Genomic DNA, 120,000 nt, shown 5'->3' with positions numbered 1-120,000 from the left:
ACAGTATACAACATATTTCGTAGAAATTCTGTGAATTAAACTGCACAACCCAAAATAAATAATGCTCAACAAAAGGATAAGAGTTGGCTCTTTATAGAACAAAACTGATTGATTTTATTTTATTTTGACATTTTTGCATTTTTGAGGGAAAAGCTTTGTTATGGATGTGACACTTTTTCGTTATGGATGTAACGGATGTGATTTTGCCATTTGTGTGACTTTGGACAATCAAATATAATAGTTTGAAAACATTGACAGAGACATTTTTAAGTATTTTCAAAGTACTGTAAAACACTTGCCTGCGCAAAAAATGTAGAAACGGTTTCGCTATTTTGGTGAAAACATTTTTCTTTTCATGGCAAGGTTGACATTTTCATGGAATTGCTCCTATATTTATGAGGTCCAGGCATTTCCAGGTGCTGATAAACTAGGAGTTTTTTTTATTACTTTTTAGGAACAGTAACTTACCATTTTTAACCTTTAAAAGCACATTTTAATCTAAATGTTCTTAATAATAGGAATTATTATGCCTCGTTTTTTTAACTGTATAGACCTTTAGCTGCCTAATTGACCTAATATACTGTATTCCAATACTGCTCATTATGGTGGTACTTGCAAAGACAACAATTTTCTGAGGTGGTACTTGGAAAAACGTTTGAGAACCACTGCTTTTGTACCGTTTAAATGCGGTCGTGTCAATGGCCCATTTCCTGCTTGTTGTCATACTATTTCATAACTGCAATAAGAGACAATTCAGTCATAACCAAATGTAAACACAGTTGTCTGTTTGTCAATACGTGGATCTTTTTGGATTTCCTTAAGCTAAAGTAAAAATCTAAAACAGGAAACGCCTTAGGACTTGTTATTGTTTACATCCCTGGTCTAAACATGAATGAGCGACGTTACGTTCATTTTTGTGAGCTATTAAAATATTTTAAAATCTTTATTTACCTCGAGACCTGGTGTGTCAGCCTCCTCTTCTTCCCTTTTAGAAACCTCTAAAGGACACAAAAAAGGCTTGTCGAAGTATGTGATGTCTTAATTACATGCATCAATCACTAACAGCAAAAACTTCCGATAAATACTTAACGTTAGCTTTACTTATTTGCTAAAGGCTAACTGAGTCTGAAAACACCCATAACTTATACAGAAAGGCATAACGTTAATCACATTACCTTCAGACATCTACCCTCTTTAAAACTATAAGCCAGCTAAAAATACCAAAAGAAACACTTGAAGTTGAGATGGCACCACTGTTTTATTAAAGGGACGATAGCTCTTGTGAGTCGCTGATATTTCTTTGGGCGGCTCATGCTGATAAGTGGTAAACGACATATATGTGATATTGTTTTATTCCTCGAGGGGGCGCATGGAGGCTCACAAAGCCGACTGCTGTAAATGCTTTTTATAATTTAATTCAATTCATCTTTATTTCTGTATTTGTTTACTATGTAAATTGTGTCAAAACATTAAAGTTATAGTAAACTGAAACTGGGTCAGTCCAGTTTTCAGATTTGAAGTTCAGTTGAGTTCAGTAATTCTGGTTTAATTTTCACTGAAAGTCCAAACACTGAAGAGCAAATCCATCGATGTATCGAACAGAAAAAATATTTAAGTGAAGTTCTACTTATTAAGTGATTATTATACTAAAAACATCAATAAAATAATAATTAAGTAATACTGTTTTTTATAGACACGCATTTACTTTTTTGTGTTTTAACAAGACATAACAATGGATAACATCATGTACAATAATAAACAAGAAAAATCATATATAAATAAATAAAAATAATACTAAAAGATAATAAAAAACAGGAGAGGCTAAAAAAAATTCCTCATAAAATGTAAGTTTTTACACTTTTTTTGCTGAAAACATTTTGTAAAGTACCCAGTAAAATAAATGAATTGCTTATAAATTATGTTATTTGTCATGGGAAAAGTAACAAATTATATTCACACATAAACGCATTTACTTTATTGTTTTTATTTCGTCTTTTGTCCTTAAGACAATAAAAAATGACGTAACGACTTGATTATTTGAAAAGTAAATGCAAAATAGGTTGTAAACTCCTACCTGACCACGAAAAACATCTGAGAAGCCTGTCCCCGCCCAATTTGGATTTTGTGAAGATGCCTCATTTTTAATCCCTGCAATGTTTCTCCGTAATTTGTTGATAATATTCCGGGTGGAAACAGACTTTAATATTCGTTCCAAAATCGCGTCTAGATCGTATAACTTTATCAGAAACCATACATTTTAAGTTTAATTTGACAAGTAAATGAATAAATAAATTACCTTACATTGTACCTTCTCAGATTTCTTGATCCACCTTTCCTGTGCATGTGTCTCACTGTTTCTAACACTTAGACCTAATACTCACACCTCATAAAACGGATTATAGGATTTACTCCACCTAACTAATCTGACTTGACACCTGTTTTATTTTCCTTTTCTTTTTTATGGTACTTATATCATGTGCCGTGTCATTCTTATTCTGTGCCATTCCTAACTGTTCCTTTATCATTTCAGTTATTAAACTATAAAAAAAACTGTATTGGTCCAGCTCAGGATATTACGGTTTAGTATTTTTCTACAGAATTTTTTCACATTTTACACAGGCCAAATGTCCACCCTGTTACTGAACATTCTCGTATCTTTTAAAAGGTGTTTAAAATAAACAGTTACTGTAATTTTAAACATTATAAGAGCTAAAATGTCCATCACTTTACCCTGCAATAGTATTTTTAAAAGGTATTACTAGATTTATCTAAAAAAAAAAAAAAAAAAAGACTTATGGTTAGGGCCAAACAAAATCTGCTGACTTCTCTGCGCAGAATTGTGTAAAAAATCTGTGGATTTATGCGGAATGATTTCGGGAGTATCGTAGCTAAAAACTTGATATGTGAAATAAAAAATAATACCTTTTTAACCTTAATGTTTACAATGCAAATTTATCTAAATCTACTTATTTGGTAAACAAAGCACTATATAATATATCTTATAATGTCTAGACAGAAAATATGACTTTACAAATTGTATAAAAAAATATGAACATTTCCATATTAGTCGATAACATTATTGAAATTAATTTTAAAAATCTGAATATAAATTTACACACATTTACTCAAGTAAAAAATAGACTCAGTGATGAGCTAAAAATCTGCGGAAATCTATTTCAGTTACTATTAAAAGAAACTGCAATGCAATTAAATCCTGTTTTTAAGTGGCTTAATTTTGTTAGTTTAGTTTAGTTTTTTGGATGCAAGTAACCAGAAAAACGTGTAATATATGTTGATTAACAGGGTGGACACAAAGCCCCAGTCCCAATTCTACCCTTACCCCTCATTTTTTTATCACTAAGTTTTTAATTTTAAATAAATTTGCAATAATTTCAAAAACTCTTTTTTTACATTGTCGTTGTGTGTATTGTGTGTAAAATTTTGAGGAAATAAATTGAATCCATTTTGCAATAAGGCTGTAACATAAAAAAATGTGGAAAAAGTGAAGCGCTATGAATACTTACGCACTGTACAGTACATGACCTGGGACATGGCAATTCAGCTGCATGCATTGAAATACAGTACAGTACAATACAATTAACTGAGGAAATATTTTCAACTTAATTTAAGTTTTATCATTTTGTCCTATGGTGGATAAAGATAATCCTTTAAGACATGCTTTAAGAATTTTTTTAAATTGCATTTTTAAATATTCTGCATATAATACCTAGGACACACAAATGGCACTGAATAGTAGGAATGACCCTGCCACCAAAATCTCATAAAAGTAAAACAAATAAAATTTCACATTACAACACAAACTTTTATTGTGTTTGTCTCAAAACATTATATAATCTATATCTACAATAAAATTTGCAACAATCATGCACATAACATTCAGAACAACCCTTTGTTAAAATGGCAGAACAGTTGTTTGATGCTACATAAGCCTCCATTATGAACGTCTCAGCCCACTCTGTGTGGAAGCATCATCAATGTCTGTTGGCTCTTGTCTTTCTGGCTGGATCATGCCCTGCTCACTTTCAACTCCAATGACCTGACAGTGAGGTAGCATTTCCTCCAACAGTATCCGGACCAGACCTGGACACTGAAGTCGAGGAAGTCCAGAAATGTCCAGCCGTTTTAGTTTTCTGGGTGGAAAAGGAATACAATTTGATAGCTCAACAAATCTGCATATTTAAAACATTAAAAAAGTTTGTTGCTTTATGAATTGCATATGTGGGTATTGTGTATTTTTTATGCTTTCTTTATGTTTTTTATTAGTTTATGCTTTGACAGTAAGCTAATAATTGCAAATTTAGGGTAATTAGTTAATGGTATCACCACAAGTGCCTCCATTTAATTTCATAGGGCGTCTTCAGTGTCTAAGACTGAAGATCAACACATTTGAATTCTGATTCTGAAATCCAAAGACACAATGTGATCAGGGGCTGACTGGCCATTTTGCAATTCTGGCAAATGCCAGAAGGGCTGAACAGGGCCAGAGTGGTACTCTTTTTCCGCCCTAGAGTTTCAAGCCTCAGACCGGCCCACCTCAGTTTATGACTGACTATTAAAACAAGGTCATTTCCAATTCAGTTTCTAATTACACTATCACGTCTTTTTTTGAGAAAACAGCTGCTTTAGAACTTTAAATGTTCAACAACCCTAATGCCGAGTTCAGACTGCATGATTTTCAAAGTAATCGTGTCACAGATGTTTTCACACAGCATGACTATCTGGGCTAGGGTTTCGTCGCTGCTTTGTTTACACTGCAAGATTGATCTGTGACAAGGACTTTCACATTGCATGACTTTACTATAGGAAGAATCGCCGACAAGTTAGTCCAAACTACGTCTCACAGCCAAAAACACGTAGTATGTCTTTTGTTATTAACTACATAATGAGAAAGAAGCCTTTAATGGGGTAGAAAATGTCCATATTTGCTCACCTGGGTTTAAAGGGAAATAGCCATTTCTCCTTAACGTTGATAATAAACTAATTTCTTTATGTATAAACGGTCAAACAGAAACGGTTGCTCCTGAGTCCTGTCAAACCTGCACTAGTTTTTCCTCCATTTTGTGGGTCCAAATAAACAGAAAAAGGGCGCTTTTAACTTCTCCCCCAGCCTCCAGCTGGCCTGCAGCAGGTATACACACACACACACAAGTGAAAGCTGCTCTCTCATTGGCTGTAGGCGATCGCCAATGTTATTTTCAGTCAAAACTCAATTCACACGGTATGATTTGAATCGCCGACAGCTCCAGATATTTAGCAAGCCAAATATCTCGCAGGCATCGGCGACTCATCGGCGATTCTCTCAGGTCGCGTCTTTGATAGTTCATACTGTGTGATTGTCACTCACGTGCACGAGCAGCGATTTGCCTGTGATTTCAGGCATTTGTCGGCGATTTCTCAAAACCTGTCGGCGAGCCAAAATCAGGGCTAAAATCACGCAGTCTGAACTAGGCATAACAGTATTATATGTCTTAACAAAATAAAATAATGAAATCAATAAAAATGAAAAAAAAAAATAATAATAATAACATACTCAGACGAGGATCAAACCCAGATCGGCGGCATCGTAATCTAATGTGCTAACCACTGGACCACAACACTTGTAAATTGAGAAATGGCTCATCTGAGTTATATCATCATTAACCTGCAGGCTGGTTATATATACAAAGAGCAGAGCTGCGGTAAAATAATGAATAAGAAGACTGTGGTCAAGTAAATAAATAAATTAATTTAAAAAAGTGTGACTGCTGAGAGCAACAGATTCTGGAGCTAGGGACACCGGCCCTTGCGGCCAAAAAAACAGACCGGCCCACCGAGAATTCTCCCGGTCCTCCCGATTAGCCAATCCGGGCCTGGGGCCGAACCATTTTTTAAATGTGGGCCGGTCAGTTTAAAAATGTATTTTTTTTTTAATGTATTGTTTTTACATGCTGACAGCTTTTATCTCTTGAAAGATGTGAATATTATGATGATGATGATAATAATAGTAATAATAATAAGTTTTAATAATTTGGCCCAATCGGCGACAGCCAGCTGTTTTCGAGATGGGCCGACCCAATCAGAGGTTACGTAAACGTAATCAATATCTGGCAAGAATAAGCTTTTTTTGAGATTCGCCTCGCCTTGACTGCGTTGTAGGTGAGCAGGCGGCTGAAGTAAGAGGAGGGCTCAAAAAATACATCAGAAGTCTATCGGACACTGTCGGCGCCACTGGCCTAGTGGTTAGTGCGTCGACACATAGCACTGAGGTGCTCGCAGCGACCCGAGTTCTATTCCCGTCTCGAGGTCCCTTGCTTATCCTTCCCATCTCTGCACCCCACGCTTTCCTGTCTATATCTCCACTGTCCTATCAATAAAGGTGAAAACCCCTAAAAAATTATTAAAAAAAAAAGAAGTCGGTCAGACACTTCCCAAATTTCGCTGTTTTGCCACCTGGAAACCTCACCAGTAACGGAGATTGTGGTCAGGTTTTTTTCTTTCTTTTTTTTTTTTTAATCACAGGTAAATGACCTCAAGAAAAAATTACTATGGTAATTTATGGTAAATATTATAGTGTTTTTGAACATTTTCTTCAGTATTGGGTTATGTTTATTGTTGTGATACCATAGCAACTATAGAATTTAAATAGCCTATTCACCTTATTCTCAGCTGACGAGCGGGCGCTGCCATTTGAATCTTTTTGTCTCGCGACTTCCGGTCACATTCACTTCCATTCATTTTTTGACGTTAACAACTGTTGGTTACGCTGCTTGATGTTGCAATTTAATATTTTCTTATTATATTATGCTACTTGGTCTGTATAGTCATGCAAACATTTGTTTGTAGAGTAAGTAGTTTGGCCATTTTCTGCCGTTTATTATTCCTAGTCATTTCTCCCATAGGCGACTGAATCTGAAGTTCTAAGACAATCGCGAAAACAGGCGCACTTCCGCATTTTAGAATAAGGTCAATAGAATTTAAAAGGCTGCATTTAAAATGTAGATCTGTATATTCAACAGTGAGCCTAAATGTTAATAAATAAACAGCTTTTACAGCAAGAAAGGCTTCAAGAAATCTCATTTGGCTACATTATAAAGTAAGTAGCTAAACAGGCGGCTGCAGTAAGAGGAGGGCTCAAAAAATACATCAGAAGTCGGTCGGACACTGTCGGCGCCAGTGGCCTAGTGGTTAGTGCGTCGACACATAGCACTGAGGTGCTCGCAGCGACCCGAGTTCTATTCCCGTCTCGAGGTCCTTTGCTGATCCTTCCCATCTCTGCTCCCCACGCTTTCCTGTCTATATCTCCACTGTCCTATCAATAAAGGTGAAAACCCCTAAAAAATTATAAAAAAAAAAAAAAGAAGTCGGTCAGACACTTCCCAAATTTCGCTGTTTTGCCACCTGGAAACCTCACCAGTAACGGAGATTGTGGTCAGGTTTTTTTCTTTCTTTTTTTTTTTTTTAATCACAGGTAAATGACCTCAAGAAAAAATTACTATGGTAATTTATGGTAAATATTATAGTGTTTTTGAACATTTTCTTCAGTATTGGGTTATGTTTATTGTTGTGATACCATAGCAACTATAGAATTTAAATAGCCTATTCACCTTATTCTCAGCTGACGAGCGGGCGCTGCCATTTGAATCTTTTTGTCTCGCGACTTCCGGTCACATTCACTTCCATTCATTTTTTGACGTTAACAACTGCTCGTTACGCTGCTTGATGTTGCAATTTAATATTTTCTTATTATATTATGCTACTTGGTCTGTGTAGTCATGCAAACATTTGTTTGTTGAGCAAGTAGTTTGGCCATTTTCTGCCGTTTATTATTCCTAGTCATTTCTCCCATAGGCGACTGAATCTGAAGTTCTAAGACAATCGCGAAAACAGGCGCACTTCCGCATTTTAGAATAAGGTCAATAGAATTTAAAAGGCTGCATTTAAAATGTAGATCTGTATATTCAACAGTGAGCCTAAATGTTAATAAATAAACAGCTTTTATAGCAAGAAAGGCTTCAAGAAATCTCATTTGGCTACATTATAAAGTAAGTAGCTAAACAGGCGGCTGCAGTAAGAGGAGGGCTCAAAAAATACATCAGAAGTCGGTCGGACACTGTCGGCCCCAGTGGCCTAGTGGTTAGTGCGTCGACACATAGCACTGAGGTGCTCGCAGCGACCCGAGTTCTATTCCCGTCTCGAGGTCCTTTGCTGATCCTTCCCATCTCTGCTCCCCACGCTTTCCTGTCTATATCTCGACTGTCCTATCAAATAAAGGTGAAAACCCCTAAACAATTATTTTAAAAAATAATTAAAATAAACAGAAGTCGGTCGGACACTTCCCAAATTTCGCCGTTTTGCCACCTGGAAACCTCACCAGTGACGGAGATCGTGGTCAGATTTTTTTCTTTCTTTTTTTTTTTTTTTAAATCACAGGTAAATGACCTCAAGAAAAAATTACTATGGTAATTTATGGTAAATATTATAGTGTTTTTGAACATTTTCTTCAGTATTGGGTTATGTTTATTGTTGTGATACCATAGCAACTATAGAATTTAAATAGCCTATAGAATTTAAAAGGCTGCATTTAAAATGTAAATCTGTATAAATCAACAGTGAGCCTAAATGTTAATAAATAAACAGCTTTTACAGCAAGAAAGGCTTCAAGAAATCTCATTTGGCTACATTATAAAGTAAGCAGCTAAATAGCAAGATGCTTTTGAGTGATAGGTCATGTTGTGCTAGTAATGTTCCTAGAATTTGGCATTTTATTGAATAAGTGGTCCGTTTCTATAATAAATGTAGACTTTCTATAGAGTGCATTAGAAGGTATAAAGGGACAGCAAACGGACTCACAGATAGTTTTTTATTATGTATACATTTTGTTATAAATGGGTTGTTTTTGTTCCAGTCACATACATTAAATGTTTAATATGGCACTGCCTATATTATTTCACCATCTGTACACCAATATAAGTAGTGAATGTGCGTGGGTGGGGCTGTGTCGGTGTGGTAATGTGGGCTGGTGTGGCTACAGGCCCAGGGCTTAAATTTTTGAGTCCAGAAATTTTTTCAGTCCACCCCTGACTGTGATGTATGCATGCAAATGGTCAATACACATGTGGTTCACCTGAGGTTCTGTAATGCAGCGAGCCCTCCTACAGTCACATGAGTGCAGTCAGACAGGTCTAATTCCACCAGACTGTCTCTAAAGACGTGAAGACGAGCAAGGAACCAGTCGTCCACTTCCGGACATCCTCGTAAGGAGAGAGTTTTCAGTTTATTCTGGGATACTGAGAAAAGAGAATTTGTTTGTATGAGTGAGGAAATAAATAATAAAGCACAATGATAGTTCATCAGTGGCACCTGTGAGATCCCACCTATTATTTTTGTTTTGAATATAGCTAATATTAGATTTCAGTGGGAACGGATCACAATTCTGAACAGACCCGTATGTGCATGAGAAGCAGAGAAATGGCACATGCAATGTGATTAAACATGATACTTTATGAAAAAAAAGAGTACATTTATACAAAACAAAAGGTGATTACTAAGGTTGCCGAGTCCATTAAGGTTTATTAGGGTGCCACTCAGATCCACTTCTTCAATTTGTCCATGAGGGGACCTCATAAAGCTGAACATTCCTGTTGAGTCTGGACGAAACCATTGAGACTGGCCAGCAAATCTATAGAGACAGAGTTGGGCAATTGAAATATTTTGTGGTCTACTTACACCTTTTAGGAAGACCAGTAGATAGTAAAATGTAGAGGTATTAGTATTTATAATAGTTAGACACTGTAGGACCCTGACTTGTATATTGATTTTGTTAATACAAACATGAATTGAATATATATATGTAGAAACACTTTTTTCAAATGTATAAAGCAATTGTTTATATATATATATATACAGTTAAAGTCAGAATTATTAGCCCCCCTGTTTATTTTTTTCCCCAATATCTGTTTAACTGAGAGAAGTTTTTTTTCAGCACATTTCTAAACATAATAGTTTTAATAACTCATCTCTAATAACTGATTGATTTTATCTTTGCCATGATGACAGTAAATAATATTTTACTGGATATTTTTCGAGACACTTGAAGTTACATTTAAAGGCTTAACTAGGGTAATTAGGTTAACTAGGCAGGTTAGGGTAATTATGCAAGTTATTGTTTAACGATAGTTTGTTCTGTAGACTATCGAAAACAAATTAGCTTAAAGGGGCTAATAATTTTATCCTTAAAATGGCTTTTAAAAATTTTAAAACTGCTTCTGTTCTAGCCGAAATAAAACAAATAAGACTTTCTCCAGAAGAAAAAATATTATCAGGCATACTGTGAAAATTTACTTGCTCTTAAATATCATTTGGGAAATATTAAAATAAGAAAAAAAAAAGGGGGGCTAATAATTTTGACTTTAACTGTGTGTGTGTGTATATATATATATATATATATATATATATATATATATATATATATATATATATATATATATATATATATATATATATATATATACATATATACACACACACACACACACATACATACATACATACATACATATATACATACATTCCGTTTTATTTACTATTTCTACCCCAAATAAATAACGATAAAAGGTTAAGTGAATCTAGTTTTTTTTTAAACTGTTTTCATTATTATGACATCAGGATTAAGTGTATAACTGACATTTAAGGCTATATGTTTTAAATTAACTTAAATTAGCTTAAAAATGTGTATTTAATAAAAGATCACTGTACGTATTCTAAAATAAATGAACAGACACAAGTAAATAAACAGAAGAAATAAATAAAAATAAGAATCACATCATTGAGCCATACCTGAAGCTCCCTTTGATAGCCAGGATGTAATATGCAGCTCCTATTTGAGCACCATACCTCTTTTGCACATAACCAAAATACCTACAAAAAAAAAAGACTTTCAGTCAAAAGTTCAAATAAATAAAAAATAACATAGTTGTTTGTTTTAATAAAGACTAATATATATATATATATATATATATATATATATATATATATATATATATATATATATATATATATATATATATATATACACACATACACATACACACACACACATATATACACATATACATATACATATACACACATATACATATATATATATATATATATATATATATATATATATATATATATATATATATATATATATATATATATATATATATATATATATATATATATATATATATATATATATATATATATATTAAGGTCAATAAGTATTTGATCACCCTGTGATTTTTCTATATCCTCTACTAAGAAATCATGGAAGGGTCTAGAATTTTGGGTCTAGAAGGGTCTAGAATTTTTCCCGAAGGGTCTGGAAAAAGTGCATTTCCACTTTCAGAGACAGAATCTAAAAATAAAAATCCAGAAATCATGTTGGATCATTTTGTAACAACTTATTTGTAAATCACTATGTCAAATAAGTATTTGATCCCTTGCTTTTCAGCCAGATTTCTTACCCTCAAAGACCTGTTATTTTGCTTTTAAATAGTCCAGCTACACTCTGCTCATGACTTTAATTTAGTAGCCCCTGTTTGAGGTCATTAGCTGTCATAAAGACACCTGTACACCCCACAATCAGTCAAATGTCTAAGGAGCAACATGGGCAAAACCAAAGACCTGTATAAAGACACAGGAGCCAAAATTTTAGACCTTCACAAAGCTGGAAAGGGCTACGGGGTAACTGCCAAGCAGCTTGGTGAGAAAAGAACAACTGTCGGGGCAATTGTCAGAAAGTCGCAGATGCTAATGATGACTGTCAATGTTCCTCGGACTGAGGCCCCACGAAAGATCTCTACTCAAGGGGTATCAATAATGCTAAGAATGGTCAAGAATCAGCCCAAAACTACACGGAAGGCGCTGGTCAATGCTGTGTTGAGAGCTGGAACCACCGTTTCTAAGGCAACTATCAGTAATACATTCAGACGTCATGGTTTAAAATCATGCATCGCAAGGAAGGTCCCCCTGCTTAAGTCAACCCATGTCAAGGCCCGTCTGAAGTTGCCAGGGACCATCTGGATAATCCAGAGGAGTCATGGGAGAAAGTCCTGTGGTCAGATGAGACCAGAATAACTTTTTGGTCTTTACTTTATTTGCCATGTTTGGAGGAAGAAGAATTGTGTGTTTCATCCCAATAATATGCTCTGGGGGTGTTTTTCTGCACAGGGGACAAGACGACTGCACTGTATAAAGGAGAAGATGAACAGGACTATGTATTGTGAGATATTGGGCAAAAACTTCTTCCTGAGTCAGAGCATTAAAGAATGGTTGTGGCTGGGTCTTCCAACATGACAATAACCCAAAGCACACAGCCATGAAAACCAAAGAGTGGCTTTGTAAGAAGAATATTAAGGTTCTGTAATGACCTAGCCAGTCTCCAGACCTAAATCCAATAGAAAATCTTTGGAGGGAGCTGAAACTCTGTGTTGCTCAGCAACAGCCCCAAAACCTGACAGATCTAGAGAAGATCTGTATAGAGGAGTGGGCCAAAATCCCTCCTGCAGTGTGTGCAAACCTGGTGAAGAACTACAGGAACCATTTGACCTCTGTAATTGTTGACAAAGGCTTCTGTACCAAATATAAAGCATTTTGACTCAAGTCAAATTTTTATTTTTAGATTCTGTAGATTAAATTCTAGACCCCTCCATGATTTCTAAGTAGGATATATATATATATATATATATATATATATATATATATATATATATATAACATTTATTGCATATAAAACATTTAGCCTGCTGCCAATGGCCTTAATTAATGTATCTGGCAATACACAAAATAAACAAACTTCTCTGATGACAAATACAAATGCACTTACTTATTCTGGAACTTGACCACTTTTGTCTTCCACCACTCTTTCAAATATAAAAAGCTCTCCACATCATAGAAATAGTGATCAAGTTTTAGTAAGAGCCTGGTGAAGACAGATGGTGTTGCACCAGAACGCAAACCCCTCCTTACAGTAACAGCACAGTTGTGTGCTAAACATCTCCTCATGGCATGCCGCTTTTGAAAGAGACAGATTAAAATATATAATTTGTAAAGGATATGGAATACAGAACCTTATTAACCTTTTAAAAAATATAGATTTGCAAGTGAAACCTAGATTATTGAGCAAAGAAATGTAAAACTAATGCAAACCACAAAAAAAAAGAAGAGAAAATTAAGTTTAGATAAAAGAAATTTTTCAAACAAAAATAAAGAACTGCATTTTAAAGAAAAGCTAAACTAAACTATTTGCAATTTCATACATGTACAGTATATATATATATATATATATATATATATATATATATATATATATATATATATATATATATATATATATATATATATATATATATATATATATTTACAGTTGACGAATTATTAGCCCCTCTTTGATTTTTTTTTTTATTCTTTTGAAAATATTTCCCTAATGATGTTTAATAGATTCAGGAAATGTTTACACTACTAATGTCTGATAATGTTTTTTTTTCTTTTGGAGAAAGTCTTATTTGTTTTATTTCAGCTAGAATAAAAGCAGTTTTTAATTTTTTGCCTCTTTAAGCTATATATTTTTTTCCATAATCTACAGAACAAACCATCGTTAAACAATAACTTGCCTAATTCCCCTAACCTAGTTAACCTAATTAACCTAGTTACGCCTTTAAATGTCACTTTAAGCTGTATAGAAGTGTCTTGAAAAATATCTAGTCAAATATTATTTACTGTCATCATAGAAAAGATAAAATAAACTAGTTATTTCATATAACAACAATCCCAGATTAAATTTAGTCTTTCATAGTATATGAAACCGTAGTGCTAATTTCCCAAGACACTACATCTATACCTTAATCATGGCTATATGGTATTATGCAGATCATATCAGATGATAGGGTATAGTCATCTTTACAGTAACTAAATACATGCCGTAGAATTTTTTAACTGCCATATTAATTTTCTATGAAAATTACCAAAGAACACTTAACAATCAGCTTAATTTAATTCGTGACCATTTATCTGAATTTTATTCATTTTCAGCCCAACTAAATTGTCTTAAAAACTCATTTATTTGTTGCATTTGATGATATGTGTACAGGTACACACAATTGAAAAAATCCCAGTAGTTATTTACACTTGGGATTCACTACATTCCAAAAATATATTTTTTAACTGTTATTATAATGACGTAACAAACGCGCATTTCTATCCCGTTAAAGTCAAATTCTGAAATCGAGTATTTCTGTAATAAGACGAACGATTATAAATTATATTTTAGTAGATTATATCAGGAGCGTTGAACTCACCACCAAGGGGGCTGCCATTTTTGTTTTCTATGGCAGCTGCGAAGGTACAAACCAAAGAGCTCGTAAACTCTATGCTCGTAAAGCTATTTTTGCACAACACATGCACATTGTTTTGACCAGCAGATGTCAGCAGATGTCACGTTTGGTGAATCGAATGATTTTTCTGTTTCTCTCGTGACGATGTAGAGAAAACTATCACAGTAGCCTATGTGTGTAAGTATAGTAACAATATTATTAATGTGTAAATGTGTTTACAACCCCCATTTGTAAGATGCGTGAAAAAACACTCTTCTAAATGAGAAAGTTCAATGTAATTTATAGAAAACTATAAATAATGTGTAAACAGGCATTCTGGCATTCATTGATTGTTAGTTTTTAAATAATGTGTAGCTAGTGATATTTTATAGTGCTATGTGAAAAAGGTAACCTACTTTGCCAGCAGTATATTTATGCATAATGAGTTCTGTATTGAATTAACAACTAATGTTTTGGGCTTTAATGAAATCCATGCAGCATTTTTTATAAATTATACATACAATAATTTACAGTCACATTAACGTTAAAAATTTATGCATACAGGAATGATTTTCATATTAAAAGTATTTCACCACAAACTATTTCCTACACATAATTATCCTAAAAAATATGCTAACATGCTGCTTACGCACTGATAAACCATTTATTCACTTCTGACCGGACTGCAGCTCTGCCTCTTCATTTCTTTGGTTCTTGTTACTTGGCTGAGCCATTTATTATTATTTTTTTTTCAAAGTTTACTCTCCATTTTAAGTTTTAATCCATTGGCACTGTCTCGGTTGGTGCACAAGGGTGAATCACATATTTCAACAATGAATTTGTCAAATCAAATCATATTGTAACTCTGTCGGGGGACCCAAAAACATGACAAAGCCAACAATGTTTACGGAGATCTGATTTTTATTTTTATTTTTATAAACTTCAGTTAGTGCAAAATGCAGCTGCCAGAGTTCTTACCAGGTCAAGAAAATATGACCATATCACCACTTATTTATCCTCCTTTCACTCGCTGCCTGTTAAGTTTCGTATTGATTATAAAATACTGCTTCTTACCTTCATTCATTTTCATGTCGGCTTAGTCCCTTTATTATCCTGGGGTCGCCACAGCGGAATGAACCGCCAACTTATCCAGCACGTTTTTACGTAGTGGATGCCATTCCAGCAGCAACCCATCTCTGGGAAACACACACACACACACACACACACATACACTACGGACAATTTAGCCTACCCAATTCACCTGTACCACCTCTTTGGACTGTAGGGGAAACGGGAGCACCCAGAGGAAACGCAGGAAGAACATGCAAACTCCACACAGAAATGCCAACTGAGCCGAATTTAAACCAGCGACCCAGCGACTTACTGCGCCACTCTGTCGCCTGCTTCTTACCTATAAAGCTTAAACAATTCTAGCTCCTGTTTATCTAACCAACCTTCGGTCTCGCTATAATCCAACTTGCGCTTTAAAATATCAAAATCGTCTAGTAGTACCCAATATAGCAAAGTCTACTAAAGGAGGTCAAGCCTTCTCGTATATGGCACCTAAACTCTGGAACAGCCTTCCTAATAATGTCCAAGGCGCAGACAAACACTCTCAGTTTAAAATTAGATCAAAGTCCTATCTCTTAAGTAAAGCATACACACAATGCATCACATAACCATAGGTTACATGAGTGTGCTCCGTACAGGTGAGTGGGCTTGACAAACCACCTGTAGGACACACTCTTACTGTCTCAATACACCAGGCACTTTGTTAGAAATACTTATATGTTTTAGATGGTTCTTGCTATGTTTGTTCATATTTTTTTTAATAGCACTTCATTTTTACATTGTGATTGATATCTCTTGTTTAAATACATAATAAACAGCAGCTACGCTAATATTTTCTGTCCTCTAATTTCAACTCTGGACGCCCATCCTGAGGCCTCTAGAAATTGTGCAGCACCGTTGTTGGGATCCAAGACCTGCAAAGAGATGATGCCAAGCATCAAAGATTTATCAAAGACAACACATACACTGAAAACACAAATACACTTTATTAAACATGCACACATGAACATCACCTACATGCTACAGGTTAACAATGTCTAAATATAATGACTTTAACTGTTAAAAGTTTTTAGTTATAGTTAACTATTAAAGTTATTAGTAACTAATAAAATTATGGTGACTAATTTTTACAAATTGGCAATGCGGTGGTGCACTATGTAGTGCTGCCGCCTCACACCAAGAAGGTCGCTGGTCCGAGCCTTGGCTGGTTCAGTTGGCATTTATTTGTGGAGTTTGCATGTTCGCATGGATTTCCTCCAGGTACTCCGGTTTCCCCCACAAGACCAAAAACATGCAGTACAGGTGAATTGGGTAAAAAAAAAATAATTATCTGTAGTGTATGTGTGTGAATGAGAGTGTATGGGTGATTCCCAGTGATTTCCTAGTTAGAGCCGTAAAAAGAATTAAACCGCTCATCTCTCGAGTGCTCGGGTTTGAGTCATTCTGTCACGTGAACGACTTAAGAACCAGAAGACTTGAAAGGTGAACTAATTATCATGGCTCCTATCAGCTCAGACTGTGCACTTTGGTTGAGATTATATGCGGCTGTCAGTGTAACGTGATTGAACCACTGACATTTGAAGACATGAAGAGGTGAGCTGAGCAAAGAGACAACAATACCCTCATAGACAAAAGAGCAGGTAAACATTGAGTTATTATTTTCCCCTTCTTATAGTATTCTATTTATGACTTATTTGTCGTGTGATCAACCTTTTGGGCTAGTTGTAGATGTGTTTGGAAGCAATTCGTAACATTTTAATGATATTTTTGCAAATTAAACCAAATGACTCGAAAAAAAAGATTTGTTCATCTCGATGAACGAGACTCAAAGATCCGAGTCAATAAAATGATCCGAACTTCCCATCACTATTGAGCGTCTTACATTCAGAGAAATCGTTTATGTTCACACAACATTACACATCAACTAAAGTTTAAAATATGATATTGTAGTTGACCACCGCTTTAAAACAACTGAAATACTGTCACATTAAGATATTGTCACGGTTACAGCAATCTTATCAACCGTTCACAAGGTAAACCTATGAGGGTGAGCGATTTCACACATAATTTGTACTGGGGAACATCAGAAAGTGAGTGATCTTACACACAGTTCATCAGGTTAACAACAGATCTCCAGGTAAACACCAGAATAGCTTAGTCCCTTGCCTTATTCAGTTGTTTATGCATCCAAAGGTGAAATGCAGACATCCATGGAAGAAAAGAAGTTGAAGAAGGAGCGAAGGTGAAGTGAACCATCTGACTTCGATACCGGCCGATGAGTGAGAGGATAAGGTGGGTTCTTATAGTGTACGGTGATTGTGGGTGCAGGTGATTACCATGCTGGTGATTGTTCACGGGATTGGTGAGAGGGGGTTGGTGAGGGAGAGAAGCTGCAGGAACGAGCCGTGGGTATGACAGATATATAATCAATCAGAAAGTTCTTCAGACCAGGGGCCTCATGTATCAACGCTACGTATGCGCAAAAACTTTGCGTACGCCAGGTTTCACACAGAATCGCTCACATTTGGATTTACTAAATGAACGTGGGAATGTGCGCAGCTCCACGCCAGCTTCATGGCACACACATTTTTTGTGCGTGTCTGTTTTATTTCCATTGGCGACTCCTAGAGGCAGTTGTGTTAAATTGCACTCTACAAAGTGTCTTTGAGGCTTGCAATGGCAGCTGTATGAGACAGGTTCATCTAGCAGGTATATAAGGTTTCCATACCATACAGTTGACCAGCCAAACATTAAAGCGCAATTTGCAGCGGTCGCCGTTTTTCCCAATGTAATCTGAGCTATCTACTGCACACACATTGCTATAAAGACACCATCTGTAGATGAATTTGCATGCGTGAATCAGAAACATTTCCATTCAATAAATGTGCAAATAAAATATGATGCACAAACTTATTAATGATTCTTACTTGTCTTTCTCGTGATAAATAGTAGGCAAAATCTGATATGTAGCTGGGAAAAAAAGAAGAATGAGTTCATCAGACGCTGAATTCGAACCGAGTTTATGCTTGAATGTGTCAAAACATGTTGACATGCGTTCTACCAGCTGCACCACTGAGAGTGTTAAGGGTACTACAACATTTTACACATTTACATCGCACAATTTATTTTTTAAATCTACACAGTGCGATGTTCAGACCCAACTGTGTTAACCGCATCAGCTAAACTCTCCCCACTCTATTTTTTTCTTTTGTTGTTAATTCCGGAGGACAAACTTGCAAATGACACCATTTTTCTCTGGTCTTTCTCCGAAAGCAGCACCTCCAAATTACATTCTGTTCAAAGTTTCTCTTTTTGCTTGCTTTTGCCGTTGCTTTTTCGTTTGGTTTTGCCAAAGTAGAGTCATTAGCATATTCATACGGGGGAGGAGGCAGGGAGGGGTTTTGCGCTCATGCATGTTGCGCTCAGTTTCACGTTCATTCGGATGTACAAAGAATATGCGTGTGATTCGGCGAACGCAGTGTTTCATACATCTGAATTTTTTTCTGCGTACGCACATTTACAGCTTTGTGCGTACGCAATGTTTTAGTAAGATTTCCACGCAAGTCTTCGTACATGAGGCCCCTGAAGTTCACAAGTTAAACAGTTCAAGAAAACAGAGTGATTCTTGTTCCGAGTTCAGACTGCATGATTTTCAAAGTAGTCGTGTCACAGATGTTTTCACACTGCCTGACTATCTGGGCTAGGGTTTTGTCGCTGCTTTGTTTACACTGCAAGATGGAACGGCCAAAAACACATAGTATATCTTTTGTTATTAACTACATAACGAGAAAGAAGCCTTTAATGGGGTAGAAAATGTACATATTTGCTCACCTGGGTTTGAAGGGAAATAGCAATTTCTCCTCAACTTTCCTTTTTAACTTTCTGCATGAAACGTCAAACAGACACGGGTGCTCCTGTCAAACCTCCATTCGTTTTTCATCCATTTCTTTGATCCAAATAAACTGAAAATGAGCGCTTTTAACTTCTCCCCCCGCCTCCCGCTGGCCTGCAGGTACACACACACAAGTGAATGCTGCTCTCTCATTGGCTGTAGGCGATCGCCAATGTTATTTTCAGTCAAAACTCATTTCACACGGCATGACTTGAATCGCCGACAGCTCCCAATAGTTAGCAGGCCAAATATCTCACAGGCATCGACGACTCATCTGCGATTCTCTCAGGTCGCATCTTTGATAGTTCACACTGTGCGATTGTCATTCACGTGCACGGGCACCAATTTGCCTGTGATTTCAGGCATTAGTCGACGATTTCTCAAAGCCTGTCGGCGATTAAAAATCGGGGCTAAAATCATGCAGTATGAACTCGGCATTAGAAAGAACCAGAAGGCCAATGTGTTTCTGCTCCTCGGGTTGTGAGGCTATAAATAGCAGATTAAATTGAGAAAACATGAATTGCTGCACTCATTACCTTCCACCTGATCCACATGATGAGTCTACAGTAAACACTGTGAATGAAAAGAAACAGTTCAACTGTACAAACAATGCATTTTTCCCTAGCTTATGAGGGTAGTCAGGATACATTGTTGTAAACTTTGAACGAACAGCAATAAATGTCACGGTCATTGTCTGTCGTCATGGAAAGTTTTCATGCACATTTCCCAAACCACTTGTCACTACATTAGTTCAACAATAAATCTGTACATAGATAACTCTGGAACTTTTTAACAGTGCAGCAAGATGATAATCATAACAAGAGTTGAAGCTGAATCCATCTGTGATTATATGTTTGGCTTTATGGTTGTGCTTGCGTGCTCACAAAAGTCACGTTAATTATTCTTTCTGTCCAATATAGGCAATGTTAAATGATACTGACATCTAAAAAAGGTGGTCTGTGCAGATACTCAGATGTTTTTGTATGGTTTTAAACAAGAAGCTTGGTTAATTGTGCTGAAAAGCAATAGTAAGATACTTGCAGATTATAAAATATTTGTTTAAAAAAGACAGTATAAAGTAAAGATACATTTAAAATACAATCTTTAAATGGACCCAAATGAGTGTCTTTGGCCTCTCTGTACTAAGATATAAAAGTTGTTTTAATTTTGTTGTTTTAATAGTTATTGTTTAGATCATGGCTGCTCAACCCTGTTTCTGGCGATGGACCTTCCGGCAGATTTCAGCTTCAACCCTGATCAAACACAGCTGAACCAATTAATTAGGACTTGAACAGCACTTGATAATTACAGGCAGGTGTGTTTGATTTGGGTTGCAACTGAAATCTGCAAGAAGGTCGATCTCCAGCAACAGGGTTGAGCACCCCTGGTTTAGATACATCGGTAACACTTACAATAACAGTACATGAATAATGATGTGTTAATATGTAAACTAAACATTACTTTATTATGAATTAATGATGTGTTAATGCATGCGCTTATCATGAACTAACTTGAACTCATGTTGTAGTTAATGTGTGAATAACGGCTACCTTAAATACTTGTTAATAGGGTATATGCGATGCATGCTAATAGGACACTTAATTTGCCAGTAACCTGGGTTAAGCGCTTCCGGCGAACTGTATGCCAGTGCAAAAACCGGCACGTTTAAGGTCTGTTTTCTTTAAAAATCAGCGATATCCACTGGCTGAGTGATATCTGATATAAAGTAGGTCTCAGAATGTACAAGAAGCACTGTATTAAATTACATTTCCCCCCGCCATGTCTTTATAATATGAGCATTTATTTTACCCTAGTATATTGAATGGAGCTTCTGCGCTAGCCTGCCAATTCTGAAGGGCGCATGAGAGTAAACGGCTTTTGGTCTCGTTTTACTCTTGAGCAACTAAATGAATGCCAAAGTTTATTTAACTGAATGTATTTTAATGACATTACAACATCAATGCTGTAAAAAATGTATACAATGGAAAAAAGTTCACAAAAACAGGTCACCGGAAGTTTATCTGTATGGGAAAAACTCTAGCTCGGCATATACCCTATACATGACTGTAGAGGTGAAACCTCTGGATTGTTCTGATAGTCCTTGAAACCTGGAGACTCAGGTAAGAGAGTAAAGGGCTCGGAGAGTTTCATCCAAAAATAGCTTTAATGAGTGGGTATATTAGTACAGGTTACCCATTGTTGGTATAGGTACAGAGGGGAGGTGAGTGGGTGTGTGTGTGGTCTGGAACATAAAATAGGGCAAATTAAAAATCATTAAAATATTACAAGTTTACCAGTTAACTAACAACAGTCAAACATATCCATTCAGATTACAACAAAATAACAATCTTCAAATATATGAATACATTCACTGTCAAACTGTTGTTTCTAGAATTGACTCTAAATTGCACCATCAATCAAAATATATACAATAATCCAACAAAGAAACATGATGTAGCATAAATAGTTTGAAGTAGCATATTAGCTTCCCAACACAGATTAACACAGATTAAGTGGATGAATCTGTGTGGATTTTTGTCAATCGATAAAATTGGTTGGGTTTAGGGAAGGAGGAGGATGGGTCAGTCGATTGGTCGGCTGGCCAGTCGGTAATTCAGTCAGTCAGACAGACGGTTGGTCGACAGCAGCCTGTGGTGTGTTTACGTGAGAACAGTGAGCGCGAACAGCACTCGCGAGAAAAATTTGAGATATGGAAAAGCACACATAGCTGTCACGGATGGCAAGGAGGACCCAAATGCAGAATTGACAAGAGAACACAAGGTTTATTTTCAGGAGGTAAACAAGGCTATGCAGGAGGACAGTCAATAAAGCAGGACGATTTCAGGAGAACAGGCTGGTGAGGGGAGAAGACTCAGGACTTCAGGATGATACAGAGGGAAGTGTCTTAAGAGGGTAACACAGGCTGGTCAGGAAAGGGGAATTCCAAATTTCAGGCCAAGCAGTCAAAAGGTAGCTAGCCGAACCTCTGGTTAGGGACAAGGGTGGCAAACAGATCGCTCATCAAGGGAAGGGGATCCACAACCAGCGATGACTCAGGAGGGAAGTGAGACAAGCAACACAACAGGACTAGACGGCTGGGGAAACTAAAAAGAAGAGCAAGCAAAAAACAAACTAGAACTAAGTAAATATGAGAAATAATTAAGAGGGGAAATAAGAGCTCAAAAAACAAAATGAAGCAAATAAGGAACTAAATGAAACTACTGAAACTTAAACAAAAGGCTTAAAGAAATAAGCTATAACTAGAAATAAAACAGAAAGCAAAACACAGAAACAAAACAGGAAAAAAAAATAAAATAAATAAATTAACCAAATCAAAAGGATAAATTAATTCAAGATAAATATCAAAAAGACTTGTACAAGATTAGACAAAGGAAACAAAACTAGACTATATGGAAAAAAACCTCTATCATGCACTAAACAAGATAAGCTAGACAAGCACACGAAAGATAGTATGACGAACCGGCAAAGACAAGTGGAAAATGAACTCAATATAAAGGGAGTAGATAGCACAAGGAACAGGTGAACATAATTAGACAAACAAGGACTAAACAACGGGGCAAGGCATAGGAAAACAAGGAGGCAGGACAAGAGGAGCACATGGCCAACACAACAAAAGAGACAACCATGTGCTAATACACAAAACAAACAAAGAGACATTAAACACAGACAGGAGTGACAGGGCTGTAAGGGCTGGATCCTGACAATAGCGGCCTCTCGTGGATTCCCGAAAACAAAAACTGCAAAAATACGCACCTCCCCGGCCGTATTTGGCTGTCTTTAGAAACATCCGCTGGACTATGTTTTCAGAAAGAGCCTGGGTTGCTTTAGAAACACTGCTCAGTATTATAGAATTCTAAAGAGGAACATACATGCATAGTGCATTATGCGAAAATCAATTGAATGCAGTGATATCTGACAGTTTTATGAGTTAGTAAATTCCAAAGTAATCCCGGGATATTCCAAGACATGGTAATGGAAGTCATCGCTTATATTGCTCTTAAAACCACTCTCTTTCTTTCACTCTCTTGCTTGCTCTATATCATAAAAGCTAAGTAATATACAGCTGTGAATGTTTGCTACATACAGGTTCTTCTTCAGCTCTAGGAAACCAGGTCGCCTAGTCATGTGTGTGAATTATAAATCCTAGTCCACTTTATTATCTATTTATTACTTATTATCCCTAATGGCTATGTCATGTATGACATATCATACAGTGTTCAGTCCGTTTATCCTCCTGATTGGTCAGATAGATCATTTTAAAATGATCTAGAGCTTCTGAGCGACTCGGCTTGACTCAAACACTACTCTCACACAATACGAGATATGACCAAATAAGTTCTTACAACATCAGAAACTGCAAAGTGTACACCGCCCTTTTAAGACAATTAAGTGATTATTTGAATGTTGATTGAGCATTAATGATGAAACACAAAAACTTCAGACACAGACAAAATAGCAACATTAAATTGTAACATTAGGAAATAAAACATTAAGTTGCCAGGGCTCTGCCACCATGGTTGTGTTCTTACCTATTTTGGTGGCAAAGCTTGGACACTGCTTTGGTTTTGTCCTTGTCAGAGAGTCTTTTGGTGCAGTTGTGCAGATCAGTGTTTTGTTATCTCTTGAAATCTATTTGATGGTTTATTTTGCCCACCTGCTTTCCTTGTTGCCAGCCTGATTTTTGTTTTGATTATCAGCGATTTAGGGGTTGCAGATCGCTAAACGACTACAAATCCACCAATTTAGACTACAAGATCCAGTCATGCACCCAGGCCCGGCCCTAACCAATTTGGCAAGATTTTAGGTGGCGCCACTGTCACATCTCAGTAAATTCCACTGCTAGTGTATAATCATATGAAACTAAATAGCTATTTGATCGACTACTACAAGCTTGGAAAACGTCAGATAAATTTGTCAATGCAATTAACGTAATTGCTGAATAGATCTAATATTGACACATTTGCTTGAGGAAGGAATGATAGGGGTAGTTACATTTCTATTACTAATTTCTATAACATCTATGCCCTTCCATAACATTAGGTGACGTTAAAACTAACAGATAGCACTATTTAGCTATTAGCTATTTGTTGATTAGCAATCTGTTAGCGTTGGAATGTAAAAAATATGGGACAACAAATAGCTTCAAATGATCGCAAACATTAGAAAACATTGACAATAAAAATAAAAAGTTTAGCCTATTTAAATCAATGGCCTATACAGAAATTAAACAAGACTATATAATCTATTTTACTTTTAATTGTATTTGCATATTGATTAAAGTTACTATAGGTATTTAGTGAAGAGCAGCAAATAAATCTCATTGTGATTTGATCGATAACAGAGGTGTTAATGTAAGAATACACAGATCTATAATGAAAGCATTCGACTACTTTAGTAACTGTTTGTGCTCATTTAAGAAAAATTAGTTGTGTTTGAAATAAAAAAACGCAGAACAGAGCCAAAAAAAAAAAAAAAGACAGAAAAAAAGAAGCACTTTTCCGACGGTCCCTTACTGAGAGCTCTCCCGGCTAAATGCATATTGCGAGGGCTTAACCGGAGCGGTGGTCGAGCGAAAAATGAAGAAAAATGTTGAGCGAGAAAAAAGAGAAAAAGCTGTGAAACATAAGCAGCTTTGTCTTTTTGTAGGAAATACACTTTAGATCTTTTTAGGGTAAGAGGTTTTTGAGTTATTGCCGTCTATCACTGAATGTGTCAGATATATCGAAAACAAAACCTACTTAACCGCGCTCATTTCTGGCGCCCCCCTGGATGTACAGCACCCTTAGCATTTGCCTATACTGCCCATGCCACTGCCGGCCCTGCATGCACCAGACACACTCACACCGGTTCCTAATTCTGACTGATTGCATACACACAGCCGGAGGATTGTCAAAGACTGATTACATGGATTATTTAGGCAACACACACATCTTAGGGCTGAGTCTTGTTTATCTGTCTAAACATTATGACACGTTTACCTTGCCTTGTCCTGCCGTGTACCGATCTTTGTTTGTTTGTTTGTTTACGTTGCCTGCTGCCTGCTTGTATTGACCATTCGTCTGTTATTCAACCATGACTCTGGATGTCCTGTGTACCTCTGTTTGCCCTTGTGTTGACCGTTACTTGCCTGACCATTCTCAATAAACCTGGATCCTCAGCTCCTTTGCCAACGTCTCCAATGTGACAATTTCCTTCTTTATTTGTTCTTCATCTCTGTCCTTTGTTGGTCCATTCCCCATTATACCTTTCCACATTTAGTTCCTGCTCCTCCTTTAAGCACTAATAACAAGTGTGCTATTAGTTCTGTTTTTCCTAACACGGTGGTTTATGTTTATTTTTGTTTCTTTCATAATGAATATTCTCTTTTATTTTATTTGGGTTCTACAACTTCTGGGTTCTTCTTGGGTTCTCACAATCTCAGAAGAAGATCATAATTAACTCCATGAATCATTTATTACTAACCTGCTTGATTTTATTTCTGTCAGACGTCTACAAAGTCAAAAAGTGAAATCTACAAAGTATACTTTTGCTAGACCAGGGCTGTGTCCAAAATCGCATACTTCCATACCATATAGCAGAGGTTCTCAACTGGTTTGGCTATGGGACCCACATTTTTACATGGTCGTCAAGCCGCGACCCAAATTTTTAGGAACTATAATACAATTTTAGAAATTATACTTCATTTGTATTTATTTGTTAACATAAACAAGTAGTGACAGATACATCATAAGAACATCACCAAGATTAGTTTTTGCTGTGATTTAACAAAATGGATCAAATTATAGAAATATTACAAAGTAAAAACGACAAACACTGTTAATAATAAACTGCTAATAAAACATGTTTTCTGGTTTCTAAATGTTGTTTTAATTTAGAAGATTTCATGCTCTATGAGAGCACCTCACTACATATGACACTGAAGCTTTAAGTCTTTTGTGTCGTCAATATATATCTCCATACTTTCCATATTCGGGGTCGTACTTGCGCTTCGACATATTTGTTGCTATAATTAAATGAAATTTCACATGTCAAACGGTAGGGTTGTCGCGCACGCATTTCAAAATAAAAGTCAGGTATAAGCAAAATAAGTAAAAAATTCAACCCGGGCTCATTGTGGAAACGTAGCCCCGTGGACGTTTCTGCGGACCGCGATTTACATCTCGGGAGGTACGTATTCGAGCGTTTTTTGTTTTCGTGGATCCGCGAGAGGCCGCTGTGCGCGCTTTTTCGCGTCTCGGGCGCCTCTCGGGAGCGCGCGGCGTTCGCACCCGCGGCGTTTTCGCCCGCGCCGTTCTCGTGCGAAAAGCCGCGAAATAAAAAAAAAAAAAACAAAAGCCCTCGTCTTCGATTTCGACCGCGTTTTCGGATCCCGCCGCGTTCTCGCCCTTATTTTTCGGATTCCATTTTTCGTCTTACCTGATTTTCGGAACCGCTGTTCCCCGGATTCGATCCCGGTCGTCGTCCACCACGGCCGGCTTCAGCTCCTCCTCCGGGGCCTCCGTTCCGCCGACGCAACGCTGTGAGCTAAGCGGACAAACTGATTGCATCGGGAAAGCCCTCCACTCTGAGGCGAGCCGTCGGCCGGCAAGCGCGAAGAGGAGGGGCGGAGCGGCGCCACACCGCCCCGCAGCGTTCGCTCGAAAAAACCAAACGCGGCCTTTACGTACCTCTGGCCACGTAAATCGAGGTCTCCAGAAACGTCCGCGGGGCTACGTTTCCAGAATGAGCTTGGGTTGAAAAAAATTTACTTTTGTTGTTTTGTTTTTTTTTTTGACCACACACTCCGCGACTCACTGAAAATGTTCCCGCGACCCACTTTTAGGTCGAGACCCACCAGTTGAGAAACACTGCCATATAGTACACTCTACACTCTACAACAACTCACAAATGAATATAGAGTTTTTAGTCATGTCACTTTCTCACCATGTTTATAGTAAGATCTTAATATACTTTGGTTCCAAAGCATATTGTTCTCCATTATGAATAAATCTCAGCCTTTCTGGGATAAAGTATTCATTGTTGGACAATGTAAGTAAATACTGTCAGTAGAATACAGAATACTGAACCAAGCCAGGAGTCAAGACCGGCTTAAAAAGTGCAGGCTGCATGTGGCAGGATTACATAATCGTGTGTGTGTGTGTGTTAGACTGGGGGTTACTCTTGTCAGGAGAGCCTGTGTGTCCTTTCTGCTACCACTGTCACTGTGACTATATTGAGGCTGAGGGCTTTGTAGATGGTGACGTGGATGTGACCGGGGTCTTGGCATACCCCCTGCACGCTGTGGTTCTGCTCTGCATGTGTTGGCAGGGTTGCAGGCCAAACATGGCCACAGCGCAGTGTCGTGCGTTAGTGTTTCTGCCAAGCTGCCAGAGTGGGGGAAGTGTAGTGTGTGTGAGGCACAAGTGGCTGGTGCATGTACACTTGATTGGCATTTACAGTACCAGTTTAATCACCCCTCATCTCATTGATTTCCTATTTTTAATTGAAATATTAATATATGTATATATATATATATATATATATATATATATATATATATATATATATATATATATATATATATATATATATATATATATATATATATACACACACACACACATACATATATATATATATATATATATATATATATATATATATATATATATATATATGTATGTGTGTGTGTGTGTGTGTATATATATATATATATATACACATACATATATATATATATATATATATATATATATATATATATATATATATATATATATATATATATATATATATATATATATATATATTTCAGTGCATACGGAAAGTATTGTGCTTGAATTTTCCACATTTTTTTGCTACAGCCTTATTCCAAAATTAATCAAATGAATCTATTTGTCACCGACTCGGTCCCAGTCATTCCCCTCGCTGGCCAGCAGAGGTCATCCTCACAGGACTATTAGCATTACATCATCCTCAGACACTGATTGCAACACTTCTGATGCACATCACACTGATCACCCACACACACACATATAAGCAGTCCAAACACTCACTCCAGTGCGAAGTCTTGTTCTACCTTGCTGACATTTCTGTGCGTGCCTTATCCTTGCCTGATCTCCTCGTTATATCCCGGACTGTCCCTTGAACTTGCCTTGCCTGCCGCCTGCCTTGAACCATGCCTTGCATATCGACTTTGATCCACGCCGCCTGCCCCTGACCCATCCCTGCTTTCACAATCCTTGATTGCCAGCCGCCAGCCTATCGACCCAGTATTACTACATTTGATGTGAGTTCGCACACTAGTGCATACTGTGTACTTGTTATTAAACTGTGTTTAATAAACATACTGCAAATGGATCATTGGATCACACAACACCCCATTATGACAATGTGAAAAATATTTTTTGAAATTGTTGCAAATTTATTAAAAACAAAAACCTGAGCATTTTCATATACAGAAGTATTCACTTTCGTGAAGCTCTAAATTGAGCTCAGGTACATTCTGTTTCCACTGATCATTCTTCAGATGTTTCAGCAGCTTAACTGGAGTTCATTCAGTTGATTGGACATGATTTGAAAAGGCATACACCTGAATAAATAAGGACTCAGGGTTGACAGTGCATGTCAAATCAAACCAAGCTTGAAGAAAAAGGAGTGGCCTGTAGACCTCTGAGACAGGATTGTCTCAAGGCACAAGGCTGGGGAAGGTTAGCGAAACATTCTGCTGCTCTGAAAGTTTCATTGAGCACAGTGGCCTCCATCATCCGTAAGTGGAAGATGTTTGGAATCACCAGGACTCTTCCTAGAGCTAGCTGGCCATCTAAGCTGAGTGATCGGGGGAGAAGGGCCTTAGCCAGGGAGGTGATCAATAACCTGATTGTCACTCGGTCTGAGCCTCAGCGTTCTTCTATGGAGAGAGGAAAACCTTACAGAAGGACAACCATCTGTGCAGCAATCCATCAATCAGGCCTGCATGGTAGAGTGGCCAGACGGAAGCCACTCCCTGCCTAAAATTTGCCAACAGGCATCTGAAGGACTCTCAGACCATAAAAAACAAAATCTCTGGTCAGATAAGACTAAACGTTACATTTGGAGAAAATCAGGCACCGCTTATCAAAAGGCTAATACCATCCTTACAGTGAACCATGGTGGTAGCAGCATCATACTGTGGGGATGTTTTTCAGCAGCAGGAACTGGAAGACTAGTCAGGATAGAGGGAAAGATGAATGCAGCAATGTACAGAGACATCCTGAATGAAAACCTGCTTCAGAGTGCTCTTGACCTTAGACTGGGGTGACGGTTCATCTTCCAGCAGGGCAATGACTCAAAGCACACCACCAAAATATCAATAGAGTGGCTTTACAACAACTCTGTGAATGTCTTTGAGTGGCCCAGCCAGAGCCCAGACCTAAATCCTGTTGAACATCTCTGGAGAGATCTGAAAATGGCTGTACACCTTCGCTTTCCATTCAACCTGATACAATTTGAGAGGTACTGCCATGAGAAATGGGCAAAAATTCCCAAAGACAGGTGTGCCAAGCTTGTGGCATCATATTTAAAAAGACTTGAGGCTTTAATTGCTGCCAAAGGTGCATCAACAACGTATTGAGCAAAGGCTGTAAATACTTCTGTGTCATAACTGTGTTTGTCCACCAGATGCCACTGTAGTTCACCAGCAACCCCCAGCGGACTACAGTGGCTTTAGAACTACATTTCCATACATTCTTTCGCGCACACACCCGGTCTGTCATCTACACTGATTTACAATCACAGCTGTCTCCGTTCTCCATTGATTACCTGGACTTTATATTCAGTCATTCATCCTCTGTTTGTCAGTTGGTCGTTGTCCTTGTTGGTATGTTGTTCTTGAGCTTGAGCTTGAGCTTGAGCTTGAGCTTGAGCTTGAGCTTGAGCTTGAGCTTGATCTTGCTCTTGTATCTTGTCTTAGTGTTAAAGTCTAGTTCAAGTTTAATCCATTTGAGTTGCTCGTTTGTTTGTTTATTTTGTTAATTTGTTACTTTGATTTTTGGATTTTGTCACTGTTGCTGCACTTTCACATTAAAGATCTGCACTTGGATTCTACACCCGTTTTTGTTCCTGTTTCAATCCTGAAATGTGACACTTCTGTACATGTGATGTTTCAGATTTTTTTTATTTGTAATAAATTTGCAATTTCAAAAAATCTTTTTTCACATTGTCATTATGGGGTATTGTGTGAAGGATTTTAAGGAATGAATTTAGTCCATTTTGGAATAAAGCTGTAGCTTAAAAACTGGAAAAATTGAAGCGCTATGAATGGATGCACTGTACTACTATAGAATACTAAAGTGTATAGTACAATGTATCTATAGGATTAAATATCTATTTAATCAAAAAAAGTACCCATCCAGAAGGGTGGGTTCCACCTGTCATTCACTTAAAATTCACCAACAGCAAACCACCTCGAGGACAAAATCAAACTCTGCCCTCCTTTTGTTTAATGTTAGATATTTAGCTCTGGTTTGACAATAGAGTGAAAAGACTATGGTAAATCTCATTTCAATTTTACTCCAAGGTGCATTGTAAGACAAAGCAATTTAAAATATAAAAAATAAAAAAGCAGCATCAAATTGCATCCTTATAGAGAAAACAATGAATGGTTTAAAACAGGATAAAATGACAGAGAAAGCAGATGAAACGATCATAAATGAAGACCATATGTATGACATACAGTTACCTACATTTTTTTTCCATATCTGTCTCGTATGAGGTCCTATTTTAGTTAAGTTAGACAGCTGTCTATGGCAGAAGGCAGTGAGGCATATCTGGTTTTGGAACAGAGCCATTAAAATCCATTCTGCGGCTGTGTAGTCTTTCTTGTCTCCTCTTAATGTTCCTCTAATTGTAGTTTTATGCTTGCCACCAAATTTTAATCATGTATGATTTGATGATTCTCGTTCTCATAATTTATGCCGTTTACTATCATTCATCACTCTCTTTGTTGTCTCTAGAGAACATTTCTTTTGTGATATGTGTTATGAAACAGGGGTTAGGATACTATATCACAGTTTAGAGCGAAACAGCCAGAAAATCAATGTTTTTTTCTTTAGAAGAATGTCATTATTGGCTTTCTTTTAGTAATCGGGTTTATATTATTAACATTAATGACACGGATCCGATATATTGATACATGTGTTTGCTTTCGGGCGCCACAATGGTTCAGTGGTTAACAACATCGCCTCAAAAAGAAGGCCCCCAGTTTTGATTCCCAGCTGGGAAGAAGAGAAGAACAATAGAAGCAATTGGAATGAGAGTTCAAGTTACTCTAACACATAAGAATAGTAGGGAAAGTATAGATATAAAAGCAAACACAATTTCAGGAACATATTTTTACATTTTTCTCAGTCATTAATTTATTGCATTTCAGTGCATGCGGAAAGTATTCATAGCGCTTCACTTTTTCAATTTTTAAGCTACAGCCTTATTCCAAAATGGATTAAATTCATTTATTTCCTCAAATTCTATAAACAATAACCCATAATGACAATAAGAAAAAAAGATTTTTTTGAAATTGTTGCAAATTTATTAAAAATAAAAAAGCTGAAACATCACATGTACATAAGTATTCACAGCCTTTGCTCAATACTTTGTTGATGCACCTTTGGCAGCAATTACAGCCTCAAGTCTTTTTGAATATGATGCCACAAGCTTGGCACACCTGTCTTTGGGAATTCCTGCTCATTCCTCTTTGAAGTACCTCTCAAGCTCTATCAGGTTGGTTTGGAGGCGTCGGTGTACAGCCATTTTCAAATCTCTCTAGAGATGTTCTATAGGATTTAGGTCTGGGCTCTGGCTGGGCCACTCAAGGACATTCGCTAAGTTGTTGTAAAGCCAATCCATTGATATTTTGGTGGTGTGCTTTGGGTCATCGTCCTGCTGGAAGATGAACCGTCGCCCCAGTCTGAGTTCAAAAGCACCAGGTTTTCATTTAGGATGTCTCTGTCTATTGCTGCATTCATCATTCCCTCTATCCTGTCCAGTCTTGCAGTTCTTGCTGCTGAAAAACATCCCCACAGTATGATGCTGCCACCACCATGCTTCACTGTAGGGATGGTATTAGCCTTTTGACGGTGTCTGATTTTCTCCACACGTAACGCCTGGCATTCACTCCAAAGTGTTCAATTTTAGTCTCATCAGACCAGAGAATTTTGTTTGGTCTGAAAATCCCTTAGATACCTTTTGGCAAATTTCAGGCAGGGAGTGGCTTTCTTTCTGGGCCAGGCACGTGCACACATAGGGCTCAACCTGTGTAGTGCACATGCCCTTTTTAGTCTTGGATAGAAAGTGCCCTTCCAAAATGGTCAAAGGTGCCCCTGTGACACCCCCCCTCCTATCGTCCTTCAGTAGGCGCACGACAACACCGCTCTTGAGTACGCGCGCCTCCCTTCCCCTTATAGTACGCGCGTGACAACACCACTGATCAGAACATGCGCGACAACACCGCTCTTCAGTACGCACGCGACAACAAACCCCCCCCCCACCACCCCCCCCCCCCCCTATTCAAAAAATTTATCCTGCACATGCCCTTTTGACAGTCTCTGCCAGGTCTGGCCACTCTACCATCAGCTTAGATGGCCGGCCAGCTCTAGGAAGAGTCCTAGTGGTATTAAACTTCTTTGACTTATGATGATGGAGGCCACTGTCCTCATTAGAACTTTCAGAGCAGCAGATTTTTTTTCTGTAACCTTCCCCAGCCTTGTGCCTCAAGACAATCCTATCTCGGAGGTCTACAGACAATTCTTTTGTCTTCATGCTTGGTTTGTGCTTTGACATGCACTGTCAACCCTGGGAGCTTATATAGACAGGAGTATGACCTTTTCAAATCATGTCCAATCAACTGAATTTACCACAGGTGAACTCCAATCAAGCTGCTGAAACATCTCAAGAATGATCAGTAGAAACCTTATGTACCTGAGCTCAGTTTAGAAATGTACGGCTGTCAATACTTCTGTACATGTGATTTTTCAGGTTTTTTATTTTTAATAAATTTGCAACATTTTCAAAAACTCTTTTTTCACATTGTCATTATGGGGTTTTGTGTTTAAAATTTTAAGAAAATAAATTAATTTAATCTATTTTGGAATAAGGCTGTAACATAAAAAAGTGGAAAAAGTGAAGCACTATCAATACTTACTGGAAGCATTGTAAACTTATGAGAGAGAAGAATGCTTTAAAAAGCACATCATAATGTTGGTTATTATACAATGTAGTGTTTATTGAGTAATTCTGCTTTTTTCAGTATTTCAGATGAATGATTATGTTCATAAATAATCAAAGGTGATTACAGTGACATTTACTCTCACTGTGGGAGATCAGATGATGTATGCGGCTGCAGGTGGTGATGCTAATATTCTTGACATAGCATGTAGGCGGAGTTTGCCATGATCTCTGCTCGTCTCTTAGGAAGTGACGCTCTTTCTCACCCATCTGTCCACACAATAATCCCTGTAGCGCTTAGTGATATTACTGCCTGGCTTATCGCCGTGGCAACAGGCCCTCAATCCCAATTTTAAAACCACGTGACTGCGGGCAGTAAAGGGGGTTTAGATGACACACACACATACAATAAAAGAAAATGGGCACACACTACCTAATGTCACATATACAAATCCATGACTCACATACAGTGCATGGTGCAAACAGTATTTTGTTTTTGCAGGAATGCAGTTTTTATGTTGTCATGACAGTTTGTTAGCTTTTCCAATAATAATTCTCAATATAATTATTGTTACTGCTATGACCACTGCTGTTAAGAAGCTGTTGATGTTGATGAACTCATTAATGCAGCTATTAACCCATTGGAAACTGCAGCTTTTCAAGCAGTTACATTATTAACTTGAAACCAAGTTCAAAATTATTAAGTTGAAACCAAAAGTATGAAACCACTAAATCAGTAGTGAAAATATTTCTCTTATTCCATTTTGCATGCATTGTTGTTAGCTGAACTGTACAATTTCATAATATATTAGACTTTAGGATAGCATATTGAGGTACAATCAACATTAAACTTCATTCATGTAAATTCAACATTTAGAAATGCAATTTTAAGATCAACATTTTATTTATTCACATTAGTTACTGCAGTGTGAACATATGCATATTTTCATTTCATAACGATAACAAAATTAATGAATGCTTTAATTAGGGATGTCCAGATCCAATAACGTGATCGGAAATCTGGCCTGATCATGCAGTTTCAGGGTGCTTTTACACCTAGACTTTTGTTTTGGAACCTGGCGTGTCTCCCCAGTTAGCACGATTCGTTTGGCATATGTGAATTCAGCAATCAAGCTCGCATCCGCTTCAAATCAATCGGCCCGAGATCGCCTGAATGAGGTGGTCTTGGATCGATTGAAATGAACTCTGGAGCGGATCAATTGTAGTGCGAAAGCAATACGATTCGAACCAGGATATATCACAGAGTATAATGGGATAATAGGCATATATATATATATATATATATATATATATATATATATATATATATATATATATATATATATATATATATATATATACACACAGTTGAAGTCAGAATTATTAGCCCCCCTTTGAATTTTCTTTTCTTATTTAAATATTTCCCAAATAAGTTTAACAGAGCAAGGACATTTTCAAAGTATGTCTGATAATATTTTTTCTTCTAAAGAAAGTCTTATTTGTTTTATTTCGGCTTGAATAAAAGCAGTTTTTAATTTTTTAAAAACCGTTTTAAGGTCAAAATTATTAGCCCCTTTAAGCTATACTTTTTTCGATTGTCTACAGAACAAACCATCGTTATACAACAACTTGCCTAATTACCCTAACCTGCCTAGTTAACCTAATTAACCTAGTTAAGCCTTTATATGTCACTTAAATGGCCCTACTGTTTAGAAGTGTCTTGAAAAATATCTAGTCAAATAGTCCTTACTGTCATCATGGCAAAGATAAAAATAAATCGGTTTTTAGAAATGCGTTATTAAAACTATTTTGTTTAAAAATGTGTTTAAAAAAATCTTCTCTTCGTTAAACAGACATTGGGAAAAAAAATACATACATACATACATACATACATACATATATATATATATATATTTACATACAGTTGAAGTCAGAATTATTAGCCCCCCTGAATTATTAGCGCCCCTGTTTATTTTTTTTCACCAATTTCTGTTTACAACAATGTTGTAACAATTTTAATCCCTGTTCCGGAACCTATTCCTGTATACTATATATATATATATATATATATATATATATATATATATATATATATATATATATATATATATATATATATATATATATATATATATATATATATATATATATATGTATATATATATATATATATATATATATATATATATATATATATATATATATATATATATATACATATATATATATATACATTCTCATTATTTTTTAACACATCTAGAGTTATGCGGTGGCACAGAGTTAGACCTTTTTCTTGACTTCGCACAGAAACAGCAATGTGTGTGGCATGACATTACTTTGTTGGAGAGACGCTATTGGTTAAATGCCAGCGAAGTAGAACACAGAAGCTTAAAGCGGAAAGCGCGAGTTTCTCTGCGATCTGGAGGTATCAGTTTATAAAGCCAACAGGCTAGTGCAGAAAATTCCATTGAAAAAAAAAAGGTAAAATAAACTGTCATATTTTAAGGAAATGGCGGGGGTAAAAAGAATTTAATGCAGTGCTTCTTGTCCAATTTGAGACCCACTTCATATTGTATACTGTATCTAACAGGCAGTGAAGATTGCTGATTTGTATAAAAATCTGATCTTAAATGTGACAATTTTGTAATAGAATCACAGAATTTACCAGAAGCCCTAGGGCTGCATGGCTGAAAGTTTAAAGTCCGTGACCGTATCGAAAGACATTATTTGTGCTTTACATGTGTGGGTGGTTTTATGATGTGCGTCAAAATGCTAAATTATTTCGTTTAACTCTTTCCCTTGAGTTTTATGGCAATCCGTGTTTTAGGTGTATTACGGTAGGGGAAGCCCTGACACATGTCCTATGTGTGACTATGTCAGATGCTCCGGGGAGTGAAATCTGAGAGAAAGTAAGATTGTGGACAAAAATAAAAGTTATACAACCTTCCTTTGGCTGAATCCCTACTGTTTCAAATCTTCTCTTGACAAAGAGACCAAAATAAAGACCTTTATTTTTATGATTTATGTGATTGTTTCAGATTGGACACCTAACATGGTAGGCTACCTAATATGGTAAATACATATAATTTTTTTTACATTAATATACATTTTTAATCGTAAAATTGTCCACAAATTTCTGGGAGTTACTGCCACAAAATCTGTCATTTTTATTGCCAAAAAAAAATCACAAAAAAAATTTAAAACTAGGGCCTCAGAATAACATCTCTCTCATATTATTTACTGCGTGTTGTTCTTTTGCTGCTTTTGTAAGTCAATTAGCATAAAAGCATTTGGCAAATGATTCATTCATTTAAATGTAAAATCTGACCTTTTGTACAATTTTTTCTTGTACCTTTCCTGAACTTAGAGTTCTAAGGTTATATAAAGCACACTGAACAAATATTAAATGGAAATGCAGGACTGGAATAAGAGACTACTCTACGTAGGCAGCAATTATGGCACACAGAAATATGAAGAAAGGACGAGTGACATCAATAGACACTGGCATTTGCATTATGCTAAGCAAACGGCTAAATACAATAGCCTAATATAGAAAATATAGTCTCCCAGTGTGGCCAAATGTTTAGCTGCCTGGTCTTCAAATAATGAGTTCAGACCATTAATGCATTTGAATTACCTCTCAAGTGAACAGTTTTTTTTTTTTTTTTCCAAAATACTGAGTCATATGCTCATAACATCATACCTCCACTTTACGCCTGTTTCACACCGCAAGCGTCAGCGGCGCGTGAGCAGAGCGTGAGCAGCGCGTATGTCGAGCAGTAGCAGCACGCAGGCGTTTGCCTTTCACACCAGCTGCGTCTGCAGCGCGCAGCTCTTCGGCAGCTGCTGCTGAGATCAACCTATCTCTGTCTATTCTATCTAGTTACCCCTCTATATACAAATACACTTTTTAAACTTTTCATCTGTACCAAGGCCCCTCCTATGCTGTTTCATTAACCTGCAAATGTTTATTTTACAAACTTTATAGATCAAATAGTACTGTATGCTTCTAAAGCTAACTTATATGAGAATTGTCTACAGTCAGAAGACAATCGTCTGTGATATCATGTCATTTGTTTTTTGATTATCAGGTTGCTGTAGACCTAGTTATAATCATATTTATACAATATAGTTATAATGATATTTATACATGATCAAACTAGTGTTAATTTCTCCGCTTCAGTGATGTCCAGCGGCAGAATAACAGCTCGTTAATTCATGCTCGTGCAGATGATGAGACGGACAAAAGTAATTAATGCATGCCATTCTTTTACTTATTTTCGTGTTGTCAGATTCACAGTGCAAACAGCTCCCGGTAGGAATAATTCGAGTGAACATAAAACAAAGCCGATTAAAACTTTCTTGCTCTGCTAGCTGCACAGAACACAGCGAGCTCACATAATCCAGCATGCGTGTCGAACAACACTACCCACAATACACTTCGCTATGGACTACAAATCCCATAAATATTCCATTTCCCCTCTCCTACAACACTAGTGTGCAACTTAAGCAAAACTGATACTAAAATTGTTTTACATTTGGTTTTGTAGTTTGGGCCTAAATAAATGTTTGTTGCCGTTTTTAATCGTTTTAAGTTCATTTGAATGACTATATATAAACCATTTGACATTATTAACGCATTTATTGGGTAAAATTGTTAGTTTTTACTGTCATTCAATGTGTTTTGGTCATTCTCAATGCACTGTCACTTTAATTGAGCGTGAGCAGCGCGTCAAAAATAGACCCAGCGCTAAAACTATCGCTGCACTGCTGCTTTGGCGACGTTCACGCTTTGCTCTGACGCGCTGCTGCTGCGTGCGGTATGAAAGCTCTAATCTGTTAACATGGACGCCGAAAACACACGCGCTGCTCACGCTCTGCTCACGCGCCGCTGACGCTTGCGGTGTGAAACAGGCGTCAGGCTTATTAAAATCATCTTGAATATTTTTTTTCTTTACATGTCATTAAAAATCTTACAAAATCAGTTTGTCATGTGATCATGCTGTTCATACAAACTGAAAGGTTTAGCCAATTAGTCCAACGACAATGTCTACTGGTGGATGAAGGTTCACTACGTGTTCGGTCTTTCCAGTGAACAATGTTAAATTACTTTTAATTTAACTCATATCTGACTCAAATTTGAATATGAATGTAACAACGGGGAGTGACACTGACAACAGAAGGTAGGATCCAAATGCAGGTTTATTCAAAGTCAGGCAAGCGATGGTCAACTAGGGATGGCTGACGTGAAACTGACGTTTCGACACAGTATCCCAAAGCGCAAGTGTTTCGAAACACTGCACCGAAGCATGATCCGAAACACCCAGGTCACGTGACTAAAATGTTTTGAAACACTTGGTCACGTGACAAAAGCGATTCAAAGCATCGATCATTTCAGAGGCGTTTCAAGACCCGGAGAATCTGCATTTGACTGGCATGATCTTTATTATGACTCTGTCTTGTATGGCCTAGTAGACCCTGCATGTGCACATTGGTACTGTATGTCATATTTGTTTTGGGTTCGAATCTCGACTAGTACAAATACTCCAAAATCATGATTTTATGTATTTTAATCATGTTCCTGTTTATGGTGTAGCCTAGATAGGATACAGCTGCGGATATGCCATCAATTTAGCATCATTTTTGTAACACTGTAAAACAATAATTCATATTTTTACAGTACTGTGATGGGTTTAGGTTTTGGATAGACGTTAATAAAATACAATTTGAAATTTAATTATTAATATAGATAATTATTGTTAACTTCTGGCCACAACTGTATCTGATCTAGTAACAACCCTGTTTTATGAACAAAACAATACAAATTTATTTACAAGGTGTTTATTCATATGTCAGAGCAATGTTGAAACAAAACGATACAATAACAAAGCATTACCAACTGGTATTAAAGCGTTTCAAAACAACTGTGTCAGTCTGGATTCGAACCCATTATTCCCACATGGTAGTCACAAACTCTAACCGCTCGACTAAACCATTTGATTATTTAAGGCTACAAAGTGGAGTTTAATACCTCAGTTTGCTCAACTGTTCTTTGCTGAAGCTGTTTCAGTGAAATACAAATAAAATGACCACTAGGTGTCACCGTAGAGTGGTGTTTCGAAGCTTCAACACATTTGCTTCGATAGTTTCAGTGTTTCACGAAGCCTCGCTTTGCCCACCACTATGGTCAACACAGGTGCAAACACATCTATACAGGCAGTCCAGAATCCTTGTCAAACACAGGCGAGAGGTCAGAAGGCAGGCGGCTAAACAGGAGAACTGGATAAACAAGGCTAAGATCAAAACACGGGAAAACAAGACTAGGATAACGCGTTGTAATGTCACCTTACAGATAAACAAGACTCGGCAACATGTGTGTGGAACAAAGGGGTATAAATAGTCCAAATAATCATTGTGTGAGTGGCTTCAGCTGTGAGAGTGCAATCAGTGTGGATCTGGAACCGGTTGTGTGTGTGTGGCATGACTGGGTGTTGTAGTCAATAACATGGCAGATATGTAGTTCAATGAGTGTGAATGTTTGTGTGTGAATGTTTACCCGCGACATCTGGTGGTTGTTCGCTGGTGAACATGACAATGAAGTGGTTTATAATATTAATATATTTATCCTAGTTTTATCTGACTCAATCATAAAACATTAAGATTATTTCAATGTCTAGTTTAAATGAATGTTTGAAGTGTTAGCCGGCAGCTAGCTCTCTGCAACTCTCACATGGTCGCCCACTGAAGCTAAGCAGGGCTGCACCCGGTCAGTACCTGGATGGGAGACCACATGGGAAAGCTAGGTTGCTGCTGAAAGTGGTGTTAGTGAGGCCAGCAGGGGGCGCCCAACCTGCGATCTGTGTGGATCCTAATGCCCCAGTATAGTGACAGGAACACTATACTGCTCAGTGATGAAATGTTAAACCGAGGTCCCGACTCTCTGTGGTTCTCGTTAAAAATCCCAGGATGTCCTTCGAAAAGAGTATGGCATCCCTGGCATCCTGGCCAAATCTTCCCACTGGCCTCTGTCCATCATGGCCTCCTTACCATCCCCATATTCAATTGGCTTCATCACTGTCTCCTCTCCACCAATCAGCTGGTGTGTGGTGTGCGGTCTGGCGCAAAATGGCTGCTGTCGCGTCATCCAGGTGGATGCTGTACACTGGTGGTGGATGAGGAGATTCCCCCCATTGTGTAAAGCGCTTTGAGTGCCCAGAAATGCGCTATATAAATGTATGGAATTATTATTATTAACATTATTTTATAGTTTTAACTCATTCACAACACTAATTCATTGAAGTTTCTATGTTGTTCACAGTTACACATCGATCACTCTTGACTATCAGTCAGAGGTAAGATTGACTAATACCTTAAATGGCAGCTCCCGCTTGCTCGATCTAAAGTAGGTTGATTAGTCCCCTTAGATGTGCACCCTTGAAATAAAAGCAATATCCTTTCTAATCAGACATCTTGACCATTAATATAATAACTGTCGACTATTGTTTTTCTATATTAATTTTGGTCCAGTCACAATTCATAGTTTCCCATGTACACTTAATTAGAATGACAATTACAGTTAATCAAGAGTGATGTACCCTATCTAGGATAGCCGTACAACACTTTGTTATCTTAGACGGAAAGACTCCTTTTCCACCTAAGTACATGCAACTAATATCAAGCGTTAGTCAGATTTCTACAGCTAATGTGCCCAATGCTTCATCTTAACTGAACTTAAGTCCATCACTAATGAGGAGACAACAAAATCTATTTAAAATAAATAGGAATAAAGAGTTGCCATGATATGTTCAAACATAACAATTTAATAGTCAGGTAAATATGTATTATGCCAATTATACAGTCAATTTGTAAACAAATCAATACATTAAATTCTCAAAGATATATGACTTCAAAATATGCATGATCTGGTTGCAGAATTGCCCTGAGCTTCTTGACGCTTTTTCTTATGCCGAGTTCAGAATGAATGCATGATTTTAGCCCCGATTTTGACTCGACGACAGGTTTTAAGAAATCACAGACAAATGGCTGAATTTACAAGCGAATCAGTAATCGTTCATGCGAGTAACAATAACAGTGTAAACTATCAAAGACGCAATCTGAGAGAATCGCCAATGAGTCGCCGATGCCTGTGAAATATTTGGCATACTGTTTTGCGATTCAAATCATCCCGTGTGAAATTAGTTTTGACTAAAAATAACATCGGCGATCACCTACAGCCAGTAGCTATGTTTCAATCCACCTATTTTATGCACATTTGCAAAAAAAACAGTTGATGGAAACACCATGATGCGCATAAATTTTGAAAATGCGCATAAAAAACGTATGCGCCTAACTGGGTAGGATAAACTTTTTATTCGATAAGAAAATATGCGCATAAACTGAGATGGAAACACTTTTACCGCATAAACTCCAGCATGCGCATTAAAAAAGGTCATGTGATTTTGTTAAAAGAGATCATGTGATGCTTAAAATGTGTGTGAATGGATAAAACGTCAGGCTGAGCACATTATAAAACATCTGAAATGTTGTTTTGGTAATTATAAAACACCTTAAAATTTCAGTATTAATGTTATTATATTATTAATGACCTCCAGAATCAAGAGCGCCTGTGCTCCGCGTCTGACACCTTCAAACGCCACTGCGCACTCACTGCTTGTCAGGATTGTCTTCTGAGGCGCATTCATTTAGAAAAGATTGATGCAGCTTCTCCTACTGCAGCAAATGCAGTTTTTACTGTTGATATTTGGCACCAGTTAATCAGGAAGTGACGATTTTGTTCGCTTTGACTCGTTGGATGGAAACGATGCTTCATTCGCACAACTTTTATGCAATAATCCAGTTTTGCGCATAAAGTTTTATTCGCATTTTTGGTTGGAAACATAGCTAGTGAGAGAGCAGCATTCACTAGTACGGGTACCTGCAGGCGAGCGGGAGGTTGGGGGAGAGGTTAAAAGCAGTCATTTTCAGTTTATTTGGACCCAAGAATTGGGGGGAAACCAATGACTGTAAAAAATATGGACGACGCGACAGCCCTTTTTCCCATTGAACGCCTTGAGGGCAAAACGCCTGCTTGACGGGCACAAACTGTCGCAAAAGACTGCTGAAATTGGAGCCAGACATGCGCAGAAGGATTGTCTGATGGAGCCAGAGGAGGAGCCGCGAAAATAAGCAGAGTCGAGCTTCCAACCAAACGCTTTATGTAAAATCAACTACGCCCCCCGAACTTCTCAGCATGCGTTTGCTGTCATATAAACACAAATGGATGTAATAACGTAAACAAATATGAGGGTTTTATATATTCAATCGCGCCAGCTCCAGGCCGCAACACATAACTTACTCGCGGAGTCGCGGGCTGATTCCGGCTCGCATGCGGCAGCGCCTGCTCGCTCGGCCGCCGCATCTGGCTCGATTGACTCGGGCTGGAATTGGGTAGTGAGTCCAGGCATCCGGAGTAGGTCCAGCAGAGGTAACATTAGTCAGTCTGAGCTCTAAGAGATAAGTCTCCGGCAGGCGAGAATCTAGCCGGAACTGTGTTTTGCTATCTGGGTGGCTAGGCGTGTATCAGCAAACTAATAAAGCCCGAAAAAAGCCCTGAACTTAGCGAATAAACAGTGTTCCACCAGGAACATGTATGTCAGAAACTATAGTTTACTGCTGAACTCATTTTGTCATGGTAAAATAACACAGAAATCGAATAATAACATTTCAGTCTACTTCAGTCTCCTGCTGAAGCTCAGACGCCGCGCTTTGAGAAACTGTCAATCACAGCTGTCAATCACGATGACACGCCCAGCATTAAATTACTGCTAAAAACAAACTGTTTACAAAAATGAAGATCTGCACCTATTTCAGCACAATAACCAGTGCCTTAATCAACCAGAACCATCTTTCGGGACATTTTATTGCAAGTGTAATATTTTTTTTTATTTGGGCTCAAGTCTCCTTCATTAACACGGAGGAGGCGGGCTTTATGACTTGTACTGCAGCCAGCCCCCAGGGGGCGATCTAACGGCCGAAACCTTCACTCAAACGTAGGCTTGCGGCACACTTGGGGGAAACACTTGAGTAAATTTGGCAGGAGCACTCATGTCTGTTTGACGTGTCATCTGAGCAATACCACAATAAAAGTTGAGGGGAAATTGCCAGGTGAGCAAATATGTACATTTTCTACCCCATTAAAGGCTTCTTTCTCATTATGTAGTTAATAACAAAAGAAATACTACATGTTTTTGGTTGTGAGACGTAGTTTGGACAAAATTGTTGTGATTCCTTCTGTTGTAAAGTCTTGCAGTGTGAAAGCCCCTGTCGCTAATCCATCTTGCAGTGTAAACAAAACAGCGACCAAACGCTAGCCCAGATAGTCATGCAGTGTGAAAACATCTGTGAAAGTAGAATTTTCATCTACTTTGAAAATCATGCAGTCTGAACGCAGCATTAGTCAACCCATAGTAAAATGTTCTCCTAGTGGGGGTGTCTGAAACAACATTGAGAACACACCTGCTGTGGGAATCAAGAGGTAATTTAGAAAAGAAAAAAAAACCCTGACAAATGACACCCCTTTTGTAGTGGGTCAGAGATTTCTAAACTTTCAAGTGTTCACCTAGATTACGCCTATTTCTGTGAGAACGAGACCGTTGTATCAGTGAGACATTTCATATGATATCAAACATGATGGAAAAAGTCTTGCATTGACTCAGAACATTCATACTTTGAGATGACCATTCTTTGTCTTTGTTTATTGAGTTGGATGAAGAGGAGTGTGGGTGAAGGCAGGGCCGGAGCAAGCTGAACTGCCGCTCTAGGCAGAGGACGATCACGCCGCCCTCAATCCCTATGTGAAAACGAAAGTGACCGGTTATGAAAATGAAATGAGGTGTCGCGGACCTCTTTTTCGGCGCACTATGCACGGATATAACTGAGGATGCGCGGGTGCTGAGGGAGGGAGGGAGGAAGGTGTCGCGGACACCGCGCTCTCTATTCTGCCGCCCTATGCGCGGATATAACTGAGGATGCACGGGTGCTGAGGGAGGGAGGGAGGAAAGTGTCGCGGACACCGCGCTCTCTATTCTGCCGCCCTATGCGCGGATATAACTGAGGATGCGCGGGTGTCGCGGACCTCAATTCTGCCGCCCTATGCGCGGATATAACTGAGGACACGCGGGTGCTGATGGAGGTGTCGCGGACGCCGCCCTCTCTATACTGCCACCCTAGGCGGCCGCCTAGGTCTCCTCTATGGACGCGCCGGCCCTGGGTGAAGGAAAGGGAGTGCGGGACAATGACCTTTCCCTCATTCTTGTTCCATGGTGTGTAGAGGCAATTGTCTCTGTGTTTATACAATAGACTGTAAGAGATATGGAAATAGTATCCGTGACATCACTCATAGGTTTCTGAAGAGTGCAAGTGAAGCAACAAGTAGGCATAGCCAACCATCGCCATTTTGTTCGCACCCACCTAGGGTGACCAAACAAGGGCAAAGAGGTGGAGCGTGAGCAGAGCTATACAAACACCTGCTAGCATTTTAAATAGACGGGTTTTTCTTTGGGAGGAGCTAATACTACATTACCTGCGACTTGTTTGTGTTCTGACCACATGTGCTTTGTTGTACGCTATATCACTAAAGTGTTTAGTCTTTTTTTAAAAATTGTTGTAAAACATTGAGCCACTAAACATTGTTCTTATGACATTTTTCTACAGGAGGAAAACGCAAATTACTTCCAGATACTTCAAATATAGTCAGTGTTAATAAATACAAGGCTGTTTATGAAATCCAGGCATAACACTGTGACATTTCAGATGACTGTTTTATAGCCTACAGCTAATCAATCTGTCAGATTCTGGAGTGCATTACAGGTCTAAAAAAATTATAAATGATAAATGATCTGAAGTAAAACAAATACATTTACAGAAATGATACGGGCCAGAGTGGGACTCCTTTTCAGCCATGGAGTTTCAAGCCTTAGACCGGCCCACCTCAGTTCACGACTGATCATACTAAAATAAGGTCATTTCAATTCAGTTTCTAATGACACTATCATGTCTTTTTCAGGTACACAGCTACTTTATAACTTCAAGGGCCCTATTATACACCCGGCGCAATGTGGTGCAAGGAGCGGCGCAATACTTGTTTGCTAGTTTCAGCTTGGCGCAAGAGTCGTTTTGAGGCGTTGCGCTACGCTGTTCAAATAGCAAATGCATTTGCGCTCATATGTGCGCCCACAGGCGTTCTTACACACTGCTTAATACACACAAAAGAACAATAGGCAAATTTATTTACATATGAAGAAAATTAAACATTAAGGATATATATAGGATATAATAAGAATAGATATAGAATATAAATATAAAGGATTAAAATATTACAAAACATTATTTTCTAGCCTGCATTAATATGAAAAACCACTGCTTTTATGTCTTCTTCTCAGGAGGCTTTTTCAGTTCATTCATAACAATTTGCTTTTGTATAATGTTATTATTATTAGCAGTATTATTTATTATATCCATATTTATATTTGTTTTATTAAAAACAAGCTTAGATTTGCCCACCTGTCTGGTTTTAGACTATATGGGGCACAGCATGTGTTTTAGGATATAACTCAGGTTTTTGACCACACTTCGTTATTATTATTCATTTATTAGTTTGCTGGAAATTAGAACTGAATTTAGAAATAGTTTTGAAACTAATATTTGCGCTTAACAAACGCAATTAATTATTTATAGACTAATTGATGTCTGTGCATAAAGGTTTCCCTATCCAGGAGCGAAAGTGAAAGTAGTTCCATTATCTCTCATTCTCACGCAGTTGATGCTCTGTTTAACTGTTTTCTGTTAAAAAAAAAAAAACTGTTAACTGTTTGCTAGTAAAATGCTCAGTTTTCCACTTTCTCACTTTACGTCCTGTAAATAGCGAATGCGCTTATGGCAGCTGGCTCTTAAAGGGAATGGGAGATGAGACTCTAAATGGTTTATTCTCAAAACACACCTATAACTCATTAAGAAAATAAACTCAACCCTTTTAGACCATGCGCCGCAAAGCGGATTTTCCTGTACTTAAATTAGCAAATGTGCATTCTGACACGCCCTAAAAGCTTTTGCGCCCTGAGTTTTGCGCTCTGCGCATGGACCATCAAAATAGAGCCCCAAATATTTTTCATAAATACGAGAACCTTAAAGCGTAGCTAAATCTCCAACACTATTCTTTAAAACATCACAATGTCCTTTCCTGCAATATCTGTATATATATTCTGTGCAAAATTCTTTATAGATATCTAGTCCTTTGAAACGGTGGTCACACAAAAAATAAAAATAAAATATGTACACCTACATAAGTAACAGTATGATATGTCTTAACACTAAAAATAATTTTAAAAATATTTAGTTGAGGTTTGAACTCAGGCCGGCGTCTCGTAACTCAATGTGCTGACCACAATGGCACTATTATGCTACTGTGTTTGGATTAAAAAATAAGTATTGCATTATCTACAAGACTCTTTTAACCACAGTATTACTTTCTATTAATGGCTTAAACTTTTTCTCCCATTTTAAGATTTTTGATCAAGCTATGTCAGATTTATTAATGTAGTGAATCATCTGATTTTCATTGAGCAGGTGTAATTTTCATAAATGATATTATTCAAATTCCTGTGTTCACTAAGGTGCCGCTGTCATCCTTAACCTGCAGGCTGCATTCTGCTCACGGGGCTCTTATCACGTGGGGCCCCTTGTCTGTGAGCACAATTAAGTGCATACAACATACTGTATTATCTGATACTTGTAGAATATAATTCCAAAAGGCAACTGACTGTGTAAATCCACATAAAACAGAACAAAATATGATGTATATGCCGAGTTCAGCGGCTTATCAGCCGGAATCAGCTTAGGTGATGTGATGGCAACCAACGAGACCTAGCTGTCACTCATGTGACCACCCCCTAATTATGCAGACTTAATAAAAATTCATTCATTTTCTTGTCGGCTTAGTACCTTTATTAATCCAGGGTCGCCACAGCGGAATGAACCGCCAACTTATACAGCAAGTTTTTACACAGCAGATGCCCTTCCAGCCGCAATAATCACACACACACTATAGACAATTTAGCCTACCCAATTCACCTTTACCACATGTCTTTGGACTGTGGGGGAAACCGGAGCACCCGGAGGAAACCCACACGAACGCAGGGAGAACATGCAAACTCCATACAGAACTGAGCCGAGGCTCGAACCAGCGACCCAGCGACCTTCTTGCTGTGAGGCGAACGTGCTACCCACTGCGCCACTACGTCGCCTCAATAAAACTTAATAAAAATTAAATGGATGAGTTATAAAAAATTCACCCCCTTACAGTTGTCATGAAAGGTAATATTACCTATATGTCCTAAAACCTTTATCTTTTATGCCAGGCTGTAAACATGTTTTTATCAGCTGTAAAATTGGCCAATTTACCATTGCAGTCAGAAATCATCTGGATTTCCTGGAGCCAGCCCCCAAAGGTGAGTCAATGAATTGCAGTTTTAATTACTTCCATATTGGCTTCCTGAGGGAGAGGACGAGGTTGCCGCTTGGTTTATACACATTGTTTGTATCGTCCATATGTGAAAGCATCAATGTATCCAGTGGCGTAGCGGACGAACCCGCAGGGCACTCACCGCGAGGGGGCCCCGCGTGATTAGGGGGCCCCACGTCGACGCGATTTTCAATAATTGAAAATCCAGGAACCGCAATAATCAAACTCTTGGGAACAACTGTGGTCGGAACCAAAGTTCACAGGTCTGTGTTCTCTGAACTCATCTCAAGCGGTGGACTACTTCATTCTGATTGTTTGCCGCCGAACCGCGTTATAGCCAATGAAGACGCGCCGCTGTTTCTCGCCGCCGGTTCTCGTTAAAAAATGAATGACTTCTGGCTACTTTGACGCTCTCGCCGCTTTCGTTTTGTGATCGCTCCTCAGTTTGTGAAGGATTTCCCGCGTTGTCGCTCCACCCCGCCTCCTTTCCCCGCTCCTCAATTTGTGACATAGATATATACACTAGATATCGCATAGGGACCCTGAGCATGCATCTATAGCTCCGCCACATTGGTACAGTGCTCCCAGGACAAGTGTCATTCAATCACACTAGTCAAGAGAGTGTTATTACGTGAAGATGCGGGACTTTAGCGCTGTCTACGGGTGTAGAAACGAGCAAACAAAGAAAACAAAGCAAAACGCAGAACATTTCATAGGTAAGATTAAGTTTTTTACGTTTTTGTATGTTCTGAAATTTGTGCTAAACAGGTAACGTTATGATGATAATTTAGTCACTTGCATTCATCATAAGGCAAAGTAGCTCCAACTCGCATTAAACACTCGGCTTATGCTAGTTTTGTTGAATAAAATCAGCAAACAATGCAAAAGAAATATGACAGCGAGATGCTGCGATGCCAGAAACTTGTATCATTGTCGGCTAAGGGAACGAGTCGTTCATAACGGAGATTCATTCACAAACAAATCGCTCCCTCCGTCAGTATGAGAAGTGAAAGCAGGAGAGGAGGTGTGTTTCAGGACACGGATTAGATCAAATTTAACAGGGAGGGTGAATAGTACATTTCTTAACACACAAACACAAGCTTTTTGTCAGGAATCCCTGTGCGAAATTATAATTTTCATAATTAAAAAATAAATAAATTGCATACTAACAGCCAGGAAAACTCCCCCCCCCCACTGGGGGCCCCGTCGGTGATCCCTGCAGGGGGGCCTCCGCATTTTGCGCTACGCCACTGAATGTATCTGAGATTTCTTAAATCTTAAAAAACATAACATCTAATCGTCAAAAGCCAGATCGGTTGATTTTTTTATACTGTACATACAAGAACACACTAAAAGACAGAGTTCATTCAAGGTGTTTAATTAAGTCATTGCACACAATCCACAAGTCAGAAACATATAGAAAGAAACCTTCAAAAAAGGTCAGTTACAAAATCGAAATCTGTGTTCCAAACAACAGACTTCCTTGTGGAAATTCGAAACAAGTAAGAATCATTCACTTGGATTCAATCCAGCAAAAAACTATCAAAGAAATCGAAACAGGGCAAAGAGACATAGTGGCATTTGTAGACTTGACGACTGATGTACAGCTGTCAGAAGAATCCATATTACAGTTACGCATTTAGCAGCACCTGTTTGATATTTCTGGAACATCACATTTGGGAACAGCACACTGATTTGAACAAAATTGTGCGTTGACCTTTATCTATCATTGCCACACACAAAATAAGATCAAATGAGATAAAAAAAAAAAAATCAGATTTAAAAAAACGTAATAAACCCTAATCAGTGCACACATTCTAGCCCATTTTAATTAGATAAAGTAAGCAGACTGTTTATTTTGCGCTGGATTAAAAGGTTGCACTTTGACCTCATTAATATGTATAATCTCTGAAGGACGTGGCTGAAACATTCAACCACAGGTAACAGTGTTCGCCACATAGAGTGGAGCAACGATGTATAGGCAAGTATCTGCTAAATATGACTCTTTTAATGACTAAAGAGCTGCTGACGATCTTTAGAAAAATGTAAATAAGTGGACTCGCATTGCATTAACAATGAATAACCAATCTTACACTGTAAAACCCAACAGTCAACTTTATCAAATCAAATGAGTGTAGTTAACTCAAAATGTACTGATAGTTAATTCTAATCATTTGAAAAGAGTTTTGAACTCTGTGTTGAAAGTAATGAGTTAATAAATACCACAACTTAAATGGAGTAAGTTCACAGTACGCAAATAGATTTGTTTTTTTTAACTTAAATAGTTTGTTGCAGTCGGTTTCCTCAAATGGTTTGAGTTGTCTTAACTTATTGGGATTTACAGTACTCAGTTGGTTTAAGTTTCTTCATTTATTAGGTTTTACTATGCTCAAATTACTTCATTTACTCAAATGAACTAAGTTCACAGTACTCATTAGGATCAGTTTTTTAACTTAAATTGTTTTTTGCAATGGCTTTGCTCAAATTGTTTGAGTTACCTTAACTTTTTGGGTTTTACAGTGTAGGTTTGCAACTGCTGCAATTATATTATCAAACCAGCTATCATGTCTTTGTCTATAGAAAAAAGTTTGTGTTAATATATTAAAGATGATCTGAAAGGGTTTATTGAAGGATTCGTGCACTCTAAAATCTCAGATTGGACAGATTGCCCACGTTGTTGTGCTTAGTTTACTGCTTACAACGTCTGGCGGGGGAAAACATGAGCCTGATTTCTCATTCTTTAGAAGTGCATGCACATTTGGTTTTGTCTTTTCTTCATGTAGATCAACCCTCAACTACAATAGTTGAAGGCAGATCATAGAAGAAGCATCACATGAATGTAATACTATATATATATATATATATATATATATATATATATATATATATATATATATATATATATATATATATATATATATATAGTATTATAATGTAATATAATATAATATAATGATACAGACAATTCATTTCAGGTAGTTCATGTAGTTTTGAAACTTTTTAGACTTTTTACTTTTACAAATGACTACCTAGGGGCACTGTTGATGCAAATTAAGGGAATAGCTCACCCAGAAATGACAATTGTGCCATCATTTACCCACCCTTGACTTTTTAAAACCCTTTTTGAGTTTCTTTCTTCTATTGAACACAAAAGACAACATTTTGAGTATCGCTAGTTGCTGGCACCCATTGACTTTCATAGTATTTTTTCCTTCTATGGAATTTTATGGTTCCTACACTGCAAAATGATTTTCTTATTTAGATTTTTTGTCTTGTTTCTAGTCCAAATATCTACAAAGTCTTAAATCAAGAGGAATTTTCTAGCAAATTTTTTTTTTTTTTTTTTTTTTTGGGGTGTTGGGGGTGTGGACTTAATTCCTTCAAGAACAGTTATGTTTCCTGTGTTTTTTTTTTGTTGTTGTTTTTTTTGTGGGAATGAAAAACAGTTAACATGGTTAACAGGTAGGTGCAAAGCTATAAAAGCTTCCACTTGAAGCTTTCTTTTGTCACATGTTTTGATATTGAAAGTGACATAAAGGAGAATGTGTCTGAGACAGGATAATCTTGAGGAGGACCCTGATTATGAGGCATCCTCCTCAGATGAGAATGACACTCCTAGTATTGAACCTGCTGTCTTCAAACCACAGGCAGACACATTACCTTCCCAAAATGGAAAATTGTCATGGTCCCGCTCACCACTTGAACAACAGGGTAGACTTAGTCATGCTAATGTCATCTAAATGGTTCCAGGGCCCACCAGATATGCTGTCAGTCATGTTCAAGACATAAAATCAGCATTTCAGCTTTTCATTACACCATCAATTAAACATTATATACTTGAAATGACAAACTTAGAGGGGAGGAGGGTCTATGGGGACAGCTCGAAAAACTTTGGTGACATTTTCAAGCCTACATTGGGTTGCTCATTTTGGCAGGAGTGTACAAGTCCAAAGGAGAAGCAAAACCAAGCCTTTGGAATGCTGACACTGAACAGTCAATATTTTCGGCAACCATGTCTCTGAAGACATGTTTTCTCATATATCATACACTTTGATGACAAAGAATCAAGGACAAATGTGAGCATGACAAACTCGCAGCAATACAGATGTATTTAAGTGGGTCCAGCGATTGCCCTTTGTTTGAATATTATTTCTGAAAACAAGACAATTTGTTTTGCTTGCCTAGAAAATGCTTCTTGATGCAAATTTTTTATTTTTTTTTAGATATTTGGACTAGAAACAAGACAAAAAATATAAGTAAGAAAAGCTTTTTTTTGCAGTCCAACAACTGGTGTTCTTTAGGATATCTTCTTTTGTGTTAATAAAAAAGAAAAGAAGCGCATAAAGGCTCAAAACCACACAAGAAAGAAAGAAAACTGTGAGGTAATTTTCACTTTTGGGTGAACTATATCTTTAATGCATCCCAGCAGGCAAACAACATCATAAGACGTTCAAATTAGGTTAGATTAAGGTCATGACATCAGGTGACCGAAATTCAATGTCTACCAAGCATCTAAGGACAACGTTATTTTGACATCCAATAACAACGTTAAATTACGTTGATATTTGGTTGATTTTAGGTTGTGTTGGAAAGTAACCAAAATCTAAAGTCCGGTAGATGTCATTGTAGTAACGTCCGCACAACATCAAGGTTTAACATGATCAGATGTTGATATTTGGTTGATTTTAGGTTGTGTTGGAAAGTGACCAAAATCCAACATCCGATAGATGTCATAACGGTAAGGTCCACACAACGTCAATGTGTAACATGATTAGACGTTGATATTTGGTTGATTTTAGGTTAATTTTAGGTTGGACGTAGGACATTAACATCAGCCTGACATTGTGTTTTAACATCAACCAAATTTTCATTTCCGAACAACATCCAGCGTTCTCACAATGTTGGGGTACGTCAATATGACGTCATGTTGACATCCTGTGCCTGCAGGGATGAGACAATTCAGTTTTCCATATTCTAAATAACAGTAAGCAAGGAGGCAAAGCTTAGCAAAAGGTCCACTGTATTTAAACAGTTACTTATGCATCATGTTTTCAAGGTTAATTGAAATCACAAATTGCAATGGTTTGAAATGTATTTTCAGCTCTGCAATAAAGTTTCCCTGTAGACAGAATGGACCCTGATTTCTCTTGCTGCTCTATCTCTCTCTGTATATAAATATTGATTTTAGGATTGATGCTTTTTGCGCAGCTCCTGAGTCATGGTGGCATGTGTTGATGTGATTTGTCCTCTGATGGTACAGGTACAAGGGATTGATGATTCGCCTGCCCTTTTGCGTATGCCAAATGCTAATCCAGTGTTTATATGGCTGTCTAAGCAGCTGGGAGTGATTAGGAGCTGCAACTCTTCTTATTCCTGAGAGATTAGTACGGCTTGTGTGGCGGGTGTCAAACAGGAGTTGTAATTGGTTAAAGCTGCCCTTAACTTTAGTCCCAAACTAATTTCGTACTGCCATTTTATTTTACAAAAAAATGAAGATTATTAGCCCTAGATAAGGTTAAATGTAAAATAAATGGCTTCTCTGAGCTGTTTGGAAATATAGCAGTGTTTATTCAGCAAAGGACATCAGATTAAAAATGCATCTCAATTAATTGTCCGTGCCGAAATGAGGGATTGGTCATGAGCCAAGGCAGCCAAAGCTTTAGAAGACAACCAGGGTTTGCAATGGAAAAGTATGGCCGGGACACAGGCTCCGGTGACAGTGGGTGCTGTGATTTTTGGCAGACACTCAGAGAGCATTCTGGGACATTTGATGATCATTCAAAAGGGATTAGGATGAGATTAGAATGATTCTTTTTTCCTGAGCTAAAGGAATGAACTTCACTCTGTTTTATTCATTACTTAATATGTAAATCTGGGTAGAATGATTGCTGTAAAAACCTTTTGGCACTGCCAGGAGAGATTCGACTGAAATTATTTTCCTGCGTTGTATACACCCCCCCTAAAAAACAGATTGTAAGAAATGTACTACTTGTATGAAACAATTCTCAATTTATGAGTTGCTTTATAACTCTACAAAACATGGGCAAAACATTCAGCTGAATACTGAATAATATTCGAAGAACCCTTGAAAAATGCTGTCACCTGAGACATTTCCCCCCACATGCATTGGTCCACTGTGTTCTCTGGGTATTTAATTGCCATTATGATTTGATGAAATATCAGCAGTTAACAAATTAGATATGATGGACTACACAGCACAATCCACTAAGTAAAATTGACTAAGTTCAGAGGGAATTTAGTTCATCTTTAAATAAGGGCAAACAGGTTGGTAACAAGTAAAGCTGCTGTTTGTGGAGTTGCTTATTGATCCTCTGCTGAGATTTTGAGAGATTCAATATATTATATTTCAGCAGATTTCATCTAAGGTTGCAACTGAAGTCTGTTGTAGTTTTGTGTTTCCCTTCTGTGTTTCTGTTTATCAATAGCACTTGTTCATCTTCATCAGTGCTCAATCATCACCTATTTCATCCTTTCATTGTCTCATTACCTTGAGTAGCTTGAACCAATTTAGAAAGGAACCAAATACTTGATGGATTTAAATCCGCCCCAGCATGGATCAACATTTATCCTTTTTCTTATTACTTTATTAATACGATTGATTGAATTATGAATTAAGTTTACACATTGCTTAATATAAGAATGTTCAGTGCTTTTGCCTGACTCTATTTTCAGGAGCCACCAAATTAGGTCAGAGGTCAGACCTCGAGTAGAACTGAAGGGCTTGATGATTAAAAACACTTATACAACTGTTTTCCTATTTGTATTGCTATGTGTTAATACTGTCTAAAGTGATTTTGATATTATAATTACGTGTTAATTTTGCTTTGTTAATTGTGTGTAGTAAGAATATGGCAGCCTTAATGCTGTTATTACCAGTTTTGAACTAGTTTGGTAAGAAAGGTGAGAGTACGAAGAAACAACCTTAGGTTTTTATAACAGATTGTCCCTTGCCTGTGTATATGCATCCGATGGGTCAGTTCTACTGGTCTGAGACCAGCTCTTAACTGTCTACTGGCGACCTGACCCAAGCCTCCTGTCGCCATCCCTAGCTGGACTCAGATACGACCCCGCATTGACGTACATATTTAGAATTGTCTATCTTTGCCATGACCAATCGTAACGCCTTGTTCACACCAGACGAGGAAGAAGAGTCAACCGTGAGTGTTTTACACGTTAAGTCAATGCAAAGGTATGACTAGTCATCCTGCGGTGTGATACGCGCGACTGAGGCAGCGCAAATGATGCGATTTACACTAATGAAGTACGAGTTGAGTGTTGTGCATTTGCGTAAAATGCTCAAGTTTGAAAATCGGAACTACACCGGACTTTCGCACTGCATCCAATCAGGAGCTTGCTCTTGTTAGGGGCGTGATTATGATGTAGCGCCTGTTGTTGGTGTCCCGGGGGAAAATCCTCCTGCTGCACAGACAACAGTTCATCAAACTGGGCTCGGCTCAGTCATGTCATTGCTTGTCTAGAAAACTCTTCTTGATTTAAGAACTTTTAGATATTTGGACTAGAAACAAGACAAAAAATCTCGGTAAGAAAAGCATCTTTTGCAGTGTAGGTGCACCCCTGAATGAATCTTGTAGACTCAGACACGACTCCAAACAAGTTGACGCTGTTTTTCAGCCTTCATAAAGCACATAAACGCAATTATTTTCTCAATAAAATCTATGTTAGCCATTTAGCAATGAAGCTTGAATCACCGGCACAAGCCCTGCCCATCATGCGAATCCGCGCCAGTTGTGAAGTGAGTCTGACGAGCGAATAAAGCGGATCAACTCAAAATGTTCACACGTCTATTTACAAGCGAATATCGCGATGTATCCGTGCGTTCCGCACCTGATGTGAACACAGCATAACAGTTAACAAGAATCACACCCTTTCTGGTCTCGTGTAGATTGTATAATTGTTGTTTATTTTGTGATTGTAAGCAGAGCGGGCAAGAAACTCATTGCGAGTGTTGAAGCTGGCTTTTGCTGCAAACTATCTTCAGTTAACTTGATTTGAATCTCTGACTCTGGCTCTTTGTCATCTGACAGACTGGTCATTCTTTGGGTTCAAACTAAATTATCCCTACAATCTAAACGGAGTAAATTTTACTCAGAGGATTTTGCTGTGTATGGCAGTGGAGTATCATCATAATGTCAATTAAACAAGCAGGTAGATTACTGAAACTTTTTTTTTTTTTTGCTGGCAAAACATTTATTATTATAATTTTATACAAAACTGTCTGGCAGTGACTGTGTTGCATGTGATAATAAAAAACATTTCCCTCATTTCAAAACGTTGTGCTGAAATTGGAGCTTTGCATATATATGTGTAGACTGCAGTCTATGAAGTTCTGAAAACCCTAAAATAATTTGTCAATGGCCCATTAAAGCTTAAAAACCCCCAATTCAGTCTAACCATGCCTTTACTTGTCCCTGCTACTCTGTTTCATAAAAAATTGAGAAAACAAAACCAACAAAAACGTGCATTCCATGTCAGTTATACATGCTTTACAGTAACCGAACAACCCCATCCACTGAAACCCATTTAGTTGCATATAACAGAACTTTGGCAAGAAAAGCCACATTTTCAGTTTAAACTATAACTCTGGTCCCCATGTCATCACCGTTAACCCTCGTATTACAGAACTGTATAAAAGAAAAACACACATATACACAATTCACAAGTTGGAATAAATAATAACACAATAATAATAATAAAAAACAATCCAACATTGTTCTCTTTGTCTATTAATCAAACTTTGATATAGGATTTATAAAAATATACTGAGGAGAAGAGTGGATTAATGCAAGCACATGAAGAAGTTCTCACTTGGGGAAGCAATCTTCATAATCTCTGAACTGCACTTGAAAATGATACGCTTAATTGTAAAAGATGCCCTTTTATGCTGCATAGTTACAGAGGTTATGGTTTTGGTAGTGTCACTGTTCCTTTTTTAAGATCTGAATAAAAGTAACTGGAATTCTCAAACACAGGAGAGTGTACAGTGTAAAAAAAGAGACATGTTCCTAAGAATAGGGGTGCATATTGTTTTTAGCCCACACAATAATGACTATAAACTGGTCCCGATTATTATATCTGCAAAATATATATTTAAACTTTGGTGTCAGGAAAGCCACATGTAGCCACAATGTTATCCCAGTGGCACTATTATACATTAAATAATGCTGAATGCACAGTTAATGCACAACTCACAGAGATGTGAATCATTTATTAATGATTACTAAATCAGCAATAAACATTATATATTATTAAAAGATTAAATGATCTATAAACTGTCAATAGCCAGATGTTTTGAACTGTATTTAATCCCTTATAACATACAGTTGAAGTCAGAATTTGTTTTCTTTTTTTAAATATTTCCCAAATGATGTTTAACAGAGCAAGTAAACTTTCACAGTATGTCTGATAATATTTTTTCTCCTGGAGAAAGACTTATTTGTTTTATTTTGGCTAGAATAAAAGCAGTTTTAAATTTTTTTAAAAACATTTTAAGGTCAAAATTATTAGCCCCTTTAAGCAATTTTTTTCCGATAGTCTACAGAACAAACCATCTTTATGCAATAACTTGCCTAATTACCCTAACCTGCCTAAACATCTAGTCAAATATTATTTACTGTCATCATGGCAAAAATTCAATAAATCAGTTATTTGAAATGAGTTATTAAAGCTATTCTGTTTGAAAAATGTGTTGAAAAAAATCTCCCGTTAAACAGAAATTAGGAGAAAAAATGAACAGGGGGGCTAATAATTCTGACTTTAACTGTATATTATTAACTAAAAGTGAAAATTTGTTGATCAAGGTCAGGGATTTCCGCTGTCCTTTAATTGCTTTAATTAATCATTAGCTAAAGATTTACAAAAGGAAGCATTGTGTTTTGGCTTTACTCATTTAAGCACAGGACTAACTAACTAATTCAGAAGCCATAACCACAATGACACAATTAATACATTATGACTAGGCCCATGCGGAATCTGGGAGCGCAGAAATCCATATATTTCTGCAGATTTGTAGCCCATCATTGACTTTATTTATTTTCTTGTTTAAATTTGTGTAAATTTAAATTTATTCAGTTTTTAAATTAATTTTAGTAATATTATTGAGTAATCTGAAAGTATTTATATGATTTATTTACAATATAGTTTGTAAAGTCATATTTTCTGTGTTTTGGTAGATAGATTATATGACAGACTTGCTTTGTTTACCAAATATATGGATCTAATAAGATTTGCTTTATAAACATTAAAAAAATTCAAAAGGTATTATTTTTTTATTTCATATATTAAGATTTTAGTGACGGAAAATCATTTCGCATGAATCCACAGATTTTTTTTTACAAAATTCTGTAAAGAAATAGCAAAAAAGTCCACAGATTCTGTTTGGGCCTAATTATGACTCATTTCGTTTAAACCAATTTATTGATTACTTAATCCAGAATTATATAGAATGTTCGGTTGTTTGATGCAGTATGAGACATACATTTACTCAGCATTAGCTACAGTAAGCATTATGTAATGCATATTAGTGCACACATATTGTAAAATGTTACCGGCACAATAGACCCTTTTCACATTTCCTTGTTTCTCAGCAGCGGAAGTTGTCATAGCTGGGTAAGCTATTGAGCTCTAAATATATAAATCAATTTAAAACAACACTTTTTGGTCACACTTTATTTTAAGCTACACCATTAACTAAGAACTTTAGCTTAATTAACTACTAATTTGCTGCTTAGTAATAGTTAGAATGGTCATTTTTGAATTCATGTACTGGGTAGACTGTAAAAAAAAAAAATCCATAATTTTTTTATTTATTTCCGGCAGCTGGGGTGCTGAAAAACCCCCCCGTAAAATAATGGTTGTTAAATTACAGAAATTTACTGTAAAAATACCAGATATTAAATTACAGAAATATACCAGAAATGTAAATTTAGGGAAATTTCTGTAATTTAATATCATTTTTTTTACAGTATGTTTCTGTAATTTAACAGCCGTAATGTAACGTTTTTTTACGTAAAATTAAATATATACCGTATATTTAAAAAAATAAACTTTAAAATATATATATATTTTTTTAGAGTGTAGTATTAGGGGTGTAAAACAAGATTGGATAACACTTTATTTTGATAGTCCATATGAGTATTAGACTGTCTGCTTAATACATGTTGATACTGCTCCTTCAACAGACATTTAACTGACTGTAAGAAATGTACATGTCAACTTAACTACAACAACCCAAACCCCAACCTAGCAGTCTACGTATAATCTAATGAGAATTAGTTGGCATGAGGGTGCAATGTAAATTAAATTCAACAAGCAAACCATCAAAATAAAGTGTGACCTAAGATTATACTTCATTAGTATTTATACACAGCAAATATTTTAATAATAGGCAGATAATAACCCAGTAGCTAATAGTTTAATAAACTAAATTTTTATTTGCACAGTTTGAATGGCTTGAACCATGACTTCATCATTGTTGAGGTTCCTAATATACTAGCGAGAAACTTCGTTTATGTACTGATCAATCAAATTTGCCACTTGATGAGATTTAATTCTGGACTGTAAATGTAAGCATAGAATTCCTGGTTCTTATCTCAGAGGCAGCAAGGTTGTGTAAGAAAGGTTTTACGAATCATTTATGAGCTGTTTACATTTGAAGTAAAACAAATCTGGCATTGCGAGCCTCAAACGTGACCTATTTTATACCTCTCATTGAATTTAGATGTGTGAGCAACGATATCCATCCTCAAACTAAATTCTGGCCTGAATCAGAATTGTGGCTAAACTACATGTCATGCTAAACATAAACACACTTTCCAGTGAAAGTATTTTTCTTTTCTAAATCAGGACACATTGTGTTCCTATAAAGGGCCTCTGCAGTTTCCTCTCTTTCTCTCTGCATCTGTGTTTTCTGTGTCTGCGGTACGTCAGCTAGCTGTCCTGTGTTAGCTGCACTGTGTTCTGTCTACACTGGGTTCATGTGCACTTGCAGAGTGGTGTCAGGGCTGTGTAGGCACAAGTACTTTCCATAGTGGGTCTAAGCTAGTGCTAGTGCTTGCTGAATGACGACTCAATGTTATCTGGGTGATTTTGTTAGAGAAGTTACACCCTGCTTTAACCCACACTGTGTAAACAAAGGCACACAGTGGATCACAGCTACATATACATACATACAGTACCTACAAACTTATAATTGATCTTTTTTTTTTTTTCGAAAGGCTCACTTTTCCACCGCTAATGTCCTTCCCAGAGTGAGTTTCTCCTTTTATCCACTCTTCCCATCCCACAAAGTGCAATGCATACATGTATTTTTTCTAAGATTCATCTTTTCTTAATAACAAAGGCATGCCGATAAACACGTGACAAGAAGGAGAAGCTAAGAAAAACACTCTAAATTGTTCATTTTCCTAATAACAAACACTGAACATCAATTTGCATCTCAACAGATACGGCTTTGTAAACATGCCTTTGAAAGATACCATCTGATAGAAATATGACTTATGAAAACGTCACTTTTTTTAGCTACAGGTTTCTCCACCATGCATAAAAATGATCATAACAAACAATATTACCTTTGTCAATCATGATCACCAGAATCGCCATGCTGGTTACCTAACATTTCATTGTTTTTGATTCTGCTTAAAAGTGTGGGCAGCTCCACCAGTTATAATAGCAATAACCAGCTATTAAGCCTCCCTTGGACCAGCATGGAAATTCTTTTCAGCGGAATTGGCTTCCATTCCCAAAAAGAGATTAATATTCTAACTTTGTAACAATCTATCTAAGTAATAATCTGAAATAAACAGTCGTTTAAATCAATGGCACCAATCTTTGCGAGAAAAACAAAACATGTGACTGAAAATGAACACGAAGGAATCTGCAGTCTCGAAATTCTTTCAACTTTGATCACACACATACATATAAACACACATTCGTGCACCACAAGAGGGAGGAATACTTGACTGGAACACATAATCGCGGGTGTCTTGGTGGAAGGGCACACTTTGCGCAAAGGTAATAATCATCTCTTAGGCTTGTACAACAACCAGAAAGAGATTATAAAAAAAAAAGATGTTAATGCTTGTTCAGTCGTGTGTCAAAGTGAGGGTGCCACTGCTGGAACAATGTTTATATGTCACCAGTTGTTTGTTTTAGGCAGATATACTGCCAAGGAGAGCAAACCTAAACAGTACTCTTCTTCTCGCAGTGACTAAGGTTGAGGGAAGTGGGAGAAAAGTAGTCATGGTGTGCTCTCCTTTTCTCATCCTTCCTCTTTCCTCAAGATCCGAGTGTGAGAAAAGAATCCAAGTGCCTTCCCCTTGTCACCCTTGTTCCCAATTAGACACATCACCAACATTTCTTCTCTTTACCACCATACTGTTGTTGTATGCCACAAAGAGGGAGGGAGTGGCTTATGGGAAAGAGTATGGCTATATTGAGCCCACCCCCCCTCTCTCTTCATTTTAAACATTTACACAAGTACCTTAACCAACTTGACATTTCAGCGTTCCACTCTTCAACTCCTTGCGACGCCATATTTGGATGAATGGAGATCAAACATAAGCAGACTCGCTGGACTGGGTCCTGCCCAGGTTTGGCGGTTGTGACAGGTGGGCCATGTCCTTTTTGCGGATCTCACAGATGGACTTCCTGCGGGCTTGGACACCTCGAATGGCAGCTTTGATTTTTCTCCAGCCGAGGTGGTTGAGTTCAGCGAGGTTCAGCACAACGCAGATGCCACTCACTGCAAACATGAACACTAGGAAGACCGTCTTCTCAGTGGGTCGGGATACGTAGCACTCCACTTCCTTCAGGCAGGGGTATCGGTCACACTCGAAGATGCCAGGAACGCTGAAGCCATATAGAAAGTACTGCCCTGCTAAGAAACCTATCTCCAGTGCATTGCGGAACACTACCTGGATTATGTAGAAGCGAGAAATCCCCTCTTGTCGGCGTACCTTTGAACTCTTGCCATGCAAGAGGCCTCTTGGAGCATTTGGGATCTCCTTTACCTCTAAGCAATCAGGTTCATCCTTTCCACCGCCACTTTCAGAGTGCTGCACCAAAATGCCGTTAATGTTGCGTAGTTTACGCGTACCCTCACGACTGTAGTCCTTTTCCATTATTGGGTAGAGGAAGGAGTAGCGGCGGTCACGCTGTTTGGCTGACTGGTGTACTGAATAGGTGATGAAGCACAGGCTTGGTGTACAGACAAGGATAATCTGGAAGACCCAGTATCGGATGTGGGAAATGGGGAAGGCTTTGTCGTAGCAGGCCTGGTTGCAGCCCGGTTGGAGGGTGTTGCAGATAAACATGGTCTGCTCATCCTCATAGACGGTTTCACCAACAATGGCCACGATTAGGATACGGAATATCACCACAACTGTCAGCAAAATCCTGGAGGAGAGAAAGAGAGGGATTAATTTGGCTTGCGATGTGAACAGAGCAAAGCAAAATCCTCAGTTTCTTCCATTGACGTAATTTGTCCCTTATTTAGGCTACCAGCTAATTAGCATCGCAGATGTTCACATTTGCTATTCAAATGTGCGTTTTTCACGTTCAAGAGCAACTTTGCCGATTTAATCAAGAGCTCTAATTGGAAACAGTTCTGCTCTCTCAGGCTCTAATTATAGCATCCTCTGTGCCAGTAAACTCTGTTAACATGGTAATCTGTATTGCTGATACAGTAGCATGTGTCAAAGCTCGTCTTTCTACTGCTTATTAATTTGGTAGTATGATAGCAGTCAAGCCCATTCTCTTCTCTTTCCCATAGCAACAGTTTAGATTTTACACCTCAGTTGTCACTGCAGTTAGGGCTATTTCTGTACCAGTGTTTGATTGAGAGAAAGAGGGATAGGAGAAGGGGGGGTGGACAAAGACAAGGATTACATATGTTCGTAATGTTAGACAGGAGAAGATGACTGTCATAAGACAGCTTTTTATGTAGGGCATTTACATATCCTCTTTTAGGTTCTGTAAATGTGCGCCTGTTGATTGTTTTGAGCATACAGGACAGGGGTCTCAAGCTCAAATTGGCGGGGGGCCATTTCAATGACTGACATTTCATAGAAAGCCCGTTTTAACATTCAAGCACAAGAAAAAAGTGGAAACCTGACATAACTGATGCATCTTAAGTCAACAGACATGACGTTTATATTTCAAGCATTATCTGTCACTCGTGATAAAACAAATCAGCACATTTATTGTGTCACACATCATTCATTCATTCATTTTCTTGTTGGCTTAGTCCCTTTATTAATCCAGGGTCACCACAGCGGAATAAACCGATAACTTATCAGCACGTTTTTACGCAGCGGATGTTCTTCCAGCTGCAGTGTCACACATCAGCTGCTGAAATATATTCAATTCAGCTTTATTTGTATAGCGCTTTTACAGTGTAGATTGTGTCAAAGCAGCTTCACATAAATGGTCATAGTAACTGGATCAGGGTAGTTCAGTTTTTAGTGTTTAAGTTCAGTTCAGTTTAGCTCAGTTCGGTGTGGTTTAAAGTCATTACTGAGAGTCCAAACACTGAAGAGCAAATTCATCGATGCGTTGCTCTACCGATCCTGAACCATGCAAGCTAGAGATGACAGCGGAGAGGGAAAAAAAACTTCACTGATAGGAGAGTGAAGAAAAAAACCTTGAGAGAAACCAGACTCAGTTGGACATGACCATTTTAATTTCTCCGCTGGCCAAAATATATCAAATATATCTGTGGTTGTTGTGTGTATGGCCGAGCGTTAGACACACTCAGTCATCCTTCAACATAATATGCAGGCAAAACTCTAGCTTTTTGTTTATTGTTTGTACATATTGAAGGGCTAGTTAAAATTGCTATGAAAATACAAAAAATAATAGGCATAATAATTATTATTCTGTCCCAACCAATTGTATTGTCCCAATAGCATAAAAACAGCAAAAAGAGACTTTTCAGGCAGTTATTCTTCTCGATATCTTTCTTTTTTTGTAAAACTACATCAAAGAGAGGAAAAGTATGCACATATTCACATTTACGTTAACAAGTTCAGTTCAACTAGCAGTACAATTTTACTAATGCACAAAGTTTTTATGTAAGTCTTTCCTTTTAGGAAAATCTATTAAATGAGACCATTTGAATCGAATATTAGCAAAATTATCATATTTGTTACACCACCAGCATAATTTGTAAGCCATGAAGTGTTTGTACAACAAAACACAAGTGCTATAAAAGTGTTAATAATCAACAGACCCTTGAATATTAACCAAAAATAGAGCTTTAGTAAAAAAAGAGCACTTACGGTCATATTAAAACGCACACAGAATTAAAACGCATGTGAGTTACTATCGAACGTACACTGAGAAAAAATTTAAGAAAAACTAATCTGAATGCAGTACTTTAAATGTCGACTAGGTGGCAGGTCAAAATCACAAGTGGCTAGACACGACTGCACGACAATGATCGTTGTTCAAAATGATATGTTTTGGTGGTCCAAATCTTGTTACATTTTTGACGTCAGTTGCTGGCCAGAGGGAGAAATGGCCTCCAGGCCCGCACTTTGAGACCCGTATTATAGAAGGTAAGTTATAAGGTAAATATTAACCCTGCTGAAAAAAACCCCTTAAACCAGCATAGGCTGGTTGGCTGGTTTTAGCTGGTTGACCAGCCTGGTTTTAGAGTGGTTTTGGCCATTTCCAGGCTGGTTTCCAGCTATTTCCAGCCTGGTCTTAGCTGGTCAGGCTGGGAGATGACCAGCTAAATCCAGCTTGACCAGCCTAACCAGGCTGGGAGCCCAGCTAAAACCAGCTGTGTCCATCTTAAACCAGGTCAAGCTGGTCAAGCTGGTTTTAGCTGGATTTAGCTGGTCATTTTCCAGCCTGACCAGGTAAGACCAGGCTGGAAATGGCCAAAACCCCTCTAAAACCAGGCTGGTCAACCAGCTAAAACCAGCCAACCAGCTTAGGCTGGTTTAAGCCGGAATTTACAGCAGGGAAGTCACACCCCTTTCAAACTTATTTCTTTAGCTTGAAAGATTAGTTAAACCTTGTCTAGTTTATAGACAAATTTGAAGTTATGCACATTGCGGTGGCAGAAAAACAACATTACATGTTATCTATGATGGAAACAGGCAAGACAACCCTCTGAAACCCTCTGACTTGTCATTCTGTTGAATGTCGGAATAGGAATAGCTAAAAAAAAAAAGGGGTTAATTTTTTAACACCACATTGTTGAAGATCCTATTTTATGGTAAACATGTGGTTGTAGGCCATTAAATAGGAAGACCGGGGTGATGAAATAATCTCAAATTTTCAGTTTCAGCATAATCTATTTCATGTTCAAAGAAAGCATTCAAAGGTCACACTTTATTTTGATGGTCCGTTTGTTTGCATCTACAAACCAACTAATTCTCATTAAATTATAAGTAGACTGTTAGGTTGGGGTTAGTGCAAGTTGACATGTACTTGCAAAGTTTCTTATAGTCAGTTAAATGTCTGTTGAACGTCAGTATCAACAGATATTAAGCAGACAGTCTTATTCTCAAATGGATCATCAAAATAAAGTGTTACCTATACAAATTGTTTTATTATTTTCCATCTGTCTGTTTTCGTTACCACACTGCTGTAATAGCACACATTTGATTGCTTTGTGATTGGCAGTACAAGTCAGCTGTTTCCATAATGGAGAGACAAATGAACTGTATACAGTATATAAAGGTTCACAAGGTCATATATTTGAAGTATTGATTTTTTTTCGTTATTCTTTTCTTTAATGAGTTATTGTAGTCAGTCAAGGGAAGTATTGTGCCTAAATGATTAGCACTTTCGCCTCAGAGCCAAAAGGTCGCTGGTTTGAGTCATTGATGGATCTTTTATAAGTGTATAACTTTTTATTAATTTTGAGCATTACAAACTCTAGATGATGGATAATAAAGCCCAAAGTGTCTTATTTCCAAAGAACTGTGAATGTAGACCAAGTTATTCAGCAATTATTAATGTTAATGTAATTATATTGTTAGTTTAGCAAGGTCAGTTTTGTCAAAAAGCCACTGATGGTGAGGGAAAGAGGAACACCGATATAGTCTCAAAAAACGTTTACAGAAATCTTATTTTGCATGCTTTCCTCATCAAATTTGAAATATAAACTCATGAGACAGTTGGCCTTCAAGGCATATTTTTTTAGGGTATTACATAAATGTTTTCCTGTGTTTGTTTGGAAAAACAGATATTGAACACAATGCAGTTTTTTCCTCATGACTTCACAATGTATAACTTTCATGTTTTTGAGCATGAAACTTCTGCAAAGCCCAAAGTGTCTTTTTCCCAATGATACCTAATTTGTAGGGATGTAACTGTATTGTAAATACCGTCATACCGCAATATAAATTTTTTCCGATATTACCGAACTCGCATGACTCAGTAAAACTATAGGTCTTCTGAGAAAATTTTCTCAGGCGAATGAAGCGAACGGGAGGTAGCGAAAACTACAATTCCCATCAGCCCATGCTTGACCATCATCCCTTGCGGTCTGTTGCCGCTACAGATCCAGTAATGCGGAAATGGAGTGTGCAGCTAGAAGCGGGGATGAAAAAGAGCTGTAAAACTCTAAAGCGGGTGTTGTCGCCGCGCGCGTACTGAATAGCGGTGTTGTCGCGCGAGTTCTTATCAGCTGTGTTGTCGCGCCCGTACTGAATAGCGGTGTTGTCGCGCGAGTTCTTATCAGCTGTGTTGTCGCGCGAGTTCTTATCAGCTGTGTTGTCGCGCAAGTTCTTATCAGCTGTGTTGTCGCGCGTGTACTGAATAGCGGTGTTGTCAGCACACTGTTCAGATTGATGCAGACATGAGACCTCTATCTTACTCATGGTTTGTCCTCTCAAGTGGGGGAAAGACAATGCACAACGTTACCCACTGCTGTCAACCTGGGCCAAGTCATATCTCTCTTGTCCCAGAAACCTCAGTCCCAAATGAGAGGGGTTTTTTTTCTGTTGCAGGGGACATTTTAAATACCCAGAGATACCAGCTTTTACCAGATTATATTTATAAGATAATTTTCCTTTAAACCCATCTCTATCTAACTGAGTGAGTGATTAAATGTTGAATGTGATGAGTTTTCAACAATACTAAATTGAAACTTTATTTTTTTACATGGTTTAATATTTTTTTTGTTATTAAAATTGAAGTTCCTGTTTCAAAGCTTACAGATAGATGGCTAATTTGTATGTCATTGACACTTTTGGCACTTTTTTGGAGTATTTTCATAAGTTTTGTTTTTTCCTGTAAATGATTCAATAAATACCGTACCGTGACATTCATACCGAGGTATTACCGTACCGTGAAATTCTGATACCGTTACATCCCTACTAATTTGTGTTTGTAGCTTACTGAGGTCAAGAACTGTTACTATTTAAAGTCAGGTAGATGTAAATCCCCAAAAGTGAGTGCTGGCTAAGGTCACACTGGACTTTTCTCCCCATAGACTTCCATTCATACGCACACAAATACGTCAGACCAGAAACGCAAGGTAATGCATCAAGTTTCGCAGTTTGCCGTGTTGGAAAGTTCAAGCTTGGTGAACTCTGACCTACGAAAATCACATCATATGATTGCGTGAGACCAATCGAGGATCAAAATATTACCTCTCTGGACAGGAATTTAAAACGGACCAATCGCTCACGTTTTTAATGTCTAATCATCGTGTTTAATCCCACGCCTTTTCACAGCACTGTACGACAGCATTTCGCAAGCTCAAACTCTAGTGTGATAACACTAACATTTAACAGGTTAAATATAAAAGAACCGGTGCTGTGGTAATTAATGCTCCCCACCAGATTATGTTACCAACACTCTATTTGTATGGGTTTATGGTAGGGGTAGGGTTTGGGGCTCTTTAGGCCTTAAAATAAATAAAGAGTATCACACTGGTCTTTTGCTGGTAAAACTTTTTGAATAATTGGATATGGTGTCCAGATAATCCATATTCCCAATCAGATTTTAGCAGGAAACAAGTGTATTAGAGTACATTACTTTGGCTGCGCCCACAAAACACATCATCGCTGTTTGCAAACACAATATAGGTCGATTGGGCTGACTTTACAATTTGTCCTTCTGAAGATAACAAATTATTCGATCAGAGACCCTAACCAAACAAGATATTTCAATTTCAATTCAAAGTCATTCAACCAAGCACTGTAGCTTTTCAAAATAATTATTGTTTCAAAGCAGCTTCACAAAAGGTGCACATTATTGCATTACAATCACATTAGGAAAAGTAATTAATGTTAAGTACCGTTAAAGTAATTATTTATAAAGATGAGGCACATAAAACAAAATAAAAACCTCTCACTCAAGGGTGCGTTTCCAAAAACCATCATTAGCCAACTAGGGTCTGAAGTTTCGCTGTTACAAACATAGTTCGTTGATTTGGCCTTTCCCAAATCCATCGTTCCAACAAACATTTGTAAAATGCGTGGCAAACTTGTACATTTCCAACTACACCTCTAGAGCTGTAGTTAGAAGCATAGTTCGTGGCTGCGTTCTATTCCCAGTTATCCCCCTATGCCCTATTCATTTAGAATGTTCCAACATTTAAACTTGGAATGATTAAAAAAAAAAAAAAAAAAAAAAATATATATATATATATATATATATATATATATATATATATATATATATATATATATATATTAAAGTCATCACTCTGAGGTGTAATTTGCTTTCTTAGTATTTTTACAGTTTGGCTTTAGCGATCATAATATTGACAATTGCGCTCCCTTTGCAGTGCACTTTGAAAACATTTATGCCATTTTGAACGCAGCCATGGCTCATAACGAAAGCTATTATTTAAAGCGGATTTTAGGTTACGTCTCCAAACCTTCTGAAAACAAAAAAAATACATAGCATACATTAATGCTTTTAATTTACACTAGGCCATTTATTAAGAAATGTATTTGTACGTAGGCCTATATGACATGGGCCTCTTGGTTAGAACATTTCTGCAGTAGTTTGAATGTCAAATTGTACTTAAAAAATAAATAAATACAATAAATAAATAAATAATATCCTACTTAATAACAGTAATAATTATTATTATTTTATTATTAATTTACATATATTTTAATTAATATGCCAAACGATTGCATGTTTTTACCAAAATAACATTGGATTTTTTTTGAACGCGTGTTCATGTAAAACAATATAATTAGCAGAAAAAAATTAAGGGGTTTTTCTCTAAAGAAAAACTGTTACTCCACCCTGTTTAGAGCGTCATTATGGACGTTTTACGTTTTAACTAACATGGTTCAAATGATGGGTCTGCCACAATGAAAACACTCGTCACTAAATTGTTCTTTTTCCAAACGATGCATTGTGTATTGTGTAGCCTACAGAACTAGACTGAGAGACCATGTAAATGCCTTTGAAGGTGTTTTGAGTTAATTAGTTGATTGGAGTGTGGCACCAGGGCTGCGTCCGAAACCTCATACTTCCATATTGTACAGTACGCTAAAATCAGTATGCGAGCCCAGTAGTAAGTCGAAAATCAGTATGCAAGAAGTACCCGGATGACCTACTTCTTCCGGCGAGATTCTGAAGTGAGCATCACATGCAAGCTGCGCTATGAAGTCCCGCAAGAGAATTCATGAACGGAAGTGAATCGATGCAACTGACGCAGGTAGGTCACGTGACCATGACAAAATAGCGGATGTAGTATGTCCGAATTACAATCATACTTCTTACATTCATTCTGTATAAAACATACATTTCTAATAGCCGAGTTGTACATCTTTTTTACAAGATTCGAATGTTCTGAGATACGGAATTTGAGGTTTTTATTAGTTGTCATCAAAATCAAAAGAAATAAACACTTGAAATATACCAGTCTGTGTGGAATGAATGTATATACACACGTTTTATTCATTCATTCATTCATTTTCTTGTCGGCTTAGTCCCTTTATTAATCCGGGGTCGCCACAGCGGAATGAACCGCCAACTTATCCAGCAAGTTTTTTACGCAGCGGATGCCCTTCCAGCTGCAACCCATCTCTGGGAAACATCCACACACACATTGACACACACACACTCATACACTACGGACAATTTAGCCTACCCAATTCACCTGAACCGCATGTCTTTGGACTGTGGGGGAAACCAGAGTACCTGGAGGAAACCCACGCGAACGCAGGGAGAACATGCAAACTCCACACAGAAACGCCAACTGAGCTGAGGATCGAACCAGCGATCCCAGCGACCTTCTTGCTGTGAGGCTAACATTTTGAAGATATTTAAATATATGAACAGCACCTGTACTTCAGTAATGTACTATACATTTTATTCTGTTTATTCTGTTTATTTCTAGGAATCAGAACTAGAAATACTCTAAAAACTTCATTTCATTTTATAAAAAGTACCTTCTTTACATCTTTACTCGTCTTTTGATACAATACACCAGCGGTTCCCAAACTGTGGTACATGTACCTAAAGTAGTACGCAGGCTTCCTTCTAGTGGTACGCGGAGGAATCGCTAAAAAATTCCAGTAAAAAAATAAACACACTTTTAACCCTTTGACGTGTACGATAACAACAATGTGATCAGGAAATTTATTTCAATAGGCTAAACTTATTATTTTATTTTCATTTTTCTAATGTTTGTTGTGTATTCTGTCATTTGAGGTTATTTTCCTCCCCATACTTGTAATGGTTGTTGGGGGCATATCTCGTATTTTTATATCCCAATGTTGACAGGTATAGTTTAATCACTTGCTTCTCTGACACACATAGATTACTCTAATGCGCAGTAAGCAGATCCAATTTCTAATTTAAATATGTAAATCCAACTCATATGTAAAATATAAGATAACGTTTAGATTTCAAAGACAAACAAATAAGACTTATATACATGCAACATATTTCAAAATTTATCAAACAGAGTTATATATGAACATTATGACACTGTATAACCTATAATTAAGAGGTCCAAAAAACATTTGCAGGTTTTGATGAATAGGCTACTTTATGATACTTTACACTTAAGTACAGCAGTTTTCTTTTAACTTTTTAAGAACAGTGCCATTTTTTAAAATCACATTTTAATTTAAATGTTGACATTGTATTTATCTCTTTTTTTTAACCTGTAAGTGTGTTATTGTTAAAACCATTTATTATGTTTAAAGTGGCTGACAATAAAAAATATTCATATTAATAAGAATTAATCTTTAGTTTTGTAGTAAGCTGTAGTTGCTTAATTAGGCCTACTATGTATTTCAATACCAGTCATTATGGTGGTACTTGGAGAGACAATTTTTTCTGAGGTGGTACTTGGTGAAAAAAGTTTGAGAACCACTGCAATACACAGTCTAGATGCATGTAATTTCATTCATTAATTTTCTTGTCGGCTTAGTCCCTTTATTAATCCGGGGTCGCCACAGCGGAATGAACCGCCAACTTATCCAGCAAGTTTTTACGCAGCGGAAGTATCTGGGAAGCATCCACACACACTCACATATTACGGACAATTTAGCCTCACCTGTACCGCATGTCTTTGGACTGTGGGGGAAACCGGAGCACCTGGAGGAAACCCAAGCGAAGGCAGGGAGAACATGCAAACTCCACACAGAAACAGCAACTGAGCTGAGGTTTGAACCAGCGACCTTCTTGCTGTGAGGCGACAGCACTACCTACTGCGCCACTGCCTCGCCCCGCATGTGATTTATTAGATTATTAGATTTATTAGATTTATTTTTTAACAATTCAGTCAAATAAGCAAATGTTTTAAGTGGACTCCTTTTCACTCTGTACATCCAAATTACTATGCTTACCTATATGCACAAAGTAAAAAAGGAAGCTTGATGAAGTACTTAGACATAATCAATAGGAAACAACACTGCCTACTGCATTCATTTACTGTATTTTGGGGGTGTTTTCTGTCCCTGTGGTTGGTGTCACATCAGGTTAGTGAATTGTGTGATTGAAGCCATCGCTTATTGGATTTATGCACTGCGTTCCTGTTCCAGCTGTGAGGTCAAAGAGGCAGCTTTAATCTGCACCCAATCAGCAGCAATGTTTCTTTTTGTCCAGGAGCGGTCTGTGTCGGACAGCGGGTGAAAACGTGCAGCCAAAGAAATTCAAATGTGCATCATTTCTACATTGCAGGTGTGTGATTGTCAACAAAATTTACATTTAAACACTGCCTGTTGTTTCAGACTGAACATTTTTAGTTCTTTGTCTAAGGATTTCATTATTAATAATATTATTCCTTCATTGTCCTTTAGCTTAGTCCCTTTATTAATCAGGGTTCGCCACAGCGGAATAAACCAACTTCTCCAGCATATGTCCAGCAGGCAAAAAACATCATAAGACGCTATTATAAGGTTAGATTTAGGTATTGATGTCAGATGACCACAATTCAATATCTAGCCAGCATCTAAGGACAACGTTATTTCGACGTCCAATAACGACGTCAAATTACGTTGATATTTTGTTGATTTTACGTTGTGTTGGAAAGTGAGCAAAATCCGACCTCTAGATGTCATAGTTGTAAACCCCACATAACGTCAAGGTGTAACATGATTAGACGTTGATATTTGGTTGATTTTAGGTTGATTTCAGGTTGGACGTTGGACATTGACGCCGGCCTGACATTAGGTTCTGACGTCATCCACAACGTTGAGGTGCAACGTCAATATGACATCATTGTTGACGTCCTGTGCCTGCAGGGTGTTTTACGCAGCAGATGCCCTTCCAGCTGCAACCTAGTACTGGGAAATATCCATGCACACTTACATGCACACACATATACACTACGGCCAATTTAGTTGCTTCATTTCAACAATAATGCATGCCTTTGGACTGGTGGGGAAACCGGGGCACCAACACGAACACGGGGAGAACATGCAAACTCCAATTATTATTAATAGTATTATTTATTATTATTATTATTCTCACACTTTATTTTGATGGTCCGTTTGTTGAATTTATGTTACATTGCATCTACATGCCAACTAATTCTCCTTAGATTATAAGCAGACTGTTAGGTTGGGGTTAGGGTTAGTGTAAGTTGACATGTACTTACAAATATTCATATAGTCAGTTAGATGTCTGTTGAAGGAGCAGTATTAACAAATATTAAACAGACAGTTCAGTAATATTCAAATCAAAATAAAGTATTACCTTATTACTATTATTAGGATTAGGATAAACTTTATTTGTCCCCGAGAGGAAATTTATCTGGATGAAATGTCCTCCATTGAATTATTAGGAGCAAATTTCAAAAATCAAATATCTCTGAGGTGTCATTGCAAATATGAATAAATGGTGGTATATTTTATATGTACAAGAGGCCAGAGAACATGAGGTTCTATAGTTTAAATGTAATGTCATCTATTACTCATACTTCACTTGCTCCACAAAAGAGCCCTGCAGGCACAGGACGTCAACATAACGTCATGTTGTCGTTGTACCTCAACGTCATGGGGACGTTGGATTTTGTTTGGAAATTAAAATTGGGTTGACGTCAGAACCCGACATCAATGTCCAACGTCCAACCTAAAATCAACCAAATATCAACATATAATCATGTTACACCTTGATGTTGTTTGGACGTTACCACTATGGCATCTATTAGACACTGAATTTTGATCACTTTCCAACACAACCTAAAATCAACCAAATATCAACATATAATCATGTTACACCTTGATGTTGTTTGGATGTTACCACTATGGCATCTATTAGACACTGAATTTTAATCACTTTCCAACACAACCTAAAATCAACCAGATATCAACGTAATTTGATGTTGTTATTGGACGTCAAAATATCATTGACCTTAGAGGCTGGCTAGACATTGAATTTTGGTCACCTGACGTCATGACCTAAATCTAACCTAATATTAACGTCTTATGATGTTGTGTGCCTGCTAGGAGGATAATAAAAAGTTGGAAAACAGCAACCATAATATTTTTGCTCCAACTATGGAGGCCAATGGCTGATGGTTTTGTGCTCAACAAGAAAAAAATACTCATAAATATTTAGAACCACATAAATAAAGTGAGTAAATGATTGTTGTTATCAATCCTTTTGATTAATAGTCTTGTGTCTTTAAATCCCTCCTCTTAAAAGCACCACTCCTCAAATGTTTACACTAATTAGAAAGTCAAGATAGAAATGACTTAACGCATAACTTGTATGTGATAAATACTAAGCAAAAGGTTTTAAATCAGCTCAGTTGCAGTGTTTCATTGCAGGTTTGCTCAACATTTCATCACATGAATCCAAACCCACCAGTGGCTTTGCTAAGGTGCGCAATTGAGAATATATTCTACGATTTAAACTTCTGCAATTCATTGCAAGCACTGTGCATTTGGTTGGTGTTTGTTGTCTTTATGCGCTTTATGTGTAGGCAGCAAGACTGATCAAAAGAGTCGGCTGAATACTGGGAAATGAAGAAAGGGATAAGCTGCAATTCCCAGCACAGTTTTTCCCTTTCCACGCACAAAGAAACCAGCAACACTGACAACTAAAATTAGATTTTTGTGAATAAAAACTGCCAATGTGGTCAAAATTTCATCAGAGGATAAATTATATAATAGCTTCCAAACGCAAAACCCACAACCTCTAATCTGTACTAAAGCCAATAGAGGGATTCTTGCATTACGAGTTCTTTAATGCCATCCAATAGCTTTAGATTATCTATTTCCCAACCCCCACCTACTCATCACACTTTCGCCTCTCTGTCGCTTCTCTTCTCTTTAAATTTTCCCTCTGTCTGCTTCACCTTCTTACTTTCTCTTTTTCATTTGTTTCTTGTCAATCCAGAAGTTCATTTCAAAAGGCACTAGTCTGAAAAAAATGTACAGTGGTTATTTTCTTCCTCAGTTTCTGTTTAAAGAAGATTTTTCAACACATTTCTAAACATAGTTTCAATAACTCATTTCTAATAACTGATTTATATATCTTTGCCATGAAAACAGTAAATAATATTTGACTATCAGCACCAGTGGTGAACTAGTTAGTGCGTCGACACATGTACTCATGCATTGTTTTTAATTTAATTAATTAATTAGGTAACACTTTACAATAAGATTCATTAGTTAATGCATTTACTAACATGAACTAACTACACTTGTACAGCATTTATTCATTATAATTGAACATTTACTAATGCATTATTAACATTCAAGTCCATGCATGTTAACATCATTCAATGCACCATGAGTTAACATGAACTCACAATGAACAACTGTATTTTCATTAACTAACGTTAACTAACATGAACAAATACTGTAGTAAATGAATTGTTCATTGTATGTTCATGTTAGTAAATGCATTACTTGACATTACCTAATGAACCTTATTGTAAAGTGTGACCATTAATTTATTTTATTTATTTATTTATTTATTTTGAGGGGGAGCTGTGCCCCAGACGAGCTTTGTTTCTAGCAACACCCCTGTTGACAGAAACAGAATTGAACCGATTCAGGTGTGCGTTTGAAACGTCAGAGCTCATCAGAATGGTCCAACCTTAAAGAGCTCCAGACTATTCAAATAAAATAGTCTATTGTTGCACAAAGGTGTGAGCATTTTAGTGACTTTTCCACATGCAACATTATGTATTGTAGATAAACCGTTAATGACGATACTTCCGTTTACGAACTACAGTGGCACCGCCAGTATTTTGGAGCCATAGTATCAGGATGCTACCACAGTACCGATAAACCGTGCAACCCTAGTAGATAAGTGAAGTTAACAACCCAAGCTCATTCTGGAAACGTAGCCCCGCGGACGTTTCTGGAGACCGCGATTTACGTGGCCGGAGGTACGTAAAGGCCGCGTTTGGTTTTTTTTCGAGCGAACGCTGCTGGGCGGTGTGACGTCGCTCCGCCCCTCCTCTTCGCGCTCGCCGGCCGACGGCTCGCCTCCGAGTGGAGGGCTTTCCCGATGCAATCAGTTTGTCCGCTTAGCTCACAGCGTTGCGTCGGCGGAGCGGAGGCCCCGGAGGAGGAGCCAGCCGCGGTGGACGACGACCGGGATCGAGTCCGGGGAACAGCAGCTTCTGGAAATCAGGTAAGACGAAAAACGGAATCCGAAAAATAAGGGCGAGTACGAGGCGGGATCCGAGGCGCCCGCCCAAAACAAAAAAATGCTCGAAATACGTACCTCCCGATGAGCCCGGGTTGGAAGTTAATTTATAAACAAACTTCGAGAGGATCACGTGCTTATGATTGCTCACAGCTGTTCCAACTTTAGCTCATGACTAGTTATCCTATCAGACGATCCTTAACTTACTATAAATAACCAGACTTTTCTCATCTCAATATCTTCGTCTCGAAGAAACCCCCCCCCCCCCCCCCCCCCACACAACCCTACTTTCCCTCCTTTCAAACGGCGACACGGTGGCCGGTGATTAGCGCTGTTGCCTCACAGCAAGAATTCCCCTGGTTTAATTCCCTTCCAAACCAGGCGACATTTCTGTGCGGAGTTTTGCTCGTTTTACCCGTGCTCGCATGGGTTTTCCCCGGGTCCTCTGGTTTCCTCCCACAGTTCAAAAACAAGCACCCTAAACAATTAATCCAAAATATTTTAGCCAAGCTGAGTATACCTTCTCAGCATCCATATCTGACACTTAGCTACAATAAGCGGGGTGGAGTCATCGAGATCTACCTGAGCTCAAACTCCCCTCTCGCCCTGCAACGGAAGGGAGCCCAGGGCTTGAGGATCTTATAAGCTCAGGGCTCTCTCCCGGGACAGCATGCCATTCATTTTCTTGCCGGCTTAGCCCCTTTATTAAACCGGGGTCGCCACAGCGGAATGAACCGCCAACTAATCCAGCAAGTTTTTACGCAGCGGATGCCCTTCCAGCAGCAACCCATCTCTGGGAAACATCCACACACACATTCACACACACACACTCATATACTACGGACAATTTAGCCTACCCATTTCACCTGTACCGCATGTCTTTGGACTGTGGGGGAAACCAGAGCACCCGGAGGAAACCCACACGAAGACAGGGAAAACATGCAAACTCCACACAGAAACACCAGCTGAGCCTCGGTTTGAACCAGCGACCTTCTTGCTGTGAGCCGAAAGCACTACCTACTGCGTAGGTAGCTTTATCATCAATCATCAACTAAGTGTGAGCTCTTGAATTGGTAGTTTACTGAGCTAAAAGTCTTAGTTAACGGTTTGTTAATAGTGTGAATTCTACCTTAGAATAAAATGTGTCCATTAAGGTCACACCATTGTATGATTCATGCAAATGAAACAAGCTGATGTTCGCAAAAATTGGTATAAACAATTTTAACACAAGACAGGAAGATTGCTGGTTCGAGCCTCGGCTGAGTCAGTTCGCATTTCTGTGTGGAGTTTGCATGTTCTCCGCGTGTTCGCGTTGGTTTCCTCCAGGTACTTTGGTTTACCCTACTATAGGTGAATTGAAAGAGCTAAATTGGCCATAGTGTATGTGTGTCAAAGAGTATGTTTGGATGTTTTACAGTTTTTGGTTATGGCTGGAAGGGCATCCACTGTGTAAAACATATGTTGGATAAGTTGGTGGTTCATTCCATTGTGGTGACCCCTGATTAATAAAGGGACTAAACCTAAATGAATGAATGACTAAATTTGAACACATTGAAAAGTCTGCATTATGGAAAATTCCTGATCATGTGTACATTTGCCAAACAATGGTAAAAGGGACTGTGCATTTATATATATATATATATATATATATATATATATATATATATATATATATATATATATATATATATATATATATATATACAGTTGAAGTCATAATTATTAGCCCCCTTCAAATTTTTTTCTTCTTTTTCAAATATTTTCCAAACGATGATTAACAGAGCAAAGAAATTTTCACAGTATGTCTGATAATATTTTTTCTTCTGGAGAAAGTCTTATTTGTTTTATTTTGGCTAGAATAAAAGTAGTTATTAATTTTTTAAACACCATTTTAGGGACAAAATTATTAGCCCCTTTAAACTATATTTTTTCTCGATAATCTACAAAACAAACCATCGTTATACAACAACTTGCCTAATTACCCTAATTACCCTAATTAAGCCAGTTAAGCCTGTAAATGTCACTTTAAGCTGTATAGAAGTGTCTTGAAAAATATCTAGTCAAATATTATTTACTGTCATCATGGTAAAGATAAAATAAATCAGTTATTATAGACGAGTTCTTAAAACTATTATGATTAGAAATGTGCTGAAAAAATTTTTCTCTCCGTTAAATAGAAATTGAGGAAAAAATAAATAGGCGGTCTAATAATTCAGAGGGGCTAATAATTCTGACTTCAACTGTATATATATATATATATATATATATATATATATATATATATATATATATATATATATATATATATATATATATATATATATATATATATTTATTTTTATTTTTTTTTAAATAATAAAAATAACAAACTATGGTATGAAATGCTTTACATGCTTTAAAATTTCAAGATTAATGCTCTGATGAATCAATACAGTAGATGTGGAGAAAGTACATGCTATTCCCTCTACTCTATCCTCTAATGCCACTGACTGTGTGTGTGCTTTTATAGTAAGGGCTGTGAAGGCTTTTGATTCGTGAGGGAAGAAACCCCCCAAAAAGTCCCCCCTCCGCCCTGTCTATACTACCCACATTATCACTCTGCCTCCCTCTGCCTGTTGCCACGGCAACAACACAGGGCAGAAAGCTGGAGAGAACAAGGGGAAGGCGAGTGAGAGAATGATTTTCTTTTAGTTGTGTGATAAGAACCTGCTATTTTGAGACATTGGGATCTATTCATCTGCTATTTCAGCTCAAGCAGAGTGCTGTTTCACCACCTCAGATAGCAGCAATTACACTGGCATGCTGATTAAGAAATCAGAACAGAGCCGAAAGGCATGAATTTTTTTCTAATGCAATACAGCCTCATGTAGCTTCATTAAAAGAGTGAAAATGGAGACAAAACGAAGAGGACAAATTAAAGCACTGCTGTTGTGTCTGAATTGATGAAACCTGAAAGCTCATGTTCCAGTGCACTTTTACCTTTGGCATTTTCAGATGAGCTGCAGACTATGAAGTTTGACTTGAATCGTTATTCATTTATTTAATTTACTGCTGCTTAATTACTGCATTAATTAATTAATTAATATGCTTAATATTTAATAATCATTTTCCTTCATGCTCATTCAAGCCATAGTATTAAAATGCATATATTATTATTAACCAATTAAACTCTGCTGCTATTTGGGGATTTCCGCCTGGATTTTGCCTACCCAAATTTAAATGCTTCCCAAATCCACATACAGAGGTGTAAATGCAAAAATTTGGTATCATTTTAAAGAAAACCCGTTGAATTTTCATAAAACACTATTGAAAGTGTTTAAAATAGCTGTATATGTCGTCTGTGTTATTATAAACACCTAAAAAAAAGAGGCGCTTTTTGTATTTTTTTTATAAACTCAAATTTGAAAGTGTACCTTTTAGGTTCTGTGTGGTCTAGCGTGCTGTAATTAATTTTGGTGGTTCCTGCACATGTCTGTAATCATAGGAAAAAAGAAAAATGTCTCCACCATAATCTATGCAAAAGTTATTGCATTCCAACTGATGAGAGGTGCTGTACAAGCCACAGGGACCAATCCTTGTTTACATATTTCACTATTCTTTTGTTTGATCAAACATAATTCACTGTGTTTGGACCACATCAGACATATAAAAGGATTACTTATGCACATCACCTCAAAAACAGAGGAGAATGGCCCTTAAGGGCACAGCATAAGGTAAGAGATAACAGCTGTCTGTGCTATCTGGGGCTGCTTATTGATCATGAATGTATTGTTTACATTTCTGCGCCATGGAAACACCATCATTCATTCAACAACTGTTTGACATATGACTATAATTCAGTAAAAAGATTGCTAGAACTGTATGGGCACCAGCAAGAGCTTTCATTTGAGCTATAACTTGTACATGTGTCACATGAAAAAATATGAAAATGAACCAATGTAAAATACCTAGCTCGGGTATCCAAAATACTGTGAATTTAAGTGTAAATAACTTTTTTACAGTAGAATAAAAACTAAAGGGATGCATATGTGCATAAAATATAGATTCTACACTTTCAAACGACACCACTTACGGGGGTCTGGTGCAACGCTAGCCCTTTAAATCTGAAAGCGAAAGTCGATGACATCACGGTACCGGGTCCGCAGAGTTTAAGTGGTTAAAGGAAACTGTATACATACACACTTAGGAAGGATTCATTCATTCATTCATTTATTCATTCAGGGGTCACCACAGCGGAATGAACCGCCAACTTATTCAGCATATGTTCTACACAGCGGATTCCTTTCCAGCTGGGAAACATTCATGCAAACTCATTCACACACATACACTACGGACAATTTAGCTAACTCAATTCACCCACAGCACATGTCTTTGGAGTTATGAGGGAAACCGGAGAACATGGAGGAAACCCATGCGAACACAATGAGAACACCACACAGAACTCCACACAGAAATGCGAACTGACCCAGCCGAGGCTCAAACCAGCGCCTTCTTGTGAGGCGATTTTGCTACCCACTGCGCCCCCATGACACCCTAATTTAAATTTAATAACTTAATCCAGATTTCAGCATGGATTGCCTTCTTAACATCCATCAAGTAAGATGAAAAACAATTTCAAAGCCAGGCTGTTCACTGAACAGTATAATGAATAGGGCATAAAGAAAAAGCAGGTACTAGTTATAGAAAGTCTTTTGCTTATGCAGGTGAGGAAACAAGGAACAAGGACTCAGGAAGTGTACTAAAGGGATCCCGTTTTGTTTGTGCTTTGCTGATTGATAAAACTTTCAGTTTAGATTTTAAACTTCTTGGTCAGATAATTATTTAACAATTACTGAGCTGTCTACTAGTAATGAAACAAAGTATTTTGATTTCTGTCATGTATACAGACGTTACTACACTCACTCACTCACTACTCACTCACTCACTCACTACTCAGTCACTCACTCACTTACTACTCACTCACTCACTCACTACTCACTCACTCACTAACTCACTCACTACTCACTCACTCCTCACTGACTCACTCCCTCACTCACTAATCATTCACTCACTCACTCACTCACTACTCACTCACTCACTCACTACTCACTCACTCACTAACTCACTACTCACTCACTCACTACTCACTCACTCACTAACTCACTCACTACTCACTCCTCACTCACTCACTCCCTCACTCACTCACTAATCATTCACTCACTCACTCACTCACTACTCACTCACTCACTCACTACTCACTCACTCACTAACTCACTACTCACTCACTCACTACTCACTCACTCACTACTCACTCACTCACTCACTCTTCACTCACTCACTCACTCACACACACAATCACTCACTCACTCACTCACTCACTCACTCCTCACTACTCACTCACTCACTACTCACTCACTCACTCACTACTCACTCACTCACTACTCACTCACTCACTAACTCACTCACTACTCACTCACTCCTCACTCACTCACTCCCTCACTCACTCACTCACTAATCATTCACTCACTCACTTACTCACTACTCACTCACTCACTCACTAATCATTCACTCACTCACTCACTCACTACTCACTCACTCACTCACTACTCACTCACTCACTCACTAACTCACTACTCACTCACTCACTACTCACTCACTCACTCACTCCTCACTCACTCACTCACTCACTACTCACTCACTCACTCACTCACTCCTCACTCACTCACTCACTCACACACACAATCACTCACTCACTCACTCACTCACTCACTCACTCACTCACTCACTCCTCACTCACTACTCACTCACTCACTCACTACTCACTCACTCACTCACTCACTACTCACTCACTCACTCACTCACTCCCCACTCACTCACTCACTCACTCACTCACTCACTACTCACTCACTCACACACTCACTCACTCACTCCCCACTCACTCACTCACTCACTCACTCACTCACTAACTCACTACTCACTCACTCACTCACTCACTCACTCACTCACTCACTACTCACTCACTCACACACTCACTCACTCACTCCCCACTCACTCACTCACTCACTCACTAACTCACTACTCACTCACTCACTACTCACTCACTCACTCACTCCTCACTCACTCACTCACTCACTACTCACTCACTCACTCACTCACTACTCACTCACTCACTCACTCCTCACTTCTCACTCACTCACTCACTCACACACACAATCACTCACTCACTCACTCACTCCTCACTCACTACTCACTCACTCACTCACTACTCACTCACTCACTCACTCACTACTCACTCACTCACTCACTCACTCCCCACTCACTCACTCACTCACTCACTCACTCACTACTCACTCACTCACACACTCACTCACTCACTCCCCACTCACTCACTCACTCACTCACTCACTCACTAACTCACTACTCACTCACTCACTCACTCACTCACTCACTCACTCACTACTCACTCACTCACACACTCACTCACTCACTCCCCACTCACTCACTCACTCACTCACTAACTCACTACTCACTCACTCACTACTCACTCACTCACTCACTCCTCACTCACTCACTCACTCACTACTCACTCACTCACTCACTCACTACTCACTCACTCACTCACTCCTCACTTCTCACTCACTCACTCACTCACACACACAATCACTCACTCACTCACTCACTCCTCACTCACTACTCACTCACTCACTCACTACTCACTCACTCACTCACTCACTACTCACTCACTCACTCACTCACTCCCCACTCACTCACTCACTCACTCACTCACTCACTCACTACTCACTCACTCACACACTCACTCACTCACTCCCCACTCACTCACTCACTCACTCACTCACTCACTCACTACTCACTCACTCACTCACTCACACACTCACTCACTCACTCACTCACTCCTCACTCACTCACTACTCACTCACTCACACACTCACTCACTCACTTTTTTTTTTCACTCGCTTTCTGTCATGTATACAGACGTTACTACACTCACTCACTCACTACTCACTCACTCACTACTCACTCACTCACTCACTACTCAGTCACTCACTCACTCCCCACTCACTCACTCCCTCACTCACTCACTCACTCACTCACTACTCACTCACTCACTCACTCACACACTCACTCACTCACTCACTCACTCACTCCTCACTCACTCACTACTCACTCACTCACACACTCACTCACTCACTTTTTTTTTTCACTCGCTTTTTTTTTGGCGAGGCAGTGGCGCAGTAGGTGGTGCTGTCGCCTCACAGCAAGAAGGTCGCTGGGTCGAACCTCGGCTCAGTTGGTGTTTCTCTGTGAAGTTTGCATGTTCTCCCTGTCTTCGCGTGGGTTTCCTCCGGGTGCTCCGGTTTTCCCCACAGTCCTAAGACATGCGGTACAGGTGAATTGGGTTGGCTAAATTGTCCGTAGTGTATGAGTGTGTGTGTGAATGTGTGTGTGGATGTTTCCCAGAGATGGGTTGCGGCTGGAAGGGCATCCGCTGCGTAAAAACCTCCTGGATAAGTTGGCGGTTCATTCCGCTGTGGCGACCCCGGATTAATAAAGGGACTAAGCCGACAAGAAAATTAATGAATGAAAAACGACAAATACTGTTAACAGTGGTTGGTGTAAGGAAAGGTTCAGTTACCATGAACTACACTGAACATTTAATAAAAAATTAACACTGATCCTCTTGAACAGAACCAGCGAATTACAGTAAACTGATTAAAATAATCATAACCATTTTTATAATAATCACCAGTTATTTGCTCTTCTGCTATTGTGTGGGCTTTCTTGGACTTTGCTAAATGGTGAGCTACATAGTACGATGCCTGGAGTGCCTGTACTTGTTTTGAACATGAAGATGTTCGGCACTTTTGTGATGCCCTCAGCTATTGGAGTCGTCTTTGAAAATAGTCCACAGGTTTGTCCTTGCAACCGGGGTGTTTGGTTTCTAAATGTCATTCTAATTCAGAAGGTTTCATGCTCTCTTGTGAGAGCACCTCACCACATATGACACACTGAGGTTTTTTTGTCATCAATATATGTAAATCTATAGTTTACATACTCGGGGTTGTACTTGCGCGTCGACATATTTGTTGCTATAATTAAATGAAATTTCACATGTCAAACGGTACGGTTGTCGCACGTGCATTTAGAAATAAAAGACCGTTATAAGCAAAATAAGTAAAAAATTAAACTGTTGTTGGTTTTTTTGTCCACACACTCCATGACCCACTGGTCGCGACCTACCAGTTGAGAAACACTGCCTTACAGTATAGTATTATTGTTACTATATTACTAATGACCTCCAGAATCAAGAGCGTCTGTGCTCCAAGTCTCACGTACGCCTTCAAACATCCCCCGCCCCCATCCCCGCGTTCACTCCGTGTCAGGACTGCTTTCTGAGATGCAAGCCATTTATTAAATGAAAAAAAGATTGACGCAGCTTCTCCTACCACTGAAAATTCGGTCTTTACTGTTGATATTTGGCGTCAGTTTATCAGGAAGTGACCATATTATTCACTTTGACCCGTTGGATGGAAACGCTGCTTTATTTTCACGTCTTTTACACGATTATCCAGTTTTGCGCATAAAGTTAATTTACATTGCTGGAAACATAGCTATTGACATCCATATTGGGGACAAAAAGAACACTATGGATGTCAAAGGCTTGTACCAACATTTTGTTCAGTAAATCTTCCTTTGTGTTCAACAAGAAAGAAAATCTAGGTTTGGAACAAGTGGATGGTGAGTAAAAAATGACAGAATTGTCTTTTTGTTTTCAAACTATGCCTTTAAAATAGACCTCTGTTATGACTTTTCATTTCATATTCATAGTATTAACTTATATTTAATTTGATATCAAGTCAAACTAATATACAATGAAGCTTAATATTGAATCATGTATTGTTGCATTATTATTTTATTAATTTTTATTAATAATTTATTAATCCGTGGTTGCCACAGCGGAATGAACCACCAACTTATCCAGCATGTTTTTACGCCGCGGATACCCTTCCAGCCGCAACCCATCTCTGGAAAACATTCACACACACTCTACGGACAATTTAGCCTACCCAAATCACCTATACCGCATGTCTTTGGGCTGTGGGGGAAACCGGAGCACCCGGAGGAAACCCACGCGAACGCAGGGAGAAAATGCAAACTCCACACAGAAATGCCAACTGAGCCGAGGTTCGAACCAGCGACCTTCTTGCTGTGAGGTGACAGCACTACCTACTGCGCCAATGTGTCGCCCATTATTATTTATGTAAAAGTAATTATTGTAAAAGTAATGAAGGAAACTGGTCAGCGATATAATGTGCTTTTGCAAAAAAACATGACTTAACCTTACACTTTATTTCAGTTCATTCTAAATCTCAATATTTTGTCCGTAATTTTGTAAATTCTCCAGAATGGGATTAAAACAGATAACACATTGGTAAAGCAGTATTCCATTTGCAGGACTGGGATGTTTGGTACCATGGTTTAATCAAAGAGCCAAGGTGTTTCATCACTGTAGTTCTTTGAGGAACTTCCTTCCACAAACCCATGAGACCCACATGTCCTTATATAGGGAAACAGAAGATGGCTAGTCTCCATATCTCTCCTCTCTTAGCAGAAGGACAGAGGAGAAAGAGAGGAGAGGAAGGTCCCCACGCACACTTTTGTGCCAGTAAAACCATCCGTTTACCCGCACTGACTTCCAAATATCTGACACACACACACACACGCACAAAGCCACAAGTCAGCAACTTGATATTTCCATTGAGTTTCTTGGTTACGTGTATTTTTATTATTTACCCTGTACTCGATAAGATTTTGAATCTACTTTAACTGAGCAATGATATGAACATTTAAAAGGTCTTTATCTGTATTTATGCGAGGCTTTAGTAAATCTTTAAGAGTAATTTTGGCAGTGATTTATATATGTACTGCATAACCTAGATCCCCAATGTTTAGGATGTTTTTCTCTCTCAACCTTTATTGTTAAAAACCTGCTAGTCTTAAAAAGGCATCCCTTCAGGATTACACTGCTTTGCTGATGTATGCTGTGTTTCTGTGTCGCCGAGTGGAATTATACAGGCTTTATGCAAATCTTGCATCTCTTACAGTAAAGTCACATCTTGCTAGACCTTTGCTATGTTAAGCCCTGATCAGATCACACGATTTTGGCAAGATTCCCTTGACGTAGGGTGCCATGGGGATTTGTAAACGACAAATGGGTGTCGTGACACAAGATTCAATCATTTCTTCTTGTGTAATGTGGCATAGTTCACGACAACCGATACCATCCCTGCGACACCTTACGACACCAGAAAGTCTAGCATGTTTAATTTTTCTCGTTTTTCACGATGAGTTTCATCACGTGAGAGACACTGAGCAATAGGAGCACATCATTTCTCGGTTATATCAGCGGGTGCTGCCGTTATTGCGCCAGTCAGGTAGTCAAAAATTAGGCTGCATATTTACTTATGAGTGGGTCTCGGATAAGATCAATCATTGGTTATGCAAACTTGAACTACCTTTTCTAAAATATTAAGGTGTTTTAAGCAATTTTATCTGACAGACTGGCACAAATATGCAGACATCTTAATTCTCACGAGTTTCTGAGTTCTCTCATCCTTCCAACAGAGTTTGATCCTCTGAGGTAATCTGGGAACATGTTCAGTGCTGCGATTATTTTGCAAAAGCATTTCCTGCCTTTTTAGATATGTCATTAAAAGTGAAAACTGTGAATATTTCACTTTCATTTTATTTAGGCTAGATTATTATTTTATTTAAAGGGCACCTATGGTGAAAAATCTACTTTTAAAGCTGTTTGGACATACATGTGTGTAAGTATAGTGTATATACTGTCATATTGGGGTGATATAAACACACCCAGTTTTTTTTTTTTTTTTATTTAACAACATAAAAACGGTGGACCAATTGGAGCGGTTTTCAGATCGACCGCAACTTTACGTAGGAGTGCGCTGCCGCCCACCAATATTGATTGACAGCTGCGCGCATTAACATGTCTCCGTAGTAATGCATTTAATCATATCAACAAGGCAGAACGAGCGAAAAGCAACTGGGAATAAAAGGTCTGTTCAGTTTGCTAGGATCATCAATCATCATCAGACGTGATCAAGAGTGAGTTTTACAAATTTACATGTTTTAAAACAGTGCACGTGTGTAATAAAGTACAGCGATTTACTTCAGATTAACTTCATCAGCACAGCCGCTTGTCTCTCTCACTGTCTCTCTGTGTGTGTGTGTGTCTGTGTGACTGTGCTATGTGTGTGTGTCTGCGTGTCTACACTATGTATGTGTGTGTGTCTGTGCTACGTGTCTGTGCTATGCGTGTGTGTGTGCTGTGTGTGCGTGTATCATTGTTGCAACTCCACAAAAAAATGCATCAAATACTGATTGGTAAAGTTCTTACTAGTATTTCTCACAAACGTTACGTGAGATCTGCTTGCTGAGGCAGCCGAGGGCGGCGATTGAGGCATGCTGCTGACAGGCACGTGGGAACGGTGGGCAGGGATGACTCGCCTTAAAGGCCCAGTGCAAAAAAACAGCAACAACCTTTTCCTAGCTATTATACAGACACTTCAAACAGTCATAATAAATACTCTGATGGGTGTTTTGAGCTGAAACTTTACAGACACATTCTGGGGACACAAAAGACTTATAATAAATATGAAAAAGGGGTAACCTTTGTGCCCTTTAACAAACCAACACAATCTCACGGCAATTCGGTGTCTCTGCTCATAAAGCGGACTTGTTTTGAAGCGATTCACCTCAAATGTTATTCGTTATTCTTGTTTATAGATAATGGACCAGCAAAAGAAACATTAAAATTAAGTTAAAAATTAGAACAAACTTCGTTCCAAAAAAGAATAAGAGTTATATTTTTGTTTGTGCCCTTCCACTACTCAACTATACGGGTGGATGATTTGTTTCGCTCTGTGGAAGATAAGGATCTAATGAATGCTTCACTGTAATTGTATCACAAATCTTAGTTATATATTTAGAAATGTTATAATATGTCAACATTTTAAAGGTTATGTCTTGAGCATCTTGTGCAATTTTCCTTGCTGCTTCTTATGTACTTCGTTTCTCCGTCCCACTCGCAGCAAGTTTAGGTGAGGGAGTGTTTAATATGCAATCCATGGCAGGAAAATATACATTTAGATTTTGAAGAAAAGATCTTTCTATTAAAAAGAAATCTTCAGTTTGATCCTATCCACACTGAAAACAATGCAAGGTTCCACACAATTCCATCATGTTGTCCCAACACAATTCAATTAAGTTAACTTAATCGTTTTTACAAATTTAAGTGGATAGAACATAAAACAATTAAGTTGTCCCCGAAAAAAAACTTAAGAATGTGTTGTTTCAGTTGCTAGTAAAAAAGCGATAACCAAGAAATGGTTGGAAGAGATTCCACCAACAAAGGATGAGTGGATAGCAATTGTAGATAATGGGCCCTATCATAAACCCGGCGCAGTGTGGCGCAACGCAAGGCATAACGCAATAGTCTTTTGGTAGTTTTAGCTTGGCGCAAGAGTTGTTTTGAGGCGTTGTGCTACGCTGTTTAAATAGCAAATGCATTAGCGCTCATATGTGCGCCCATAGGCGTTCTGGTCTAAAAAGGAAGGCGTTCTGAGGCGGACCACTGGCGCATTGCTATTTTGAGAAAATTTAATAGATTTTTCATTAGACCAAAACTAACCCGGTCTAAACTCCGGCGCCTCGCTTACACACTGCTTAATACGCACAAGAGAGCAATAGGCAAATATCTTTATATGAAAAAAATTAAATATTAAGGATATATATATAGGATATAAGAATAGATATAGGATATAAATATAAAGGATTAAAATATTACAAAACATGTTATTTTCTAGCCTACATAAATATGAAAAATCACTGCTTTTATGCCTTCTTCATCTCGGGAGGCTTTTTCAGTTCATTCATAACAATTTGCTTTTGTATAATGTTATTATTATTAGCAGTATTATTTATTATATCCATATTTATATTTGTTTTATTAAAAACAAGCGTAGATTTGCCCACCTGTCAGGTTTTAGACCATATGGGGCAAAGCATGTGTTTTAGGATATAACTTGAGCACATTTTGCTATTATTATTCATTTATTCGTTTGCTGGAAATTAGAACTGAATTTAGAAATAGTTTTGAAACGAATATTTGCGCTTAACAAACAAAAGTATTTATTTATAGGCTAATTGATGTCTGTGCATAAAGGTTTCCCTATCCAAGAGCGAAAGTGAAAGTGATCCCTATCTGTCATTCTCATGCAGTAGATGCTCTGTTTAACAGTTTTCTGTTAAAAAACTGTCAACTGTTAACTGTTTGCTTGTGAAATGCTCATTTTTTCCACTTAGACTTACTTTGCTTCCTGTAAATAGCGAATGCGCTCTTGGCGCTACGCAGCTGACTCTTAAAAGGAATGGGAGATGAGACTCTAATTGGTATAACTCATTAAGAAAATAAAGTCAACCCTTTTAGAACATGCGCCGAAGCGCAAGGCAGATTTCCCGTCCTTAAATTAGCAAAAACGCGTCCTGACACGCCCTGAAAGCATTTGCGCCCTGCGTTTTGCGCTCTGCGCATGGACCGTCAAAATAGAGCCCAATATGTTTGAAATGGAGAAACTCACCTTTTCTTTAAGACTAAACATAGATAACTGTTATAGAAAATTGGTCAAAATGGTTTATATATAAGAAAACAGAAAATATATAATTTGCTAGGAAATGCTTTGCATTGAGTGCGAACCCCCCTCCCCTTATTTATATTTATTTATATTCTTTTATTTGTATTACTTTTTTTCTATATATATATATATATATATATATATATATATATATATATATATATATATATATATATATATATATATATATATATATATATATATATATATATATATATGTATGTATATTATATATGTGAAATGTTTTGTTTGGACCGCACATTACAGATTATAAAAGACTAAACCATATGGACTTTAAGGAAACAATGTTGGTGTTTATGCTTATAATACAGTACCTTTTGCGGGCTGGTTGGGGTGGGGGGCTAATGGGAGAGTAACCTGTACTATAAAAACGACTGTATAAGAAGAATGTAATATTTGTATGTGATGCCTCTGATGATCTGTTTGTTCCGTTATGTTAAAACGAATAAAACAAACAAAAGCGTTAAAAAAAGAATGTGTTGTTTCAACTCATTTACATTTACACAAGGCTTTACATTTAAAGATAGGGATATCCATACTTGACATCTCTGACTTACAGCCAATTGATGGGGTAAATAATTATTTGATTTGTGCAACTTACCGATGCATTTTATTTGTAATGAATATTCCTAAGCAATTAACTGTGTGGATCTCCTTGGGTGAGCCTCAGCATGATCAATGATTATTAGTTTCCTTAAGAGTTTGAAAACGAGACGTTCTTTCATTAAGAAGGAGTTCTAACCATTCGGAAGTATTTTATAGTGTGCATTTTATGACTTTAAGTAGATATGTGTAGTACATGTTGCCATTGTCATCACCCACCAGTATTAGTTGTGTCGTTTTACTGCCATTCACAAATCCTCCACCGATGTACTGTTTATTATAAGTACTCAGTTTCAGATGCCTCTCTGTAATGAAGATAAATGTGTCAGTATCTAATGAGGTTAACAACAATTTATAGATTGTCCAAGGCAGAAGCCCAATATTAAAATGAATCCAATAGGAAGGATGGTTAGGATGGCTGACTTGAATTAGCCGGTAACACTTTACAATAAGGTTCATTAGTTAATGCATTTACTAACATGAACTAATCATGAACAACACTTGTACATCATTTATTAATCATAATTGAACATTTACTAATGTGTTTTTAACATCCAAACTCATGCTTGTTAACATTAGTTAATGCACCGAGAACTCACAATGAACAACTGTATTTTCATTAACTAACGTTAACTAACAGGAACGAATACTGTAGTAAATGTATTGTTCATTGTTTGTTCATGTTAGTAAATGCATTAAGTAACATTAACTAATGAACCTTGTTGTAAAGTGTGACCAATTAGCCAGTGCCTTACAAACTCAATAGTAATTGCTAACTTATCCTTTATTTTTATTTTTTTTTGGTCTTTCATCTCGTTTAATGCTTAAAAAACTAATTGAATGCTTAAGTCTATTTAACTGAATATATTTTGATTACATTACAACATCGATGCTGTAAAAGGAACGTAATGAAATTGAAAATAGTCACGTTAAGCTTTTACTGGAAGATTAGCATTATTGGCTGATAAACACTACTGTGCATATACCCCACTAGAATATAATTTCAATATTGTTTTTAAAAGTCAATGTGCCGTTCAATTTATATATGTTTACGCTCATATGTGCACAAAGAAAATCCCAAAGTAATCTATGAAAATAATTATTAATTAACTGCACAGAAATGACTGAAAAACATTTGCAATAACACCAGCATCTGCTTTAAGAATATATATTGACAAATACTATGGAAGTCAATGGTTACAGGTTTCCATCGTTCTTCAAAATATCTTCTTTCCTGTTTAACAGAAGAAAATGCTTAAAACAAGTCAACGTTAAGAACATTTTTTTTGTGTGTGAAATATCCCTTAAAGTGTCAGCACTTTCTCTATTTAGACTGCTACAGTTTTACAACAGTGCCACATCAACTGCACTCTGCCACACACATATTCACTTCTTAGTATCTAGTGACCTTTAATAGCAATGTCTGAATGAAACCAAATATAGTGATAAGGGTCCATTGGATTGTTACTATGCGAAAATATTTCTGCCAGCCCTCCTACATGTTGGCAACAGACATGAATGTGTAAGCATGTGTGTGCATACTTGTTAAATTACGTATATAGCACAACAGGAGGCTGACGTGCCCCTGAAAGAATGGTTGTCTTGCTAATGTGACATTAGTAAGTGGTGACATACTGTTGGTACAAACGGCTCTCTTGGTGTGAATATGCCTGGGTGATGATTGCGTGTATTTGTTTTGAGTTTCCTTAATATATTGGGTTTTACAGTGCTGTGTTTGTGTTATCGTCATTTATTAGGTTTTACTGTGCTCAAATTGCTTCGTTTACACAAATGGATTAAGCTCACAATACTCAGTAGGATTAGTTGTTGAATCAGTTTCCTTAAATTGTTTGAGTTACCTTAACTTTTTTGGGTTTTATAGCATATTATAAAAACAAAGACAACCTCAATAGCAGATGATGATGATGAAATATATGATATGATATAATGAACCAACAATTTTTTTTACACAAGCAGAGAAGCACATGTGTATGCAGAAGGTTGACATTGTCATTCACACAACTACTTAACACCATCATAAAAAATACAGCAATAAAAATGATTTTAACAACTTTAAATTAAACAATTCTTTAATGTACTCAACTGATGAGAAAAAAAGAAGATGGCAATGGCAAAAAATTATTAGATATTAAACTTGTTCAATCTTGTTAAATCTTGTTCAGCTCCAACTTTGAAGGAAAACTAAATATGTTTAGATGAAAAACCTAAAAACAAGCTGAGGTTAAATTTTTTATTTTAAATTAAAAAGTCCACAGCCAAAACAAACAAACAAACAACAAATAAATACAAATAAATAAATACAAATAAATAAGAATAAATAAATTAATTAATTAATATAAATGAATTAGTATAAATTAGAATAAACAAATAAATAAATAAACAAACAAATAAATAAATAAACAAAGAAATAAATAAAGTGGTTATTCATGAATACCCACATTATTTATTTATTTATTTATTTATTTATTTATTTATTTTGTTTGTTTGTTTGTTTGTTCGTTTGTTCGTTTGTTTGTTTATTCTAATGTATACTAATTTAAAATATAGTAGCTAAGGAAACTTATTGCTGACCAGGTAATATTTTACAGTAACACTTTTAGTATTAGTTAAAATCACTGCCATTTTGTTTTTATAGTGTGCAGTTTTTAGACTGGTTTTGTATTTATTGGTTATTGAAGTGTTTATTTGACAGATGTTCTGTTTCTCAGCCTTCAAGTACATACTTTAGAATAAACGGATTTGCGTATCAGCCTTCAACCTTGCATTGTGGTATATCGGTTTTGACAAGCATCGTGTGTGTCTCTTGTCCTCACACAACCCTTTTATCTTTCTTATTCCATCTTCCACGGAGCAGCTTGAGGTGTCAATGCACACAATTTGCCATCCAAAATTCCCTAGGGTAAACTGCCACACATTTCAGCTTCGAATTGTGGTTGTGAAAAAAGTGCATTGTCGTATTATTATTATTATTACGTTTTTCACAATAATTGTGATTTAATTGCCTTTTACACATTTACTTAGTGATATGGTACCATACATCATCAAGCTGTTTTTACACATTAAACACTGTGAAAGCACACTTCTACAGTGACATCTAAAACTAAAATATGCACAGAGGAATATTCAATTACTGCGCAGCAAATTCAAGGCAGAATTTTTTTTTTACGCAGAACCTAAGGCAGGTCAGGGCTGGCATGGTTTTGTGTCTCAGCAAAGTAACGATGCCACATTAACATAACCAATAATAGCTCAGGCATACAATTTTATCTTCTCATTTGTTGGTTTTAAGAAACCTTAGAAGCAATGCGCTGTTTTAAAGAGCCCCTATTTTCCATTATAAATATTCTATAGTCATATTTTGGTTTTGGGGGTCTCCAACAACAGGCTGATATGCATGCAACATCAAAAAAACTTTCGTTGTCTTAAAATGTGCATTTATTTTTACCTAATTCTCCCAACGACTCCCATATGATTCATTCAGCGATTCATTTATTCCCAAACCCCTCCTTAGCACAAAGCTAATCTGCGCTGATTGGTCTGATGACCAAGTCTATTGTGATTGGTCGACTGCGTTCAGCGCAAATGCCCAGCATGGCTATGAAGTAGCAGAGAGTATGTGAGAGCCCAATGCAGCAATGCAATAAAGCAATGCAGTTGAACATCAGCTTATTACTCTTAACACTAACAGCTAATACCAACGACACACAGTCAGCATTAATCCACACAGTGGCAAAAGTTTAACTATTTTTAAAACTGACCGTGCCACGTGTGTAAGGAACAGCTGACGGTGGCCATTGCAAAGACAAACAGCAGAGGATTGTGAGTTCATAAACGCATTTAAATTGGTAACGCTAAAGGAAGAAGCATGTGTCGCGTTTTTACCTGAGAATTATAGTACAAGCACTGATCTATAATAGATATGTAATTACAAGCCGCGCGGGCCGATTACAACTTAAAACACACAGTTAAACACATATTTTGCAAACAACACTAAACGAGGCAACAATTCTTATTACATTTACATGTTATGATCTGAAGGAAGAAGAAACTGGTCCTAAAGTCTGACAAAGTCCCATACATAACAGTGTCAGGGTTCTGCCACTCTGGTCTTGTAAATTCTTGTTTTGTTGGTCCAGACACTAGCTCTGTCTAGTCCTGTCCTGTTGTGCTCAGCTCAAGTTTTCTTGGGTCGAGCACTTGTTTTGTCGTGTGTGTGTGTCTCTGTATGAGCGGCATTTTTGAGCGTGCATCCCTGCTGAAAACTCCAGCTTAAACCAGCCTAGTCTGGTTGGCTGGTTTTAGCTGGTCAACCAGCCTGGTTTTAGAGGGGTTTTGGCCATTTCAAGCCTGGTTTCCAGCCTGGTCTTAGCTGGTCAGGCTGGAAAATGACCAGCCAAATTCAGCTAAAACCAGCTTGACCAGCCTGGTTTAAGCTGGATATAGCTGGTTTTGGCTGGACTCCCAGTTTGGCTAGGCTGGTCAAGCTGGTTTTAGCTGGTCATCTCCCAGCCTGACCAGCTAAGACCAGGCTGGAAATGGCTGGAAACCAGCCTGGAAGTAGCCAAAACCCCTCTAAAACCAGCCTGGTGGACCAGCTACAACCAGCCAACCAGCTTAGGCTGGTTTAAGCTGGATTTTTCAGCAGGGATGGACTGTGCGCGTCCCCGCTCGATGCGGACGCCTTAGGTCTTTGCGTGTTTGCAGGTGTGCGCTCCCGTCCGGGTGTTTACGTTCATCTGTCTGCAGCGTGGTGTACAATTCCCAGAGTCTTAGTCCAGTTGGTTTCAGTTTCAGTTGGCGCTGGGATGAAACATGCACGCTGCGTGTGTGAGTGCACGGTAAGTGTTTTCATTCATCGTGTACTTGTGTATTGCGTTTAGTCTTCTGTTGATGTTGTGTTTAGCACGTGGTGCATGTTTACATGCACCGTGTGCTTGTGTTGTCATGAACACGCGGTTAATGAGTTCTCTCATTGGCTGCGTGTTCTAGTCTTGTTTTATGTGAGCACATGGGTTGTGTTGTCTCTTTGTGTCATGTGCTCTCCCGTCTATTGTCTAGTCCCACCCTCCATGTTAACCCATCTTTAGTTAATTGTGTTCATATATTTGTATGTTAATTTACTTCTGTTTATATTCCCCTCATGTCTGCTGTCCTGCTAGTTCGTCGTCTGTTTTCCCCTGTGTTCCTGCTCCAGTCCTGTTTTGCCAACCCAGCCTAGTTTGTTTGCCTGTTTGTATCATAGTTATGTTTTCCCCCTCGGGGTGGTTTTTGTTGTCCTTTTTGTTTTATTTTAATTAATAATAAACCATCTTCTGTTACATTTGAGTCCTCGCTCTTTCATCCTTCCTGAACCGTGACAAAAATAGTCTCTGCTGCTCCTACTTTAATTAGCAAACGGCTGACGAGTCCCGCTTTGCAGCGTAGGTTATTGTATCAAAAATCAGAGAAATGACAGGAACAAACACAGCACACGGTTGGCTATACTGTGGTGCTGTTGTGAAAATAAACTTTAACCCTTTATTCCCTACAGCCAAATTTCCATCTGTCAGTAATCGTCATCTTCCCGTCATGATCAGTCCTGTGATCCTCAGTGCTCCGCTAGCGTCTGAAGGGAAATCGCGTTCACATTTTACAGAATCTGGAACTACATATTTGGTGATGTACTGTATCGACGTTGACGAGTTCAAGCAAAAGATCAGAATCCAACTCGATTCATTTATTCGACTCTGAGTCGACTACTTCACTAAAGAATCAACAGTTTTAAACTCGGTGCACTTTCAGATTTAAACCTCAGCTGGATGTTTTCATTTACTCAGTGCTGTGTTCCACACTGCATGAAAGCTCATTTTCAAAAGCCCATAATAGAGGCTCTTAAATGTTGACATGTTTTGATGTTGGCTTGATTTGAATTAAAAGGATAGTTCAACCAAAACTTCTGTAATTATAAAAGAACATATTTTATCTTAAAAGAATAAATAGTAGCTAAATGATTTGTTTAATAGCCTTCTTCAATATGTCTACTGTTGTTTTTGAGAAACAATTTATGTTAGACTTTTGTCTGTTTTAGTAAAGCTACAGCTTTAGTCCTGATGGAAAACAGAATTTTTCTCTTCTGTGTTTGAGTCATACCTAAAAATTCAAAGTTTGTCATCATGTTCTGAAATGCATGTTACTGCAAAGCTGTTAAACATTATTTCTTCTATGGAACATAACATAGATAATAAACATTAGTTTAGTTTCATATAAATGACCAAAAACTAAACATCATTATGAGTCGTGGGCCAATGTTAAATATAGACCATTTCGAGAGATGTAAACAATAACAATGGTCTCAACATATTTTCTGTTTTACATTTTTAATTTCCATAGCTTATGAGAATCCTAAAAGGTCCACATATTGATAAATACCGTCATGACAGCTGTTTTAGTGTTGAGATATGTTTGAATTGCCTCATTACAGTTGTTAAAATAGTTTGACAACAAGCAAGAAATGTTCATGGGCCAATGGCAACACTACATTGAAATTGTCTACACCAAACTATATTACATTAAAGTTGCCCTGGGTAATTTCCTAATATATTTCACAGTATTTAAAAGTAAAGTTGAAAAACTTTACTTTAAATCGTATTAACTAATGCAGCATGACTTTATGACTTTACTTTATTATGATTAAACACGGCTGGTTCTGAATTAATGTGCATGATCCACCAATCAGGCCATTCCTAACCCACTATAAAGAGCCGGGGTTTTTTCACTACAGTCATCTTCGATTTGAAGAATCCCCCCTTCCACCCCTACCTTTTCACCTTTCCCTCCATTAGGCAGCATGGTGGCCCAGTGACTAGCACTGTCGCCTCACAGCAAGAACGTCACCGGTTCTAGTCCTTTAACAGGCCGGTGGTCGTTTCTGTGTGTAGTTTGCATGCTCTTCCCGTGCTTGCGTGGGTTTTCCCCGGGTCCTCCGGTTTCCTCCCACATTCCAAAAACATGCACAACAAGTAAATTGATAAATCTAAATTTTGCAATACAGGTAATCTCATAATGCAGCATATCTTTTAATAGTATTCAATTTTTAGTCATCAGTTCTTTTTAAGGGGCAGTTGTCGAGATCTACCTGAGCTCGAGGCTCCCCTCTCTTCCTCCAAACGGGAGGGAGCCCAGGGCTCTCTCCCGGGACAGCATGCCAAACTTGCTTATATTCAATCATCAACTGTGAACTCTTGAAAAACATAACACTGAAGAGTGGAATTTTAGGCTGGTCATTCTGACATTTTGGGTGTTTAACAGTCTTTGGTTTCATGAATCAATTACTTTTGTTCTAGTCTATGTTTTGGTTAAGCACAAAGTTATGTTTATTTAATGTTATTTAATATTTCCATGTTAAACTTATTAAATGAAATAAAGGTGCAGTGCACCCAGAAATTAAAAACTGGGGGGCAGTTTAATGGTTATTTGTTTTTAATGATTAAATCGAAACATCATAGCACTGAACAGTCTGAAAAAAACTGGTTAATTTGTGTACTTCACAAAATAATTTCTCCATAATAATAATAATAATAATAATAATAATAATATGTATAGTGTGTTTTTCATGGTCATTTGCAGTGCTGTATTTAGATGCACAGTAACTGATTTTTTCCCCATGTACACAGTATGGAAATGTTGAGAATACATTATTATACTGTGAAAACAACAATATATACAGTAACACTGTGCACAGCTTATACAGTATGAAACTGTTGAGAAATGCAGTAAAATACAGTGAAAACAACAGGTATCATTTACAGTGTAGTCAAGCAGAATCTGCCTTTGCCTTGAGTTGCTCATCAAAGTCTCTGCATTGTCCCCTATCCATCAGGTCACAGTATGTACATTTAAGCTAAATCTGATTTAACTTACAATATTTATTTAAAACAATTATTTCAGTCAGCTTTTAACAATAAAACAAACAAACTAAAGGTTACATTAGATTTGAAATGACAATCTCTAAACCATGCACATCATTCTTCCTCTCTTCTTAGATGTCAAATCAACGGTTACCATGGGCCAACTTTTGGCCCTAGTTTGGGCATCTTTGGTTTAAACAATTTTGGTAAAAGTCCCTTTGAATTACATCGTATGGGTTAAAGAAACATCTTTTATGTTCCACAGTGAGCACAGTAAAATAATACATATTTTTGGTTATTGTTTTTTAACAGTTTTCCATAAAAACATTAGAATAATTACATTGTATGGGTTAAAGAAACATCTTTTGGGTGCACTGCACCTTTATTTCATTTAATACGTTTAACATGGAAATATTAAATAACATTTAATGAACATAACTTTGCCTCGCATGGTTCAGGATTGGTAGAGCTACGCATCGATGAATTGCTCTTCAGTGTTTGAACTCTCAGTAATGATTAAATCACACTGAACTGAGCTAAACTGAACTGAACTGAACTTAAACACTAAAACCTGAACCACACTGTTCCAGTTACTATGACCATTTATGTGAAGCTGCTTTGACACAATCTACATTGTAAAAGCGCTATACAAATAAAGCTGAATTGAATTGAATTGAAGCTGAATTTGAATAATTTTTCTTGAGATGTCCTCATTCTCCTAAATCCTTAATTTAAAACCCCTAATCGCCATTCGGCAAAACGTCTGTCTTCACTGTATAATCTTCCTGCAACAGATTGAAGACGATTGTGTCTCCAATATACATTTGTGGTCTCTAATCTGGATGAAATCTGTGTTGATGTTGAGTGGCAAACGGACTGATGATTTGGAAATGTGTGTCAAAACACATCTCCTCTGAGGCTTCGTGTTCTTTCTTTGCACAGAATCGAATACATAAGCAATATAATCCCAGGGCTAAAACTGGTGAAGAGATGAAAACATGGAAAGAGGGCAGAGAGGGGGGACTGGAAAAGCAGGACGGACAACAGCCAACAGCCTGTGGTTCAGGAAGTCACGGTGTGAATCAAGTCACGCATGAGTGTGTGCGAGTGAATAGAGCTGTAATGAATCTGTAAATGAATGAATGATAAAATAAGGATATAAATAAAGGAGGGAAAGATGGCTGTATTGTGTGAAGGACATGCAGAGTGGACAGCCAAATCTAAAAATACAAGCGGATGCACATTGAGAAACACTCATGATGTCCATAAATCTGTGGAGCTATAAATATCCCATTCAAAAGTGAGGATCCCTGTGTGCAGAACAACTAAACTGAGGTGTGTTTCCCAAACAACGACGTAACTTGCAGCTGAACTTTCATAGTATTATGCATCATTTGGGAATCATTTCATAGTATTATGCATCATTTCCCAAAACCCGTCGTTTCTCTGTTGCAGATCCATCATTTGAACCATGTTAGTTGTAACATCAACCGCCCAAAATGATGCTCTAAACGAGGTGGAGTAACTACTTCTTTAGAGAAGAACCCCATCATTTCTTTGTGTAAATTGTAATTTTTTCCACGCACACGCATTAAAAATAATACATTATTAGTTTTGGTAAAAATATGCATTCGCTTTCTATATTAATTGATTGAAATATGTAAATGGAACATGTAGAGCCTGTGTTTCCTTTACAAAAAAAAAAAATATATATATATATATACAGTTGAGGTCAGAATTATTAGTCCCCTGAATTATTAGCCCCCCTGTTTATTTTTCCCCCCAATTTCTGTTTAATGGAGTAAAGATTGTTTCAGCAAATCTATAAGCAAAATAGTTTTAAAAATCAATTTCCAATAACTGATTTATTTTATCTTTGCCATGATGATAGTAAATAATATTTTGCTTGATATTTTTCAAGACACTTCTACACAGCTTAAAGTCACATTTAAAGGTTTAACTAGGTTAATAAGGTGAACTAGGCAGGTTAGGGTAATTAGGCAAGTTATTCTATAACAATGGTTTGTTTTGTAGATTATCTAAAATAAATTGCTTTTATACAGTATTATATGTCTTAACAATAAAAATGAAAAAAAAAAAAATCACTCAGACGAGGATCAAACCCAGATCGATGGCATTGTAACCTAATGTGCTAACCACAGGACCACAATAGCTGTACAATAAGTGGTCACTCATCTGAGTTATATCATCATTAACCTGCAGGCTGCATCATGCCCACAAGGCTGCGAGAAAATAAATAAAAAGAGCAGAGCCGGTAAAATAATGAGTAAGAAGATTGTGGTCAAGTAAATAAATAAATTAATTTAAAAAGTGTGACTGCTGAGAGCAACAGATTCTGGAGCTAGGGACAACGGCCCTCGCGGCCAAAAAGCGGGCCGGCCCACCGGGAATTCTCCCGGTCCTCCCGATTAGCCAATTCGGGCCTGCTCAAGAGTGTAACAACGGGGAGTGACACAGACAACTGGGGTTAGATCCAAAATGCAGGTTTATTCGTTGTCAGGCTAGCAGTGGTCAAAGCAGGTGCAAACGGGTATGTACAGGCAGTCCAGAATCGTAGTCAAACACAGGCAAAAGGTCAGAAGGCAGGCGGCTAAACAGGAGAACAAGGATGATCTAGGCTAGGGTCTAAACACGGAGATACAAGACAAGGAGACCGCGTTGTATTGTCATCAACAGATAAACATGACTCTGCAGAGTGAAAGGGTGATAGTGTGGCTTAAGTAGTGTCTGCAATCAGTCTCTGACAATCCTCAGGTGGTGCGAGTAATCAGTCTAGATGAGGAAGCATGTGTGAGTGTGACCGGAGTGCATGTATGAATATGTAGTCCAGAAATGGCGGAATTGTAGTCCATGGTTATTGTTGGTGAAATCCAGCGATCTTATAGAGTACGATCGCTGATAATCGTGACAAAGAGTAGCAAGTAATGAGTATTATGCTGTAAATAGCTGATGCGTTTACATGTAATTTGTGGATGTGCGTAAACAAAACATTATGTAGTGGATTCAGTTATTGCCCAGCAGGCACACAACGTCATTAGACGTTAATATTAGGTTCGATTTAAGTTGTGATTCAATTCAGTGTCTATTCAGCATCTAAGGACAACGTTATTTTGATGTCCAATAACGATGCCAAATGATGTTGATATTTGGTTGATTTTAGGTTGCGTGAGAAATGGACCAAAATCCAACATCTTAAACCAGCGTCATATTGACATAAAATACTGATATTTTTTTGTCAGGTATAACAACTAAAATCCAAAATCTGATAGACGTCGAAGTGGTAACTTTCACACAGCGTCAAGCTGTAATATTGATATGTAGACGTTGATATTTGGTTGATTTTTTGGTTGGACATTGGCATCAGCCTGACATTGAGTTTTGACAATAGCCTAATTTTTATTTTCAAGCAAAATGCAATGTCCCCACGATGTTGGGCTACAGATTCAATCTGACGTCATGTTGATGTCTTGTGCCTGCTGGGTGGTTAAGGACATTTCTGTCTTCATACAGTGAACATCTGTCATTTTTTCATCAATGACATGCATCTAAACAGTCTGTGTGTAAAGATTTTAGACATCTAGGAAACACTAAATACTTCCAAACACTTTGCTGCAATTATAAATTGACAATCATAATTGACTGGACAGGAATCACTGCAGTGACTGCAGGTTGAAGGAAAGTAGTGGAGTAAAAGTACCAATACAGCACTAAAAATGCACTCGAGAAATTACACATTTTAAAACTACTCGCTAAATTACAACTCCTGAGGAAGAACAGTAGTTTGAGGATTTGTAATATGGTACTTTAAACCACTGATAGCCAGTGCTGTTCTTTAAATGACACATTTACAATTGTATTATTTATTTTTATCTAGTTATTTGGTTTTATGATGGAAAATGCCAATTCCATGGCACTTTTACATTGTCAAAAAGGATCATACTGTACTGTCAAAAGCAAATCTTCTCCACCAAGAGAGGGAATCACACAAAATATTAGTCTGTAATGACCCCAAGAATAATCAGGGGTGCGTTTCTGAAAACCATCGTTAGCCAACTAAGGTCTCAAGTTGTATCGTTACAAACATAGTCCGTCGATTTGATGTGTCCCAATTCGCAAACTGCATTGCAAACTTCGATGCTTCCAACTACACTTCTGGAGCTGTAGTATGAAACATAGTTCCTGGCTTTGTTCTATTCCCACTTATCCCCCCTATGCCCTATTTGTTTAGAACATTCTAACATTTAAACTTGGAATGTTTTTATTTATAAAAGCATTAAAGTCATCATTCGTAGGTGTAATTTGCTTTAACAGCATTTTAAATTTCAGTTTTGGCGATCTTCATGTTTGCAATTGCTCTCCCTTCGCATTGCACTATGAAAACACTGATGTCATTTTGAACACAGCCGTGGCTCATGATGAAAGCTATAGGTGACCTATTATTCAAAAGGGGAATTTATGTTACATCTCCAAAGCTTGTGAAAACAAAAAACACAACATACGTTAATGCTTTTAATTTATAGTAGGTTATTTAAGTGTCTGTACTGTATCTTACATGGGCCTGCTGGTTAGAAAATTTCTGCAGTGGTTTACATTTGTCAAATTGTAAAAGTAGACTTTTCTAAAAAAAATAAAAAATAATATCAATAATAATAATAATAATAATCGTTAACATCACCATCATTAATATTACTATTGAAGTATGATCTTTTCATTTCCTAATAAATAATAAATATTACATTTAATTTCTTAACAAATAGCCTCATAATTTATATGATTTATATATGAGATTAGAATACATGTTATTTTTTGTAAGTGATTTTATGTTAATTTAGAATAGAATAAATAATATTCTTAATAATATTGTTTTTTTTCCAGAGTTTATAATTGAATAATCTTTTTTTTTTACTAGAGTATGCAAGTAGTACACAAAATGTAATCACATACAAAGAGAACAAAACAACAACAAAAACATGAAAACACAATGTGTGAATGCTTGTGCGTGCATGTAAAGGTAACCAGGTGGATAGTCTGAGTACATGCATATGGAGTAATATATATATATATATATTTATATATATATATATATATATATATATATATATATATATATATATATATATATATATATATATATATATATATATATATATATATATATATATATATATATTTATATATATATATATATTTTTTTTTTATATATATATGTGTATATATACAGGGACGGACTGGCCATCTGGTAATTCTGGCAAATGCCAGAAGGGCCGGACCATTTTTTAAATGTGGGCCGGTCAGCTATTTTATTATTTATTTTTTATATGTATTGTTTTTACCTGTAGGCAGCTTTTGATGATGGTAATAGTAAGAATAATAATAATAAATGTTAAGCATTGGCCCAATCGGCAACGACCGGCTGGTTTCGAGATGGACCATCCTAATCAGAGGTTACGCGGAATGTAATCAAAATCTGGCATGAATGTCAAACAAACAGTAAGTGCAACACAAGCTAATTGTCAGAGATGGACCATAAAAAAATAAAGGCAGTGCCGAAAAGCTCAAAGAAAGCAAAAAAAAAAAAAAGGCTCTAAAATCAGATATTTCCAAATGCATAAAATGAACTGAACTATTCTTGCAAGGGGGCAGCGCAGTGGCGCAGTGGGTAGCGCTGTCACCTCACCTCATAGGTGAATAGGGTAGGCTTAATTGTTCATAGTGCATGAATGTAAATGTGTGTATAGGGGTTTCCCAGTGATGGGTTGCAGCTTGGAGGGCATCTGCTGCGTAAAACATATACTACATAAGTAAGCGGTTCATTCTGCTGTGGCAATCCCAGGTTAAAAAACGGACAAAGCCAAAACGAAAATGAATGATTTCATATATCAATTTGTTATAAATGGGTTGTTTTTCTTCCAGTCACATACATCAAATGTTTAAATATCTAATACATATGGTACTGCTTATATTATTTTACTATCTGTACACCAATATAAGTAGTGAATGTGCGTGTCCATGGATGGGGCTGTGTCAGTGTAGTAATGTGGGCTGGTGTGGCTACAGTGCCAGGGCTGATTTAAAGTCCCAGTCCGCCCCTGACTTTCCCAGTACTTTAAAATTATAATTAAAAAGTAATGAAACTACTTTTACTAAGATAATACTTGTTAATTTTACAATTCGTTCATTATTAAACATCCATTGTGAGCTGCGGAAGCACAGCCACCTGTCTAATCTTGTGGTTTCTATTTTAAGATATCTTTTGTTGAGTAATAGCTTGTAAATGATTACCCTGTTTAGAACAAATACTAGTCATCCACATTCCCGCACTCTCTTCCCTACATAAGGATTTAATTAAAGCAGTCTCCTAGTACTGCAATATCAATGACACATTAATTATAAAAGTGTTTGTGTGATTCAATTAGCTCAAAGGCTATAAACGTAATTAAAGCATTTGAAAAAACTGAATTTAAACTGGACTGTCATTAGAAAATCTGCTGCCATGATCCTCGCGTTTTGTTGCTGGATACCAATGAAAGTATATATATGTATTATATATTTATTAACTAAGGTGCTCAGAGCAGTTTTTAGCATTTCACTGTGCAGTTGCCAAGGTGTTCTGAATGGTTGCTAGAGAATTGCAAGGCAGTCGCTAGGAAGTTCTGAGTAATTGCTTGGTGGAAAGCGTTCAACAAACCAAAGTATCAGCTTAATATTCTTGATATTTTGCTGCAGTATAAAATACAAATTAAACATTGTATGTGTGTGTGTGTGTGTGTGTGTGTGTGTGTGTGTGTGTGTCCAAACGCTCAGACTTTTTAAGTGTTGATTTGGAAAGGGCATTCTAAAAAGATTCATGTATTTGTCTTGATTTTATTAAGTTTGCAAATACCTTTGAATCCCTTCGCATTAAAGAGATGGTTCACCAAAAATGAATTTTTTTAAATGAAATTTAAATAAATTTATCATTTATTTAAGAATAAGAATGTTTGGGTAGGTGGTGTGATGGCACAGTGGGTAGCGCTGTCATTTCACAGCAAGAAAGTTGCCGGTTCGAGCCTCGGCTGGGTCAGTTGGCATTTCTGTGTGGAGTTTGCATGTTCTTCCCATGTTTGTGTGGGTTTCCTCCAGGTGCTCTGGTTTCCCCCAAAGACATGCGCTATAGGTGAATTGGGTGGGCTAAATTGTCTGTAGCGTGTGAATGAAAGTGTGTGGGTGATTCTGAGTTAGGGGATGTGGCTGGAAGGGCATCCGCTCTGTAGAACATTTGCTGGATAAGTTGGTGGTTCATTCCGCTGTAGCAACCCCTGATTAATAAAGGGACTAAACGCTTTATTATACTTTTGTGTCATGCACACGTGCACCCTTCGCATGGTCGCATAGCTGTGGCTGACGTGCACCTCTCAAAAAATGTAACTACACGTTGCAGCGACACGTAGCGCAAGCTCTGTGATAGGCCGGTTTGGTAGCGCTGACGAGTGGGGGCAAAACTGAGAGCCGTGCAAACCTGATATGGCTGATAATAGTTTTTCTTCTGGAGAAAGTCTTACTTGTTTTATTCCGGCTAGAATAAAAGCAGTTTTTCGATTTTTTAAACACCATTTCATGGCCAATATTATTAGCCCCTTTTAGCTATATATATATTTTTGATAGTCTACTGAACCATCCATCGTTATACAATAACTTGTCCAATTACCCTATCCTGCCTAGTTAACCTAGTTAAGCCTTTAAATGTCACTTTAAGCTGTATAGAAATGTCTTAAAAAATATCTAGTAAAATATTATGTACTGTCATCATGAACATAAACAGAGGGGCTAATAATTCAGGGGGTCTGGCTAATAATTCTGACTTCAACTGTATGCTAGTTCCCTTAACAATTGCTACATGGAAAGGTTGAAAATAAATAACTGAATACAATGGGTAGATGACTAAAATACCACTTCTTAGTTTCTTTCTTACCATATATATATATATATATATATATATATATATATATATATATATATATATATATATATATATATATATATATATATATATATATATATACACTGTATATATATATATTCATTTTCAAAGGGGGTGTACTTATTTATGCTAATCACTATATATATATATATATATATATATATATATATATATATATATATATATATATATATATATATATAGTGATTAGCATAAATAAGTACACCCCCTTTGAAAATGAATATCTATTTCTCAGTGAATATAGCCAATATATATTGGTTCATCAAATTTGATTTCATTCAGTATGAAAAAAAATAAATAAAAGATTAGGCAAGTTCCCTCCATGTTGAGACAAAACCATTAACCTTTTTGTAACAGCTCATAAACTAACTAATTAACTCACTAACCAAATGACTAACAAAATACATCACCTCTGTGATGCTGAATATGATGAATGAAACAATCCCTTGAGACATACTCTGTTAGGCATAGAGTAATTCACCATTGGCAGCCAAACAGCCTGTGCTCACCGAAGTGTGAGTGTGGAGGCAGCGGCTGGTGAATGAGATCTGATCAAGATAATCATTCATATTCAGCCCAACAGCACCTCTATTAAGCGCGCTAAATGTCTGGCCAGCCAAATCGATGAAATCAGAGCTGACATGTGCAACAAAAACGCACGCCAAATGCAAACCTTTGTTATTGTGAATGGAAGAGAGAGTTACACAAATTGCAGCATCTGTTGCCATGGGATCTGTGCACATTCTGGGTTGTAGCATTGCAATGAACTGCAGATTCAGCAAAACACGACATACTGTATCAGTCTAAAATATGTGCCATCAAATGATTTATTACTCAGTGTAAGCGAATTACCAAAAACCTACACTAAATACTAAGCATTGATGTTTTTTGGATGTCTAATACCATTTTACACACCATGTTGCTGAACAGTCATTGCGTTTGAACTAAATTGAGATGACAGCCTGAGACAAATTAGTGCGTTTCTTAGATTTCAGTACATGACACTGAGAACAAATTGCAGCTGACAGAAAAACAACGAATGAAACCAGCAAATATCACATATAGCTCAAACAAGCACCATTCAACGAGTCTATATAAAATCAGTATTTGTTTGAGGTAAATCTGGCAGATATGGCGGGACATTTGTGTCTGAATCACACGAAAAGAAAAGAGTGTGAAATCATCACCCGAGCAGGCGATGTCACTTGAGGTCTCCCAAGCTTCAGTGGTTCAAACATTGGATCTACTGAAGCTTGAGATCGGCCAATAGGAGCTCACAGTGCCAGCAGGATTAACTAAAAGCTCAGCAGCTAGGTTATTCTTTCTACACCATAACCCACCATTATGTGCCGATAATGCTGGTTTGAGGGACTCACAGGTCTGCACATTGTATATTTCTCCCTACTTTAAAGCACATTGATCTAATTGTCAGTTCATTTTGTTCAGTTAATGTGTGTACCAGATAGGAAATACAAAATATGCAGTTATGTGGTGCCTGAGTGCAGGATTAATAACCACTGCACAACAATTTTTCATAATCTGTCAATTCATGCCATTTTTGAATTCATTTTGAAATACATCTCAGAACAGCATGCACTTTTATTTTGGAGTTCAATTTAAAGAGCCCCTATTATGGGTTTTTGAAAATTATCTTCTATGCAGTGTGTAACACACAGTGAAGTGAAGGCTTAAATATGAAAGTGTACAGTGTTTAAAACAATTGATTCATCTATAAAAGAGTCGACTCATAGTGCTTCATATGAATCATCTTGATAACGAGTCTTTAGCCGTTTCGGCATGATGTTGATACGTAACTTAAGCCCCACCAACTTGTTGCGCACGCAAACTCGGGAAAATTTAAACCTGTGGCCCCGCCCACGAACACTGTAGCAGATCCCGATTGAATCAAGTCATGAAGACGGTGTGTTCAGCTGGATATTATTGGAAGTGTGAGGGAAAATTTGTGTTATTTTCTCTACCCAAAGATGAGGCTGTGAAGAGTCAGTGGTTGAGGTTTATTTTTGCAAAAATACCTCAGCATTATAGCCCCAGCCTTGTGCTGTGTTCCTGTCATTTTTTTGACGAGTGCTTCTGGAATCTACAAGCTTACAACGGGGGACTCGTCTGCCATTTGTTAAAGGAAGGATCAGAAAAGACTATTGATCTGACTTTGTCAGACCCGACCTGACCTAAACTTTATCAGTACAAAGTTCATGGACCAATTTGTTCCTCCACAAGTAGTAGTAAGTGCGATTAAAATGGTTGCCTTCTCGTTTTCTCCAGCTTGCAAATTATGTATTTAATTGTGTTTTGTTACTTGTAACCGCTTGTACTGTATCTGGTTAACTCTTTATATTCTCATATCGCATCTAATGCCATGTTGAAAACGCGTCGTGTGCTGCTTTGGTCACGGATTTAAATGCGTTTGTGAGCTCGCGTTCCACTGCTGTTTGTCAGCTGTTCCTACAGACGTGCGACGGTCAAGTTTCAAATTTGAATCTACAGGAGTTTTCCGGGATAAATAACAAAACGGGAGGGTGGCTGGGGCTCCCGGGGAAAACAGGTATGGCAGGTATGCTCACACATACACTCTGCACCACTTCAATATTGTTCATAAGCCGTGGTGACCATTTCACTCTGTACCGCGATGAACGCTGTCGACCAAACGCAACAGGCTGTCATGGGTCCAATCAGCGAAGATTAGCTTTGCGCTAAGGAGGGGTTTGGAAACAAATGAATCTCTGAACGATTCATATGGGAGTCGCTGGGATAATTAGGTAAAAATAAATACATAATATAAGACAATGAAAGTGTTTTTTAACCTTGCATGTGTATCAGCCTGTTGTTGGAGACCCTTAAAAACAAAATATGACCCTTTTTAATGTATAATAGGGGTTCTTTAAAAATTGTATCATTATCCATGTGAAAATCAATTAGATCAATCAAGTGTAACACTCAAGTTTGGAGGTTTAGACAATAGGGTGGATATAGCATCCACCCTAAAAAAAAAAAAAATCCACCCTAAACCTCAAAGTTAAACAGCCATCACTGGAAGTAAAGAGATACCACATATTTTTAATTTAATTTAACTGCTAAAGCGCTAGCAACAGTTGCATTAATAGTAGTTTCTTCGAAGTAACAGAACTAGATCATTTAATTTATTTTGTATTTCTTACCTTCCGATCATAGTAGAGTGCTGCTGCACAGCGGCCTCCAGGAGGCGCTCTAAAATGGTCCACTCTCCCATGGCTGGGTGCTGAAGACATCCAGGGATCAATAGACACTATAATAGACACCGAGCGATCCTTTAAGTAAACCTCCAAAGATATCTTACAGTCTCCGTGGCTTCTCTTTGAGGTAGTCAACAGGAACTGCAATACTTTGTTCCTAAAAATAGTTCCGCCGATGGCACGAGTACACACGTGCACCCATGTTTTCTCCTTATCTGCCTTCTCAGTCTCTTTTTCTTGGTTTGCTTTCCTTCGTCGGGTCTTCAGTACTTGGACGGCAGTTACATTAAGCAAAATCTTTGAGCTTAGCTTGTCCCTGGATGCCCTGGCATCCTCAAGTGCTTCAACTCCCTGGACTATCTTTTCCAGTTCCTCAGGCAACTCTCCAGCTGCACGCTTTTCCAATCTAAACACGCACACTCGCGGACAAGCTGCACCTAACCCTTTTGTTCACCATTAAACTCACACACTCTGACACACACACACACACACAATCGTCCTCTTCTTGATCTCTCATAATCCACCAGGCACGTTTTCCTGGTGGCGCAGACAATCAGAGCCGCTACACAAACACACTCCACACTGTGGTTTAAGCACAGCCAGTTGCACATCACACACACATTTGGACAGATCACTCAATTGCCACTCGTTCTCTGTACTTCTTCATTCTCGCTTACTAATGTTTCTATCTAGGCTTGGCAAGCAGTCGGCGTTCTCCTGTTTTTCCTCCAGCAACCCAGCTTCAGCGTCTCCCCTGCATTTTCCCCCGTCTCTGTACTCTCTTCCCCTGCACGCTCGCTCTACCTCTCTCTGCCCCTGCTGTCACTATGAGCTGCTTTCTTGCCACACTCTCGTTTTCAGCTTTGCTCTCCCCCCTCCGCTCTGTTCGCCTGCCGTTCTCTCTGTCACTCTTGATAAGTGTGCTGCCTCCCCCATCTCTCCCTCCCTCTCTCTCTCTCACATACACACACACACAAGTGCTCTTGAACTGTTGCACGAGTCTGCTCCATGAAGGGGCTCAAGCCAGTCCCACTCTTTATTTAAATGGTTTGTCTCTGAATTACCCCCTCTTCATTCACCTTTCACTCTACAAGCCTCTTTCCCAGTCTCGTAGGCACCTGGCTTGTGCGTGTGTCCGGAGGATTAGTGGGAGAAATCATCACGCCACCCCTCCTCTCCCTTCCCTCTCATCACAAGCCATACGTCCAACCAAACTCCTCCTTTCATGGCCAATGCCAATCCTGTTTTTGTCAGACTTCTGCAAAGGACGAAAAACAGACATGTTAAACAAATATCCTGTTGAATGGTGGTGATAAAAATAGACAGAGGAGACACAAAAGCAAATCATGTGGAAACTGCTTCAAACACAACAGCTTTAAGTGACACAACATAGCATATTTATTCATTCATTTTCCCTCGACTTAGTCCTTGATTATGAGGGGTTGCCACAGTGGAATGAACTGCCAACTATTCCAGCATATATTTTATGCAGCAGATGCCCTTCCAGCTGCAACCCAGTACTGGATAACACCCATGCACACTCAATCACACACACACACTCATACATTACAGACAATTTAGTTCCTTTAACACACCTGTACCGCATGTCTTCTGTGGGGGAAACCGGAGAACCTGGAGGAAACCCACGAGAGGACGGAGAGATTATGCAAACTTCACACACTGATCCAGCATCCTTCTTGCAGTGAGGCAACAGTGCTAACCACTGAGCCACCATGTCCCCCATAGCATATTTAATGCACCTTTATAATACAGAATAGAAAAACTGTACACCACTCACTGGATCACAATGTACAGGATTAATTCATTAAAGAGCCCATATTACACATGAAACAGGGTCCAACAACAGTATGATACACATGCAAGGTCAAAAAAACACTTTCCTGGTCTTATAATTTGCATTTATTTTTGCCTAATTATCCCAGCGGCTCCCGTATGAATCGTCCAATGATTCATTTGTTCCCAAACCCCTCCTTAGCACGAAGCTAATCTGCGCTGATTGGACCGATGACAGTCTGTTGCGATTGGTCGACACTGACTGCCTTATGCGACAGACAGAGTGAAATGCCCAGCAGCAAATCAACAAAATAGAAGTAGTCACTGTGCATACACGCGCGATAGTGTAAGGCGTGGAGTTTAGCTGCTGGTGGATGAATGTAAATACAGATGATGGACTTGAAAATACTAACGACTAACTATTTTATTGAGCAAAAACTCCCAAGAACTGGCGAGATCTTCTAGCTTGTCACATTCTGCTTTTTTCACAGACACACACATACACACATATTGCCCTCGCCCTCGCGCATGCGTCCACACAAACACACACACACACACATGACCCTCCTCCAGACGACATCGCGCACACACACACACACACACACATAACCCTCCTCCGGACGACAACGCGTGTGCACGCACACACACACACACACACACACATTACCCTCCTCCACGGAGCTCTGTAAACAAAGCGGCTCGCCCCGCGTTTTTAACGTGGCTTTGCACGCGAAATGAGAATATAGCGAGTTGCTATCTCCTGATACAGTATACAGTATTACAAGTAACAAATCACAACTAAATACATTTGCAAGCTAGAGCAAACGAGGCAACAACTTTAATCCCACGTACTTACACTTGAGAAATGGAGGAAGAAACTGATCCATGTCCTGACATGTTCGATCAGTAGTCTTTACTGATCCTTCCTTTAACAAACGAAGTATTCTTTGTAGCATGTAGTTTTCAGAAATTTCCAACTGCTTAAAGCTGGGCTTATGCTGAGGTTTCATCTTTGGGTGGAGACTCAATAATATCCATCTGCAGTGTGACTTCATTCGATCAGCATGTTTGTGTGTGGGTTTCTGTGTTAGAGGGCGGGGCCGCAGGTTTCAAATCTCCCGGGTTTGCGCGTGCACGTGAATAACTTGGTTTCGTTAGTACGTCATGGCAAAACACCTAATGAGTCGTTATCAAGACGACTCGTTTAAAGCACTATGAGTCGACTCTTTTATAGCTGAATCAACCATTTTAAACACTGTACACTTACAGATTTAAGCCTTAGCTGGATATTTCACTTCACTTAGAGCTGTTACACACTACATGGAAGGGCATTTTCAAAAACCTATAATATGGGCTCTTTAAGTATATGTACCTCAGTCTACACTTTTATGAAATGCACAAAATACCTGGCACTTGTTATGTTTCATAACTGCAATGCTATACATGCTATACAACTGCTATACATGCTGCAGGGATAGTTTCATTGCACATTTCAGATGACATGCACTAGAGGGCATTGTGGACATTTTTGCCAATCTCAAATATTTTGGGTACATTTTGCTATAATTTCAGAAACATATCCCCATCCCCTCCTGCAGAAGGACCATTGACCCTCTGGGGTCTGAGAGGGTTAGATACTGAGAAGTGTTGACATATCCTATCCAGGGACAGACGAGTCTTCGCTGAGGCCATCTTCCAGCCTCCACCACGGTGACTGAAGCTCTGCACAAGACTTTTGGCCAGCGGAGAAATTAAAATGGTCGTGCCCAACTGAGTCTGGTTCTCTCAAGGTTTTTTTTCTTCACTCCAATCAGGTGAAATTTTTTTTCCCTCTCCGCTGTCGCCACTGGCTCGCATGGTTCAGGATTGGTAGAGCTACGCATCGATGAATTTGCTCTTCAGTGTTTGAACTCTCAGTAATGATTAAATCACACTGAACTGAGCTAAACTGAACTGAACTGAACTTAAACACTAAAAAAATGAACTACACTGTTCCAGTTACTATGACCATTTATGTGAAGCTGCTTTGACACAATCTACATTGTAAAAGCACTATACAAATAAAGCTGAATTGAATTGAATCCTGACATTTTTTTTCAATTTCTTATAAATTTAATAAAGGCTAAAATCTAATGACACTGTATTTAGCGCAAACTGTGCTACAATGATACAAAAGCAGCATGTATGTATGATGTTTCATTTTTGCTAAAATAAAAATATATATAATAATAGGGATGTGGGTATTTTTTATCACTGAAATACGACTAAAATTCGATAGTAGATATGTAGATACACAGGCTGTGGTGACTAATAAATAAAGGTTAGAATTTTGACCTGAAAATAACTGTTTACTCCAACCCAGGCTCATTCTGAAAACGTAGTCCCGTGGATTTTTCTAGAGACCGCAATATACATTCCGGGAGGTACGTATTTGTGCAGTTTTTGTTTTGCGATCTCGAACGTCGAATGGTGCTCGCGCTGTTCTCGCGTGAACCCACCAGAGGCCGCTGTCGAGTGACCGACTGTCATCTGACTGACTGACTGACTGACTGACTGCTTGAATGATTGTCTGGGTGACCGGCCAATCGCTCGCCCACCTGCCCGCTTGCTTCCCTAAACTCAAGCAACGATTTACAAAAGCCATCCAGAAAAAGAAAAGCCCTCGTCTGATTTTGACCAAGTTTTCGGATTTCACCATATTCTCACCCTGTTATGAACTCGATCACTTTTTGATTCTGTTTCTGTCTTACCTAATTTCTAGAACTGCTCTTCATCGGACTCGAACACACCGTCGTTGCGGTCAGCTCCACGTCTCTACTTTGCCGACGTACATGAGGAGTTAACAAACTGGTTGCGGCAGGAAAGCCCTCCACACAAAGGTAAGCTGTCAGCCAGCGAGCACGAAGAGGGATGGCGTCACACCGCCCCGTAGCGTTCGCTTAAAAAATTTAAATGCAGCCATACGTACCTACGGCTACGTAAATCGCGGTCTTCAGATACGTCCGCTGGACTACGTTTTTTAGAATGAGCTTGGGTTGGTTTACTCAATCACTTTAAACAATATATTGATTTGCATCAGGCAAGAGACTTATTTTGTTAGAAAGATTTTATACCTGTAGAGCACTTGTCACAAATATTGACAATTCTCACACTTAAACAAAAAAGAATCTCACACTCAGGACAGAAAAAGACCAGCCCCTAACACCCCATTCACATGGCGTCAGAGTCAGCGTTTGACAGAGGGCATGTCTAAAGTTCGAACTGCCTCAGCCAATGAAGTAAGTCCGTAATCGCCAACTGTCTGAGCTGGGGTATTTGCATAAAGCAATATGATTGGCTGACACTTCTATTGACGCTTGAAAAGTTTAGAAATTCCCAACTTCTGCAGTGAGCAACCCACAATTCAGTTCGGCAACGCTTGACGTCACCGATTCAAAGTGAATGGGAAGCGGTGTCTTCAGATTATTTACAACTTAGTCCACAATATAAATACAAATATAAACAAATACAATTTAAATATAATCAGGGTTAAAGACTCACAGTGATCTGAACAAAGCCTTGAATATTCACATCCATTAATGCCAAGTATCTGTTCAACTTTTTTCAAGGGCCTTGCTGATGCTTTTGCCATGGATTACTCAGTGATTTTGCTCACCTTCAGCATGCAGAACAATATCGTCCACTATACAGAGCTTAATTATGCTGACAATAACTGTGAGTCTGACACAACTATATCAATATTGTTCTGGTCGGGTCACTTTTAGCATAGCTTATTCATTCATTCATTCATTCATTTTCTTGTCGGCTTAGTCCCTTTATTAATCCGGGGTCACCACAGCGGAATGGACCACCAACTTATCCAGCACATTTTTACACAGCAGATGCCCTTCTAGCCGCAACCCATCTCTGGGAAACATCCACACACACATTCACACACTACGGACAATTTAGCCTACCCAATTCACCTGTACTGCATGTCTTTGGACTGTGGGGGAAACCGGAGCACCCGGAGGAAACCCAAGCGAACGCAGGGAGAACATGCAAACTTCACACAGAAGCGCCAACTGAGCCAAGGCTCGAACCAGCGACCCAGCGATCTTGCTGTGAGGCGACAGCACTACCTACTGCGCCACTGCATCGCCCCCAATTATACTACAAAAACAAAGCAACAATAACAAAAACAGTTCTTCAAATCTTTTTTCTTCTTCTTGAGTTCTGAGCTTCTGAACAAAGCTTCTAGTAAAAAAAGCTTGGAGATAGGGCTCTCCACCAGTCCTATCTTGCTGTACAGCACTTACAAATCCTTCCTTGTTTGGTTAAGTCTTTATTACTCTTCCCATGACCCATAATCCATGAGGAGTATTGTTATCCATGACAATGCCTCCTGTCAAAATGTTTTTAGGCCTTGTCCACCAACCTCTTAGAGGCTTTGCTGTTCTTGTAACAGCGGTAGGTACTTTTTGGTCCACCTCTTCAAGAACAAATCCAAAAATATTGAGCTTGCCTCCTTTTTTTAACGTAACAATCACTTTCTTGAAAAAAGTCCAGGTGCAAGCATATATTTTCCATTCAGTTAGTAGGTGTGTGGGAGTGAGATCTGCCAGGACATTAATGTCATCATATGCCTTAGTGATAGGACAGACATTAAGTATGACTCTTATCTCACACAGGATTGTAGGAAGGCTTTCATGCAGGAATGAACTCAAGAATCAAGAATTTGACTATCTTATTGAGGCGTTCATAAGCAATGCCACGATGTGATACACCTGGAGTGTTGAAGTCATTGCCTCCTTTTAGCAAAGCACCACAAATCTTGCTGTGATCAGTCGCTGCATAAGCTTCTTTCAACTCTTGCACTGCTCTAACCACATTAGTGCCTTTGTCTGACCTTAAAACTGGGGCACACCAAGCCGATGGTCAGTCAGTAGACTGCATTGGGCCATCAGTCAGCATTCATTTTGCTAGTTGGTTTTGGTGTGTCTAAACTGCATATCAATGACAGTTTTAAAACAATGACCCTTGACATACAGTATGTGGACTGGTATCTATGCACTCTCAAATTATAAGCCAGCAAACTGCTCACCTCCAACCAACACCACGCTCCCAGACTAACTGAACAACTTCTATGCTCAATTGATCCTTCGCTAAGCCACACCCAAAAACCGCCACCCACCATTCGTGTCTTGGCAACCGTAGCTGGGGCTCTGTCAAGCTTTCCAGCGAGGGAAACAAGCCAAAGCCATGTGCATATGGATTGTGCGAATCTGACAACCCGTATCCTTAAAGTTTGGACAGGGTGGTGGATTTTTATCCCTTTTCAAAACCTAAAACCCAAGGGGAGACATGTGATTTTCGTGATTTAGAATGCACCACACATTCTCAGTTGGAGACAGGTCTGAATTGATTGTGAACTGGTGGATGCACAATTAGTTTGTCATATTACAAACATGCAATGTCACCTCTTTATCAAGATGCCTTCAATTCTGAAAGTAATTCTCGCCTTTGCCAGATGATTTCAGGGAAGTCCTTTTTTATAAAGATGCCAGAGCATAAATTCTTTGCTTTCTCCAGAACTGCAAGTCTGTCCTTTAGCTATTAAAGTTGAACTTTGCAGACCCGGATCCGTGACGTCATCAACTTTCGCTTAAAGATTTAAAGGGCTAGCGTTGCACCAGACCCCCGTAAGTGGTTTCGTTTGTAAGTGTAGAATCTATATTTTATGCACATATGCATCACTTTGGTTTATATTCTACTGTACAAAAGTTATTTACACTTAAATACACAGTATTTTGGATACCCGAGCTGGGTATTGAACATTGGTTCATTTTCATATGATTCATAAATGACACATGTACAAGTTATAGCTCAAATGAAAGCTATTGCCGGTGCTCATACGGTTCTAGCAATCTTTTTACTGAATTATATTCATATGCCAAACAGTTGTTGAATGAATTGCTGTGCTTCCATGGCACAGAAGAGACAACAATACATTTATGATCAATAAGCAGCCCCAGATAGCACAGACAGCTGTCATCTCTTACCTTATGCTGTGCGCTTTAGGGCCATTCTCCTCTGATTTTGAGGTGATGTGCATAAGTAATCCTTTTATATGTCTGATGTGGTCCAAACACAGTGAATTATGTTTTGATCAAACAAAAGAACAGTGAAATATGAAAACAATGATCGGTCCCTGTGGCTTGTACAGAACCTCTCATCAGATGGAATAAAATAACTTTTGTATAGATTATGGTAAAGACATTTTCTTTTTTCCTGTGCAGGGACATCCAAAATTAATTTCAGCACCCTAGACCACACAGAACCTAAAAGGTACACTTTCAAATTTGAGTTTATAAAAAAAAATAATAAATACAAAAAGCGCCTCTTTTTTAGGTGTTTATCATAACAAACACAGACAACATTTTGACCTTATTCTTCGCAGACAAGCGGGCGCTGCCATTTGAATCTTTTTGGCACGAGACTTCCGGTCTCATTCACTTCCATTCATTTTTAGACATTAAAAACTGCTCGTTTCGCTGTTTGATGTTGCAAACTGATATTTCCTTGTTATATTATTCTACTTGGTCTGTATAGTCATACAAACATTTGTTTGTAGAGCAAGTAGTTTGACCGTTTTTTGCCGTTTATTATTCCTTCTCATTTCTCCCATAGGCGACTGAAACGGATGTTCTAAGACAATCGCGAAAACAGGCGCACTTCGCATTTTAGAATAAGGTTAATACAGATATTTTAAACACCTTCAAAAGTGTTTTATTCAAAGGGTTTTCTTTAAAATGATACCAAATTTTTGCATTTACACCTCTGCATGTGGTTTTGGGAAGCATTTAAATTTGGGTAGGCAAAAATCCAGTCGGAAATCTCAAAATAACAGCAGAGTTTAACTGGTTAAAATCAAATAACTATCGGTCTGGGCTTTTCTAAAGATACTATGGATTTCCCAACTCTGTGAGCCCAATCCAACTTTTTCGGTGATCAAGTTGCAATTTTTCACTGCAAAAATATTCTCATTTTTTTTTTCTGATTCAGACTCTCAACTTGCCTTCCAGATACCCTTTCTTGTTTGAAATTGTGAACAAACCTTTACATTTTGCATCCTCATCTGTTTTTGTTTCCTTACAGTTAGGCAAGTTTTTATAGAAAATGTTAAGATCATAAAGGGATTTTTTAGACTGACCACAAAATCATTTACTGGTTTTGACAGATCATTCAAAAGAGTCAAGAGCTTGACATGACCATGACACTGAGACTACTCTCAAAAAATTCTCTCTCAATACTGGATCCAATCTGTAAATATAGCTGGTTTTCTTTACAGTGACTACAGCTCTCAACATTGAAATGTCTTCTTTGAACAATACTTACGGAGTTAACCAAACAATGGCAGCCTCCGCTCTGTATAGATCACTTACAGAAAGTGGTTGCTTATCAATTGCTTTTCTAACTTTCCTCCTCTTCTCTTTCTCCTCCTTCAGTTCCACAAACAAGCCAAATTATTTTTCTTTCTACTTCCTTAATACAGAATCGATTTGTGCTACAGGAATCAACCAAAGAAGATCTTGTGCTTAAACAACTCAGAAAAAAAGAATCAATGAGCTTAGTGGTTGCAACTTCCACAAGTGTAATGACAATCACCAAGACAAGACATCTCTTTTGACCTCTGGTCCTTTTCTCTCAGGAATTCAATCTTTTCCTGTTGAGAAACTTTTTTTTTCAGATCTGTAAACCGAATCAACACTTTTTTTACAGAAGAGGCAACATTTCCTACCTTACCCCTTACCTTCCCGTACTCCTCTCCTTTCGGATAAGTTGTTAAACCGAGGTCCTGACTCTCTGTGGTCATTAAAAATCCCATGGCACTTCTAGTAAAGAGTAGGGATGTAACCCTGGTGTCCTGGCCAAATTCCCTCCATCGGCCCTTTCTATCATGGACTCCCAATCTTCCCCATTGTGAATTGGCTCTATCACCGTCTCTCCACCTATAACTGGTGTGTGGTGAGCGCACTGGCGCCATTGTCCTGTGGCTGCAGTCGCATCATTCAAGTGGATGCAGTGGTGGTGTGGAGAGACCCCCCCTCATGACTGTGAAGCGCTTTGGGTGTATGGCCATACATGATAAATGCGCTATATAAATACATATTACTTACTTACTTACCTAAGCACATGATGTCTTGCATATTGTGGCCTTAGGAGCTTCTTTGGCAATTGTAACTGAGATGTAAGAAATAAAGCTACTACCTTTGATGCCAATCTTTGGCTGTTTTGTTCTTATTCGTTGTTTATGAAATGTTAGTCTGTAAATGTGTGTCTGTAATATCACCAAAAATTGGATGAGACAAAATTTAGCCTCCAGAAAATTCAACAATATCTACAAAGGTGGCTCTAAAGCCTCGTCGCTCTTGTAGTTCACAGGATGCTGACCTTCATCTCTTCCGTTACTTGTATGGCTTTTGCATTATCACATGCTTCATGTTTGACAAGATATTCAAATTGACCATATTCTGCATTTCAGCCAGAATGTTGCAGCAAACCAATGAATGCAACCATGTCATCTTGATTTGTTTTAAATAGGATATTTTACAGTCATTTATGTCAT

General features: G+C 37.9%; 3 protein-coding genes and 1 long non-coding RNA gene across 12 annotated transcripts in view; 1 reads left to right on the top strand and 3 right to left on the bottom strand.

Annotated features, from left to right (window-relative positions):
* The window catches only part of sirt2 (sirtuin 2 (silent mating type information regulation 2, homolog) 2 (S. cerevisiae)), a 23,011-nt gene extending 19,910 nt beyond the window's left edge, over window positions 1–3,101 (bottom strand). Inside the window, exons 1-3 of one of the 8 annotated variants that reach the window (XM_073922747.1) lie at window positions 2,309–2,384; window positions 2,075–2,223; window positions 952–998 (exon numbers count right to left, since the gene is read on the bottom strand). Coding sequence is in view for 1 of the 8 variants with exons in the window: in NM_199596.1 (NP_955890.1) it covers window positions 952–998; window positions 1,176–1,185 (57 nt within the window). In the remaining 7 variants the exon portion in view is untranslated. 8 annotated transcript variants of the gene reach the window in all.
* A 701-nt stretch (window positions 3,102–3,802) lies between these two features.
* On the bottom strand, window positions 3,803–14,406 carry dmac2 (distal membrane arm assembly component 2). The gene is made up of 6 exons (NM_001386288.1): window positions 14,343–14,406; window positions 12,872–13,059; window positions 10,837–10,917; window positions 9,546–9,679; window positions 9,125–9,287; window positions 3,803–4,151 (listed from the first exon to the last, which is right to left on the bottom strand). The coding sequence occupies exons 1-6, from the start codon at window positions 14,358–14,360 to the stop codon at window positions 3,956–3,958; spliced, it is 780 nt and encodes a 259-aa protein (NP_001373217.1). The 5' UTR covers window positions 14,361–14,406; the 3' UTR covers window positions 3,803–3,955.
* Window positions 14,407–51,255: 36,849 nt separating this feature from the next.
* LOC141378014 (uncharacterized) lies at window positions 51,256–53,516 on the top strand. The gene is made up of 2 exons (XR_012391278.1): window positions 51,256–53,057; window positions 53,094–53,516. It is a non-coding gene; the product is annotated as an uncharacterized lncRNA (long non-coding RNA).
* Window positions 53,517–56,225: 2,709 nt separating this feature from the next.
* Window positions 56,226–110,427, bottom strand: gjd1b (gap junction protein delta 1b). 2 transcript variants are annotated; one of them, XM_009291479.5, is made up of 2 exons: window positions 109,545–110,427; window positions 56,226–62,470 (listed from the first exon to the last, which is right to left on the bottom strand). In XM_009291479.5, the coding sequence occupies exons 1-2, from the start codon at window positions 109,613–109,615 to the stop codon at window positions 61,627–61,629; spliced, it is 915 nt and encodes a 304-aa protein (XP_009289754.1). In that variant the 5' UTR covers window positions 109,616–110,427; the 3' UTR covers window positions 56,226–61,626. The 2 variants fall into 2 exon arrangements, with proteins under 2 accessions (XP_009289754.1, XP_073780473.1); XM_073924372.1 differs by lacking the exon at window positions 109,545–110,427 and adding an exon at window positions 65,053–65,501 and having other exon boundaries at window positions 56,226–64,657.
* Between the last annotated feature and the right edge of the window lie 9,573 nt (window positions 110,428–120,000).

This window comes from Danio rerio, chromosome 15, assembly GCF_049306965.1.
Source record: "Danio rerio strain Tuebingen ecotype United States chromosome 15, GRCz12tu, whole genome shotgun sequence".
NCBI classification, from domain to species: Eukaryota; Metazoa; Chordata; class Actinopteri; order Cypriniformes; family Danionidae; genus Danio; species Danio rerio.
This window is presented reverse-complemented; position numbering and strand designations above follow the sequence as displayed.

What these genes read in the sequence shown, in the direction of transcription:
- dmac2 (NM_001386288.1), bottom strand. An exon ending in TAATGGACTCGGCAACCTTA is followed by an intron (nt 9,288 to 9,545) that starts GTAATCACCTTT and finishes CTCTTTTCTCAG; the next exon opens with TATCCCAGAATAAACTGAAA. An exon ending in GCTGCATTACAGAACCTCAG is followed by an intron (nt 4,152 to 9,124) that starts GTGAACCACATG and finishes TTTTCCACCCAG; the next exon opens with AAAACTAAAACGGCTGGACA.
- gjd1b (XM_009291479.5), bottom strand. Translation starts at nt 109,615, where the DNA reads ATGGGAGAGTGGACCATTTTAGAGCGCCTCCTGGAGGCCGCTGTGCAG. An exon ending in CACTCTACTATGATCGGAAG is followed by an intron (nt 62,471 to 109,544) that starts GTAAGAAATACA and finishes TCTCTCCTCCAG; the next exon opens with GATTTTGCTGACAGTTGTGG.